Source organism: Semicossyphus pulcher, unplaced genomic scaffold, assembly GCF_022749685.1.
Source record: "Semicossyphus pulcher isolate SPU_LCO1_2020_fin unplaced genomic scaffold, fSemPul1.0.p SCAF_1, whole genome shotgun sequence".
Lineage (NCBI taxonomy): Eukaryota > Metazoa > Chordata > Actinopteri > Labriformes > Labridae > Semicossyphus > Semicossyphus pulcher.
This window is the reverse complement of record NW_027211603.1, coordinates 26,094,543-26,238,721: the sequence shown is the minus strand read 5'-3', so window position 1 is coordinate 26,238,721 and position 144,179 is coordinate 26,094,543. Positions and strand designations below refer to the sequence as shown.

Sequence of the window (144,179 nt, the reverse complement as noted above, 5' to 3'; positions counted from 1 at the left end):
GCCCTGGGTGAGACACACTCTGTCATGCTTGCTCAAACAAACAAACTCACACACACACACAGACATGCACGCAGCAAACACAGGGCCGGCCTTGGCCTTCAGATCCCCACAGTTTTCCTCTGGTGTTTATAGAAGAACATTTTGATGAAAATGTTTGCCTCATCATTGTTCATCCCAGCTGTGTGCTGCGGACCCCCAAGACTAAGCTTCAGCCAGTCTCCAGCCACACACACACACACACACACACACGTACGCACAAACACAGGACGGTTTGGGATGTATTCTGCAAAAGAAGCAGCTTCATGAATGTTTTGTATGTCGCTGAAACACAGTAAAATTGACAAAAGAACAAAAAGCTCCATGTGCATCAAGACAATCACCCAGCTGGGTTTCTTTATCAAAACAATCCCACTTTGCATAATGTCAGAATCATCCCCTGTCATGTGACTCAGAGGGCGTATCAGGGCAAACACACTCTGTGTTGCACTATGGGAATGTCGGGGCATTAACAGCTGACAGAGGACGGTCCTTTCAACCATCTTATGAATCCAATTAATAAGATTTAAAGCAACAGTGTCTTATCGATCTGTGTGCTTGGTCTTACCTTCTGTCTAGACTGTGATGAGGCAGGTTCTGGTTCCTTCCTCTCCCTGTCCGAGGCTCCATGTCCCATCCGATCCCTCTCCTGCTGCATGCTCTGTCCCACCTGCACCAAAGCCTTACATTCCACACATGAGCCGATCACCAACCTCCTCCCGTCATCCACCAGGAGTGTGCGTGCGCTGCGAGGTGCGTACAGGAACACGGGCAGCCTGGCCACAGTAACAGCCTGCAGCCTGCCCAGCCTGCGCTGCTCCTGCCTGCAGAAGAAACACACAAACGCCTCACAGCTGTACTGGCGGGCCCAAGGGGAGCTGGTGGGCTGGGGGTTGGCACTGGATAGATTAGAGGTAGAAGGGGTGGAGGGACCCTTGCTCTCATGTTGGGCCCATTGTGCGTGGAGGTCATGGTAGCAGAGGTTACACGCTGACACCAGGCCTGTGGCATCGACAGGCTTGGCAAGGGGAGCGTGAGGATGCACCGTGAGGAAGGGGAAGAAAGGTTCCCTCTCCCCACAGCGGCCGGGCGGGTTGACATGCAGCTGGTACTCTCCACCCGCACTCAGCTCGGTTCCACACAGGTAACACACTGACATGGAGCTGTTCGGGCGAGGGACAACACCTGCCTGAGAATGAGCTTGTCCAGATCCCTCGGATGCCATGGCAGCATGGTACCTGACCAGGAAGGAGCTGACAGAGGTGATGAGGTCCTCGCTGAGGCTGAGGCGATACGCACCCCAGATCTCCTCCAGGATGTGATGGCACTGTGGGCAGCAGTGCACACGCCCGTTCCTCACCCCCTGGGCGTTAGGTGGGCACGGCAACATGTTGATGAAGGGAAAATACATCGCACCACGGGATTTACCTACGCCAGCCTGTGCATACGCTACCCTCATATCTCCTGCACACTCCTGACCACACAGGAAACACGCCTCGTGTGAAGCCCTGGGGTCAGTGACGCTCTCTTGTGGGGGTTTCCCCTCCTGGGAAGGATGGAGAGGACCACCGGCCTGGTTGAGGGGTACTACATACAGCCGCTGGAGGACAGGCACATCGGCTAGCTGGAAGCTCTGCCACTGCTGCATGAGGGAGGAGTGGCAGCTGCCGCACACCAGGGTGGTACCTGCTGGACTGATGGGCACTGCTCCCCGGGGAGGGGAGTGAAGCCACAGGAAGGGAAAGAAGGGTTCGCCCTGGGCCCGCTCCTGTTTCTGAACACTGACTTTAAATCTGCCATCATGTCTGAGCCCAGAGCCACAGATGAAGCACACACACTCATCTGCACGGTTAACCACAGTGTGGGCACTCTTCCTTACAGAGAGGTCTCTGGCAGGTCTAAGCTGAGAAGCTGGACCTGCTATGCTGTCAAACATGTCATCATCACTTGTAATGTTAATCTCATCTTCATCAGAGTTGTCAGAGTGAGCCTCCCTTTGAGCAGCTATGTTACGTTTAGTGCCAACAGATGACAGTGCAGTGTTGGATTGACCCTCGCCTCTCCCTCGGTGCAGCAGGGATGGATGTCTGGATGAAGCACAGCTGCTGTCGGCAGCACGCTGAATGTGACGCTGCTCCGCGTGTCTGACATTCCCCTCCTCCAGCCAGCGCCTGTTGCGCATAATGACCCCGTTGTCTGGCACAGGTGTGTCAGACAGAGGGCTGTCATAGCACCGCGGAGGGAATCTCTCCTGGGACTTTGCCAGAGATTCAGATGATTGACACACATTATTCATAAATTTAGCCCCGCGCCTCGCAGGCAGAACACTCTCCGCTTTTGGCGATCCCTGCGCCCCATAAACACCCACAGGGTAGCGGATTGCCCGCTGTGAATCTGGGCTGTTTTTAACACTGATGACATTGTTTTTCCTGCTACTGTCTCTTGGCGATTTGCCAGATGATTTCAGGTACTTGTCTCTGCCCACACCTCTGTCGACTAAATCCATCTCCTGGTCTGACATGTTCTCGTTTTCAGAAAAAGATGAGAAATCAGACTCTGCGCCCCCGTCGTAGTTCTGGCTGCTCACGCTGATCCTCCTCTCAAGATCATAAGAGATATTCCACTCCTGTGGGACCCGCCGAGAGTCGCACTGGTAGGGTCGTTTAAGCCAGTACATGCGCTTCTCAATGGGCGTCCTGCTCCGTTCAAAGGAGTTCCACTGCTCCGTCAGAAAGCAGTGGCACACGGCGCACACCAGCGTGTGTCCATCCGGGCTCACTTCACACGCACCCGGGGCTGGCTCCTGGTTCTGAAGAAACGGGAAAAATGGAAGCCTCTCTTTTTGGTATGTCACTTGTAACATTAACTCCTTCCCTGGTGTGACTCCGCTTCCACATATGAAACAGTGGACCAGTCCCCCTAATCCATTGCGATCAGTCCTGGAAGTGTTGCCGGGTAAAGGGCTGTCCTCACCGGGCATAGCTGCAGCCATGAGTCGGTGTTTCCGAGATAAGGGTGCCAGCTCCTTGTCACGGGGGGAGTTCATTGTTTTTAAACACCCAAGACGAGGCTACATGGCACAAATTAAGTCATGCTCGTGGTCTACATTTATCTGCAGGTCAGGAAATCATACAATCATTTAGTTACTCACTGAATGATAAGATAGTCCATTGAAACGACAGCGTGCAGCGGAGACAGCTGAGCGTTAACTGTTATCTTTCACAAACAGGGAGAAATTCAGCCAAAACAGCCACGAAACAGCACATAAGTCCCGGCTAATTGAGGTCCTTAGTCCGCATGTTTGCACTGGAGATCCGGAGGTAATATGACAGCAGAAGTTTGGATCACGGGTCCCCTCTCCGGCGAACTTTCTGCCTGCGCTCTACAAACTTTTGGCTGCTAACTCGCTTCCACTGTACACAGCGCCATCCCCGATTCATGGGACCCGCTCCGACACCCCCCAAAGCCAACCTCCACCCCCCGCCTGCCCCCCCCAGTAATAATTTAGCAGAGATTATGAGCGCACACTCCTGCAGTAGCTGCCCATGCGTCAAAGTAAGCATGCACGGGATGTCCACAGTTTAGCATGCACAGGGGCGTGTGTTAAGTGGACAGACTCCCCGGCATGGAGGTATTCATGTGCAAGCAAAACTTTGGAACTACTTTGAATGAATCGATATTGGCCCATGTTAGGGCGCTTGTCTATGATTGGGAGGTGTGAACTTTTTAAACACACTAAGTTATCAGTTTTCTACCCAGGATGCACCGAGCACAGGGGGGACACGTGGTCCAATATTGTGATTATTTAAGACCATTTATATCTGGTCTGTTTTTTCTGTACTCAGTGTCATATGAACTATTCTTACTCAGCCAAAGCGTCCACACTGAGAGCATTAAGTGGTTTTGTTTTGGGTTATTTAAGGCAATTATGGAGACCATGTTTGTTTGGACAAGTAGAACAACTGTCAGCGTGCAGCAATTCATCTGCTGTCCCTGCAACATGAGAAGTTATTATATTCATGCGCCAGACAGCTAATATCCAAGGACTATATGACTTATTTTTTTAATTTGCAGTTAATTGGCAATTGGCTTTGAAAAATCTGTATAAATTTAAAGTTAACACGTAAAACACAGTATTAATTGTAGCACAAGTATTACCCCCCTTTGAAAACACATCATTGCTCTGTTTTGATGTGTCATTAGTTACAGGTGATTTTAGCTTAAATAAAAATGTATGAGGGATGTCAATCCTCTGGTTACTTTCCTTTGGTGACATCAAAAGTTTGCTGAAAAGTGGCAATGACAGAAACGATATAATAGCATGAGGTACTGAATATCTAAGTGCTGGCACTGTAAGGTCAATTCTTTAAAGGAGAGGTGGGGGTTAGGGTATGACTCAGCAGGCTGTCCTGAACTGAGTGTAATATATGAAAAAGGTGACCAGGAAGATGACAGAACTGGAGGATCGAGTGTTTCTTGCTGAGATGGGAAAGACGAAGCAGTCTGACAGCAACAGGTGCCCAGGTGCTTCAAAAGATTCAGCCTGATGACATTGTGGAAGGGGGAGCCACTTTTATACAAACAGGGATTCCTAGGCCCTTGAGGAAGGTGAGAAAGAGACAGATAAATGTTCCCAGTTCTGAAGTCCTAAGACGCATCTAAAAAGAAGACGAGACAGCAAGTCAAGTAATCAAACCTAACACGCATAAACAGTTATGTCTGTCTGTTCCACTGCATGCTGCCCCCTGGCCTCATCTACCGTCTAGTGACTCATCGATGTCAGGACTACCTTTCTACCTATTCACTTGCCCGTTTTCCCCTCCTTACATGCATTGTAGTTTAAGCGTCCCAGCCTTTAAACCTGGAGGTCCAGGGGGGGTTTAAATGGCACTGATGAGCCTCTCTGTGACTCCTTGCCCACCAGGAACTGATTTGTTTTTTTGTCTTCAGCATGGCAACCAAAATAGATCACTGAAAAAGGGGCATTCCTGAGTGATGCTGACCTGTTTCTACTGACAATTCCCACAGAGAGCAGGAGAATGCTGGAGGGAGGGAGAGGGAGAAAAAGCACAGGAGTGACTCAGTTTAGCCAAACATTAAAAAGAGTTTAAAAAAGGAGGCATTTTAACTTACATTAATGGATTTGCACCCCTCCGAATCACTCTGCCCTCGCTTAAAGTTAAACGTATTACATAGAAAAGCAGTAATGATGGGCTGTCAGCATAGATTTACAACACTGCCCTGCAGTGTCAGATCTTGGTACTGCATCATCTGGGAAATCCCCTTTGCAGCCAGTCAGACTGAGGCTCATGCAGACAAATCACAGTTCAGAAGAAGCGCTTAGAAAGTGTCTCTTTATTTTCCTCTTTTTTCTTGCTTTCTTGGAGAAAGGAGCGTTCAAAGGTAGATTAAGTTGGTAGAAATTGCAAAAAATGTTGTTTATTCAAAATGTTCTCAAATGTGATTATTACTCTCTAATTTTATATTTGCAGCTTCTAAAAATCCTTTACATGAAAAAGTCTGGAAAAAGTCTTTAGTGGAACTGCTGACAACTACAGTTACTACAGTCACAAGCTGCAGTGAGGGGTCAAAGGTCAAGACACTACTCCCTTTTTAGGCATCACACATCAAAAAGCATGACTATATTGTATAATACTTTTCAAGATACAAGAGTATCTGCTGTGCTCGTGCTCGTCGTACACATGGAGAATAGAAACGGCTTTGCTCTGACATACCCTGCAGCCTGAGGAGAGTGGAAAGGGACACAGCATAAGGAGGGAGAGGGGGCGGGGAGAGATGTGTGCTCATGTATGTGTGTGTGTAGAGATGGAGGTAGGGGGGGAAGAAGGGGAATGCAGAGGGAGAGTGATTTGAATAAAATCCCCTTGTTGAGTAGTGTAGGGCCTCAGGAGTTTTGTAAGAAGGAGGTGATGACAAGGGCAGGAGGAGGGCAGAGGAGACGCTACGCCGCGCTGTGTGTGTGTGTGTGTGTCCTGGGAGTTGTGTACAGTATAAAAGCACCCACCAATACAGGTCATTTGACAATCACCATAGGGCTTTGTGATGTTTGATGTTTATGAGCAAGAAAAACCTTTCAGATATACAAAACATGCTGGAGCGCACAAACAACTCCCACCCATACACACATGGATGCCTGTGTTTAAGTGCTCAAAGATCCTTTTAAACCTTGTTGTTTTTGATATTTGGAGGTTGTGACGGATGCATCACATCAGAAAAACACTTGATTCCACCATAGGTAATATATTAGACAGAAATCTTGTTGCATGTGCAGAGCAGGCGTACAGTGTGTCTGCTTGTGTGCATATCTTATGGCACCCTGTAAGTGTCTGGGCCTTCAGGGCACATCTGGGAGGCATTATTTTAGAGTTTCACCACAGGACTCCATACTTCACCACAGAGACCTCCTGGGAACCGGACATGTCAGTAAGAGTGAGGGAGAATATAGGAACTATTTTTTTTTAATAACTGATGCGTATCATGACAGAACCTTCAATACAAATACATCCTCTATGTGTGAGAACAAACTGTGTCACTCCGATAACAAGCGGTTTGTTAGCATATGTTAGAAAGAAAGTCATTTCTGTTACTTTTGTTCATTTGAAGTGTCTCAGTCAGCCCTGCTTGTGTTGCAGTGTTTTAATCTGGGGCATTAATGTTATAACATGCACAAGTAAGATTAATGAGGCCCTTCATATTTCCTCTGAAACTACTACTTTCCAGATGCTATAATCCATGAACGTTGAGCAATCTATCTGAAAGCAGACTTGCAAAACTTGCAGCTAAAGCGAGCCCGCAGAGCGTGTTCCTTGTGAAACACGTTATTTTCTTCTCTTAGATTCATCTGATTTTATGACTCAGATTTTCTTTACCCACCTGTTGCACAAGACAGCTCCTTACTCACAACACAACTCCTTCAACTCTTCATGCTGTTAACACAGTTTGACCTGCCATTTCTGTCACAAGTCATTCTTTAAAGATGAATCCAACTACATCTAACACAGATGTTTTCCCTCATTTTTCCTGATTACATCCCTCCCTCAGGACTTGAACAATCCATGTTTGATTGACAGCTTTTTTCTAAACTTCAGCGCCTTCCTTCCTTTTTCTGTCATCTTTTCATCCCCCTTCCTGATTGTTATTAAATTCACTTGTAAGGACCACGCCACAATGATACGCGTTTAATGTAAGTTTAGGAACTATATAGACACATTTTTTTTATGTTGAGGGGAGGAGTTAAGGTGGTGGGGATGTCGTCTGTCAGGCTGGTCTGGGAGGATACACTAAAGACCGGGGAGAGTGATTTCAGCCCACACTGTACCTAGAATAAGACATGACATGGGAAAAGCATGACACCCAGTTGAGTAGGAAGGGATGAGGAAGGAGGGTGAGTGGATGAGAGGAAGGAAAGGGAAGGAGGGTCGAAGAATCTGAGACAAACAGAGTTGAATTGGATGACTCAGTATAAGGCTTGTTAGATGATTGTATGTGTGCTTTTAGGCGTGGTCCTGCTCCTAAACCTAAGTTAATACATGAAGTTTTAAACATCTGGTGTTCCTAGGTACAGTCAAGGTCATGATTTTCTGTCTAATTTCCAAGGAAATGGCTGTGCTTTAATTATTCTTCAGTAAAGCTGGGGGATGGGTATCCTTTGTCCTGGATTAGTGGACACAGAGGGAGGTATTACATTTGCTCATGTAAGTCTGGAATCACAATAGATATCATTTAACTGTTTAATATAGTTAGTCTGTTGTACTCTAATTCCTCCAATGTATATGGACTTGAAGCAGGAAGTTGTTATTGTCTATAATAATGATTAAAAAATACTTTTTCTTTCAGCGTCTCTAACACACATGGTCTACACATGATGAAGCGCAGCTACCGCTGCTGAGTCTACAGTGGAAGCTCAGCTAAATATGAGTAAGCCTTCTTATGTTATAAAAAAGAAACCTCAAATTTACACCAAAAAAAGGCATAATATTATTTATTTATTTATTCTTTTATTCAGGCCTTTTATGCTTTTATTGAGACAGAGAGAGGACGGCGGATAATGTCGGACAGAGGGGAAGAGAGAGAGGGGAGGACACGCGGCAGATGGTTGAGGGTGGAAGTCTGCAGCCTCTGTATGGGACGCACAATATAACCACTGAGCTACCACATAATGTTCTTAATTTGTATACAACAAAACAGTATCTCTGAAAGCTCAGCAATGATTTCTATCCCAGAGTGTAGTCTCACTTTTGATTTTGAGATCAGAATGTCTTCTCTCTCTGAAAAAGGTTATCCAGTGTGAGGCCTGGACAACCTTCAGCAGAGAAGACTTAAGTTTGATTAGTTGTTTCCAAGAAGGCAGGGCAGTGCAGGAAAGGTGAGAGCAGGAATGTTGATGGCTCCTCTTTGTGTTACATTTAACGTCTATTGTGTTTATTAAGGTTGAAAAAGCGACAGACACCTTTTGATGCCAGAAATAACAGCCTTGCCAAGCTGCCAAACAACGCTCTGCATCCTGCCAGCCAGGAAGTGAGGGTGCACATGCCATTACAGGGAGGTGACACAGGAAGTGAACCAAGCCAAGGTGTCAGCAGTTCAATTCACGCGAGCGCGAGTCATCACAAAACAGGTTACGCACACTGTTTAAGGAAAAACTACAAACACAAAAGAACACAGCAGGTTTTCAGGACTGTGAGGTAAATCAAGGCCCTACATGTTGATGTTAATCAGCAGCAGTTACGCACATCACACACAAACAGAAGAGAGAGGAGGAGAGCAGCCGGGCCTTTCTCCTTGTTGTTTATTTATTCTTTTATTTCTGCAGGATCTCTTCCCTCTCTCCAAGGTCAGAGGTGCAACAGAGGAATGTGTTTCCTCAGAACAAGGAAAACATGTCCAGCTCGTACAGTACAGACAGGGACACAGTTCATTACGTTTTCTGGACTGAATTCCTACTTCGGTTGACATTTAATAAAAATAAACACATATTTTCAACACGGTGGGTGAGCTTTGTCCTCCAGTTTGGTCCATTTTAAGGCATGCACACTAAGCATTCATCAACAGCTTCTATTCTCCTTATTTGACCCTATCTGAGGTCAAATCACACTGAGTATCAGTAAGTACGTCATTCTTAAATGTTTGCTGCTTCTCTTTGTCATTTCTGGTAGTAAATATAAGGGTCTACGGGTTTTTGACAGTGGGTTTAAGCAATTGAAATCAGAATCAGAAATATTTTATTTTCAAACACTACAAGTTTTTAGAGCAGCAGAAAGATTTCTAAAGTTTATGGCGCAGGTTGTCTCCATTATGGAACAATAGTCCCCAACTCTTCAAGATATTAATGGAGCAAACACTATCCTTCATTTTCAAGAATTCGTCACTTGGTATAATATTGATAAACATTTTTTTCTACTTCAGACTGAGGTCAGCTTGTAAAGCCTCCAGGGTTCCCTGAGGAGCAGATTTAAAAGACCATCCTTATAGGTTGGATACAGAATGCTCCAAGACAGATAGTCGCATATATCTAAAATAAAATGAACTGCATCAGGAAAGAAAGCATGGGATAGAGACGTATCTGAATTGGGGCAAGACTTAGATGTCACTGGTGCTTTGAGAAACCCAAACCATCAGTATATACATTTGAAATTATGTCATAGAGCAGATCTAACCCAGAGAATTAGACACCAAAGGGGATTGGTACCAGACCCTTTTTGTAATTCTGCTCTCCCGGGACCGTTGGCTTGTATATACATGTTGTATGGGAATGTCCAGAGGTTTTTGGTCTGTGTGGGAAGGTTATTAATACCATTTCAAAAATAATTTCAAATGGACTCTGTTGTACATTTTGATTGAGGGTTAATCCCAGCGAGCAGGGAACTTTCCCATAACATTGGCGAACATACCTACAAGTTCTAATTACGTTTGAAAGAAATTTTAAGGTTAAGAACGTTTTAAGGATGTTTATCATTTCAAATAAAACTTAAAATAAGACATAACCTTATAACTGAAACATTCTGATATTTTATTGGATATTTTCCCAATTTTATTGAGGCCTGGGATGTCAGAACACCTTTTATAAAACATTTGCTCAATGTTAAAAACAAAGGCAGAACATGCTGCAACATTCTGAGGCATTCACGGCCTGAACTATCAGAGCATGATTGATAAAACGTTCCTGAAATGTGATTTGAACATTCTCACTGCAACTTTCTGAAGATGTTGACATGTTGATGTTGAGATGTTCTCCTGCTATTAAGAACATTGCACGTAACATTCTCAGAACATTCTTAGAACAAAAAATGTCTAGCTGGGATGTTCTAAATAACTCAAAATGTAACTGCCTGTTGTGGTGTCTATTTTATGTTGATATCAACAATAAAAAAATAAGTGGTAATAAGAAATACTTTATTTATCCCTGGGGCGGGATTCGGGAACAGGAGCAACTGTAGCAGGCTGCATGCATGGTTGGCGCATGCGCACTAGTAAAAGAAAGACATCACTTTGACTTTAGACAAAAAGATTAATTGATTAATAGTGGGGAAAAAATCTGCAGATCAATCCTAAATGGCACTCTCCACTTTGAGTCTCAGTGCTTCTTAGAGTGCTCTGAAAAGAAAGGGGAGGAAAGCTTCCACTTTCCCCTGTAGCTAACCCCGTCACAGCTGTAGTTGACCTCTCCCCTCTTTCCCAGAGTGGTACAGCCTGGCTGGAGCCTGTGTGCGTGTGTGTCCTCAGTGACACAGGGTTGACCCAATCCACTTTCACCTGTACTTGTCAGTCAGTCACGAGGCCCCTCCCCCAGGCCTGAGGCTCCGGGGCCCCTCCCAGCGGAGACCTTGAAAAGTCTTGACATACTTCTGATGAACACTCCTCCTTTCTCAGGTCACTGTGACCCAACGGAAGAAAGATACACCAGGGGAAGAAGAAGAGAGCATTTTTTTTAAAGAGGGAGGAAGCAATGGAGAGAACAGGAGAAAGACAGAGAGAGAGAGAGAGTGAAGAGGGAGACCAAGTGATAAGTGGCCCTGATGGTGTTTCCCTGCGGGGTCATCAGTGGTCCACATGGAACTGGAGATCCTGTGACACCTGTTCTCCGCAGCAGATGTTAGCAAACTGTCTCTCAATCTGTCACCTGCTCTGGGTTACAGCATGGAGGCCTGCTGAAAAGGCCGTTTTTTGTTTTACATGACCTGAGTAGGGAGAAGTACACAGACTTCAGTACAGGGAGAAAATTCAGACTCTGAAATGTTCCGCAGTGTAAAAATCAAAGCAGGCCTCTGAAGGACATTTCTACTTGCTGTATCAGTGCAAAGTAAAAATTATAATAATAATAATTAACATACATTTTTGCGCCAATGTGAAATTAGTTGGATGGAGAATTTCTCCTCTCCAAAGCCGGTTTTCTTTCTCATGTCTTTTTATCCTGATACGTAGATTTAGTCCTTTTATCTCTTGTCATACGTGATACTCACTGATGGATACACCAAGTCATTATCTTTTTTATTGTGTTATGTCTCATGCATTTAGGTTGGTATAAGTCTTGATGTTGAGAACATCCATTTATCCATCCATTATTCATACCACTAAATCCTGTTGAGGGTTGTGAGGGGGCTGGAGCCTATCCCTGTTAGAGAGAGGTGGGATACACCCTGGACTGATCACCAGTCAATCACAGGGCTGACAAATAAGCTGTGTCCGCATCCAGGGGCTGCATCCTTCCAAGGCCGATTGCGTCACTGTGGGATGTTGCAGGCTGTCCCATTTCGAAGGCTCCTTCAGATGCGGCCGACAAATGCGTCCTCCTTTTCCCAGGCGACGAAGGATCCATCGGGTGCATCCTTCGGATCTGGAGATTCATTGTGCACCAATTCAAACCAGATGGCGGACTCTTAAACGGCTGAGGAATACACTTTAAAATGTGAAAGTTTTTGATTTCAACTCAGTCGAATAGCCAGTGTTACACATACTCAAGAGGCCTTGAAACAAATGATCTTTAAAATGATAGGTTAAGTAAAGTGAAGTTAGTTATGCTAACTTGTTAGCCCACTAGCTACCTGTTGCGAGGCGACAGAAGCGACGTTTGGTGATGCAACGGTAAGTGCATGAGCAGCTAGTGATGCAAATAGGATATCCTCCGTAGACCAGACGGTCTCATTTCAGTTCAGCTTAAACGGTTTACGCAGGCTATGAATGACACATCCTCCATAGACAGACCGCGTCTGTCTAATGATGCAGCCCCCGAACTGACACAACTATAGGGACAGACAACCTTTCATGCTCACATTCACACCTACAGTCAATTAAGAATCTTTAGTTAAACCCAACGAGCATGTCTTTGGACTGTGGGAGGAAGCTGGAGTACCTGGAGGGAACCCACACATGCACAGGGAGAACATATAAGCTCCACACAGAAAGGCCCACTACGGACCAGGACTCAGACGAGGAACCTTCTAGCTTTGTGGCAACAGTGCTAACCACTGAAACAGTAATGCTAAAAAATTAATAATAATAAAGAAAGTACAGTTACCTAAGTATTTCTATTAAATTTCTTCCCACCCCTGTAAATGACCTTTCATGACCTAGATGATCTGGTGGTTTGAAATTTGTCAAGATCTAGTTTAAGAATGAGATGGCAAACTCTCAATCTAACGCAGGGGACAGTAGAAATAATATTTTTGACGGACCGGGGGGGTTCGACACGCATGCGCATAAATCACACGCACAGAAATACAGACAGATCATATCTGTATTTATTCTGTGAGGAGACTGCATCCGGCGAGAAGCACGGCGCGATCCATAGTGTGATCCTAGCAGTTTATCTGAATGTATAATGTGATCCAGCAGTGAGCAGTTTATAATCATGCAGCGCAGTGACTGATCTGTGTTTCTCAGGGTCTTCCCCTGACTTAATAGCGTTGTGATCGGTCCCGTATTTCCGTGAAAACCCTTTATAAAGCATACAATACGTCTTCACACGCTGTGACTGAGATGAGCCGGAGGTGATCCACGCGCAGTTTATCAGAGTTATCACGCAGTTCGGGGAGGAGACAGACGTTAGGAGAGGAGCAGATATGACGCAGACCTGTGTGTGTTTTGATGCTCGTACCTGAATCAATAAAGTTGCAATCTGTCCGTATTTCTGCGCACAGTTAAAGTATAAACTTCGTCTCAACAGGCTGTCATGTGTCCATACTCTGTGTAGTTCATGTATTTCACCTGATAGATCTTTAGAGGGGCATCAGGCTTCATGATCAAAGTTTCATGGGATGCGAAGCCAGGGTTTCCAGGTCCGCGGTTTTTCCAGCTGAATTGGGCGACTTTTGAAGTGTCTTTAGAGGCACGAGGCCCGGTGTGGTTGCACACTTCACACAGCCCATTCGACGGTTCTGACTCCGCGAATATTTGGAATGTCACAGACAGCTATTGGGTTTCGCGGCCCCGGTGCTGAACAACCTACGGCCCGGTACTGGGCCACGGACCGGGGGTTAGGAACCCCTGATCTAACGCACACGCACAAACACACACACACACACACCAAAGCTCAGATAGGCTTTGTCGTAGCAGAAGCCCTTCCGTCCCCTTCCCCTCTCCCCTCCTGCTCTCTGACACATCACCGTCCCTCGCCTCGGCTGCGGCAGCTAATAACCGACAAATAATGACGAGGATGAAAACACAGGACATGAGGGGCGAGAGGAAAGGCCAGCACAACCCGGGGATGGTGCTGCTCGTAAAGAGACGCCTGGAATAATGGCAGAGGAATGTGGTGTAACGACTCCCCTGGGACCAGCCGAGCTGAAGGCCCTCTGGCTCGGGAACAACAAACGGGAATGCTGGAGGAGCGCAGGGTGCACACATAAGGGCTTTAACAGCACCCCCTCCACACACACACACACACACACACACACACACACACACACACACACACAGATCCACACAAACACACACATACACTCAACCCCACCTCCCCCCCTTCCTGTGCCGACCTACTGGAGTCGGCTGTTGTTGTTGGCTGCCGGCCACCTTCGGAAGAAGCTCGACTCTCCTCAGCCTCTCCCTCCTTCCCCTCTCTTCTCTCCCTGTCTCTCTCACTCGCTCTCTCTGTGAGCGAGCTGCCAGGGAAATGCTGATGACATGACATCTTCGGAGAGGTCCCTGGAAAAAGCGATTACCGCCCACCCTCGTCTCTATCAAATAATCCTATTCCTTGAGTTCAACCCCACCTTCCAGTCTATTCAGCACTCAATATCCACCCCACCTCCCCTCTAGCTGTCTCTCTCTCTCCATCTCACTCTATCACCTTACTGTCTTGTGTGTGTGTGTGTGTGTGTGTGCATGTGTGTAGCTATGCAATGTGTGCGTGTATTTCTCTTTGTATTAGCAGCGAGATCACTTGTCCTTTGCCCCTGAGAGGAGCAAATGCTTTTATTCTCGACCCCTGGCAAACGCATTTACGCACATGCAGTCGCAGCTGTCAAGAGGCAGCATTTTCTTCTCAGGTTCTGCCCTCTAACCTGTGTAATCGTGTGTGTGTGTGTGTGCGTGTGTGAGCGGAGTATTGAAGCGAGGTAGGAAAGCCCCTTGTCTCCTGTTCATTTTGCTCCAGTGAACAGAGGTGCCGTCTGATACATGAGGTGCCTGACATCCACACAACTTGCACAAGGAGTCTTTAATTCCCCAGCGCGCGCACACACACACACACACACACACACACACACACACTGGATTCCTGGGGTGTGTTGGTCACGCGAGGAGCAGTGTGAGACCTGAGTGTGGGCCAGGAGTCAGCAGAGGAGGAGAAGTTCTGATGAGGGAGGAAGGATGGAGGCCGGCTGGCTGCTGCGTTTGGGTCAGAGCCATCTTTACGTTCAGAGTTTTGACTCACAGCGAAGTTCCTGCTGCCAGAACCGCTGAACCTCTGTGAACTGTGAGTTTCCAGAGGATGTCTTGGAAGACAGCAAGGAAACAATTGGTCGCCTTATACACTACATATTTGTAAATGGAAGGAAGCATATCATTATTATGTGAAAGTGTGTATCATTTTGGTCAAGACAAATTGCATTTAATTTTCTAATATACAGCTGATGAATGATGTGCTGACATTTCCATTTGTTATTGTATTTTTTCTTTCAGCGTTCACCTCAAAGTTCTGTTTTTACTCCGCCTGTCTCAAGAAGTAGCATTTAAGGTCAGCTAAAAACCTGCCTTGAAACTACCCTCCAGCATCACCGCCAGGTTTTGAATGAAATGTCTTCACAACTACTGTCATAGAACTGGGTACAGATTTTTAATACCCGCGAAACCATTGGAATTGCCATCAGCCTCAGCTGTACTTTATGTGCAGAGCTAAATAGCAAATATAAGCATGCTAACATGCTTAAATAAGAGGGTGAACATTAGCTGTGTCCCAATTTAGGGGCTGGTTGCATCCTTTTCCAGGGTCAGAAGTATCCATCGGGTGCATCCTTCGCGGCCCAACATATCCCAAGATTCATTGTGTTTCAAACGAGATGGTGGACTCTGAAGCAGCCGAAGAATACACTTTTAAACGTAAAAGCTTTTGGTGCTAGCAATACAAATATTAAAATAGCAAAGGGGCCCTAAAACTTTAAATTACCTCTAGTTACGTGACGTTAGTTATGTTAGCTAGTTAGCCAGCTAGCTACCTGTTGCTAGGCGACAGGAGCGGCTCTTTGTGACGCAAGGGTATGGACCAGATCAGCTGGTGACGCAAACAGGAAATCCTCCGTAGGCCAGACCATCTCATTTCAGTTCAGCTCTTCGCAGGCTACGAACGACTCATCCTCAATGGACAGCATGCTTCGAAGGATGCAGTCTATTAATTGGGACACTGCTAGGGTCACCATGCTAAACACAAGCATGTTAGCATTGTATTTATGAGCATGAGCTATACCATGTTTTGCAGCTACGAGGTGCATCACCTAAATAAAAGACATAAATGACAAGTAAAGGCACCAACTGGTCACTAGTACAGTATGCACCAGAGAGCAAATTATCCTCTTCCATCCTCTTTTGTTTCTCCTGATTCTCCTGTTCTCCTCCATGACAACCGCTTTCACAGTCCCCCTTCCCAAGCCATGCCGGGCAAAGGGCCAGAGTCCTGCTTCAGAGAAAAAGAGTCTCTCTTTCTTCTTCTTTCTTTCTGTCAGACACACAATTCCATCACATTGAAACCACAGTCTTCACATGGATCTTCTCTTCTCTTAAGAGACTTTTTGTGGGCAAGACTGCACTTAATGCGTTCACCAAATTCACAGAGCAGCCATTTTCCTCTGACTTCCAAGGTGGGAAGATGAAGTGCTTTTATAATGTCATAATCCTGCTGCTGTGTTCCAGGTTGTAAATCATAGAAATTTAGGGTATGTGACAAATCAGTATTACTTCATCGCTTCTTGATTAATCAGCAACTGAAAAGGCAATGTGAAAGGCCAGAGGAAGATCTGGCTGTATTTAACAACACATTCTGTCAGTCTGTCAACTTGTCTTGTCATCCAAATAGAAACAGTGAAAGAAGATGATAAGCTTAAATCTCATTTAACTACTTCTCCAGCTAACCTTTATGCTGCATAATTTACTATATTCACACAGCAGCCATTTTCCTCTGATGTCACTCAGGGTGGGAAGCTACAATGCTGTTTTTATGTATTCCAAGTGGTATTAATGTACGGTATCTTATTGTTATCATCGCTTCCTGATCAATGAGAGACTAAAAAGACAACTGGTCCAGAGATACATCCAACCATATTTGAAAGTAAAACATTTTGATAACATATTAGCCACTGTTAGACAACCGCTAAGGCTAGCATACATTCACCTTATGCTGACAGTACGTTAGCTAACATGACATCAGCAGAAATTGACACCTTTCCTACTGAATTGTGTAACACACAAAAGGTAACATTAGCTTTCAGCCACTTCCTAGCTAACATTATTATTAGCTAGTAATTGGCTAAATGTTAGCTTTCCAATTCAGTATGAAAGGTGTAAATTTCTGCTGATGTCATGTTAGCTAACGTACTATCAGCTAGTCAACTGCTAATGCTCGCATACATTCACCTTCTAGCTGACAGTAAGTTAGCTTCTATGACATCAGCAGAAATTTACACCATTTCTGACTTGGAAAGCTAGCATTTAGCCAGTAATAAGATACGGTACATTTATTTATACCACTTACATCTGGAATACAGTAGAACATAAAAACAGCGTTGTAGCTTCCCACCCTGAGTGACATCAGAGGAAAATGGCTGCTGTGTGAATATAGTAAATTATGCAGCAAAAAGATTAGCTGGAGAAGTAGTTAAATGAGATTTAAGCTTATCATTCTTCTTTCACTGTTTCTATTTGGATGACAAGACAAGTTGACAGACTGGGAAGCAGCTCTTTTATTGAAAAATCCCTCTGCTGTGAGCTGGACTGTGCTTGTGTTGTTAAAAGAAGAAATCATTAATTTCTTAACCAAACCTCAGCATGAATGATGAGTAAAGTCTGTTGTTTTTGTTCTAGAGTCGTGTTGTAACCCTGTTAGCGTCACTTAGTCATTTGGACTCAGGCTGTGTTCACAACATCCAGGAATTTGCTGTTGTGTTTGTGTGTGTTTCTGTGATTTAAATCATCCGTGTGACAGTGTCTGCCTGTAGTTGCAAGGAAGTGAGTGCAGCACATTGCTCACCCGCAGATGTCCGAAGCAGGTGGCCATGTTACTCTCCTGCAGTCCACTCACAATAGCTCATACTCATTCTCATGTATCACCATTTACCTGACGATAGAGACAGATTAAAAAAGCAGCCTCTATGCATTAGTTTCGCCCTGCACGTGCACGAGCTCTCGTGCGTGTGCGTGTGCGTGATTGAGCACATGTGTGTTTATCATGATGCCTCACCTCAGCTCTCCCACAGCTTCCCGGCAGCTTCCCGAGGATGAAAGCGAGTGAAACCCCAGACTAGTGGGGCTCCACAGCCAATTAGGATTGTTTATTTAGCCAGCCACGGCCGCCTAGCAGAACAGGAGCACACAGCCAGCCACACAGCGCTGCACTGGAAACCTCTCTCCTCCACTCTCTCTCTCTCTCTCTTTTTCCACTTCTTTAAACTCTTTTGGCTCCATCTCCTCTCTTGCGTCTCTACACCCTTTGCCCTCTTTCTCCAACTTTTATTACCCTCCAGTCAGATGCAACATTTCCAGGACGCTCCTACAAGCTGATAATGGCGATCAATGAGTCGATTCTCGCTCTTCTTATTGCTGCCAGCATTAGTGCCCATAATCAGCCCCTCACACACACATACATGCAAACACAGACTGAATAATAGGTTATTTTCTCCCTCCAACCCTCTGATATTCATCCTCTGGTAATATAATAGTCTAGCTGTGGTCAGGCCTGTCATACATTGTAGCATTTCCAAGCAGTCCAGCATCTGCGTTTATCAAATCTTCCATTGTTGGACTCAGATCATGACAGTGCTGTGGTTTCTCTGAGTTTTACTGATTTCTGACCAGTTTAAATCCTCCAGCCTTTTGTCTGATGTTCAAGCTGCAGAAAACATTCATGGTGAGTTATGGCTGAATGTTGGCACTAACAGAAATAAATCTTGCTTGATTACCTTCACCCTTCTACCTCTAATTCTCACACCAGCCACCCCATGTGTACATTTTTCCTGCTTGAGTTCACATTCACGTGGGATTCAAAGGGGAGCGCGGCCATCAGCCAGCATCCTCTCCGTCATCCATCACCATGATCAGGGCCCTACATCTTCTCCCCTTCCTCTTCTTCAGCCTCTCTTTTTCTCCACCTTTTTCCACTTCTTCTCATCAGCACACAGCTCCCATGATGGATTGGCTCACTGACTGATGCCTGAGGGGGGCTTTAGTGTTGTGTGTGCACTGGGGTGTGCATTTTGAAGGGGGTGCTGGACAAAGGAAAAAAGAGATGTGGTGAGCAGTAAACATGATATCCCACCATAGCATATTTAGTTTGTGTGCAATGGCTTCACATGGAGGAGATAAGCCTTTATTGGACCTTTGCAATCAGCTTAGCATAATTTACAGTTAAAAAAAATACTTTTTTTCACACTGGTGCTCTGAGCAGGCCCTCATACAGCCTCTGCCTGAAACCACTCAGTCAGCTCTGTCCCTTTAAGAAACCCCGCCCCTACAAACTCACTCTCTTCTGATTGGCCGGCTCTCTGAAGCCTGCTGAGGCTGCACTTTGTGATGTCACAAAGTGCAGCGTGTAAAAGAAACTGTGTGAAACCTGTCGTTCACAGCAGACTGAGCTGAGAAGTCTGGGGATTACTCCAACATACTTTTACCTACTTATTTAAAACTTCAGCCATGTTTAGTCTGGACATCCAACATTGTAACATTATATATATATATGTGTCTGAAAATGTGGCACAGCAGCTACAGTCCTCGACGGGCTGATCACAGATCCGACTTCTGGTCTGCCTATCATTTGGTGCATGTCATTCCCCACTCTCTACTCCCCACATTTCCTGTCTCCCTTCAGCTGTCCTGCTGTATGAAATAAAGGCAAAAGCCAAAAAATAATCTTAAAAAAAACTTCAAGATGGAATTGTTTTTTAAGTGATGGTCTCAATTAATAGAGGAATAACTCAGGATATACCTCAGGGCATGTCAACTAGGATATAAATGTTGCCTAACCCTAACCCTTTCCCTAACCATCATGTCATCCAAATATGGTTCCAAAAACAGGATGCCAATGGCCATATTTGCTGAACTTGAGGCCCCCAACAAGGTAGTCCATATCTGAAAGGGTGATGTCAGGTTGGCTACGTCCACTTCTTTTATACAGTTTATGTTCAAAGCATGCATACGGTCAAAAAGAGCGATTGGATTTGAGCGCCTGAAAGGTGTTTGTTCTTGAAAAAAAATCAGTTGGAGGCTCCTCTTGACTCCCCCTTCTCCAAAACTGAAAACACCACATGTGTCCAAGTGTTTCTGCACATACATAAACATATACACGTTGACACACACATGTATGCATGCATATATAAACACACGCACAGCGACCGGGGCTTGTGCTTCCAGGAGAGTGGAAAATGTAAAAGGATCTTTGTGTACCGCTGCACACGCCTGCTGTGCCAGGGCTCCTGGATAGGTGGGGAAGTACCTGTTTACTCCTGCACACACTCAGTAACCCAATCAGTGTGTCCGACAGGTACTGAGGGGCCAAATGGGCTGAATGTCATGGACCGGGCAGCAGGCCAACATGAGAGGGAGTTCACTCTGAGGTCACAGAGCGGATGAACTGAAACTCTGCAGGTAAGAGGGACAAACAGGACAAAAGTCATTCAGTGAGACACGCTCGGAGCATTGAATGATTTTTATTACTCATAAAGATGTCTCAGTTAACTCAATGAGTAAGTAAAGAAAATAGAAAGCAGAGTTTGAGTTTGAGTGAGTGGGTTTACTCATAGAGCAGCTCAGTGCAGGAATAAAGGTCTGTTCACTGACTCGTTCCACATGGGTGCCTGTGGTCTGGGCCTGACGTGACCACAGTGGAAGTGTGTGCGTACCTATGCGTGTGTGTGTGTGTGTGTGTGTGTGTGTGTGTGTGTGTCCTCAAACCCTTCCTCCACCATCACTCAACATCGCGGGCATGACTGTGGAGAGCCAAAGATCATGGAAACCAAAAAGCTGAATGACGTCATTTTACAAGGCTGACAGCACTGTGATGAGTAAACCGAGAATTAGTACAAGAGAGCGTTGACTAATGTCTTTGTATTCCTGTAATGGATGTACTGTGACCACCTGAACACGGCATTAGTCACCAACTCTGGAGGACAAAGTAAACAACTGAATTGTCTTTAGTATTGCTTAATTGATTTTGTATTGTTGGACATTATATGGACATTTCTCCACTGTATACTTATATGGTATGGAAAGCCATCAAATATGAAATTCAAAATACTTTGGTACACTAACATGTCTCTATGAAAAAGCTAAATTTCTTACCTTTTTCTGGATGACAAGAGATGGATTAGGACTCTAAAAAATAGTATGTTTTAAGGTGAGTTGAAAAAATGTTACTTCCTCATGTGGTCTAGCGAAAGCCTATCAACATCTAGATTCTCCTGACGCCGTTGTTAACCATGGAGATAAGCCTCACTTCCTCTCCTCCATTCCGGAAGCGAAGGGCGAATATTCGCCTGTTATTTAAACGTGAATTTTGATCTGGCAGTCAAACTTGCGCGAGTAACGCTTCATTATAATAGTAGATTTCAGTGGCCATAATATATATATTTTTTAATTATAAGATATCCCAAAAACCATTCATAGCTCTTGAAAAAATGAGTGAAAGTCTGTAATTAATAAGCTTATCCATCCATTCAGATCTTTACCGCTTATCCTGTTCAGGGTCGCAGGAGGGCTGGAGCCTATCCCAGCTGTCACTGAGCAAGAGGCAGGGTACACCCTGGACTGATCACCAGTCAATCATAGAGACAGACAACCTTTCACACTAACATTCACACCAACCAATTTAGAGTCACACAATAATCTAACGAGTATGTCTCTGGACTGTGGGAGGAAGCAGGGGTACCCGGAGGAAACCCACGCGTGCACGAGGAGACGTCGGAACCAGGAGCCTTCTAGCTGTGAGGTGACAGCGCTAACCATTGCACCACCGTGCAGCCCTAAACTTACATATTCAAATAATTAAAGGTTTAATTCAATACAGTGAAGTGCAATACATCATGCATTCTGTCTACAAACACAGTAATAAACTCTTCCCTATTTAGTTTGGGTTTAATCATAGCACCAGATCTGATACCTTTTTTGGAGGTCAGCATTGCTTCTCTTTATCAGAGTGGTCAAAGGTCACAGTTAGCCAGAAAAAAGATATGTACTTTACACTGGAAAAGTACACAAAAATAGACCAGCTAATGGGAATTTAATCGTTTCTCCTCAGTCCTGTGACCTTTGCTACCATTCGGAGTGAAAAGTTGTCTCACATTCTGTGAAAGGCAGTTCAGTTAGAAGATAAAAGTTGGTTTCCATCAGCGGCACAGCCAGCATGTTAAGCAGCCATTCAGCCTTCTCTCTCTGTTCTGACTTGGCCTGGCGTGATAGATAATTTAGACGGTCATGCACAATCGATCTCCCCAGTTCACCCCCTGTGAAAAAACATCTTTAAAAGAAAAAGCTCTGTCTGGACTGTGTTTGGTACATCGCAGTGTCTCTCTCTCCTCGTCTCTGTCTCTCTGACTTACTGTCAGGTTGGCAGAGCCGCTGCTGGCCTGCACACTGGCAGAGCTATTGTTTTCATTTCCCTTCCATTAAACACAGCCTTGGGAGCAAAGAGAGGGAAAGTGGGAGAGGAGAGTGGAGAGGAGGGGTGGGCGACCATCTTGGGAGGATCTGTTGCTACTAGACAGGGTGTTTATCATAACAGCTGCTGTCCACAGGGGAAAGTTGGCAGGCTACATCAAAGGCTCATTCACGGCCCACCTCTACCATCGTACACACATGCATACTTACAGGCACACACACCCCACGGGAGAAAACACTATCCTCAAGTTCAATGTGCAAAATATATTGTAAGAAAAGGCCTATAAAAGACTCATTCTCAGGTTAAAGGAAGTTATGTTCCAGCTTTTATTACCTAAGCTGTTAGCTCTCGGCAGCGAGGTCTGCTTTTACGATTGTTCTGGTTTTTGTGTAAATGAATTAAAGTTCCATTTGAGTGGCGCCCCTTGTATATGCCAACACATTCTTCAGATTGAGAGCTGAGCTGGCCCTGCTTCAACACATCTCTCTCACAGACTCTGGTTAATAGGGAGCAGTCCTGAATCCCTCCCCTCAAGACAGAGAGACAGAAAGAGAGAGAGGGAGGGGAGGGGAGCCAATGAGAGCGTTTTTATGCAGCAATTTAACCAGACTCCTCAAAGGCTCAGAGGATGAGGTTACAATTTATTTCCTCGTTAAGTCTCCCCCCTGCTCTGTGAGAGGACGCCAATCATGTCGCTCTGCTGCCACCATGAGGCGGAAAAAATGAACTACAAGGTAGCAGCTTCTACAGCGACAGCAGGAAAATACACTACTGGACATTTTTAACGACACACTAATCGTTTGACATTGTGATTTACATTTTATGTAAGTGATTTCCCTACATTAAAGAATAAAACACAAATTCATGCCACTGTGCACATGTCATTGTTAAAATGTTGTGCTTGAACATGATATCCAAAATACGAGCATAGATGAAATACAAAGGAGGAGGAACAGCATTATTAAGTTCATCCCACTTAATAAAAAAAAAAGGTCCCACAATATTCTGAAACAATTAATTTATCTGATTTCCTATTTAATGTAGAGGACATTTGTGTGCAACCTCAAGACACAAACAGCGATCCCGGCTGTCATTGGGCGAGAGGCGGGGTACACCCTGAACTGACACATAGAGACAGACAACCTTTCACGAGTACACAATGTCATTACTCGAGTCAAAGTATAGATACTCCTGGTCAAATATTATTCCAGTCAAATTATTACTTGAGTTAAAGTACTGGAGAACTTGCTTTTAAAAAAACTTAATTATTCAAACTACTTTTTTAAATCTCAAAACATTGTATTTTCACAAAGCATGAGTGCAGTCAAGAACACATGGGTGAATCGTCATCCTTCTCTGCCATAGCCATCATTACCACCACTAAATGAACTGCCTGATCTGAGTGATGTTTGCTCTGCATTCAACCCAATGACTGTACATACAGATGGACAACATGTCTCCATCTGCTATCATTGTATGAAATTGAAGCCAAAATAGCCCCCGAGACCGGCACTGCCATCTTGCGATGGTGACGTCATTTGGAGCCAGAGCTGCGCAGTAGAGATCGGCAGTTGGAGCCGCCGGAGCCTCTTCTGCTAACCTAAACACACATTTGAAAAAAACAGCAAGGATGTCACAGTTTGAATCTTAAACAAAAATGGAGAGGACCCAGATGCAGACAGTGATATTTAATATAACCAAAAAATATATACAAAACAAGGCATCAAACAAAGCGAACTTATCAAAATCAAGAGAAACAAAAGTCCAACAAAAATGTTCTCCAAACCAAACACAAGGAGCCGCAAGGAAAACTGAAAAGAATCCAGGTAAAAACCCACAAGAGAAAAACACTACACAAGGTTTCAAAAACGGTTCCACAGACAGAGACAGATGACGAACTGACACTGAGACAAGGGCGCACAGAGACTAAAGAAACTTGGGTGGTAATGCTAATTAGAGACAGGTGAGACAATCAAGAGGCAGGTGAAAACATTTAGGGCAGGGCACATAATTAAACAAGCAGGGAAACACACAAAGACAGGAAGTGGATCATCACAAGAGACAAGATGTCAAAGTAAAACAGGAAATGAAACACAAATAAAATACTTCACTAAACAAGAACAAGAACACTGAATAAACTTAATACAAAACTAAACAATAAGAAAGGATCAAAGGATCCCAGAACAGCTTCTTTGTGTTGGTCTGAAGCAGACGTTCACAGATGTGTAAACTTCAATGACTGTGGTTATTGTTTAGTTTCCTAGTCTCCTTTCACCATTCCTCCTCTACTCTGCTAATCCAGAACAGATCGGCTGCAGGAGCCGTATTTGTCAACAGAGCTGTCAATCATCCTTTTTACAGCATCAAATAACTAATTAAAAATAAACACTTGGATGTAAATCAGCATGATAAGAACTAACTAACTAACTAAAATGACAGAAACCATGTTTGAGAAATTTTTTTCCACTCATGTCCCATCTGTTAACATGGAGGAGGCGGGCTTTATGACCTTTACTGCAGCCAGTCAGCAGGGGGCGCTCCAAATGTCTTGGCTTCACTTTTAGGGAGCTGCCATGTCATCCATCTTTTAATACCGTCTATGGCTGACGCATAGAGACAGACAACCTTTCACTCTCACATTCACACCTACAGGCAAATTTAGAGTCACCAATGAACCCAACGAGCATGTCTTTGGACTGTGGGAGGAAGCCAGAGAACCCGCAGGGAACCCACGCATGCACGGGGAGAACATGCAAACTCCACACAGAAAGGCCCACTACATCCAAACTGGGATTTGAACTAGGATGCACATCCAAAAGGTTACAATCATGGCAAAAAGGACTGTGTTCGTCCAGGACTGTTAATGTGAAAAGCATAGAGCACACAGTGAATAAGTCTGAGAAGAAGTGTATCTCACTAATAACCTTGCAATAGCTCTGTTCTGTTCAAGTGTCCCTGTAAGAGATGACAGCGAGCTGGCATGCGCAACAAAATGGTATTCAGCCATTGTTCATTTTATATTGTTAATGTGTTTTTCATGAAAAACCATCAGAAAGGCAGCTGGTCTGTTTACCCGGCTAAGAATGTTGATCACGTTTGCTCTCTTTTATTAACAGCCTGCTTTAGTCCGACTCTGCTACAGTCATTCATACCTCAAGGACCATTACACCCTCAGAGCTGTGTTCGGCCTGTGAGCCGCTGCAGAGACAGAAACTGCTTAAATGACTAAATAAAATCCATTGTCGTGGGGCTGGAAACAACATTTCAGTGAGACAGCCTATAAATGCAAAAATTACATGAAATGAATGTGGCAAAAGCCTCATCATCATTTTGTTTCTGTTGAATGAATACATCAGTAATGAGCAGCACACACTGAATAACCTGAGACTTTCTTGTTTGTGTGTGCCGCTGCAAAACATGAATGCAAATGCACCTGTTATCACATGCCGAGGCCCCAAACACAATACAGATGACTTGCAGACCTTCGGGGATTGTCTTTCAAACAAGCAAACTCTGTATTGTGTGAAGGACATCAATACAGAGACAGAGCACGCTGACGTCAGAGCAGCAGTGCTTTTCAGATTGCTGCCATATTTCAGTCTGTCGAGCCTGAACGAGGCCATTACGGCTTCAACACTTTGTAATTGTCTTATGATGAATGAGGGATATGCCCTATTATTTAATCATACAGTAATTTAGGGTTCTTCTTTGTCGTCGTCTTCTTCTCTAAATTCTTTCATTCTTTGTCTTCTTCTTCGGTGTCAGTAGGGCTGCTGGAGTTATTTGTCATCTAGTCTGTGTTGTTGAAACCCTCCCCTCTGGATGTCCCCCTGCTGTCCCCGAGGCTGCCCAGCTGAAACAACACAGAGCGGAGGACACTTAAGAGCCCCGCTCTTTCTCTCGCCAAAATCATAAGCCCTCCACTCATCTGCTGCCAAAACCTCTTCCTCACGGCACGGAAGTGTCGGTCGTGTTTGACAGCTGCGTGCTGTGATGAATTAGCGAGTTTTTCGATTTGTGGTTAATTTGCTTGTATGACTATTTGTTCACCTGAGACAATGTTGGGAAAGATATGGAGAGATCTTTGGAGAGATGAAAACAAATTAGAGAGGTAGAAAGGGGGAAAATTAGCACAGCTAGTGTTATATTTTTTAAATGTGTATGTGGTTTGATAGTCAAAGAAATATATTTTACAGACAATTATGGTCACTGACACAAAAAGAAGAGAGAAGAGGCAGTGAGGGAGGAGAGCGTGCCCCGTCCTCCACACAGATGGAGGCAGTGATGCTGTTTCTCATGACTGGGCCTCAGAGACGGGGGCAGCGCTCTGAGCCTCTCTGCTGCCAGCAGCCTCATATTCTGGGCTTTGTTCTCTGTAATCTGCTAACCTGTGGAGCATCCAGACAGATGAGGCACATTCAAAGAGACAACAGGCCTTCAGAAGGGGCATAAACAGAGCCTCACTCATCAACCTGCCATGTACTGAGGATTTACAGCGTTTAAAAGGGATTTAGCTGCGTTTGTGTGTTTGTGTGTGATGAACAGCAAAATATAGCTTTGTAATATCTGCAGCGAAGGATTAAAGACGGTTATTAATTAACAATTATGGCTCTCAGCTGTCAATGCTCAAACATTTAAGGGGGGGGGCAGATTATGAACAGGCTCACTGAAGGGCTGATGAGTCCTCTGCTGCGCTTGAATTCACACAGGCGAAAGACAGATAGTTGTTTTAACATGTTTGCACACAAGAGGGCAGCAGAGAGCGAGCTCCAACCCTCAGGAGGGCAGAGGGCCTCAGTGCACACATGCATAAAGTGCATCAGTTGGGTTCATCACACAAAGATACTTTCTCCTGCACGTGGTGCATGTGCTTTAAAAAAATAAAACTTCTGAGGCACATGTCAGGACAGTCGAGGCTTCAGCTAAAAACAATCACAGACACTTTGGACTGTATATATCAGCCTATATTGCCAGATTGTTCCTTTTTTTGTATGTAAATGCATGCATATTTAGCATCATTGTAATATTCATATTATATTTTCAAAATAAAAGCATAATGAGGCTGTACCAGGATACGTTACAAACAGAAAATATGAGAAAGAATGAACATTTAAGTAAGTTATGATAAAGTGAAATAATAAAGCAAAATGTTAAATTTGGGGGTTCAATCTTTACTCATTAAAATGATAAAATCACCAATATGCTTTTATACATATTAGAGGGAAGTGATTTAATTGATGTCTCACCCAACATAAGTTAATAAGCCAGATAGAACCAGACTGATCATCCACATGTTACACCTACACGCACAATACACCCTCCTGCACATACATGGGGGGATGGGTGGATGCTCATGAGTGTGGGGTGTATATCATGGGCTGAGCTAAGGGTCCCCGTCAGAGGAAGATTACAGCGTGTCCAGTCACACACTCGCTCCATGTGACCTTCCTCTGTCTGCAGGAGAGACTCAGAGAGCTACTAAGAGAGTGCTTTGGGATGGAAGCCAGACACACAGAGAGGTGTGTGAGAGTGCAGCAACATCATTATTTCATGAGACCTGTTGTGAGTGCTCTGCACCTGAAGGCAACAGGCCGTATGGAGATGTCGCCACCGGGGTGAAAATGATACGATTCAGGTTTCCATAAGGCAGAGAGAGAGAGAGAGGGCAACCTAAATATACACACACACGTGCAGATGTATATGCATACACAAACTCTGTGTTTTCATGTTGATGCACGACTGCTGATTCATGCTGATGCATCTCATCTCCAGCACCCATCTGCAGGGAGAGATGCTCCCCCAAACAAGCTAACAAATATTAGTACTGACAGCGGTCACGTTTTGCTGAATCACTCACGCGCCGGGCCCTGCTCCGAAACGCCCAACAGGGTTTTTATTTAGAAACAAGGGAGGGGGAGGGACTTAGTGACATCATTCCTTGTGACAAAGTGCCGATGACACCCCTGCAGGGGTGAAAGTAATTTGAAGGGACAGATGGGGTGTTGACGTGACCCCACTGAGCAACAGAGAAACCGTGAGAGACAGGGTAGCATCTTTGGCTACTGTTAAAGACACACTGCAGAAACAAACCAGGCTTATACATCCTTTCTTGGTACTGTTAAAGCTCCTGTGAGGAGTTCTCAGAACCACCAATGGGTCAGTGTCAAACGTGAGTGATGCGTTCGACGCTTTTAAAGACAGGATGATTTTTCCCATACAGAATATTACTTACACGTGTACAGGACAGGATCAGTAAAGATGTACTGCTTCGTCCACAGGGGTCGCCAAGAATGACTAAACTGAAAGTAGCTTTAAATATTGTAAAATACAGTCTGTCCCAGCATGCACAGCGTGTAACCACCACTCCCTGAAATGTATTATGCAGGACAAAACAGTACACAGCGTGGACATTTTGAAAGTCAAGACGACACTACTCCATTCACTCTTCTCAGCCACGCCTCTTGGCTCGTGTCCATTCATACACTTTTGTGATTCTTAGTGTCTAGGAAGCATCTTCATCAAGGTTCACATTATCCAGTCAAGTAAGCCTAATGCTTCTGCTCCTCTAACTTACTTTATTAAGTAACTTTCAACTCCCACCTTCAGGGGTGGATCCAGACTTTTTTGACTGGGGTGGCCCAACTGGGGCACTGACTTATGCAGGGGTGGCATGAAGTATGTGTTCACACACGCAAATGAATAGCATTTAATTACCTCTTTCTTCTAAGCTAAATTCTTTAAGAACTCAAAAAGAAGATGTATGACCAGAATAACAATTCAAAGTACTAAAGTACAAAGAAAGCTACTAGCAGCCTGTTGCAACACAGCCCAAGTAGTGGATTTTTACATAAGTCCCACCTCTGACAAGGGAAATAGCCAATCATAGTTTAGGATTTTTGGATGGCACTTGGGGTGGCCAATCAGATTTAAAAGGGGGCCCAGGCCACCCCTCTGAATCCACCCCTGCCCACCTTCCACCTCTGCCCAGAAACTTTTGAGCACTCTTGGTCTCAGGCTTTTATCATGGCTGAGTGACATTTAATGCTACATCACACAATATTATGTAGACAATAGTGTGGTTCCTGTCACGGTTCTGGAGTTCAAACAAAAAGGGAGAGGACCCAGGTGAAGCCTTAAATAACAAAGGCTTACTGGGAAAAGTCCAGGTTAAATCCAACAAAAAGGTCCAACTGAAAATCCAACAAGGGAGAAAACACAAAGAGACACATAATCAAACAAGAGGGAAGCACACAAAGGCAGGAAGTGGATAAACACGAGAGACAAGGTGACAAATTAAAACAGGAAATGATATTTGAACCCTGAAATACAAATCAGGAACCTAACTAAACTAGAACTAAATCATGACAGAGACACAGAATACAATAAAAACTAAACTAAACATAATAACTCATGACAGGCTCCATCTTTTTAGTCAACCAGCCAGTTCTCATATCCAAGGTGTCATATGCCGACGCTTCGTCACAGCCCTCGCTGTCTCACTTGGACGAATAAGCTATCCTTCAGTGTCTGCGTGGGACGCATGAGGCTTTCCACTGACTGCAAAAACCTCCACATCAATATAAGACAGTCAGAGAAACAGCACATTGTTACATCGTGGCAAGGCCAAGAAAGTCTGCTTGGGTGACGGTCAGAGGCGATGGATGTGACAAGTGACACACCTGATTCGAATCAATCCCCTGAGACGCTTCAGTTGGTTGATAACGAGCAGATCATTCAAATCAGGTGTGTTAGAGAACGGAGAAACCTAAAACAGGCAGGAAGGTAGTACTCCAGGAGGAGGGTTGGCCACCCCTGAACTAACTGATTGAGGTTAACCTCATGTTAGACAGAAGGAAAACAAACCTTGCATGTCTGAATGTTTGTCCCAAGGTTTGTGACAAAGCGACTTGGGATGGGAACGCCTTGGGGCAACTGATTTGGTAAGGCCCTGTGAGGTTTAAACATAAAAAGAAACACCCGTTCTGCAAAAAGCAAGACCCAAAAATAAATTATTTTCATGACTCTAATATGAAAAAACATGGCTGACCTACACAGAGCCCTGAACACAGAGCCCTGAACACCTTTGGAATGAACTGAACACAAACTGTGAGGCAGACCAGAACCCAAAGTCTCGTCAAAAGCCTCCTCAGGACACTGTGAAAGCAATCCTTCCATTGTCGTCAACAACTCTCTTATCTTGGCATGACGAACCTTTTTAAAGTAGCAATGGCAGACCTGTCACCTGAGGACCGATGATGCTGACTGTTCCACTGATTATCTCCTCTCAACACATGGTCCTGCACAGTGTTTGTGTGCGTGCACTGTGATGTGTGCTTTCATTTAAGTGCCCACCAAGTTGGTCTTTCCACCTGTTTGTCAGCGTGATCCTTTCCGTGTATCAATCTGAGGTCAGACTGACATGATGGAGCGCTGATGAGAGGATGGAAACAGTCTGGTTCAGGGGATTATTTATGGGTGCACCTCAGTCTCTCCCTGAAAGAAGAAATGTACTGTCAGCAGTGGTCTGAATGCTGATTGTGTTATTGGAGCAGCAGAAACAGTCCAGAAGGAGAGTAAACAAAGTGAGGACAGAGATGGATGGAGATGGAGAAGGGAGAAAAAGCAGACTGTAAAAGGAAACATGTTATTTATTGGAAAGAAGTGTTCATTCTTCAATACCTTTTTAGTTAATATTACAAACTCTACATTTGTCTCTCTTTTCTTTTTTTCTTTTTAATCTAACTTTTACTTGACACTTGGCAATATTGTCTTTGTAACATTCATGCCAATAAAGCAAATTAAATTGAATGAAGTACATTAGCAAAATAGAAAATGAAACAAGTGGAAGTTAAAAGGAAAAAAAAGGGTAATTTTTTTAAGATGAGGAAGGAAATCTGTTTTAAGCAGAGTCATATCCCTGGCTGCTCATATGAAACAGAACATGACTGTTTATTACATAATGTCTCGTAGGCCTTGGAGCTCTACAAGGAGATCAGCAGCATACTAAACAGTCACTGATGGTGAAGAGGAGCGCTTATACAGCTCTTTGCATTCATGTCTCACACACTATAGACGACACTTACACTTCTCAGGATACTCTTACATTCATTTTAGTTTTTCAGTGTCGGGCGTATATCTCCATTCACCACACATGAAAGAACACCTACTACATAATAGCCTGCTTGTTGTAGAGTATGGCTGCTCCTGCAGCTTAAACACCTGCACCAGCATTAGATGAAATATAGTAAAATAAATTGTAAGTTCTAATATTTTCATGCCAACATTTTAATCTATGGTAGCTGCATTTAACAAACTATTATTCTGCAACATTATTCTGCAACTAATGCAGAAGAGCAGCATCAGCCATATTGTTTCCTGTGACAGGTGTAACGGGTATGGTGAGGACCCAAAAGCAGCACAGGCAGACGGGATATCAGTCGGTAATGACCTTTATTATTCACTGCAGTCTTTAACAGTTTATACAATGGCAGGGTGAAAAGTCTTGGCTCACAGTGATCTTCTGCGAGATCTGAGAAGGAGGGAGCCTGGTGTCGCTGACTGAAGGCAAAGCCAACAACAGGTGGATTACCTAGCTGGCAGACAGGTCCAGTGGTGAGCTGTGTAGCCACAGAGCCGAGTAGGTGTGTAACCAGGAGGGAATAGGCGAAACTCGTGGTCGAAGACAGAAGGCTGAGGTAATATCCAGGGCAGAGACGAGGCAGGCAGGTCGGGGACAGACGAGGTCGGCAACAGGTGATCAGTCCGGGGAAAAACGCTGGAAAGTCAGGCATAATACAAGAACAATCTGGCACTGAAGCAGAGACAGGAGCAGGCTTAAATGCAGCCAGGGCTCTCACAGGTGTGGAGAGTTGGCCTGATGAGGAGGCGTGGCTGACAGGTAGAGTGGAGCAGAGACAGGTGTAGGGAGTTGGTCTGATGAGGAGGTGTGGCAGACTGGCAGAGTGGAGCAGACTGTGACAGAACCCCCCCCTCAAGGGACGGCTCTTGACGTCCCAAGAAGAATGGACCAAGCCGGGTGGGAGGCGGGGGGCCTGGAGGAGGGCTAATACTCGTCTGAGAGTCCGGCGTCCATCTCCACTTCCATGGTCCCGGGGAGAGTGTCGTCCTCCTCAGAGTAGGGGAAACCCTCTCTGTCCTCGGCGTCGTCGCTGTCGTTCGGGGACTCCGACGGAGGATGTGGTCTGGGAGGTGGCCTGGTTCTGGACGTCTGGTTGAGGTTGCGCCGATGGAAGTCCCTGATGAGGGTGTGGTCCAGAATGTCCCTCCCAGGGACCCAGGACCTCTCTTCAGGGCCGTAACCCTCCCAGTCCACCAGGTACTGGAATCCCCTCCCACGCCGGCGAGACTGCAGGAGGCGACGGACAGTGTAGGAGGGACCTCCATCGATGAGGCGAGGAGGCGGTGGAGGTGGCGCGGCAGGGACCAGAGCGCTCTCTCGGACCGGTTTAACCTTGGAGACATGAAATGTGGGATGAACCCGCATGGATCTGGGGAGCTTGAGTCTCACCGCCACCGGGTTGATGATCTCCTGGATCTCGAACGGGCCGATGAACCGAGGAGCCAGTTTCTTGGATTCCACTCGGAGGGGGAGATCACGGGTGGAGAGCCAAACCTTCTGACCCGGTTGGTAGTCCGGGGCCTTGGAGCGGTGGCGATTGGAGGCCGCAGTGTAGCGGCCAGCGGCCCGGAGCAGAGCCGCCCTGGCTCGGGTCCACGTCCTGTGACAACGGCGGATGAAGTACTGGACAGAGGGGCAGGATGCTTCTCTTTCGAGTGCTGGAAAGAGCGGAGGCTGGAACCCATAGGTACACTCAAAGGGGGAGAGACCTGTGGCGGAGCTGGTCAAGGTGTTGTGGGCATATTCTACCCAAAGAAGTTGTTCGGACCAGGAAGTAGGGTGTTGAGACGTCATACAGCGTAGTGCCGTTTCCATTTCCTGATTTTTGCGTTCGGTCTGGCCGTTGGACTGGGGGTGGTACCCCGAGGACAGGCTGACGGTGGCTCCCAGAAGCGAGCAGAACTCCCTCCAGAATACTGAGGCGAACTGGGGGCCCCGATCAGAGACCACGTCTACTGGGATGCCGTGGAGACGGACGACGTGGAGGAGGAGTAGCTTGGCCGTCTCTTTGGCAGATGGAAGTTTGGGCAGGGGCACAAAATGGGCCATCTTACTGAACCGGTCTACCACCGTCAGGATAGTAGAGTTGCCGCTGGATGGTGGTAGACCGGTGACGAAGTCCAAGGAAATGTGCGACCAGGGACGATGAGGCACAGGCAGAGGATGCAGAAGACCGGCGGGGGCATGGTGAGTCGGCTTGTGCTGGTTGCAGGTGGGACAGGCATTGACGAACCCCCGAATGTCCTCATCCAGTGACGTCCACCAGAACCGGCGCTGCACAAAGTCCTTTGTCCGTTGAATCCCTGGGTGACAGGTAAGTTGAGTGCTGTGGGCCCATAGTAGAACCTCGGCCGGAGATCAGGCGGAACGAACAGGCGGTTGGGGGGGCAAGCGCTGGGTCCGGGCTGGTCTTGGGCGGCGGCCCTGACTTTCTCCTCGATCTCCCAGGTGAGTGTAGCGACCAGACGGGAAGAAGGCAGGATAGTGTCCGGGTCGGCCCTGTCCCCCTCCCTTTCCAAGAACTGACGGGACAGGGCGTCGGGCTTGACGTTGCGGGACCCCGGTCGATAGGAGAGGGAAAAGTTGAACCGGGTCAGGAAGAGTGCCCATCGGGCCTGGCGGGAGTTCAGTCTCTTAGCGGACTGGAGGTACTCGAGGTTTTTATGGTCCGTCCATACCAGAAACGGCAGTTTAGTCCCCTCGAGCCAGTGTCGCCACTCTTCTAATGCCAACTTGACGGCGAGGAGCTCTCGGTTCCCAATGTCATAATTCCTCTCTGCCGGGGTCAAACGTCGGGAATAGAAGGCGCAGGGGTGCAACTTCTGGTCGGCGGCCGCTCTCTGGGACAAGACGGCCCCCACTCCTAAGTCGGAGGCGTCCACCTCGACCACGAATTGCCGTTCAGGGTCCGGCATTTGGAGGATGGGGGCCGAGGTGAATCGTGTCTTCAGGGCCTGAAAAGAGTCATTAGCGGCCCTGGACCAGAGAAAGGGCACCTTGGAGGATGTGAGAGCTGTGAGGGGGGCCGCCACCGAACTGTAGCCCCTGATGAACCTCCGGTAGAAGTTGGCGAAGCCCAGGAAACGTTGAAGCTGCTTGCGGGAATCAGGGGCGGGCCAAGTGGTGACGGCAGAAACCTTGGCTGAGTCCATCTCCACGGTCCCTCTCCCTACGATGTACCCCAGGAAGGAGACAGACGAGGCGTGAAACTCACACTTTTCGGCCTTGACGAAAAGGGAGTTTTCCAGGAGGCGTTGGAGGACTTTCTGGACGTGATGAACATGTTCCTCTCTGGAGCGGGAGAAGATCAGGATATCATCGAGGTAAACGAAGACGAACCTGTTGAGCATGTCCCTGAGCACGTCATTAACCAGGGCCTGGAAGACAGCAGGAGCGTTGGTGAGGCCGAAGGGCATCACCAGGTACTCGTAGTGACCGGTGGGGGTATTGAACGCCGTCTTCCACTCGTCCCCCTCACGGATCCGGACCAGGTGATAGGCATTGCGCAGGTCAAGCTTGGTGAAGATGGTGGCGCCCTCCAGGAGCTCGAAAGCCGAGGAGATGAGGGGCAGGGGGTACCGGTTCTTGATGGTAATGTCATTTAATCCACGATAGTCAATGCAGGGGCGGAGTGTTTTGTCTTTTTTCTCCACGAAAAAGAAACCGGCTCCAGCCGGAGACGAGGAGGGGCGGATGATGCCCGCCGCTAGACCGTCGCTGATATATGTCTCCATCGCCCCCCTCTCAGGAACGGACAGGGAATACAGGCGTCCTCTGGGCGGCGTGGCACCGGGCTGGAGGTTGATGGCGCAGTCGTAGGGCCGATGTGGGGGAAGGGAGGTTGCCTTGGCCTTACTGAAGACCTCCCTGAAGTCCAGATACTCAGCCGGGACCCCCAGCACATCGGTCGAAGAACTGGTCCCGGCAGAAGGTTGTGGTGCGGCGGCTTGCTTGAGGCAGACCTGGTGACAAGATGAACTCCACCCCAGGATCGCCCCTGTGGTCCAATCCAGGTGCGGATTGTGACGTCGGAGCCATGGGAACCCCAGGAGGAGAGGATGACGAGGAGAGTGCAGGATGTGAAACTGGAGTGTTTCATGGTGGTTCCCGGAAATTAACATCCGTATGGGTGCTGTCAGGTGGGTCACAGTTCCCAGAAGTCGACCATCCAGAGCGTTGGTGGAGACTGGAGCTGGCAGGGGAATCTGACCGACACCCAGCTGCTGAGCTAGATTAAAATCCATAATGTTGGCATCAGAGCCAGAGTCAATGAGGGTGGCGAGGGTCTGGGATCCCTCAGGCAGCAGCAGGCGGACCTGGCACAGGGATCGTGTGCTGGAGGAGGAGCTAGACGTATGACTCACCAGGAACTCCTTCCTTCCTGGTGAGTCCGTCCTTTTAGCGGACACCCGGAAATAAAGTGTCCCGCTTGGCCACAATACAGGCAGAGGTTCCCCTCGCGGCGTCTTTTCCTCTCTTCAGGAGTTAAACTGGCCCGGCCAACCTGCATGGGTTCAGGCTCCCCTGAAGACCGGCTGCCAGAAAGCATCGATACCCCGGAAGCCGCTGGTGGCGGGGCGGGCTGGCGTCGTCCCGCTAGCCCCTGATGTTTCTCCCGCCGTCTCGCTTGAATGCGACGATCGATGCGGGAAGCCAGCTCGATGATGCCGTCGAGAGTGGTGGGAAGATCATACGATATTAGTTCATCCTTGATGTAGTCAGCGAGCCCCATCAGGAATGCGTCGCACTGGGCAGCCTGGTTCCACTCACTGGAGCTAGCCTGGGTGCGGAAGTTGATGGAGTAATCGGCCACTGAATGCGACCCTTGGTTCAGACCAAGAAGCCCTCCAGATGCGTCCGGCCCTCGGGAAGCTTCTCCAAACACTTTACGAAGCTCAGCAGCGAAGGCTTGAAAAGAGGAGCAGGCTGGAGTGCGACGCTCCCACTCGGCTGTTCCCCACAGCCGAGCGCGCCCCGTCAGATGATTCACAGTGAACGCCACCCTGGCGTCCTCCGAAGCGAAGGTATGGGGCTGGAGAGCGAACAGGATCGAACAGTTCGTGAGGAACGGGCGGCAACCCTCCGCGTCCCCGGCGTAGCGTTCAGGAACCCCCACACGAGGCTCCGAAGCGAAGGCAGAGGTAGAGGCGGAGGCAGCCGGGGCTGGTGGAGGCTGGACGGGTTCCGGGGGCAGAGGGTGAGCTTGGGCAAAAGCTGCGGCGAGCTGTTGGACCTGCGAGGCTAGCGAGGTAAACGCCTGCTCCTGCTTAGCCACCGCCAGTCGAACATCTGCAGAGTTAGAAAGTAGCAGTGCCTCGTGGTGCTGGAGCATCGCCTCTACCTTCTCCAGGCGATCCATCGCCGTGTGTGCTGGGTCCATGTCTGGCCAGATTGTACTGTAACGGGTATGGTGAGGACCCAAAAGCAGCACAGGCAGACGGGATATCAGTCGGTAATGACCTTTATTATTCACTGCAGTCTTTAACAGTTTATACAATGGCAGGGTGAAAAGTCTTGGCTCACAGTGATCTTCTGCGAGATCTGAGAAGGAGGGAGCCTGGTGTCGCTGACTGAAGGCAAAGCCAACAACAGGTGGATTACCTAGCTGGCAGACAGGTCCAGTGGTGAGCTGTGTAGCCACAGAGCCGAGTAGGTGTGTAACCAGGAGGGAATAGGCGAAACTCGTGGTCGAAGACAGAAGGCTGAGGTAATATCCAGGGCAGAGACGAGGCAGGCAGGTCGGGGACAGACGAGGTCGGCAACAGGTGATCAGTCCGGGGAAAAACGCTGGAAAGTCAGGCATAATACAAGAACAATCTGGCACTGAAGCAGAGACAGGAGCAGGCTTAAATGCAGCCAGGGCTCTCACAGGTGTGGAGAGTTGGCCTGATGAGGAGGCGTGGCTGACAGGTAGAGTGGAGCAGAGACAGGTGTAGGGAGTTGGTCTGATGAGGAGGTGTGGCAGACTGGGAGAGTGGAGCAGACTGTGACAACAGGTAACCGAGTGTATGTTCTCTGCATGTTCTCTGGTACCACATAATGAACATGGGAAAGAATATGTATCTCGTTCAGGCAGTGTCAAGCTGTCAACAAAGTTCAAAGCCACATCTGCCGTAGGTGTGAGGGTGTGTTTGACACTTTTGTTAAGTTAATAATATCTAAGCAGAAGTATCATTGTAGTATTCTGTGCAGTTCCCAGGCATCACCACAGCATTCATTTAAGCTCAGTGTGACCAAAGTATATCAGCAAATACACGATAACCATGGGTCAGTTCTTCGTCCCTCTGGAGGCAGCTGTGTCATAACTCAAACATAAGCTTATCTGTTTGTGATATGTCGTTATGGCACAGTGCCATTCTTTGTCGGGAAAGTATTTCCTCTGAAGCCTCTCAAACTTCCTTTATCATGACTAAATATGGTGTGTGGGAACAAGTTAGCTTTCCTTCTAATGAACAAACATTTTTAAGAGAGTGGAAACTAGTGTTAAACGCTTCCCAGGGTTACAGATGAACTCACTGTAGAGGGGTTTTTTTCATGGCTGTTTTTGTGTGTGCTCATACTTACACATTATAAAGCAGGGATGTGGTGAAGCTGGTCTGGTAAGTCTGCTGCAAATTGGGCAACCACAATAATGAATACTTCATGATGCTTATCTGCCTAATCCGTCATAAAACGCACACATGCTAGCATGTTTTTTTCCCCCTAAGATTCTGTCAAGTTTGGGGTTTTAACTAAAAAGGGAGAGGACCCAGGTGCAGACAATAGGATGATTATTTGGAACACAAACCAAGACAGGAACTAAAGGCTTACTTTTAGAGTCCAGGGAATCAAAAAAATCCAACATAAGGTTCAACCAAAAATCCAACAAAGGGGGGAGAAATCACAAGAAGCCACGAGGAAAAGCAACAACAGTTCAGGTATCCATCTAAGTCCACAGGAGAGAACATGGATCACTAGACAATGCATTTGACACACGTTTCTCTGAGAAAGACGATGTGACGACGAACTGGCACAGAGACAGGGGAAGACAAAGGCTGTAATCACATTCTATACTAGCAGTACTGATTTGGCCAAAATGCAGTATGCAGTATGCAAACAAAAGCTAAATGAAAACAAAATAAACAAAATAATGTATTAGACCAAGTGTATGAAATATTAATGTTAACACTAAACAAAGTACACTTACTGCCCTATTAGTAAATAAGTTACTCCTAATCAAATCATACAGCTAATGATGAGTCAAGTGGGAACGAGTGAGGAAAGAATCAGGAACAACTTCAGTTATGATTAATTATTTACGAGTACTTCCCTATTTGTGTCCTAATGGAGGGCTATTAGATAATGATAGGGAACCGACTGGAAGATCCTATGATAATAAATCATTGATCAGTTCACAAACAGTTGTGAATCAACGTTCTTCAAGAGTAATTCCTTTTGCAACTCATTTATTAGTAATTATCTCAACATCACTGTTATCGCTGTTATATTCATGCGACTCAAGTAGTGATACATAATACTGAGTAGTAACTATCCACCCATTATCTATACCGCTTATTCTGTTCAGGGTCGCGGGGAGCCTGGAGCCTATCCCAGCTGTCATTGGACGAGAGGCGGGGTTACAACTGGACTGATCACCAGTCAATCACAGGGCTGACACACAGAGACAGACAACCTTTCTTGCTCACAAATACACCTACGGAGAATTTAGAGTCACCACTTAACCTAACGAGTATGTCTTTGGACTGTGCGAGGAAGCCGGAGTACCCACACGTGCATGCGGAGAACATGCAAACTCCACACAGAAAGACCCACTTCGTCCAAAACCGGGGTTTGAACTGGAACCTTCTAGCTGAGAGGCGACAGCGCTAACCACTGCACCACTGTGCAGCCCTGAGTAGTAACCAACTAGTCCCTAATTACTTCATGTAAATCTCTCCTTTAGTTACCCTTATATCTTTTATTAAATAAGTAAGAAAGAAAGTATTTGTCGGAGAAAGGGATAAAGACATGCAGTGAGGAGGGGAACAGGGTGAGAGAAGTAAGCAAGCAGGCTGTTTGACAAAGATGCGGTCTGACTCCTGCCACCCCTGATTTGTACCTCTTATACGTGAGTGAATGTACTTTATATGTGCAAGAAAGTGTTGTAAGATACAGAGAAAGAGCTCCAAAGGTTTTGGGGAAAGCAGCGTGATTTGCCCTGAAGTATAAAGAGGAAGAATGCAAAAGAAACAGCTGTGTTCAAAGGAATAGGAAAGCCATCTTGGTTAGCAGACACTCCAAAACAACAGACTGAATTTTCCAAAGATGCAAAACATCATTTGGCAAATTAATTATTCAGGTCCAGAGCTCCCTGAGACGAGGTTATGACTGAGCCCTACGCAGCAGCTCTGGCTTCAGCTGAGTCAGGATTGATCTCTGGGCGCAGCATTCCTCTGAATGCCCACCATGAATTATTCACCCTGAAATCATGAAACCTATTTGAGTGCCACGTTATTAGAGCCGAAGGACACACTCGGGGTGAGGTGGGAGAAGCTACGCAGGTGTGATGGAAACAGCTCTGTGGCTGCAGTCTCATAACGCCACACGCCTGAGGGAGAGAACAATCAGGACGTCATCATCACATTAGCTCAGCAGTTATATAAGCAGCTGTTGTTACACAGCATGACGGTGCTTCCTGATTAAAACCACTTGGTAATCACACAGAAAGCATGATGTGAGTGCAAACTCCTGCCAAACTGTGCTGCACAATGCATCTTAAAAATAGTCTAATAATATCCAGACAAGACAAATGTGCTAAGTCTCCATCAAATCAAACTGTGCACGTCTTAATTTCCTGCCTCACCACTTATGACATAATCTCCCTTTATCTGTCTTCTAGGGAATTATGTGCTTTTCCACTTCAAGCATCTGCTGAGTAGCTCTAATCATAGAGTTAAATTGGGATCTCACAGCAGGTTTTTATTGTCAGGCCATATGGATTCTCTCCGACTGGCTGCTGAAAGCATTAGGCTAGCATTGCAGAGCTGCTACAAAGTGTCAGGAAGCCTTCAACACGAGTGTAAGTCAGTAAAGTTTGGCTCAACTTCCTCTGACTGTGGGCCGACACAGCTCAGCCGTCACCGCCGCAGGTTTGCATGAAGATTAAAGCAGGATCGGGTTCCTAATCTGACACACAAACCCCCAATACACCACCCACACAACACACACATTATGTACAGCAGATACACACCTAACTCATTCCAGTGTTACATTTCCCATCAGTCAAGAATGTATTATATTATAGTGTCATTAGGAGCCATTTAATTTCTTTATTGAAAGAGTTGTAGACTTTGTGGATGCACTCTAGAGACTGAGGCCTTATTTCATGAAACCAGTTTGCTTATTATTTCTTATTATATAAAGAGGCTGTGCTATTTAAAGAGAAGACTGGCATGGTTGTTAGAAGTAAAGGGAAAGAAGGCCAACTCTGAATCGCTCTTTCCCCATGTTTGCTGGTCTGAATGGGGCCCAGTTGCTAATTTGAATCACTCCCACACTCACCTATACGCTGTGATTGGCTCAGGGAACCACAACAGCACCCCTCCTGAAAACGTCCCAAGCAAAGCAAAACAACAGAATAGATGCAGATGGAAGGGTCTTACAAAGGTCTGCACCAATGATTGTATATATAGATGGACAACATGTCTCCATCTGCTCCCATTGTACAGTAGTTGAAAGTAATAATCTTGAATATTTTCATTTAAGTACATTTTTTTATTTTTTTTATTTAATTGTTTGTTAAGTCACTATCTATCACGGCATATGTTAACACAGTGGTGGTGATTGAGCCTATGGCCCACTGATGAAAGCCTTTGCATTTGTAGTTTTACAGACTGGCTGTCTGTGGCGACATTTGTGGAAAAAATCCCAAGCGGCGCCCAGTTAGTGACGCATTTTCCATCACCCAGCAGTGGTTGGTCTGCCAGAGAGGGTAGGCGGAGCTACGCGGCTGCTTTTCCGGTCTCTGCAAGTGTTGCGAGTAAACAGTAATCTACTATGGCTGAACAAACAAAGAAAAGATCGATGACTACAGATACAACTTCAAAAATAAGTGAAAATCCAAAGAAAAAGAAACAAATTTGATGCTCAGAAGAAGGCAAACAGTCTAAAAAGGAAAGCGACCATCAGCGAGGAAAATCAAGAGTTACAACCGGAGCCAACCGTGGACGTCACACATGCAACACTGTCTGAATATCTGGTAAATGTATTCCCACAATTACAATTTATCGCTATAGATGCCGCCAAAGAAAACGAAACTGAGATCTTCGAGATTACAACTTTAAAGAGAAGACAGGTTAGTTAGAAATAAAGGGATTGTAGATTGATTGTATTTTTGTGCTAGTTCACCAAAATAGTTCACAACATTCACAGCACATAAAGCACATGATTGAAATGCAAGTATAATTCTAACAAGCGATAACTTACATAATGGAGATATACTGTTTTTGTTACACCTCTGATAAATGGGGAGACACAGCTATGGGGTTTCCCCTGTGACTGAGCAGGGGCTCTGCTCACAAATGTAGCTCAAGCATGTAATTAGTTTTGTCAGTTTTTTTTAATTTCTGTTTTTTAATCAGCTTTTATAAACGTAGGGACTTTTTCACCTTATTACAGATTTTAATATCATCACAGACCATGCTTTGTAACCCGTAGCAGTTTATGAATGTGTTATCTTTTAATTTGTCGAGCACGCAGTGTGCAGGACCATGGATGATCTTATCATAGGCAAAATTCAAGAGAAACACTATCTCAAAAATTCTGATGAAAGGGAAGCTTAACAAGCAGCTGGGTTTGCAAGAGTGTATAAGCAAAGGTCAAAAGGTCAAACATGCTGTATCATATATTAGCTGTATATAGAACCTGTTTTATGTTGTGTTTTATGTGCGTCTGCTCAGCTCTCCTGCACTTCTTCCTGCCTCCAGCTCCAACCCCTCCCTTTCATATACGGAGGGGGGTGGGGGTGTCAGACTGCAATCGATTCAAGGACATGTCCGCAGCCATGTCTACAATGGCGATGGCTACAGCCCACTGCAGTGTGCAGCTTTATGAATGGGGACCTGCTGCAGCCAAATGAGCAGCTCAGCTGACCTAATGGTCCATAAACACCATGGGAACACACACAGTAACAGCTCTGCAGGCTCACGCTGCACATGCTCAGACTGGGGGATGTGGTTTAGGGATCTATAGATTCCATTGCACTCTTATGCAACAGTTTATGTTTCATGTTCATGTAATAAGCAAGGAGACATTAAATAATTGGCTGAGGTACAGTGTTTAAATAGGACTGGCAGAGAGTTTGGTTTCCATCACAAATGCTTTTATTAACCATTGTTTTAACAAAATAGAGGTTACATTAAAAACAAAACAAAGAAATAAAGGTATGTTACAGCTGTACATGCAAACATGGTTAACATTCACTGCAAAAAAGAGGAGAAACAGACAGCAACGGTACGGGTTAACACAGTCAGATGACTGCAGATGTTAGGACTCAAAAGAGGCTCAAAGCTAACTAAAAAATAAACTGAGTGCCATACAATGGTTATAAATAAGACAGAAGTGATTTAGGCTGTACACAGTGAGAGAACAGAGCGGTGACGTAGGACAAAGGATGGTAAAGATCTTGGTTAGTAGCTATTCACAGGAGAAGCTTTCATATATATAGGGAATTGCACCCCTGCCCTTTTCCATGTCCTTATTCAAAGTGCGTTAGACCTGCTTTGACAGATTCTACAATCATAAGTCGCTCGATTCAAACGTTACCAAATACCAAAGTGCATTTTGCCCAAATATGTACGCCTGCCATTTCCACATGTTATTATCCATCTGTAATTACGTTATCAGAGAACAAACAAGCACTTGCATTCTTCCAGCTTTGCTTCATGTCTCTAAGTAAAGTAACATTTTAGTAAGGCAGAGTGCACAGACAGTCGTGCACAAGGGGGGCTCAAATATGGTCATTTTGTTCAGGTACACTGCTCACATTTTTGGACTTATTGCTAATACTCAGCAATATCTCACTTAAATATAAAACATTGTTATGAGACAGATTATCTCAGTAAGCGGTGTTACCAATTAGACTAGCAGCATTAATTTATATATATTAAATTTAATATTAAGTGTGCTTTAGTAATTATCACATTTAGGCTCTTTTAACTTCACAAGCCGATCAGGTACCAAACTTTTACCATTCATGTCTCTCGATTCTGCTTTGCAAATGCACCAAAATACACAGAACAAAGAACAGTAATAGGAGGACATTCAATATGACACATTTACACATTTACATACACATATATATATCAGTGAGTTCTGATGCAAAATGTTAATGTATACACTGAAATGAGCATCTCATCAGACCAGAAGCCCTTCATTTCCTTTGTGGTAGAGACGCACCGATAACAACAGCAGTGAGGGAGACATCAGGCTCAACTTTTAACCACAGTTTATATTTTTCAGCCTAAACTTACTCTGTCGCAGTCACTGATTGGTATTTATGCATCTCTCTGCGCTTGTATCAGCGGTCTCAGGTTGGATAAGTAATGCTTTCTGGTTCTGCACTGCATGGATGCTTATACAGAGTTAACACAGACCAAAGCAGACAACATAACACAGTAAGCTCTGCCATGGCTGGATCTGTTATATCCACAGTGTGTTCAAATAAACAGGTTGGAGAAATGCAACATTATACATGATGAATCTAATTATACTAAAAGTGAAAACAACTCAGTGCTGGCTGTCTCTCACTTCAGCAAAACCACTCTAACAACTTCAGGTATAACATTTAAGTTCCAACACAAACTAGATCCGATTTAGTGGCAAACATTGCTGATGGATTTACAGCGAAGCTTCCCCAAACTCTAAGTGGTTACAGGAATAGTTCTTTTCCACATCCCAACCTGATGCCCTCATTAAAAGGAGAGCTTCCCTCTCAGGCCACGATGATGTAAACAAAAGTCAGAGTGATGTTCAGATTACAGTCAGAGCGCTGTTATTAAAAGCACCCTCTTCTGAACTGAGTCCCAACTTCCTGCTTGTCCTCAAACATTGCTTATAACGTACAATTCTTCAAAAGCATGATGGATATTTGCATTGCATTAGATTAGCTTGCCAACGACATGCAAGCCTGATTGCTGCACAGACCGAATACATGATCAGGAGTGATAAAGACGACTCTCTAGAAATTATTAATAAACCTCCTATTGATATGACATTAGCAGTTGTCTGCAGGGGGCAGACTGGTTGTGTAACATCAAGGCTACTGGTAATCAGACAAAGGTTTCCCATGTAAGGATAGAAAAGTCAGCCAGGTCAGTCAGGTGTTTGAAACCGTTTTGGTCACGTGGGGTGTAAGAAGCAGCACTATTCTTGCACAGTGGTAACTGAGGATACTATCATGAACCCTACAGCAGTAGAGATCAGTGAAACACAGTCGTTGGTGTAATAGCTACTTTGTCTGTAGACAAACTTTCTCTGAAAAAGTTCAGCATTAGAAATGAAAAGTGTTGTGTTTTGATCTGAAAAATGTACAAGAATACTTAGAAAAAAATCACTGTGAAAATAAGATCTGTTCGATAACGATCAACCTGAAGAAGAAGAGGAAAAGTCCACAAGTAATCTGAGGTAATGTGACCGGGCACAACTGCTACTAGATTAATGTTCCCTGGGGGAGAACAATCACTCCAAGTACAGTATGACAGGTCGAAGCCCATTCCTTTTAAACTGAGCCTTTATGATTGATGGATGACTGTGGGAATTTAATTTCTGGTGGAAACTTTGAGTTTAGACTTTGAACAGGCCTCAACGCAGCAAAACATATACACGGGGTGTTGAATGTGTGCAAATACATGACTTAAAGGTACTTTTATGACTAAGTTCTGCGTCTCTGGATTGGAGGCCTACAGGTGTTAAGACACATATTTCCAGTGCCTAAAGAGCTTATTGAAAGTTTAATGATGAAAACCATCTACTGCATCTACTCTATTCAAGCCTAATGAAGAAAATACTATACAACATTCAATGCACAACTTCCCACATCACGTCTTAAAATAAGGCATCTTTCAGTAGCATGACAGTGGGAAATTAAACATTGAATTTTTGATGAAATGACCTGCAACATATAAGATGTGTATGTTTCCCCCATACTGCAGGAGACCGCCAAGGAGTAGCCTTTGCTACTAAAGGTTCACTTGGCATCAACATAAGCCAAATGAAATGCTGTCTAGACTGTTTTTGCACACATGCTAATGAAACTGATGATTTCAACATCTGCATGCCACTGAATAAATGTACAGCATCTTCTGCCAGGAGCAGTGATGCTTGAAGTCGGCATTGCCCGGCACGTTTTCCGTGGCACGTGTTTCTACATTACATAACGTGAACATGCCCTCCCAAAGGGCACCCAGCTGAACAGAGCCCTGACATCAAGGCAAATTATCTAACAGCATCACACACCGGGCCCCCATTAAAGGCTTTTAAAGTGGTCTGTAACACTTTATCGGTAACCACACAGGGGCAAATTTTCAAATTACTGAGGGTAATTGTTTTCACTGTAGCTGACAGAGGCAGAAAAAAAAATCATCTTTCACAGGCTACAGTCATAATTAAGGTACCCGAGGATCAGTTACGCGCAATTTACGCACACAGTGTGCCAATGCAGACAACAAAGCTCAGATGAAGTGAATCCATCCGTTCTCCCACTCCCGCGGCGGGGACATCTTGTACCGGTGACGCCGCACTTTGTAGTTGTTCCCATTGTTATTGTCCCAGAACTCTTCCCCCTCGACACAGTATTTAATTGCAAACTGCAGCGTGCCTCCGTTGTCGAAGGAGGTGGGCATGACGATCTTGAAACTGAACTTATCGGTGACACCGTCGCTTGAACTGGGAACATATGAGGCCAAACTGTCCATAAATGTTATCCAATTGTTCAGAGAATAGCGCAAAGAGACGCTCTTTTCAAAAGCTAGATTCAACACGCGCACAAACCCAGACAGGCTGAACTCATCCGCCTCAACGCACTCCAACATGACTTTCACTTCCCTCACTTTCTGCTGAAAGCCGGGCAGTGTGCCTGGGTTGGTGAACTGCAGCTCCATGAACACAGAGTGGGCAGGAGCCCGAGGGAACTTTGTGTCCAAATGATTCAGGTGCATGGGTCCTTTGGGGAGTTTTGCCCAAATGCGCTCCGGCACCTCTGGCTCATCTGTTTCATCGAAGTGCTTCACTGAAATGAGCTCCAGGCCCAGGGAGTCAGCGAACCGGACCTTTTTCTGACTGGTGGGACTCCTGCTGCGGGAGATCTCCAACTTTGATCTCTCTGTGGGAGTGGGCAGAGACTTGCACCTCCGCCGCAGGTTTGGACTCTGTGGAGGCTTCAGGAAGATCTCTCTGCCCCGCGGTCTCTCGTCCACTACGGGGTTCTCGATGGGCTCACATGTGCCGTTCATCCTGTCAAAATCCTCCCCATCGTCCAGCCTCGGGTTGGCTGCTGCCAGGCTCCCGAAGAGTCCAGCTATGCAGCTGTAGTTCCTCGGCAGGCAGTTCTTTGGTGGCAGCATGATAACGACCGTATGCACAGACTCCGCTTCCATAAAACGCAGCTGTCCCTGCACTGCAGAACCGGAGTGGTCGTGATGGGTAAGACCGGCGTGTCAAGAGATGTAGCCGTCAGGTGTCTGAGTCCCCCTGCGCGGATAGGTGCATTGGCTGCGTCAGAAGCTGACACTGTCAGCTCTGGACCAATAAAGCAGGATGTTGGTGTGCGCAAGCCAAGTGCGAGGCAAAGTGCGCGTTTGCTCCTGCAGATGGTCACTTTAAATTTTTTGAAGTTTGAAGAAAAAATGTGCTGTCTTGTTATTTATGAATGAATGAAAAGACAACACGCTTGTTTCGTCCTTCAAGAGACAGTCGCTAGTATCCTCTTTCCCGTGCTGAACATGGTGTCCTCTCACACAGCACAGCGTGTGAAGCAGTCTGACGTCTCCTGGATGTACGTGCAGAACTGAACGTTTCAGCGAGCCAAAATGGTTTCCTCCTTTATAAGTGATAAACCGGTTAACTTCCTCCTTCCGTGATATTATCATGACCTGATGACTCAAGGAAAAGTATCACAAATAACAAGTATAACAAATTATCAACACATTTTAATAACATTTTGGGCATCTTCTGTGTTAATTCCGACCATTTCCAATGCTGTTGTCCTTTTTTTCGTACTGTTTTGTTCTATAACTACGTGAAACACTTTATTACCGGGGGTTACGTGTACATGAAGACATATTGCATAACAGAGGTGTAATAATTCATCAGGAGCAGAATGAGCATTAGGCCCTCCCCTTTTCTCTACGTCACATCCCTGCCGGCGCAGCCGCTACTGGTTGCTATGACAGCGGAGTTGCAGCTGGTCTCTAAAGGCATTTGTGGCTGCTACACTTCTGTGTGAGAAAACTGTCGACCAGAAGAAAGCTAACCACAACAGGTAGGAACTGCTTTTTGTGAATGGTTGTTTCTGATATGGGAATAGTGAAATATTTAAAATGCTACCAAGTTTCAGAGTGGTTTCTTTTGGTTTGGGAAGTCGTTACTCTTCAAACTTTGTCAGACAAACAAGTGTTGCTTCCTCTCCGTTAGCATGATCTCTGTTTTGATATCCTTTTCTAGATGTCAACATGAATAAGTTGAGCTAACAATATGGCGACCTTAACAGCAGTGGATTTTGTAGCTGTGAATGGAGAAGACAAAAATAATCCAGCAGAGGAGGACACAGATGAGGAGCAGTTTGACGAGACACCAGAGAGGAAACATGTTGATGCTCTTCTTGATATCAGCGAGGAGGAGTTCATGAAAGAGATGGAGCCGTTTGAGTATCACTGTTACACTGGATGGGAAGAAGCTGTAAGTTAAAGACTAGCTTACACAACATTATCACGGCATATTTTTATCTGATAAAGTTAATGTTACATTTAATTAGCTAGTATCAGTTGTACATTTTGATTCTAAATTTGTGTCATTTGTCATAGTTTGGACTTGGAAACATATAATTTATATTTTCTAAATTAAATACTAATTTAAATACATACGCTTTAATTTCAGATCTAACCTGTTGATAAAAACCCTATCTACATACTAATTTCTGTTATTAATACCTATAGCTAGAGGTGCACAATATTTATATCTATTACTTTTTAGCGGTTATCCGATATGCCGATATTTTCCAGCCCTTTTAGCTGATTGCCAATTTCGATAGCGATATATTAGGCACATGTTTTTTTCCAAGACATCAAGTCTCCCCTGTAGTGGAATTGATATCATGCCAACTCTTATTGTAGTGGCAGATGCAGAAATAACATAATACAGAGGTTTTAAAAATGCACACATTCACTGGGCATGATAAGAAAAGTACTTAAACTGAGGTTATGTACAAAGTGCCATATTTATTTGTGTAACATTTTCTTTCAAATAACGCTGTAATATTCATACAACTTAGACAGCCTTGGATGATGCTCTCCCAGGAACAATCCTGACAACAGCCACAAGTAGGGCAAATTTTACCTACTGCACAGAAATACATAAAATGAAATCTGTCCAAAAGGATCATGTCAAACTAAGTGCATTGTACAACTGTACAGCGATTAAAGCCGACTGAAATAACAGAGAAATAGTGTACTCTTTTTCGCAGTGTTGAATTAATGAGACTATAGGCTATAAAAAAACTGCCATACTGCAGACATCTTGCACCCTTCTTCACGCTTGATAGAAGAGGCGTGGTGCACACAGTGCGCGCACACTTGCGCCGAGTTAATGTCATAGCATTACGTCAAGCTTTTTTAGGGAATCATCGAGCATTTAGGCAGAATTAAATTTTTGTTATATTGGCCGAAAAAATATCGACAGAAAAATGACATATCTGGCGATGCTGATCTGTCATTTTCAAGCTATAATCTGCAGAATGCGATAACGTGCCAATAATACTGTGCATCTCTACCTATAGAACCTGATTTCCACAACCTTGCTCTTACCTGTGACTCAGCACAATAAGTACCTTAATGTATTTTCACTTTAAACATACGACAGCTGTTTCCATATTTAACATTATATTTCAATGTAAAACAGGTCAGGGGTTGGGCCAGAGTTGATCCACTGAGCTGCATACTTTTGGCTCCAAAGGCGCACAGGAAAGCAAAGCATAAGGAGGCTGCCACTCCGACCCCCCTGCCTGCTAACCCGACAATCCCTAACACAGAAATATCGGACAACACTGCAAAGCACCGATGTGACTCTCATGAGGGCAAGCACAGCAAGTTTCATAAACCCATCTCATCAAACCAGCACACAGGATACTGGAGTAACACTGCCGTGGGCGCACTGCAGAAAGATGCCTCAGTATGGCCCGTCATCACTGCAACACAGGAAACCATGTCAAGTCTCTTACTCAAAGAAAAAGTAGAGCAGGAAAGGATGCTCAGAGAGACTCATCATGCCTCCTCAAAATACTCTGTGATGGAGAACAGGCCCTCTAAGCATCAGAAACACAGCCACAGGCCCAACAGCACGGTGGTTCCCATTAAAAACTTCACCTTTTTACCACCAATCAACCCATCACAGCTGTACACTCAGAGGAACAGTGGCAGGCAGGCCGAAGATGGAGGAACCACAGAGGAAAACTGTTTCATGTTGGATAGTAAGAGCAGAACAAGAGGATTAAGAGTGGACCCTGTTGCTAACCCGGAGCTCCCAGCTTACACTGCAGCTCTGACCTCCACGTACCGGACATGTCAGCACAACCCCCTGTTTTTCTCTGCTGTGAGTGTTTCAATCCCCAAGAGGTATCAGGTACCTGTGTCCTCCAAACCTGACACACTGCACCGCGGTAACTACTCAACGGGCAAGAGTCTCACACAGGCCCTCCACTCTGGCACTGCAGCAGGTGTACAAGCCCACATACGCCCAAACAAGACAGTGTGTGCTGCCAAGCTGTACGAGGGCTGTGAAATAAATGTTTAACTAATGATGGTATTCAGGTATGCACCATTTTTAACCCTCAGGTTTAACCACGTTAAAGCCATCTGTGTCATCTTATTTTGTATTGTTCATGCTTCATTTCTGTACTTTATACTGTACATAGAATTTTATGTTGATAAAAGTAACTACTAGTAGTAACTACTACAACAAATCATTGAGAGGTTAAGCTCCGTTTGTCATTTGGGTCGTAGTTTGTTCTTACCTTGTTGGCTGTTCTAGTAACCTAGCAATGGTTCAACTACCTCATGAGAGGCATGGCAGCGTGCCTGCATTATACTTCCTACTATTTAAACTTCAACCTTAAACTACGGCTCTGTAGCCTGTGACTTTTCATGCTGCCAAACTGCCTCTGCCTCTGTAATTAATTTAAATACAAGTTTAGTTAAATATCTGTCAGTATGTGATCCCTGGTTACTGTGGAGGGTTCTGGATTATGCTAACCAATGCTGATGATAACGCTGCAAGGGTTAAAAGTGCAGCCTCATGTGGTCCCTTAACAAACTGTGTTCGGCCAATAATTTCAACTTAATTTACAACTGAGATGATCTTGTTACTTTTGCTTTATATAACTACCTCTTTTGTGTTAAGCTGCCCTGTAAAATAAAATAGAATCTGCTTAAAGCAGTTGTTAAATGTTTATAAGAGCTGCAGTGTTAAAAGGAGTTTTTCGCTGGTTATGAAACAGACTGAAATTAATTCTGATATTTCTATATAGTTATTTTTAATGGCTGAAACTGCTGGCGGGGGGTAGGTATCAGACAAAGCGATTAACTGCACGCTGTCTTTGTTAAAATTTAAAGTGAGTGATACATGTGACTGTTAAAGAAAGCAGGGTGAGGGATGCTGTTTGGCTCGGTTGGTAGAGCAGGCGCCCCATGTACAGAGGCTACAGTCCTCATCGCACTGATCGCAGGTTAGACTCCCGGTCTGCCGATCATTTGGTGCATGTCATCCCCCACTCTCTACTCCCAACATTTCCTGTCTATCTTCAGCTGTCCTATAAATAAAACCAAAGGCCAAAAAAATAATCTTAAAAAAACAAAAAAACAGGAGCTTTAAGAGGACAAAATATTGTCTTACCTCAGTGTGCATGTAAAATGAAATAGTTCTTTAAAACCATGTTTTAAAGAGCAGCTATGTCAAGCCAAAGCCAGGATTGCTCTATATTTAGTGGTTGCTGCATTAAGGTGATAAGTTGTACAACACTATAGATTCATGTTGTATATAAGAAAAATACAAACAATGTTGCACACACCAACTCTATAATATCCCTTTAAGTTTTGCAAGTTAAGCACAGAGGGACAAAATACATGGCTGAGAATACAATGCTGAACTTGGAAAGTGAGAGCTGAATTAAAGGAGCAATCTAATTGTTTTGTGTGTGAACCTTTTTGTACACATGGTGGTTGGTAGAGTTAAGAGGACTGGTTTGTACTATAATTATTGACAAAAAAGCACAATGTACACGTTCCAGCTTTTTATTCAGAACATAAGTAGTGTATCTCAGACAATTAATCAAGGCAACCATTAACTACACATATAGGCAACAGAAATTCAGCTTTAACAAATATTTTGTGCTGGGAAAATATCGGCATGCACTCCCAACAGAGAGAAAATAAAGCATTGTAACTGACACTTGAGACTGACGAGGCGTCTAACACGTAGTTTTGTTTGAGCAAAGCATTTCCCCTGTGACGCTTAACCAGCAGGGGAGCAGCTATGCCGTATTTGAATTCAAGAACCACAAACTAGAATCAATAATCTCAATACAAGAAATGAGAAATGTATGAGTGTTAAAGTCCTTATTGATGCAGGGAAATTATCCTTCGGCTGTTGAGATGTGGTGTAAAAAATAGAGAGTATTACTCGGGTACTGTATCATGTTATTCCTCCACTTCTACAAACATCTTTAAACTAAAACCATCCGTCCATAAAACAAGAACGCCAAACTAATTTCCTTCTATAAAATGCTGCATAGCATTAATGAAATGTGACAGAACACACCTTTTTCAGTAGAAACTATAGAGGAAAAATGAGGGTCATTCCAATTTTCATGCAACAATGATGAAAATACTACAGAACAGAATAATCATGCAAAGCAATAACTGAAAGGATTATGACCGTTTTCAGTGTTTGTTCATTTGCCAAAACATATTCTGGTATAATAATATGAAAGCAGCAAACTGTCTGTAACAGAACTAAAGCTAATACTTGGGTTAAGGCACCAACAAAACAAAAGTAACAAATGATCAAGGCGTATGAAGTACAACAGTCTGCATGTGGTGGCTGTGCTAAATGAGGTAAATCAGTGCAACAGTATAACGCAAAACATAAAACATTACGTAAAAAAATGTTTGTTATTGTTAAGGGTTGAATATCTGATTATTTTAAAAAGAAAGATATTCGACAGGACTCCTTTCAGTAAAAATCAGGTAGTGAATACAAACAATCTATGTGCTAATCCTCTAATCCACTGTTTGTTTCTGTACAGTAACATTACTGCATCACTTCAGCACTGTGTACTGCGACTGTACACACTTACACCCGGCTAATGAATAAGTCAAAGACGTTGACAGCCTAGTCTGCTTAATGACTTGAACTGACTGCTTAGCTAGAGAGGCCCAGACACAAATAAGTTTTACACAACAACGTAATACTTCACACGTCACATTTCAATGAAAGGTGTGCAACAACCGACAAGACATAAAACATTTCTTTTTTTCTTTTCTTTTTTTAAACTTGTGCCACATCTCTTTGTTTCACAGATACAACTTAGCTGTTCACTGTTAAAGGCTTTATGGGCTTTTATTTTGGAAAACCTAAACCGACAGGTTTTAAATGGTCAAGTTTTCCAACGACTGCAAAGCTTATACGCAGCAACTCTCACTTTGAAGTCATGCTACCACTGACAAGGCAACATCAATGAGGCAGCCACTAGATGCACAATACGTCATATATGTACGCAATACATACATAGACTAAAAAAAACTATATTTTTTGTTCTGTAGCTGAGATGAAAGTGTTTACATGCAGTATGTGCATATCTGTCATACGGGGTAACACCTTTAAAGCCTGTTCTTGACAGCCCCACACAGCTAAAGGTGTCGTCCCTTTTAAGTGCAGATCTAACCCTGCTGAAAGGTTAAGTCATTTTTTAACTGCTTGTAAGACCGAGTAGTGAAAACCAGCCACAGTGGTTATACACTGAAATATTAAAGTAAACCGGCATTTCAGACAAGACACGTACAACATGTTACTTTATGTGCAAATAAATATGTAAACTGTCACAGGAGCGGATGGATCATGCCCGTGGAGCTAATAAAGTGCTGCGGAGCTGTCAGGAGTTAAACCTGGAAAGGCTCTGGACATGATGTCTCCATTGGAATGTTCATTCTCACAGGCTTCTTACTGCGTGGTCCGCTGGAGGACAGCATAGACTGATCCCTCTTTAAAGGAAGAGGCAGACATGAGAAACCTCTACTGCAAAACTTTCAGAGCGCTTCGCTGAGAGGGCTTCAGCTGTTTGGTTTCTCAGGGTGCTGAAAGAGAGCACAGAGCTCCTCACATGTCTGCGTTTCCACAGAGCTGAAATGGGACTCCATGTTCCACGCCAGGTCTGCTGACAAGAAGTCATCCATGACAGTTTGTGTTTCGTTGCTCGTCAGGAAGAGGTGTCCCAGGCCTTCTGCCTGGCTGGTTACAGTTTGTGTCTCTGTGCTGTTCAGCAGCCTTGCATGCTCACCCTGACTGACAGGTGCCTGAGCAGAGAGGCCTGTGGGAAATGAAGGGAGATCAGTCTGTGTTTCTGTGTCTGAGGACTCAGTGCTCATAGAGAAGCTTGAATGTCGCAGGATGCTGCTCAGGGGCATATGGCTGCCGGCGCTCAGCAGGAAATTGAGGTCAGTCTGAGTTTGAGTGTCAAATAACTCCAGGTCGCTGGCTTGGGTTCGACTTGGTCCCTCACTTTGGTCCAGTTCGTCCATCAGGAGGAAGTCTGTCTGGGTTTGGATGTCCAGAGACTCCAGTGGCGTGTCACCGCCCAGTCCTCCCAGCTCGCTCTCCTCCGTCTGTGTCTGAATGTGCACAGCATTGAGGAACTCCTCAAAGTCAAAGTCAATGCCGTTGTGTTGCTCCTGAACAGAGCCCAGCCCGGAGCCGCAGCTTGTGGGGGTCTCTGTGAGCACCTGGTGGCCTGACATGCTGTCAGACAGAATATTTTCTAGGTCACTTAACAAAGTCATGGTTTGGGTCTGGTTGTCTGCCATGTTGTTGGAGTTGAGCTCATCTGTCTGCACCCCAAAACACATACCACCTGCTGACTTTGAGTCCTCGTATATACTGCTCCCAGCAGCAGCGAGGGTGTCATCTATGTCTAGAGCTGTCTGCGTGGAGACACTGAGGGAGTCACTGCCAAATAAGTCAGAGCACATGATAGCCTGGTCCTGAGCCTTCTCCTCTGATTGTGGCACGGCACAATTTGTCTGTGTCTGCCTGGTTTTGTATGGGGGCACAGATGAGGAGGAGGAACAAGGAATTTGGCTAGTGCACTGGCTGTCCGTCTGAGCTCCGATAGAGGACGTGGCTTTGGCCCGGGAGGAGAATGTCTGTGTTTCAACGCTGACTGGCAGGAGGACTTGTGCGCTCACACTGATGTCTGTTTGGGAGCAAGATGACACTGAAGACTCCCCCATAGAGCACAGGCCCATTCCGTCCCCAACACCCACTCCTGTGGGTATTTTTGACAAGTACGATTTGTCCGTCTGAATGTTGGTGGATGTGCTTCTTCCCCGCTGCCCTCCCAGGCCGCCGGCTGACTCATCTGTGCCTGCAGGGTCCAAACTGACCTGCACCCCTGTGCTAATGGGCCCCAGGCAAGAGCGGGATGTCGGCATGCTGTCCTTGAAACCCAAGCTCTTAGCATCAAGTTGGGGCACCACAGCTCCTGTGGTCTGTGGCAGGAGGTGCAGGGTGCTGAAGGAGCCTTGGCTGTCCACTGCCAGCACCACTGACCTCAGAGCCCCGCTTTCTGTAGATGGAAGCAGGACAGGCAGGTGGGCCAGCTGCATCACCGGAACACTGACCAGAGCCATCTTGGGCTTTGGAAGGAGCAACTTCTGGAGGCTCTTACGGGGGTTTGAGTCGAGAATATGAACAGGTGTGTCAGAAGGGAGAGCAGTCTCTGTCAGCTCTTTAGTAGCAGACGTGATCTGACACGCTGACTCACTGGTGTTGACCTTTTCAGAAGAGCTTAACAGTTTCTCCATCTTTCGCTTTTTTACTGGAGGAATTCTGTAAAGAAACAAAATGAATATAGATTAACTTTGAGGCAAACCTAAAGCAAAGTTTAAATAACAACCAGTCTGGGCTTTGTGTGTACGTACCTGTGTTCTGTTGGAATCTCATGACCCGTCCTGTAGATATGCGACAGTAGTGCAGCCCTACTAGCGTAGGGGCAGCCACATGTACATTGGTAGGTCTTCCCACAGTCTTCTATGTGCCTCTTTAGGTCCCACTCCGTGCTGTAGCCGTTGTTGCACTTGACGCACTTGTGTTTCTTCTCTGCATGCATCTTCATAAAGTGCTACCATGAGACAGATCAAACAGCAAAGGGTATGTTAAATGAACTAACTTAACATTTCAGTACAAACTCTAACAATGTACAGCTTGACCATAATTTTGTCATTCAAACATAATAACAGACCACTGTGTCATTTACACAAGGTAGTGAAATGAGGACAGTGTTGTCAGGTGTTTTTTGCAGTCCTTTGATGCTGCAAGGGTCAGAGGAGAAATGCTGCTATAGATGGGTGGACATCAACACACTTTCCTTCCTGAACTTGGACCATTATGCTTACTTTAACATACTTTATACTAAACACAACCTATGTTTAAGACAGTTCTATGCTTGAACTTCAGTTCATTTATCTCTCATATCATTTGAAGAAGCTTTGAGCCTTACAGATAACAAGACACATTTCTTGAGTATAACATTGATTTCAAAAGGCTCAGAATGTTATCATAGAAATGGTTCTCAAATTGTGGTGAGGTTTAAGATCTAAGAGGAACTTATTAAGTACAAAGACCGTATTTAGTATTGATTAACATGTGGCGGTAGAACAAGTATTACATAATACATGTGAAATTGATTTTCTAATGTATTTGCTGCTAAGTAATACACCGGCAGCTATTCAACAGAAATGTGAACTCATATTTAAACTCCACTGATATCATGTATAGGATTACATGTCACAGGATGGAGGGCTTACTTGTTTAACCAGGGAGAACTGGGAGAAGGGTCTGTTGGGCCCCCTCGGACAGCCCTCGATGGGACAGCAGTAAAGCTTCTGAGAGCCCTTCATGTCCTTTCTGATTGTGGGATTCACAATACCATCCTGAGAGGGGAAAATGTGAGCGAAAAGAGGAGGAGAGGACAAAGCTTAGAGATATTTGCATTTCAAATATTTATCCATATTTATTTTTCCTATCATACAAGTACTTTGCATTGCTTACAGTGAATGTGCTTGAGCATCACTAATACAAGCACAAAAAAGGACTGTAGAGGCATCACTGTCATTTTAAGAATTTGAGCAAAGTTTGCAGTCGGACAGGTCAAACTTGTGACTGACAATCCAGCTTTTAGCTCGTAAAACCAATTTTAGTTGACAATATTTCTGACTGTACCTGCTGCACAATGTAACAAACATTAGTCTGAAAGTTTTTGGTGCACCAATAACTACAGCTAAAGTACAAAATGTTATCTTTACATGCTAGTTTTCACTCATATTTCAGAAGAAGCCTAATCACAACGACAAAAAGAAATAACAGCGGTGCTCGTACATTAGCTTGCTTTCCAAAGTCAGAGGAGATTATATTATATGTGTCTTAGACATGTAATTTTATGCAAGACATCACACGTCTGTATGTATGGTAGGCTTTGCTTTTAAATACTGAAAAAAGAAAATGACAAGCTTTACAAGCTACGTATTAAAGAAAACCGCAACTACACTCAATGGTGAAAACAGATAAAGCCCTTACGCTCCATAACACTAATAAATACTGCAGCCTTTCAGCAGTCAAGGTCACCTCCATCTGCTTTAACACCGGAAGGAGAAGAGCCGCGTGAGCTGACAAACACCCTCCAGTTCATTATACGGATTTTGCATAAACAGAAATTTTGCCAACAGTGAATGTTCTGGCAGTGAGCTTTAGATACATCCCCTGGTCGTAGGCTGAAGGCTGAGTCATGTCAACACATTATTCATCATCAGTCCGTAGCCCAAAACAGAGCGCAAGACGCCCAAATCCACTGTCTTTGCTGCACCAGGGTCACTCCACAGCCGTTTAAGCAGCCAGTGCAGAGGTCGTTTCCTTTTTCTTTTAGACTACACAACACGGAGACAAGTCAATGAAACAGTCTCAATCTGCATTTTCTTGCTGCTGAGATGAGAGACATGGATATAATAACAGCTAAAAGTCAAGCAAAAACAGTCACACTATGCCTATAAAAGGAGCCTCAACAGGGCTGATTAAATGGGTTATGTTAGCCATATCAGCAATAAAGAACTTTGTCATTACATCATATCTTAAACACTGCAATTACCATTTAAATAATAACATGCTCAATCTTTAGTTAATTGAAGCACTGCTGCTGCTGAATTTCCTCTCGTATACCCGTTAAAGACAACAATTGTTGTGTCAGTGGGCATGCACAAAAAAACAGATAGACCTCTGATATTCTATATTTAGTTGCAGTTCTTCTTGATATTTGTACTAAAACACACAAAGTTTTCTAAAGATTTTAACCATTTGTTTCCACTAGTACTTTTTAGGCATTGCAGTTAGACAGGCCTTAATCTATAACTAACCAAAGTAGCTGATCAAATCTCTCAAATATAGCCTACCTTAAGAGTACACAGTAGACCTGCTGATTGGGCTTTTGGACACTATTCTGGCTAATGTGGACTACTTCTAAGAGCTCATTTAAATTCTAACATTCACCTATTTCAAACAAAGAGTTCAGTCTAGTGCTCGACAAAAGGCTGCCTTTCCCTGCAAAGGAACTTCATTCATGGAGGGGAAAGAGTGAATTAATGCCTCCCACGAAACAGCCCAGTCCAGTGAGGCCATAAGAAGCAGGGTCAAATATAGACTTTGGTCTAAATGCTTTCACTGGCTTCACTTTGCTGACTGTTGAGGATTGGTGATGGACTGTATATTAGACTTAGACGATCGATAGTGCTGGTAGAGCTGTGGTTCAAATGCTGATACAGATTCCTCCTTTCATACACTCGCATAAACAAAATAAGATGCTTCACAATTTTTTGCAACCACAAACTGGAGGAAATCTAAGAGTTAAAACAGATGTTTATCGAAAAATGCAGCAAGCATCAGTCGTCACGTGCGATCCATATCAGTAATTGATGACGTAAGTAGCTAGTTACAATGTTGCTAGCTTGACTGTGTGACAAGATGCAATGTTTCGCAGCTTAATTAAAATAACAGTGTCAACTTTTGCATTGTGGCGTTTGTTTGATAAGCATCACTACTATGAGTTAGCTAAAACGAAGTGGTTATGGATGACTTGCGTTTTCCAATTGTATGACTGTTTTCATGAGTTAGCCAAGTTAGCACTGCTGAGATCTACAGCCCTCAAACATAACAACACAAGGCAGAATTTAAATGCGTTTACCTTCACTCTGTGTGACTTCACGAGATGCATGTTCAATGCAGGTGTGTTTGGGAGAATCTTGCCACATCCCTCCACGGTGCAGAGGATGTTCGTCCTCACTCCTTTGGTCAGCTCCGTGATGGTGGGTTTTATTATTTCCCGTGGCTGCGACAGAGACTCCTCGTGACATTTCGGACTGTCTGTTGTAGCGTTGTCTCTGTTATTCGCTTTGCTCATTGCAGAGGCAGCCATGTTTCTGCGTTGACAGTCCATTCTGTGTTTGGCAAAAAGCCCCAGCAGCAGCATTGAATGGAAAGTGACATAACGTCCCTCAGTTTTGCCTGAAAGGCTGCTTGGACACCGCCTTCCAACAGAACGACAGTTAGGCTCGCACAGCCTACGTCACATCCGGTATATTATAGTACTTCCGTTTTGCAGAATTATAATAAACAGCACTGTAGGTTTAAGTAAAATGAAATGTTGAGTTGCTGAATACAGACTTAATTAGTAAAAGTAATAACAATAATAATAATAGACTGCTGAAGGTACAAAATATTTTTTTATTTATTCTACCAGGGCACAATATGCCACATTTTCTAAAATAACAATTGCTTCACTGGTATCCAGCTTATTTGACAGCCCAGCTCTAATTAAGGAGCCAAACTGTTCTAAAGCAAAACACTTTGGCACACTGATTTTATCAGCCATTACTTGCTTATCACAGATATATTAATATTGCCATACATGTCTGCGAAAGAATAATAAAAAATTGCCTGAGGTCATTTAGAATTAGTGTCAGCATAACATAACTTTTCTAGCAATAATTGTCCCAAACACAAATGATTAAGTTAAAAGCCACTGAGAGGAACATGTCTGTGAAGGTTCCCAGTCATCCAGGTCATGGTAATTCTAAGTTTAATCAGTTAAAGTTTTCTTCAGGTCTAAACTGCCTGGTGGACAGAGCTAGAAATATAAGCCTCTGTAGGTCATTAGTATGCTAATAGATGTGTGGTTAACCTGAGCTGTTGACCTAGTATCACTGAGAGTCGTTAGTACCCTCTGGTGTTTAGAACTGAAGAAAGAAAGGTGAAACGTAGAACTACAACCAAATCCAGTTGCCCTTTGGATTAAGTTTAGAATTACTGTGAGGACCTTTTTGTTTGTGTTGTGTGATTTTGGCGCCCCCTGTGGACGAAGCCGTACCTCGGATCTCTTTGCTGATTTTGTCCTGTTCATGCTTAAATGGTGTTTTTTATCAAAAAATCTCATCCTGCTTTCTTTAACAGTCATATGTATCACTCCCTTTAAATTTTTGCCCTGTAAAATGTAAACAAAGTCAGCGTGCGGTTAATCGCTTCAGCTGACGCCTACCCCCCCACCAGCAGTTTAAGCCATTAAAAATAACTATATAGAAATAATCAATATTGTTGCTGATGGTCTGGTTTGATTTTGTACGTCATATAGAGTGATCACAATTAATTTCAGTCTGTTTCATAAGCAGTGAAACACTCCTCACAGGGGCTTTAAGTAAAGAAGTAAAGTTATTCCAACACATATAGTATTCAGATACAGCCTAAACAGATTTATAGCATCATGACAGTCGATCCGATACCATAACAAGCTCCCCAAAAACACCTTGTTTCTTCCACTCCATGTTCTTCTTCCATGTCCTATACAGCAATAAATTATCCCTGGCACTAGCAAATACCGTTTTAGATATTCAAAGAAAAACTGAATGACCACTTGACAATTGCAAACAATTACTGTGCTAAGTGGAGTGTCGTGTTCTTCAAAGCTAGCTAAATGTCAGCGATCTGTTTTCACATCACACAGTTTTAGGGTTATATTATACAGTATTCAAATTCTCTGTTTATAATACTTATCACAGTGGTATGGGAGGGGTACTAGGTATGTGCAAATTCTCACGCCTTGGTATCAGTTGGTATTGGTAATGAAAAAATGCATTGTACATCTCTATTTAAAGCTCTCTTTTGTTGTATGTGCTTTCACTTTTGGCAGGTATATCAGGTCTTTTGAAAAACTTGATGCAGGGATATAGTAGTTTGAAAGCTTCAAATATGCTTTGGCTGTGCATATTATACCCTCTCTCTTTCAGTGTTGTTGTGTTAGGGAAGGGATCACACTACAGCCAGCAGGGACGATGTATGTATGGGCCTGCAAGTATTGTTTTAAGATGGATGTTACGGCTGTGTGTGCTCCCTGCACTGTTTGTCCCTTGTCCCCTTCTGTTGTGTCTTCCCAGCGCTTCCCAGGTGATTACTGAATGAGGTTCACCTGGTCATGAATGCTTAAAAGCCCCAGACATGACATCTGAAGGATGAGGCTTCTGGAGTGGGGACTGCTGCGATCTGTGTCTCAGACTGGGATTTTGTGTTGTTGTGTTGTAGTTGCTTTTGTTACCTAACTATTTTGGTTGTTTAATTGTCATTTAATAAATCCCATGTATTTGAGTGTCTTAAGGTGTTCACATGGTTATATTTGGGTCAGTTGTGGATAGTTGTTAGCCCCATAGGGCCGCCTTAGGGTGGGGCATAACAATAGAAATGCCATGCCATACTAGCACTACGTACTGATTTGGCCAAAATGTAGTGTGCAGTATGCAAACAAAAGCAAAATGTGCAGTATGCCAAAAATGCCCGGATGTCGAACTGATTCGGAACAAATCTCCAGTATGCATCGGACCAGTTTACCTCGCCTACTGTATCCCACAATGCAAAGCGCTGGAACGTCACAGCGGCAGTTGAAGTGACGGACAGCAGCAGCATTCCTGCAGAAAGGGGCACTGTAGCTAAAGAAGGGGCGTTTATTGTTTACTTCCGCCTGGTGTAGCATACTGCAAAATTAATATGAAAAGCTCCTCCATACTACATACTACCGCCAAACGCAGTATGCAGTATATAGCATGTAGCATATAGTATGTTGTATATATTATGTAGTATATAGTTCGGCATTTCGAACACAGTCATACTTTATCATTTGGTTTTGCACAGACAGGAAGGTTTAAGTTATCTTGACACACAGACCATAAATAGCAGCTTTTAAAGTCGAGGTGAAATGAAAAATGTCATTTTAATCCTTTTAGATTCTTCGTATTCTTATATCAAAATCCGATAATTTTTTCCTCCTGTAAAACAAAATATCACGTGTGCCTACGTAGGCTAGAACCAACCAATTTCAACCAATCAATCTGCAACAAGAACGCTCGGTTAGTTAGCTAACTACTGTGCTGTGGAGGATCTATGTCTAGGATATGTCCCGCCTGCACGTCCTGTTTAACTCGGAAATACGCCACGATACGGAAGCTAGATACTCTCAAAATGCCGTTTCAGCTCGACTTTAAAGTAGTACACTTTTTTTGTAACAGTTTCCACAACACTGATGTATAAAAGTATAGCTGATGGGAATATTGACAGTAGATGGAGTGTGTGTGTGTGTGTGTGTGTGTGTGTGTGTGTGTGTGTGTGTGTGTGTGTGTGTGTGTGTGTGTGTGTGTGTGTGTGCGTGCGTGCGTGCGTGTGTGCGTGCGTGCGTGTGTGCGCGCGCGTGTGTGTGTGTGTGTGAGAGAGGTGAAATGATATAAAGATGCTATAAGTTAGAAACGTCGAGATTATTAAAAATTATGCTTTTATATTCATTTAAGACATAACATTAAATGGCAGTCATTCTGCTGTTTAAACACAAACAAAAGATTAGAAAAAGATAATTATATATCGCCAAGTATTGACTTATTTACATCCGGAAGCACATATGGACACAAAAATGAATTCATCCTAAATCCAGGGAGCAATGACTCTTCAAAAGCCACATCAGCAAGGAGATCAATGATAAAATGGTTAAAACAAACCATGGGTGGGCCAGACAAGTCAAGGATCTGTCCCCTGCTCGGTCTGCTGTTGGTGCATTTGTGAGTCGATCATTAGTTCTGTGGTCGTCTCGGTTGTGAGTTGGCACCAGGGCCATTGTCTGTGATGACAAAATAATTCTTTCCTTTTAGGGAAATAGACGACAGCAGAGGCGTGACCGGGGTGGAGGCAAATCCTGTAAAATATATAAGAAAAACTGAAATTAGTGAACTAAAAAAAAGTATTTAATTTTTTTATTAAATTGTACATGGTACTCTGCTTTGATTTCCTTAAAAAATAAGGGACAGAAAAAAACACTTCCTCAGAAAATAACTGGCAGTGATTGTGACATAGTCATGATGGATACTGTTGGAGTTTGAGTAGATATATTTTCTCTAGTGTGTGTGCCCTCTTGTGGTGATTTACAGAACTACCAGTGGTATGAAACATTCAGAATGGTTAACAATGTCCTTACTAAATATAAATGTTTATTTCCCATGTCTGTAGTTAACAAACTCTTGGTACCTGCGGATGCACAGTCTCTGAGTGACTCCAGCAGGTTGGTGCTTGCAAATTTGACAACACATCTGAAGGGCTCCTCCCTCTCTGTCATGGTCTTGTTGGTTTGGTCTCTGAAATTTGTCTCCAGCTAAGTAAACATGACACAAAACACAATTTAGAGGATCATAGCATCTTCTTTGAACAGATATAGTGAGAAAACAAGGTTTGCCCTTGTTTCTTTCATCTAATTTTAAACGGCTATTCTACATTTACTCTGCCAGTGTTTTACATACAACATAAGGGTACCTTGTAAACTGCAGACTGCAGCTGAGGTAACTTCCCATCTCCGAAGGCCTCACAGGCCATCTGAAGTCTGTTAGCTGCATTCCCATCTTGTTCTTTTTCTATGTGTGGATCTGTTAAAGTAAAGAAAGACAAAGAAAATATAATTCTACTATACACCATACAGCCAAATACATGAAGTTACTTAACAACATTTAAGTGTAAGTGACATCATATGAAAATAAATAACTTGGGTCTAATCAAATTATTATATAAACATACGTGAGACGGTTTGATTCTTCTCTTTCAGAGGGCTGGGGTACTTTGTGGGAAACACCTAAAATCAAAACAAAAAAAGAATTATAAATCATTAAAAAAAATACACCAGTTCAACCTTTTCTTAAATGAGAACAATTATCTGCCACAATGGCATCATCAAAAGAAAACCCTCATCTAGGGTTATACAAAGCCCTTTGCAAATGCCTCACTTGACACAAACTGTGACTTGGTGTAGACACAGACATTTTCTTGATATGCTGAGTGGTTGTACTTAAATGATGTGACAATTCTTTCCTTATCCAACCAGTCAGACAGCTAGTAAACTCTAAATATCTCAATTGATAGTGAAAACAACACAAACACCCACAAACAAATCTAAGTGCTAGTATCAAACATGGAAATACATTTTTTTTTGTAACAGGTGGTCATCAAGGTGGATAAAATAATACATTTTCAATGAGATCATAAAGTGTCCAGTACATGATGGCAGAGTCCTGTGACAGACATGTATACATATAATGTACACATGAATAAAAGGACCCAGAGAGATTTGTATTATTTGTTCAATCAGAAATTCAATTCAACTGGAAAGGTGAGGATGTTACCTGTTGATATTGCCTCATCAGCAAGTCCCGAATAGCAGAGAGCTTCCGTCCGCTGAGATTGGCATCCTTGATAGCTTGATATCTGGTGGACAGAACCAAAGCCTGCAAAGCACACAAGTATTTTAGAAAGGAATGGAAAGACAAAAAAAAAAACTATCTGGCAATTGCACAAACAATGTCAATGATTATGTGTCACCTGGGATAACAGGGGCTTTTGCTTTGAAGTCAGGCTGGTCACAAAGATATAAGGGGTTTGAAGATAGTGAACAGCATACGTTGGTTTCAGGTGGTTGGGTTGAGAGAAGCTGTCTCCCCACGCAATCCGAATCCAAACAGCTTCATCTGAGTGCTTCTTCATTTTGACAGACACCTTGATTGCAAGGTTGAAAGCAGACACTTAATATATATGTTGTTAAATTATGTAACTGCAAAATAAATACGACTTTTTTAAACCTACATGAGGAGGAATTTGTGGCTTACATGTCTTACGAGCTCCCTGAGGTGAGATTTAAATTGTTCCTTGAACTGCGTCAATTCTACACAGCAAGCATCATCTGGAAAACAGACACAATAACAATCAGTTTCATTGGCTGTGTATGTGGGCACATACAAGGAATATGACTCTTTTTTTTCTTAACTCTCAATGTACACATTGACATGCTTTACTTAAAGCAAGGACAGGTTAGACAAAGTAACACAGACACTTAGATCAATGATAACATAGACTCAAATCAATCCCAATTGATCTAATAGATAAATAAAATTAATGTCACACACTTAATACTAGTGCACAGTGTGTGAAAAAAGGAAACGTTGGCTTATATGTGTAAAACACATGACAACCCAAACTACAGCCGGTCACTTGAATTAAAGTTACCATAGTTTAAACCAGAAAAAAAGCTGCAGTTTTTCTTTTTTGTTTACATTGAAAAGTTGCAGACTTTCGGCCTTCATGTTACAAGATGCATACGTTTGTTCTCACATACCTTCAGGGTCGATGAGCTGGTAGGCATACCACATTCCCTGGTTTGAATTGTCAATGATATCTGAGAGACAACGAAAGCAAAACGAAAAAAGAAGCATTATTGAATTGATAGCGTTGATGCTCACTAGTGTCAAAGAGAGAAATACTCTCATTTAACTTACATATCATCTCGAGCTCTGTGATGCGTTTAAGTGTCCACTCATTTTCCTGAAAACAAGTAAACCGGTGAGGTTAAAGGACGGGAAGTCCACACAAACATCAGATAAATCAAAATTAAACAAGTCATATTTTAGGAAGGGCATTTCGTACCACGCAAATGGCCCATAGTTTTTCCGTTAACGTCCGTTTTGGTTGAGTAAAATCTATGGCTTGCAGCTCTTCCTCGGTCAAACGGCCCCACTTTTCCAGCGTTGTTTTTAGCATTTGACTCGGTATCCGCCTTACGAGTCGTTGCAGAAAGACTTTCGCAGATTCGTCCATTGCTCTTCAGACCAAAGTCGAAATCAGTTGTAGTTATTGTGTTGTTGTGAGACCGTTTTTTTGATATATTCAACAGTTAATCACTTCAGTTTGCGCTGCCAACAGTACAGTCAAAAAAATTACAAACAACCCGCCGACAAAGGAGCACACGAATCGACCAATCATATGCTGAATGCAAATCTTGTGCTTTCGCTTTAGCGCCCTCTGTTGTGTTGGAGTGATAGTGCATCAAAATAGTACCGCTGCAGATACCATTACCAAAGGACCTAACTACTGCACAGTTGTGGAGGAAGTATTCAGACCCTAAAGTACCAATACATCAATCAAAAACTACTTCTGTACAAGTAAATGATCTGCATTAAAACGCTACCAAAATAAAGAATTGTTGTAAGTAAAATGCAGGCACTTTTATAATAAAATGTCCCGGTGAGAGAGTTATTTTTGAATTTCATTTTTTTTAGTTAATATTGTTATTTAGTCTTTAATTTCGGTTTTGGATTTCAGTTTAGTTTTAGCTAGTTTTTCGAGTTCATACGTAGTTTTATTTTTTTGAAGAATTGACTAGTTTTAGTTTAGTTTTTATTTAGTTTTCGAGTTAGTTTTAGTTTTTCAGGTATTAAGAGGAAAGCCTTGAATTAAAGACGCTGAAAAAGGTAAGATGAAAGAATGCATCACATCAAATATGATTTTCATTAGGCCTTTTTATTAGGCCAGTGTTTCTGGAGAAGTCAAACAGAGCAGGACAAAGTTGTAGCTATGGCAACCACAGTGTGAAACGAGGGAGAAAACGAAAACTAAGCTGATTTTTACCTGCGGTTCTATTTAGCTTTTGTTCGTGTTGCATTGTTCATTATAATTTTTTATTTAGTTTTCGTTTTTTGAAAGTTGTAGTTTTTATTTACAACATTATTAAATTGTTAATATTGATGCTTAAATGTCTAAGCGTGTTTTAGTTATGTAGGTTCTTGAGGTAGACCTAGTTTTAATTACTTTATTTAAGATAGTTTAGTCAAGTAGTTCCCAAACTAGGGGTTGGTCCCTCTCAGAAGGGTTACAAGATCAACCTGAGGGGTTATGAGATGATTAAAAGTAGAGAGAAGAAGGGACACAACGCTGTAATAAGTCTTTCTGTTTAAATTATTTGACTTTTCTGAAGTCTTTGTTAAAAGGATAATGGAACACTTTTTTTTATATGCTTATGACCTTATAGACATTTTGAACTTGACATAGCTGCTTTATGGTAAGCGTTAAGAGAAGACTAGAAGGGTGCAATCACTTGTTTAATATTTAAAAGTAGCACATGTATTCTTAAAAATCTCTATGAAGAGTTGCTTCAAAGTAGAGGAGTAAAATATTTCCCCCCTTAAACATATATTGCACCGTTGGTATTTCTGAGGTATACATATTCGGACCTGTCTGATATTACTTGTATTCTGCAGCTAAATATTTATAAGGAGACGCTGAATTATTTTTTCCTGGATCTCTGATATGCTTTCAGAAGCCAAAGCGGCATTGTTTTGAAGAATCATACAAAACAGGCATCCATCACGGAGATCCGCCATTAAATCCCCTTTAACTAAAATTAGACTTGGTACACACTGTAAATAGTTCTAGCAGCACTTGCATCAAAAAATATAACCTCCCCCTAAGCATAACATCTTGGCAAATGGTTAATAAAGCCATCGACAGAACCGGAAGTACGTTATGGGGAAACCTCTTGTATCTCTTGTAAACTTCCGTCTTTAATAGTCCCGCCTATTGTGGGAGGAACGCTGCCATTGGTGCAATAAGGAAAAGGGCGGACGCCGATTCGCTGTTAACAACTGTCACTCAATCTGTGTCACCAAACAGTTAAAAAAAAGTCTCATGTGATCTTGCAGGCAGTATGTCCTACAGGATCGTGCTGATTTTGTAGGTTACATGCATGTCAACATAAGACCAGCAGATTTATCCGAAATCTTTGGGACAGTATACTAACCTGCGTCGTTTTTTTCCCGGGAGAAAGACAAAACTTTAGCTCTACAGCGGATGTATGGATTTATGCTATTACAAACAGCTAACGTTAGCGGAGGCCTAATTAGCAAGTAGCTAATATTTGACCGAGGTTTGCAGGAAATCTTTAAAACACAAACTTCTCCACTGGTAAGTCATTACAGTTATATTAAGTATATTAATGTATATATATTTGTATAGCACAAGCCAACCTAGCTTTTCTGTCATAACACTATATTGAAACTGAACTCTGTGCTAATGGTTAAAGTGATCATGTTCCGTGTTACAGAGTCTGTTATGTTTACATTGTTAAACAGCATTCAGAGTAAATTCAAGTAGTTTAAAAGGCACAATATGACATTGTCACAACTTTGTGTACTCTCTCTCTCTCTCTCTCTCGCTGCCTCTGTGTGTCTGTAGGTAAGTGTCCACAGGAAAAACACACTCCAGCATCACTATGACAGCTCAGGAGGGAGAGGGATGGGGAGGCATGAGTATCCTTTAGAAGACATGTCCATGTCAGAAGTTTAAAATATCCGTGTTGACATAGTGCCTAATAGTGCTGAAACAATTCGACTAGTAAAGTGATTCATTTCCACGATCATTTTGCCATCATCATTCACCTGATACTTAAAGGGTATTAACTGCCTTTGGCTTTAGGAAATTGTGAGCATTTTTTATACGTTTTATACACTAAAAAGATGATTGATGCATTAAATACACACATCAATAATGTAATCTGTTAGTTGCAGCCTGAGTATTGAAATTGGATGCTCAGCATATTTCTTTATGTGCATTTGATGCAGATCAAATTGCATTCCCAGTGCCACCAAATAGCATCTCTTTCAGTGATATTTAACAGCAACTGTCAACTCAGTACCCCTCAGTCAGTGCTCCTCTTGTTTGTGGCTTTTCAGTCCTGCTGCAGTGGTTCAGTAAGCCCTTAACTCAGCATGCACCCTGACCTGTCCCCTCACCTGCACACTGATGAGTGTAATGTACTGATAACTCAGCTGAAGCAGTGCCACACAGAGGTAAGTCACTCTCCGAATAATTTCTAAGTGCATCAAATGCACAGAAAACAATATGATGCAAATTTTCTTTCATGTCACCTTCAGCACAATTTCCTGAAGTTCTTTGGCACGTGTAACGATGTGGACCGGGCTATGCGTGAGTGCCTGAAGAAAGAGGTTTGTCATATATGTTTATTCTTGCACTTTGTTAACATATTAAATAAGACACAGTAATTGCTCGGACGACTGACCTTTACATTTTGTTTTTATTTTGACTCAACAGAGACTGGACAAGCGCGAGCGCAGCAAGCAGCATGCAAAAGAGATGAAAAAGAAGCTGAAACAAGGGCCCAAGGAGCAGCTCTGAAGGACATTTTACCGCAAAACTAGCGATGAAAGTGTTCAGATGTTGGGACATTGCTATTAATATATATAATTGCCATCACTATTATATTGATTTTCTGTTTAAAGAAATATGAGTAAGCAATGTAAATGTGGGTATCATACACCAGCACCAGCTTATTCCTACATTTACTGTTGACTGAACCTCCCTAACACACTATTACATTTCTATCATCTAAGCAGATTCAAAGTTGCAGTGTCTCAGGAGCATTTTCCCCCAACATAAAAACAATGCTATCAAGTAATTTGGATTAAAGATTGGTGTTTATCATTAATTTCCCTTCTGCTACAGCTCCATCAAAGAGATAAGTGAGGATGGAGGCTAAACCCTTTTATCAAACCATTATTTTAGCCAGCAGGACTCCTCAGGAATATTCTGGTACCTGAATTATTCATTAAAGTAAAGGAGAGTCCATTTCAGGGACGCATCAGATATGTGCGTAAAAAAAAAAGAAGACCTACAGCAGGATGAGCAGCGGTCGGGAAACTCTGTGTGAACATACTCATTGTTATCTGAAAGTTTATATGAATGGGGAATCATATTGATTCGTTACAAGTTAAGTTCTTTCAAATAAAGTGAAAATATGTTTTCATTGAAGGATCAAGTCTTTATTTGATTTAGTTTATCATGAATGTAAAACACTGTCAAACAAAGTATCAAAAAAGGCCTTGGCACAATAATTTACACTAATGTTCTCTTGCGTTTCATAGACAGTAATTTTACTTAAAATGTTTCTCTGTATCTGTTGTGGGCTTTCAGGATATTTTGTACTTCTATAAACCACATTCGCGTTGTTTGCAGATTGTGCACACAGGGGCCTCTCAATCCTTAAACCTACAGCAAACATAGTCCTACTGCTTGCTGTATTTGCAATAAAGCTCAGTGTCTGTTTAAGCAAAACAATAGATTGTCCCCTCTGGTCCCCCGCTTTGTCCTGTAAGACAATCAGGTATTGAATTCTTTCTATGTGGTTTTAAATCCTACAGAAACCCCCCCGTCACAATTTAAAGCTTAGAGGTCCAGTTATTAATAATTTAGAGCTTTCAGCAGCATCTCATGGTCTATGTTCAGCAACTGGAGCTGGTAAAGGTGTCATCATGTGACCTAATCGGGAAGCTTCTTTCACATGTGAGCTAGTGGTCATACAACCCCTCTTTTTGTTTAAGGGTGGTCTCTGGCATTGGATATGGTTGACCTTCTGGATCTCTCATTGGCTGACACCTGGCTGTGAGTCGATGACCTAGTGCGCACGTGACTGAAAGGTCACATTCAGGTCACAAAACGACACCTGAGCTTCCATTTGCTGGGTGAGCACCATGAAATGCGGTTGAGGAAGCAGAAGCAGTGTTAGCTTGAGCTTAAAACTTGGATTCTCAGAATAGAAGGGGTGTTTTTTCTGTGTTGTTTTTGTGTCATCAGCTACGACACCAAAAAATCCTTGTAGCAGGCCTGTTACATCAATGAACTGTGCTCTTACACAGGAAATGCCAAGTACCTGTCCATCCAACTACTAAGCTGAAAGTCAACCACTGAAAGTTGTGACCAACAGGTGGTTCAGATTGTAGACTAAAGCTCAATTCCTTCATATCTGAACAATCCTTTTATAATATTGTAGTAAAATATCAGAGCTGCTAGTAAAAGAGACGTTCACTCAACATGTTCCCTCACACTGTATGGATTTTTACTCCTTTAGATAAAACTATTTTGATGGATATTTGCTTGATAATTAGTACCAAATCAAAGTTGTGTTGAGGGTAAGTATTGGTTAGTTTAACTCAGGGGTAGGGAACTCGCAGCTCCGGAGCCACATGCGGCTCTTTTGCCCCTCTCCAGTGGCTCCCTTTGGCTTTCCTCACTGTTGTAGCAAAGTGTTTTTACATTCTCTAACTGTAAAAATGTGCAGCCCATACACCAAATTATTATTATTATTCGTATTTTGTCAACCTAAATGTGCGTCACATCCTGCGTCTACGGCACCTTTCCAGTCTTACCTGTGGCTAGTTATGAGCCTCACTTGCTTGAGTAGTCACGGATGTCAAATCAATAAAAAGAAAAGTCTCATATGAAAACTGAGAATTAAAAAGTGCATGGACAGATTTGTTTCCTTCTAGCAGCAACGCTGCTGGCTTACCGGTATGCTTGAGCTGCGGCAAGAAATAAGCAAACAACAACTAGATTTGATTTATTTATCTTTTATTTATCTCATGAAAGAGAACCCAAAGTAAGCCTGCAGCTCTTCATTGCCACTCTTTCTACAGTCGGCATTCCAGTGGACTTCCCCCCCCCCCGCTAATGTTCCGTTTTGTGTTTTTCCCCAATAAAAACAAATGGACTGGAGAGTCTTCATGCATAAAGTGGTAAAACATATTAATGAATGCTCATTGAGATCTGTTAGTAATGTTAACAAGCTTAGACTTCATAGGTTGTGTTACCATTATTGTAAAGTTCAAATATGTTTTGCGGCTCCAGACAGACTGACGGGGGGGGGGTACAAATGGCTCCTTTAATAGAAAAGTTAATAGAGGACCATAGACAAAACCAAGTTAGTCACACTGGAAATGTACAACACAAAACACATGGTGGAAGTACTGTTTGTTTATTTGAAGCAGCTTACTCTACCCATCACAACGTATGGATCCATCTCTGACAGATATTAAAACTGTAAGGCACCCTAAGGTGTGTCTGTGTAGACAATGTGGGGAGAACAAAAACTGATTGTTGAAATAGATTTACAGGGGACCAGACGTGATGTTGTGTTTATAAGAGACAAAAACACAGAAACCTTTCACAATCACTTGTAATAAATAAAAGAGCCGATAGGAGTACTTTTGTTTTAATGATTTTTGACCTACTTCAAACACATGCTGAGGTGGGAGTTTGGGTCGGATGCCTATTTCTTTCTGAATAATTATCTATGTGATTAGAATTCTTAATATGTTACAAATAAAAATAAATAAATGAATAAATATTCCCCTCTTGAGGGATCCATGTGATGAACGCTCAGTGGACATGATCTGCAATCAGTGATTCCGTACAGTAGCCACATTTCACAGGATTTTCTCACCTCTAAAGCCAACTGTGAATATAAACTATTATTCACCTGCAGGCGAGGAATATAGTCAAAGAAGTGAATGTAGGGTTTAAAGGATAAATTCAGCTGCACTATAACGCAGCTTCAGAGGTTTAATCTTTCATCAGCCTCAGACGAGGTGAGCTGTTGTCTTTGTTAATTGAAGTTTGAAAAGCTTAATCAAACCATTAATCATTACCTGCAATCAAACTGCCATGGCTATAAATAAAAACTGATAGCTGAACATCGTTAGGCAACCACGCAGAGCATTTAGTCTAAGATGGCTGAAGTGGAATATTCTGAAGGGGGATTTTATTGATCACTTGTATACTTTTAGAGCCCAGTAAAACACAATATCATACATTCAATTATCCGACATAATTTACAACAGAAAACTAAATATTTAAGTGAAAGTAGTGTTTGGATATTTTGGTATTGACGTTATAAATGTATAAATGATCTGCTTTCCTTGTCATTAAAGTTTGATGGTGTAATTTAGAGAGGGCGATGAAGAGAGTCAGGGTGAAACCACATGGCACTGCACATCCAAACAGTTATCTCAAATAAATACAAAAATAAACTGCACAATTTCTAACAATACTTACAATGTTGGTACAAAACATCCCCCGCAATACAAGGTATTCAGACAGGCAACACATTTATATGTACAGTATATTACATGCAAGCTGTCACACACAACAGTCTACATTATTGATATATTATTCTGTACTGCATGTGTACGACTGCAAACATGGACAAATATCTTCAGTTTTACAAAACAACCTTCACAGACCTACATTTTTTTTTTTGGTAAAACAAAATAGATGCCTAGATATAATATACACATTGCAATAAAAAATGTCTTGAAACCTTGAATCATCACATGCAGGTAAGGACGAAGTCGACTCCAGCTACACGACTGTTGCATTTCCACAATATTGATCACTGACAATGTGATTACTTAAGCAACTATCATCTCTTTTGTGTGCTCTAAAAATACACAATAAGAACTGTCAGGTTTTATCAACATGTTATTCTCAAAAAACAATCACGCATTTCACACAATTACTATCTGCACTGATAACTGGAAGCCATGTTTTACATATGAACCAACACAGTACTGCATGTAAGGCTACTACATGTAGCTCAAAATCCACCCTTTCAATCATCTACAATCACACTCGAGCCAAAATGCCATTTAATTAAGAACGGACACATTTATATTTAGTGCTAGCATGTGCATGAGACTTCCAGTGTTCTCCATTTCTACTTATTTTCAGATTTAGAGGAAAAAAACAAAAACTAAGTGCATTTCAATTCAGCCTCCCTTGGAAGAAGAATCCTGACCTCAATGAGACTGTATTTGTATTAATAAATGTTAAACTTGTTGTTGCATGTGGAATTAAGTAAAGACAGATGGATGTTGACAGTATGAGGATGATATTTAATTTACTTATACACCAGACGGTCTCATTAGTACAAGAGCATTCATCTTAATTTCACGTAATGGAAGCAAATTTATGGTGATTATGATAATGATAGCCGAGTGAATAGAAAACAAGATGTCTATTCTCTGTACTGAAGGCTTTTACGGCATGAACAATGATTTGTGTGACACAAACATTTTCTTTGAATTACGAAGAGGTTTTATGTATTTTCTAGGAAATCATCACGTGAGCATGTATGAGCATCTGTGGGTGGATAAAGGAATGTGCATGTAAGGAGCAAGAAACGGTGTCCTCATGCAAACTTTGGTTTACACTTTAACTTAAAACAAGAAGCAACCCAAGAAAATCCAGAAAAAATGCAGCTTATATACAGAAATAAACTCTTCTTTACACACTTGAAATAAATATGTATTAATATATATTATTGTCAATTTATCATGTGCTATCAGACATACATTGATTTCATACCTCCTGGTGATTTCAAAGACACATTAGTCTCACATATGTACAGACACACTCCCTGAATAACCTTCTTCAGTGATCATTTAAGCAATGCACATTCGTCTCTTTGCTCTTTGACTCCTAAAGAATAAACAACTGGACAGCTCCGGCTCTGACAGAAACTTAACGAAACATGATCATGAAGGAATAGTTGGTATATGTGTAAGCAAACAGGACTCCAGAGAATCCCCTCTGCTGATGAAAGGAAACAATGAATGCATCTTTTCCTTCAGTTTAAGATTGCAGCACATTCATCCAGGACGTCCTTCTGTGGATAACCTTTGACCCTCATTTTCTGGGTATGGATTTTTACTTCTCATACGTCTTGTTGTGCAGGTAACTGAAGAGTGCCTCTAGTCCTTTGGTTGAGCACCACAGCTGCTTCAACATCTGACACTCTTTCTCATTTACTTCCTCCAGGACAGACATGACAATACTCCTCACCAGGCATTTGGATTCTTCTAATACCTTTAAATACACACACAAAGGGAAGAGGCACTGCTTGCAGCTTTAATAACATCTTAACATTTTATATGAATCAATCAAAGTGGAGTAAGAAAGCACAATTCTATCTAAAATAATTTTAGTAATATAATAAATATAATAATTTTAGATTTACACTGGGGAAAGAGAGCAATATGTACTGTTCATATAACTTGGTGTACCACAAGGATCTAATCTCGGACCCTCATTATTTCCTTTTAACATTAATGAATTTTCATTAGTTTGTAAACTTGTTTCCCATTCTGTAAGCTAATGATACCTTATCTCATACTGCCACCCTAATACATTATACAAAGGAGGAAATTGACCCTTCACTAAGTCCCTTGGTTACTGTTGCTATGTCTGTCAAGCTTTCACACCGACAAGTAAATATTATGGTGAAATAAAAGCACATTTCTGGAAAAATAGTTCTCAAACATCAGAGAGAAGTAGACAGAAAGGACGACAATACACATTTAAAACTACATCCACAATATCATATGTCAGCGGAGTGTTGAGAATGGAAAGGACATAAAAATCAACACAGACAACAACAATGTTCTTGCACAGCGGGGTAAGTCAATATATATATATATATATATTTAAGCTAATGTTTAGTTATGACTCCCTATAACTTTCATTATCTGATATGTTTTATATATAGCATATCGTGAGCTTGATCCATATACTGGATCTCCTAAACGGGGTAGCCCAACAAACTCCTGTATAAGTTTGCCACAACAATGGCACAAACCAAAGGGTGGTAAATAAAGGCTGTGCCGATATAAGTGGTGGTAGTGAAGGCCAGACAGGATCACAAGAGGAGACCAGTTGAATGTCTTCCACAATTTAAATCGATGTCCGACTTCTCTCCTCTTGAGTTTTTGGCTTCGGAAATGTTAAAAATATGACCCCCCACTAAACTTTGAGGATATCTGCTGTCGGACTTGTAGATTCTACATGCACACTGTTTTGGTATTTCTCCTCGTTCTGAAAGCTTGACAGGCCTCCTGCGCATAGTTACGGTTGCTAACGTAGGATTGGACAGTGGCCGTTCAAGGGAGAGGCTCAGCGAAGGGTCAATTGTGAGTATCGTATGAAGTTTTAAGTCATAAAAGGTCTAATTAACCATCAAAAACTCAAATTTCATAATGTTCTGCTGGAAGGAGCAGGAGGCATGTAAAGGGTGTATGTTTTAAAAAAGTCTCTTGTTAATTACCTTTTTCTTAATGTAACCCTATTTGATTTATTGTAAAATTGTTTTTAGCAAACACATACATTCTTCCAATATACGACAAATATTATCAGGTATGTGTGTTTATATACAAATATATGTTCTTTACGGCTCTAATTAACATTTAGCAATTTCATATTCATATTCAGTTTCCAAATTGCTTCTTTTAAATCTATACAGGTTGATCATCTTCACCTTGCCTTTATCAAAACAACTCATCGTCAACGTCAAAGTCCAGGTTATCAAGAACTCTATCTTAAGAACAACTTAAAAGGAAATTACCTTCTAATTAAATTCATGATGTCTATTTATTTAATGATGTTTCTGTATTTTTGTACATTTCCTTTTTTTTTTCTTCTGTATTGTTTTTCAAGTGTTTATCTCTATTTTTGTTGTATTTTCATGAACTAAATTGGTTGATTTTATTTTCTTTAAGTTGAAGGGAGGTCCGTTGTATAAGGCATCAACATCCAAACCTCTCTTGACCTCTTTTCAGCTTAATCCATAACGTAAATCCAGGTTATTAGCTGGATGTAATGCATGTTAGGTAAAGGTGTGTGCAAATAAATAAAAACTATTGAAAATAGAAATTAGGAAAACACTTTTTCCTCTGCTTTGTACTGATGAAGACCTACCACTGCATTGCACGATGCCATTTCCTTCACACGCAGCATCACTTCTTGGTTAAATGTGGTCGGCCAGAAGACCTGTGATACCAGACCTCGACTGCACGCCTCTTGTGCTGTTAGTTTTCTTCCACAGAACAGCATCTCATTGGCCTGCATTGGGGAAAGAGAGGGGGATCAGGTGGTTGTAAGTAGAATCAAATTAGATCAAGTGAAATCTGCCTTGATATCTCAGACTCACCAGAGCTACGCCCAGAATCTGGGGGAAGGTGTAAGAGGAGCATCCAGAGGGGGTGAGGTGAAGGGCTGCACATGGAGTTTGGAACCAGGCCCTCTCACTGGCCCACACCACATCACACAGCGGCAGGATGGAGGCCCCTAAGCCCAGAGCAGGCCCGTTTATTGCCACCACAATGGGTTTCTTGAAGTGGATGAATGCCAACACAAAATCCCTGTAGAGGTCAAAGAACAATTAGTCCCAACTCTGTCAGCTCTCACGGAAAATAAGAAGACAGTCTGTGTTTATAGTAGACAGATTTCTCATTACCGTACGGCATCTGCGATTCGGCTGCTCTCTTTTCTGCGGTCAGTGGACAGACGCCCTATCAGGTACGACGGCTCCAGGCCGCTGCAGAAAACAGTCCCCACGGAGCTGAGCAACAATAATTTGCTGTCATCGGCAGCTGCATTACCCAGGGCTCGACACACTTCCTTCATGATCTGAAGAAGAAGAGAAAAAGATGTGTATTATTCTCCTAACTCACCTGACACATGAAGAAAGGTTGATAGAAAAGATTAAATATAGATGTTGAATCCTTAGAGGACGGCCTGACAGAAACTGGAGATGCAAGAATTCCTAATGTCTTCCTTCCAGTGCTGACAGATTATGGAACAGTGCTTTTCATTTAGTGTGAATAGTTTTTTAAAATTCCTCCTCGAATGCTTTCATTCTTCTGGCTGATAAAAGTATAAAATGGCGACATGAATTAAAGTTATGTTAAAATCAGACTGCTTTTAGTCACTTGTTCAACCTAAATGTAATGTTCAGCCGTTTCACACATTTGTTTGAGATTATACAACAGTTAGTTCTGACCAAATCTGATTGGATAAGAGGCATTCCATGAGTGGTAATATAGAGCACATTATCACTGGGACTTTTCCCTCTGTGTATCACTCCGCCTCAGCCAGGTGTTCTGAATTCTGTTAAGCAGGCTGTGTATGTCTACATTATTCAACCTGGTACCTCTGAATCACACAGCAGACTCTTATTTCACTGGCTGATGATAAATTAAAACATACATATAAATGTACATGATAAAACAGCTGTGGTGACCTGTGGTCACAAGCTGTGTCCCAATCCAGGGGCCTACGGAGTATTTCCTGTTTGCTTCACCAGCTGTTCCCACCCTTATCCTTGCGTCACCAAACGCTGCTCCTGGCAGGTGTAACAGGTAGCTAGCGGGCTAACTAGCTAGCATAAATGGGGTGACGCCTGCGAGCTAGTTCAGGCAGACAACTCGAGCTGCACTGATTTAATAATTGATATACGTCACTTCCACATCCCCTGACAAACACTTCCTCCCAATTGGTGGTCTATTTAAGCTGCAAGATTCCCTGTCTCTCCCTGCGCTCTGTCATTGCCATCGCTGACCTGCACCAGTACTGCGCTCTTATTTTCAGCCCCACCACCACCCCAGCATCCACCTGCAGGCTCCGAATAGGGGGTTTAAGATATTATGTCATCACTCCTCAATCTCTGCACGTAAAATATATCAGCGAGGAGTGATGAGGTCAGAGCCTAGACACCATACACAAGCTATGTTCTGCTGCTGCAATAAACATCTCAAAGTATAACAATGTGAGTTGTCTGACTGAACTAACATCATCATCATCTCGTTTGAATTGGCGCGCAATGAATCTCGAGTTACGTTGGGCCGCGAAGGATGCACCCGATGGATCCTTCATGGCCCAGGAAAAAGACTCAAATAAGTCTTTTGAAGGCTGCAGCCCCTGAATATGGACACGGCTACAGAGTGCAGGAGAATGTTTGGGTTGCTTGGCAACTTGGCTGCTTGGTTGTTGTTAAATATTACTGTTTACTACTATTTGCCGCTAGAATAACTGTTGTACGAAAGCAAGATGCCATTAAAAACACTGGACCAGCAATTTTAAATGGCTAAAAGTTGGATTTGGTTTTGTTAATATATTCAATAGCTCATTTTTTACATCCTTTCGACCCTGACACAGTTACAGTTTAAAGTCATCGGTTGGCTCGAGGTCAGTCACTTCAAGTTGTAAGCACATTACTTCTTTTCCACAATGATGGCATCAGCTGCTTCAAGGTCAAAAGCTTTCCAGGCAATTCAACAAACAAATGCGTCCCCTGGCATGCGTCATCTCCACAGTAGAGGTTTGACTTCATCGAAGCAACAAACAATGATTTTTTTATTCTTATTTTAGGTCAATAAAAAATATATAAAACATTAAAGAATTTGGTGCTGACCTGTAGCTTGTTACTTACTTAGCAGCGACAGACTGCAGGTGAGATGATTACATCACAACTCACAGGGCAGCTTGTTTCTTTGATATGCTTAGGTCTATAGTGGTTACTGCTACTGTGTGCATGTAGTGAGACATCAAATAAGATATAGTGATAAAGAAAATGTTTTACTCCTAATTACTTAATATAAAATAATAAAGGAAAAGTTGTTCACTCGAGGCTTGCATCTTTCAGCAACACCAGACAAGTGTTGGGCCTTTATCTCATGTGATAAATAAGGGAACGGACCTGCATGTGACATCCGATCTGATAAGAAGTTATCTGGAAACCCCAACACCCACACCACTGTCTGCGGTCTATCTGCACACTTTATTGCTGCTTTTTAATCAGATTATCACCCCTGACCCACATTAACCATTCAACCTCAGTCAGCTTAATGCACTATGTTTCACCAAGCACATAATCTCTCCCCTATTTTCACCAGCTGTGGTGTGTGTCTATGAGAGTGATTCTAATTGTAGCAAGTTGAATTAAAATCCTGCTCTGATACGAGAAGCAGAGATGGGCAGATGCTGGTTCCAGTCTGAGAGACAGAGAGGAAGCAGAGAGCAGTCAAAGTGACATTCATGAGCAGTGAGCAGAGGCCTGGAGGACATTTACAGACAAACACAGGTGGTATCCACAACAAAGACACCTGCAACAGCAAGCGTCAGCTCCCTGGAAATGAAAACACCGCCTGCAGGGGCGGGTATAAGTCAATCAATCATATGTTTTCGAGTGCTTTTAAATTGAGCAGGTCTAACAGGCTGTTTTCAGTTCACTCCAGTTTCCTGATGTCTTTTGATATTGTGAGCTACACATCATGCATTTATTTATTTATTTGGTACCTTCCTGTAGGGCATATTGTGATCTCTGAAAGCAGAAATAGCTTCCAATTTTTCAGGGGCCACATTCAAAACCACTCCTTCGTACTCATTTACTGCTCCCTATAGAGCAGACACTCAGTGGTTTACACCAGAGGGGAGATAGCTGTCATGTTTGCATCTATGAAATAGACACCTTGCATTGTGGGATATTCAATTCACAAGTATGTTATTGAGTTACTGTTAGTAACACCTGCACACTTCCTGCTATTACACTTAAAAATGCGTGCAGCAAAAAAGCCCTTTTCTCCTCCTAATTGGCTCTTTATTAAAGGCAGGTGTGAAGGAATAATGCTTTGTGTGTGCCTAAACCTTTGTGAGTATAGTGTGTTTTTTTGTGTGTGTGAGTCCAGTTCATCCTGCAGGTCAGGACCCACGCCCACCAGTCGCTGACAAATCGATGATTCTGATTGGTGCGGCACTCAGTCAACTGTACCAATCATGAGGATGCAATCAGTGAGTGAGCCCTTTAAGAGCTGGGTCGAGTCGAGGTGGCCGGGGTTGAGTTCAGCTCGTAACTGTGCCTCTTGTATTGAGAGAAACTTTGCTGTGATTTAAACAATGTTTTTTAATAAGACTATTATTTCTTATTCGTACACTTTATGAAATAAGCTGAGGCACTTGTGAACTGCCTTGGACCATTTCCTTTTAATATGCCACTTAACACTGAAGTTTTTATTAGATAGTATTAGATAGTATTTATTTGATAGTTAAACTGGCGGTGCTGCAGGGGTGCTGTTTCATTCGCTGTTTTATTTTTTTAGAGGGAGGCAAGGTAGTCATATTTCCATTTCATTTCCTAAAGTAAATTATATAATACCTTCAGTTCAAGAGTCCTCTTTTGGGTATTTATTGATTTGAATCATTTAAGTTGTATTTAAGGGCTGCACGGTGGTGCAACTGGTTAGCTCCTGGTCTCCTCACAGCTAGGTTCCTGGTTGGAGTCCCGGCTCGGGGGCCTCTCTGTGTGGAGTTTGCATGTTCTCCCCGTGCATGCACAGGTTCTCTCTGGGTTATCCAGCTTCCTCCCACAGTCCAAACACATGCTCGTTGGGTTAATTGGAGACTCTAAAATTGCCTGTATGTGTAAGCACTCTGACTGACTGGCATTTAGTCCAGGGTGTACCCCACCTCTCGCCCAATGACAGCTGGGATAAGCTTGAGGCCCCCCGCGACCCTGAACAGGATAAGCGGTATAGATAATGGATGGAAGTTGTAGTTGTAGTCCAGCTGTTGTAGTAGTCTCATTCTTTTATTTTGTCTAAAAACAACCACTTCACATAAAAATTACCCTGTTAACCAACAACACCTGGTTTTATGTTGTTTCCCTTTTACCTAAAAATGTGGGTTGTAACAGCTGAACATACAGTATTTACATACAGTGTGCAGTGATCAAGGCAATTTCAAAATAGATTTACATTATTACCCTATAAAGAAAGAGTCAAATAGTCCTTTACTCACTCATATGTTCTAACATAATTTCAGGATGTTTGCAGTCCTTGTGTTGCTTGATAAAACACATAATGACATAACTCGGACTCAGAGAGCTGCTGTGTAGAACAGAAAAGTGACATAAAGAGTCACCGCTAAGAGCTCTGTAGACTTTCTCACTTAAAGCCGGCACTGAGTGTTTGGATGAAAAATGTGCCGGGATATTTTAGAAGATTTCTCAGTGAGCACATCGGCAGACTCTCTTGTTCCTGAACTGTAGCTTCAAAGACGGAGAGACAGAGAAGGAGCTATCAGAGCTGTTTGATAAGCCCACAGCTTACGGGCTTACTGTCACACATGAAAGTACACACACATGTGCGCACACAGTTAAGGCCACTTCAGCGCCTGTGCAGTGCAGGCTGCCGTGCACACGGGCGCTGTATCAAAGCCAGAACCACCCTCTGTGGAAGATCTGAGACACATCCCACAATCCCTCAATCTGAGGAGAGGAAAATCCTGTTTGCTTAGATTTAGGAGTCGGAGGTGGATGACTGTGATACACGCCATTATCTGAGGCTTAACTCGCTAATGTATTAATGGAGCTCTAAGGAAGCAGTAAAAAGAATGCATTAAAAACTTTTCCGTTATTTAAATGTATCTGCTTCATTATTATGCCAGCAAAGTTTTAGTTTAATAATGTAGAGCTGATTGCGATACGGCCCCTGCAGTTTATTTGTGCAGGGTCAACATCATTTGCGGAAAGTAAATTTACCATAAATGCATTTTAATCTGGAAGTTTTCTCCTCTTATCTAAAATTTTAAAGGCACTAATGGATAATCCCCAAATTTGACTTGACTTTTAGACTGATTAAAAAGTAATTGCTGCTCCAGCATCATGATAATTCATAAAACAGTCCTTCACAAAGTGGAACATAAGGTCATAGTAGTTAATAAAACGACTCCGAAGGCGAACAGAGAGACTGACTTTCAAAAGTGCAGCTGGAGAAAGCATCTACTGGACTGTGAAAGCAAGCTGCTGAATGCATCCAAGGGAACTTTAAAAGGAGCAGCTTGTTGTTGATTGGAGTGTGGAAATGAACCAATCACAGGCTGGTACTTTCCCGCAGGCGGTCCATTCTACAAGTGGATCATCACAATGCAAGAAGCTACAGCCTCAGAGCAGAGAGAAACCGCGTTCAGTGCTGCACATGGGCACGTCATTTTAGCTCACGTAAAGCAGCATATTGTGACAGAGGCATTCATAACAAAAACATGCTACTCCATAACAGGTATAGTGTCAGATGTATAGACTTAAAAAGAGCCCATACATCCCTGTCCTTGTGCAGGACAGGTAACTGTAGCCACTTATACACTGCCAGTTTTAGGCGGGATTTTTTCGCCTGTAAAGCACAGGGTGCGTCTAAATGCTCCAAAAAAAAAGTGCAACACCTGACTCTTCCTCGGTCAGAGGGAATACGCAGGCATTCTGGGACTATAGTCAACAGTCTTTATTTTATACTACCTTGAAGGAACAGTAGAGGCATGTTTGTCATGAATATAAAGGTGTGGTTATTCATATAGAGGCACACAGATCTTCATAAAACAGAAAGTTAAACAGACTGATCAGAGGGCACATGGCTCGTTGCTTCGGAACAGGCTGGAACAGACTAACGTACATGCACTTGGAACAGCATCACATGATCAAACAGGGCAGCTGGAAAATGTAACTCTTTAATGATAACGGAGTTTTCAACGCCTCTGTTACGTTTCGTCTTCTATGTAAAATGCACGGAGGCCAAATGGTGGGGCGAAGTGGTTCTGCCTCTGAGCCGGCATTGGAGGTAGTAACAGAGGAGTAACAGAGGCGAAACGGCGTGTGTGTAAACAGCAGAGCCGGCAGGGCGGAACAGTGCAGTGTGTGTGTTTGTTTACACCTCGTACACGTTTTGCTTCTGCAACGCTGGAACACTATGTAAAAACACACACTGGGGCAGCTTTACGCCAGCGTTGCTTGGTCCAATGTAAAAATGCAAAGGCTGCATGACGGTGGAGCTTCATTACGGCACTGAGGCAGAACCGCAGCGTAAAAATGGCTACAAAGTTTTTTCTGCCACTGGATCGTTGATTATATTTTAGGGTTTGATTGACGTCAAGTTAGCAGGTGATTGACAAATTGCTGAGGAAATTGTGGAAAAACATGTCAAACGCCTTTGAACATAGCTTGTTCACCCTGAACGTCTGTAGAGAGACTCAGCTGGAATATCACTGAGCAACATAAGTGCTACTACAATAGCAGGATCCTGTGTTGCTTTTTATTGATCATTTACTAAAACTATTTGGGTTTTTTAACCAAAAAAATCTAATTTTCAGTCATTAGATGTCAGCCATTACTTTGCCTCTAACAGGACTAAACCAATCTCCGGTTCTAGCAGGGGATGTCGGCGTTGTTCCTAACTATTGGAAATCTGGCACTGGTGTCCAGCTCTCTTGAAGTATAAATATGTTATAGTCTCCTCTGTGAACTCTGCTGCATAATTTCCTCACTAGTTCAGCTGACATTTTGCTGCAATAACAACAGATGGCATAATGTTGGACTATAAGTACCGCTAATTAATCTACTTGTTGAAACCTTGTCTGGCAGGAGGCAGTTTTAAGGAAACTCTGTGTCAGTACTGAAGACAGAGCCCAAGAGCTATTTCCTAACCTTTAATACTTGAGTATACAAGGTCTCATTCAGCAATGCCCTGTGGAAGACCAACGCAGCTAAAGCTAAACACATTCAAACCTGCCGGTTGTCAGATAAAACCACAGTTTTACAAAAGTTGTCTCCTGAAAAGCTCCCCTGGAGCTGTTGGGGAGTTAGTGCATAGCTTCAGGGCATCTCTACAGCAGTTAATGAGGAAACTTCTCTCTTTTACTTTCCCCAAACAAAGCTCCATGTCGACTGGGATGCAAAGTTACATAATAAAATGTAGGTCTCATTTATTGATACAAAGAAGGGACAAATTATTATGCATAAATGAGTATAATAATCCTAACTTGTATTCATGAGTAAACATTGTATGTGTGTGTACTCTTCTGTTCTAACCTCTGGTGTCAGAGCGTTGTTGTCTGTCGTTTGGCTGGAGAGCAGGACGTGCGTGAAACCTTCCTCCTTCCTGACCACGATGTCACGGAATCGACAGTTGCTCTCGTTCTGTCGCACGTTGTACCTGAGCCGCTTGTCGAACACGTAGCCTTTCTCCTCGGCCAACTTCCTCTTCACCGAGCTGTGTAGATGCAGCTTGCCATTAGCCAGAGGGGAGCCTGACACAGAGGAGGGAAGACAAAACAGGTCACTCTGTGTTCTCTGACCTGTGTAGATATTAGACAATTACTGTTTGAATGGATAATTAAAACGCCCCCAGAGGCACGTCGCCTAAAATAATCATTATGAAATGTGCTCACATTTTGCCCAGGTTGAAGTGTGTCATGCTCACTTTTTCTAACACCAGTTTCATTGGTGAGATCTGAGGATTAAAAACTTTCCAACAGTCACTTCAGGAGGTACTCATCAGTTACAATTAAAAACTGGGAGCATGCAAGTCAAAGTTGTCGTGGGTTGTAGTAGTTTAGTTTTGTATTTAGTTTATTCTGTTCCTGTCTTGATTTAGTTATGTGATTCATTTGTGTTTCATTGTTCAGCTCATTTCCTGTTTAACTTTGTCACCTTGTCTCCTGTGATCTTCACTTCCTGCCTTGTGTGTTTCCAGCTTGTGTGATTATGTGCCCTGCCCTTATTGTTTTCACCTGTGCCTGATTAGCCTCAGCTCCCAAGTTTAGTTAGTCTCTGTGTTCCCCTGTTTCTTTGTCAGTTTGTGGTTTGTCATATTTCTTGCGTCTATCCTCGTGATACCCTTGCTACCTTTCCTCCTTGTGGATTTTCATCGTGGCTCCCCGTGTTTCTGTTGGATTTTTGGTTGTACTTTATTCCTTGGAATTTTCTGTTACCTGGACTGATCAGTAAGCCTTTGTTTTTCCCTGTATGTGTTTCAAGTCTGCACCTGGGTCCTCTCCCTTTTTCTTTTAGTCACAACCCTGACACAAGTAAGTTTGAAAAATTGTATTATGAACAAATACAGACTGGCCTTCATTTTTATCATTTGATGACTGAATCATTCATAAACTATTGATACAATGGTTCAGCGGGAGACTTTTTAAAGCTCTGTGAAAGAGTGACCTGTTTTTCTTCAAACAGGCTTGTGATAAAGACCTATATATAGCTTGATTTGACTTGGTGTAATATACATTTGCATATCTGATCTGGAAAAGTTGACTGTCTGGGGTGTACTGTAATGTCTCATTGATTGTGAGCTCAGGCAAACAGCTGCCCCTCCTCACAGCAATGCCTCAGAGGCACAGTGCGTTTGATGATACGGATTTAACTGAAATTGATATGTATTGAATCTGTTCTAACATTTTTCCTATTTCTTTCAGAACACACTCTCTTAATCAAAATAAAAAATTTGTATCCAATTTTCCTACCAGCAACAATACGCCTACTTCTTGAGGACCAGACAGACTGATGGATGCATTTAACCTCCTTTGCTCTCCCACTTTAGATTCTGTTGCATCTGTTATGATAAATGTATAAAACAACATAGAATACGACTGTTACAATGGATGAATAATGACAATGTAGAAGGGCTGACGGAAGTCACGGAAGACAAAGCATCAAAAATGTTATCAAAAGAAATGATTATGTCTTTTAATTAACAGGTTAGGAATGTGAAGGCCAATCATTTCTCTTTTAATTCATCTCAATATGCCAAAGAGCTCAACATTGTGGAGCTGCTATTAAATCCTGTATAGTTTAATCAGTGTAAGTCATCTATTGAGAAATGTCATACATTTTTAACCTTTGTTAATGCTGTAATTAGTGAGATACAATCAAACATTTGACTCCTAATTATTTTTTATGTTGTTGATGCCCGCTGTTTTTTTTTTAGAGGTGGGATATTCTGCTAATTTCAAGCTTCATATTTCACTCTGTGATACCTGTGGATTAGCTTAGCGTAATTTACAGTTAAAATAACTCCTCATTTTTCTCACACTGGTGCTCTGTGCAGGCCCTCACACAGCCTCTGCCTGAAACGACTCAGTCAGCTCTGTCCCTTTAAGAAACCCCGCCCCTACAAGCTCTCTTTCTTCTGATTGGCCAGCTCTCCGAAGCCTGCTGAGGCTGCACAGCGTGTAGAAAAACCTGTGTGAAACCTGGCGTTCACAGCAGCCTGCAGACTGAGCTGAGAAGCCTGGGGATTACTCCAACATACTTTTACCTACAGATCTGAAACTTCACCCATGTTTAGTTTGGACATCCAACACTGTAACATTATATATATATATATATGTCTTAAAATGTGAAACAGCATAATACCCCCTGTTTAAGTTTCAAGTTTTTTTTATCAAGTCTTTCAAAATGTGCCCCCAATAATGTACTGCATTTTACAAAGTCCTGTGAACTAATGGACGTGACTGTCACTAATTTCATTACTTTATCCTCTGGCTGTGTCCCAAAATACTTAAAGACTGCCAGTGTGTGACCGCAAACCGAAAGTCTGGCCTTGATCCATCAAACTGAACTAACCACCAATTTTAAAATGATCGTTTTTCCTCTCCATACAACTCCTCAAAGTGTTGTCACAAAACGTTTCTTTAGAAAGAAACAGAACTGGCACTGTGCTCTTTGGAGTGACAAATAATCCTTTGAGAACAGCTGCAACTGGTGAATGCTTCATTCTTGTACTACTAAATTTTGTTTGATACAGCTGAGAACTAAATTCTGATTGAAAGCTGCAGTAATGTGATTTCCTTCTTATCCAACTAAATTGGAAATATTGTGTTTCTGTTGGTGAACATGTCTCCCATAGCTCCTTAGTAAATTTTGGAGTCCCTCAGGGGTCAATACTGGGGCCGATTTTATTTTAACTCAATTTACTCCCACTTGGTCACATCATACATCGGTATAAAAGTTCCTCCCACTCTCACGCTGATGACACACAGGTGTATTTCCAAGTAAACCACACTGCTGCTCCAAACCTCCCCAGTCTATCAAATTGTCTCAAAGATATTAAAGACGGGACGTCGTCAAATTGCCTAATCATAAAATAAATTAGTCCTGATACGTTGCACCCTGGTATCCACTCCTTTCCTGGTCCCCCATCAATCAATGTTAGACAAAATGTCATGATATAGGCGTGATCTTTGACTGTGACCTCAATTTTGAGAAACACACCAACAAGGTCATCCATTCATACTACTTCCACCTCACAGTTATTGCCAGGGTACGATCAACGCTAAGTTTTTATGACACTCAAAAAAAAAACAACTTAATGTATGAGCAATAAATGCTAGCATTTTCAGCATTTGTGATGTTGCAGCATAAAATCAATGCTATATTCTAAAGCATAATCACAACTTCTGTACTTTGGGGACAATATGACATTTCTTATGCTTTTGCTAAGAGTAAGATAGATACACCCATCAGCCATAACATTATGACCACATGCTTAATATTGTGTAGGTCCCCCTTTTACCACCAAAACAGCCCTGAGCCATCGAGGTTTGGACTCCACTAGACCTCTGAAAGTGCGCTTTGAGGTATCTGGCACCAAGACGTTGGCAGCAGATCCTTTAAGTCCTGTAAGTTGCGAGGTGGGGCCTCCATGGATCAGACTTGTTTGTCCAGCACATCCCACAGATGCTCGACTGGAGTGAGATCTGGGGAATTTGGAGGCCAAGTCAACACACTGAACTCGTTGTGTTCCTCAAACCATTCCTGAACCATGTTTGCAGTGTGGCAGGGCGCATTATCCTGCTGAAAGAGGCCACTGCCATTAGGGAATACTTTTTTCTTGGTCTGCAACAATGTTTAGGTAGGTGGTACGTGTCAAAGTAATATCCACATGAATGGCAGTAGCCAAGGTTTCCTGCTGAGCTGCAGTTTTGGAGATGCTCTGACCCAGTCGTCTAGCCATCACAATATGACCCTTGTCAAAGTCTCTCACATCCTCATGCTTGCCAATTTTTCCTGCTTCCAACACACAAATCACCGTCGAGGACAAAACGTTCACTTACCACCTAACATATCCCACCCACTGACAGTTGCCATTGTTACGAGATAATCAATGCTTTTCACTTCACCTGTCAGTGGTCATAATGTTATGGCTGACCAGAGTATGTAAAGAACCAATTACACCAAGTTGCTGCTGCTATGTTTTTGTAACTCTGTTTTTATTATTGTGAATTTCTTGCTTTCATCTGGACAGCTCCAGCTTCCAAGCATGTCAGTTATGTGGTAAGATTTAAGACTTATTTTTGTGTCATCACTGCATGATATCTGAGCTGACACAGTGGGATTCACTAAATTAGATTTTTTCTTGATTGCATTAATATTTCTAGCATACAAAAAGCTTTTCTTATAAACTTTCCTTTTTGAAAAGCAGTCGTTACTTTCCATCATTTTCAGGCCTCTTCACACAAAGAAAGTGTTCTCTAGAGGGCCAACATTAGTCAACAAACTGTTGTGTATCACTAATATTGAGAAAAGGTATGTGAAGGCTGAGTAACACAGTCTCAGCTGTGCGATTTCATCAGCTTAATTGATGACAGAAGAAGGAACCATTATTTAAGCAGTGCATTAGTCTCTTATCTAAGATCTGGTGATTAAGTGGTAGGAAACATTAACAAACAAATAAGCCATGCATCACTTAGGAACGGAAGCAGGGTTTTTCTCACAACAGAAAGTGGTGTGATCCTTCATTTTCATTTCAGCTGTCAATGCCAATTACACCTCTCAAACAAAGGCAAAGGATTTCATGTTTGATTCAAGTTGTTCTTTCAGTGTTGACTTTGAAACGAGCCAAAAGGCCTCGATGAGAGCCTCAGTCTGTGTTTCACTCAGTCGGTGCTTGATGACCTTTGAGTTGAATCTGCAATAGCAAACTAAATGAGAAAAAAGCAGGTGTGACTTTTTCTAGGCTAAAGAAATGAGAAATTGGCATTCTCAGTTTTAGTTCAATATATCAGGTTGTATCAAAACAAAACTAAATTTGGGTTACTTCTCCCAACAGACAGAATCATCAGAACTTAACTTTACAGCCTTAATTTGATTAACATTGGATTTCAAATAAAGAGTCTGTTTCAATTCAATTTACAGAGGAAGACCATAAACAGAGACCCCCCTGGTAAGATTTCTAATGGTAGCAGCGTTTCAAGAGCAAGAGGTTGAGGCTTTTATCCGAACGACAGTGCTCCAGATTTTTGGACAAGTAAGAGGTACTGTCTGCAACTGGTGCTACCATTAGCCAGCTGCCGGGAATGCTCTCGTCTCAATCAATGCGGGACAATTAATTTGCAACCTTCTGTATTTGCTGCCACAGTTTATGGAGATACTTTTTTTCAAGCTGCTGCAGGTTTTAATATGTCCATATGCTCAAAAAAGATGGATCATAGGCAATGATACAATGACAGTACACATTTATATCACTTAAAGGCACTTCTTTCTCTGCGGTGAAATAAACCTGAAGGTTAATCAAACAGGCCTTTAGGTGCCCCTGACACCTTCTTAATGATGCTATGCAAGCCCTCATTTTCTTACAATCCTCGGCGTAATAAGTACTTCTTTTTAACTTTTTAAATTAAATGACCTTGTGTGCACCTTTCTTGCTGCAAGAGGGCAACGACAGAGGCACCCCCTGTCAGTGCTTTGGATGGAGGCGAGGGTGCTGAATGAGGTGGGTGGAGTAGTCTTTTTAAAATTAGAAGATAAGAATCCCTAATAGCTGCCAAATCGACCACAATTACGTTAGGTTGGTAGCCCATAATTCTTTCTTAGTGGCCTCAACAGCAGCAAAAATATGATGTACATAACAATCAGCAAATATTGTGCACAGTCTTTTTATGTCAAAAGAACTGTAAAGTTTCCTGGTACCTGAAACAGGCAAAAGGAAATGTCCTGTCCTTTAACGGGTATGACGGACCAAGACTCCATATAATCATATCAATATGTATATTTTGTCATGAAAAACAAAGCCCATCCATTCTGATGTGGTTAAACAGATTGCCGATGTGACATTTTGAAATCGATGTAATAATTAACTACAGAGGTGCAGGCCCTGGACTGTGACCCAGGAGTGAAATTCAGGTGTTATCAGCTGCACCTGTAGTAAAGAGCCACAGCAGGAGCTTTAAGAGCTGTGTGTCAGCACAGGCCTCGACAGTATAAAGCTGCTAAAATATACAGTATTTATCTTTATGAACTGTGCAATCTGTCATGTAACTCATCATGGGAAAGGATTTTATAAACCCTATAAAAAGATAAAGGTGGGAAACCTGAACAGAAACACGTCTGTGAATGCAGCTGCAGCTATGTTAGAACTTCTCAGTACCTGTATTATTCATATTCATGCAGAGGAGTTCACACTCCAGTACATTTTCCATTAGACACGAGCAGATACATCTGCACAGCTGATATGAGCCATTAGCCATTTTAGCTTATCACAGATCTATCATGAGCCTGCATGACAGCAGACAGGTAACGAGAAATGACCGTACAGACAGGCCAAAGGTAAGTCTGAAGTTCATCATCGTGCACCTGCGTGTTGATCAGACTGAATTGCCACATTGTCTCCATTAAAGTAATAATATTGAAAACTGTCATTTAAATAAATACCAGTGAGTTAATATCTAACACTAAATGAAGTAACACAATGGAGATTAAGCCTATGGTCCACTGATGGAAGCATTTGCAATATTACAAACTGGGAAACATCTTGTCTCACACTGACACAATTTCAATCACCCTGCAGTGTTTGGTTCGCCAGAGACGGTAGATAGAGCTAATAATAACTAGTTCTTCAACTTACTTGTGTGAAGCTGACACCACCATACTGAACCACCAGTCAGTACTCCACTACCCTCTTAACGTGATGTTTAAAGTAAGACAATGTCTTTTTAAAGATCATTTCTTCCATTTTTCCTTTCATTTGATATCCTCATATTTGCGCTTTTGTCCTTCGTAGGCTTATAGATACTAGTTTAATATTTACTGTTAAAGTGTACATATAGAGCAAAGTTAAACCAGAGTCAAAGTCCTTGTATGTGTACATACCTGGCCAATAAAGCTGATTCTACACTGCGTGCACAATTATTAGGCAAGTGAGTATTTTGACCATATCGTCATTTTTATGTATACTTTCCAACTCCAAGCTGAATAACATGAATGCCTATTGGATTTAAGCACACTAGGTGATGTGCATTTGTGTAATGAGGGAGGGCGTGGCCTTAGGAGATCAACACCCTATATCAGGTGTGCACAATTATAAGGCAGCTTCTTTTCCTCAGGCAAAATGGGCCAGAAAAGAGATCTAACAGACTCTGAAAAGTCCAAAACTATAAAACATCTTTCAGAGGGATGCAGCACTCTTGAAATTGCCAAGATATTAGGACGTGACCACAGAACCATCAAACGTTTTGTTGCAAATAGCCAAAAGGGTCGCAAGAAACGTGTTGAGAGAATAAGACGCAAATTAACTGCCAAAGATTTGAGAAGAATCAAACGTGAAGCTACCAGGAACCCGTTATCCTCCAGTGCTGTCATAATCCAGAACTGCAACCTACCTGGAGTGTCCAGAAGTACAAGGTGTTCAGTGCTCAGAGACATGGCCAAGGTAAGACAGGCTGAGACCCGACCACCACTGAACAAGACACATAAGTTTAAACGCTGCGACTGGGCCAAGAAATATCTGAAGACAGATTTTTCAAAGGTTTTATGGACTGATGAGATGAGAGCGACTCTTGATGGACCAGATGGATGGGCCCGTGGCTGGATCAGCAATGGGCACAAAGCTCCACTCCGACTCAGACGCCAGTAAGGTGGAGGTGGGGTACTGGTATGGGCTGGAATTATTAAAGATGAGCTTGTTGGACCTTTTCAGGTTGAAGAGGGATTCAAACTCAACTTCCAAACCTACTGCCAGTTTCTAGAAGACACTTTCTTCACACAGTGGTACAGGAAAAAGTCTGCATCTTTCAAGAAGGCCATGATTTATATGCAGGACAATGCTCCATCTCATGCATAAGTACTCCACTGCGTGGCTAGCCCGTAAAGGCCTTAAAGATGAAAGAATAATGACATGGCCCCCTTCTTCACCTGACCTAAACCCTATTGAGAACTTGTGGGCCCTTCTTAAACGTGAGATGTACAGTGAAGGAAAACAGTACACCTCTCTGAACAGTGTCTGGGAGGCTGTGGTTGCTGCTGCAAAAAAAGTTGATGGTCAAGTGATCAAGACACTGACAGACTCCATGGATGGAAGACTTTTGAGTGTTATTGAAAAGAGGGGTGGCTATATTGGTCACTGATTTATTTTTTGAAATGTCAGAAATGTTTATTTGTAAAGTTTGAGTTGTTTGTTTATTATTCTGACTGTAAAAGATGAAAATAAAGAAGTGAGATGGGAATATTTCTGTTTTTCTTTGAGTTGCATAATAATTCTGCACACTTATAGTTGCCTAATAATTGTGCACACACAGCTATTCTCGTACAAAAGCCAAAACCTCACTTTCACTGTCTTAAATATTCAGGTTTGAGGTTTATTAACATTTTGGATTGACCCAGAGCACTGTTGTTGTTGAATAATAAAACTAATCCTCAAAAGTGCAACTTGCCTAATAATTGTGCACACAGTGTAATTCTGATAGCAAAAGTCAAAAAGAGAAGGAAAGGTTGGGGAAAGAGAGGGGCTGACACGCAGCAAAGGGCCCAGGTTGGAATAAACTACTACACCTAGCGCTACTAAGGTGTAAGACTATTTGTATTTAACTTTCAAAGGATGGATCCCAATCTCCTCACTCACGCACTCTGTGGCGTGTTCCCAGTAAGGGTGTGAGTGCTTAGTGCTGTCCCACTGTCAAATCACCAAGTGTGTGAGGGCTCTGATGTGGACTTTTCAACGCCAAATTGCAGACTTTCCATGAGTTCTTATATCTGCAGACTTTCTTTGGCAGTTACCCAGAGTTCATAGCCAACTTAGTGAAATGTGATTGCCCAGCCCCCTGCAAAATGTTAACAAATGTTCACGTAGGCTATTAAAGTAGTATTCATTAAAGTGAAAAAACTAGATGTAAACAAAGCGAGCATGGACGGCGACAGGAAGTGTAAACACAATTATCAGTATATGACAACATGTAGTTCATCACTTCTTTGGTTATTCATTGCATGTTTTTAGAGATGTTTATGTTTTTTAGTTAAATATAAATTATTAAAAATAATGCCTTTCTGACTTTTGATAGTTTTAACACTGTAATATAAGACTCACAGAAGAACATGCTGGAGGTCAGCTTTTTCCCTTATTATTTAATGGCACATCTTGTTTCCAGGCAACATGTGATGTCATGATAGTTTGTCCCATTCCTCATTTTTATACAGTTCTTAAACCCTCATTGACTCACGCACTGCACGCCTGACATCATTGAAGTCTGTGAGGGTTCAGTGCTTAGGCTTTAGGGTGGAGATTGGGATTTGTAACCACAGTAGCTACTGTTTGGTTAAAGTCTCATTTACCCACAAACCCACAACGGTCTGTTTTGGGAGATTGTGTTCAGTTATGACATTACAATATCAATTTTTCATTTCCTTCCATTTGTGAATAACTTACCTAGCTCAGTGGTGAACTGCGGCCCGGTGGTGTCCACGTCTCCTAGTTCTCCATCCTCTCTGTCCACAGGCAGTCTGTGCGACCTTGCTGCTGGCTTGTAAATGAGAGGCTCCATCTCTCCGTTCTGGAGTCCGTTATGGGAAACCCTCAACGGAGGGACAAAGTGAGGCCCCCCCTGAGGAGGAGCCTTGTACGTCATGGCTTTGCTAGTTCGCTCTCCTAAAGCGTGTTTCCCAGGTCCGACACCCGCCTTCCTCTGCTTCTGCGTGGGTCCTGATCCTCCACTACCAATCCCAAGAACAGATTCGACTCTAACCCCGACAGCCGGGCCAAAAGTCCTTTTCTTCTTCCGCGCCTCAGACCGAGCTCTGGAGCTTTCTGTAGCAGATGGGTGGCCGCTGATGATTGGCTCCTGACGACTTTTTTGGACTTTGGGTCGTTTGTGTGAGTGCAGTCTCAAGCTGTTGAACTGGTCGATGAATTCCTCGCAGTGTAGTAGGTGGTGCTCTGGCTCCCAAGTGTCCTCTTTACTTCCATAACCTTTCCACCTGATCAGGTACTCCCACTTACCCTTCTTGTTCCGCCTCTTGTCCACAATCCGCTCCACCTGAAGGCAGCACACAGAGAGAGACAGGCGATTAGAAAATACATAGCTTTACTTGTGTTTCCGATCCTAAAGCACTGTTGTGTTTAAGAAAAACAGAAAGATAAACAGCATGCACTGATAAACTGATAGTCACAGAATTTCACAGTGCAAAAGAAAAAGAGTTCTGTGCTTAATGCTTTTCCATTCTATAGAGTCTCAAGCAGGATATACAAAGAAATCGTTTGTTTTCTACTATAACCTCCTAACATAGGGACACAATTTTCCAATTCTACATTTTTTAGGACTTTTGCAATAAAATGAAACATGCCATGAAGGTTACAGACACTAAACGTATTTGTTTCCTGGTGTGGCAACAAATCCTCTTTTTGAGACTCTTGCAGGATGTGAATTTTCGGACTCGTCAAAAACTGTTGATTTAAAATCAACAGTTATGAAAATAAAACAAACTGTTGTTGTCACTATCAACTTATAAACAAAATTCAGGAACTGCAAGTTGCCTGTAGCTATATGGGCGATGCTCAGAAAAACTCACTTACAACTGCAAGTTATTTAAATGAGGCACAAGATGTAAAAAAGAAAAATAAACCTAATTTTCTCTTTGGCTTTAACATTTATTTTTATAGGCCTACTAGTTATATACATTCATCAATTCAGATTTTACAACACTATTACACATCTTTTGGTTTTACATTTTTAGGTTACAAAACTGAACCAGAAATCTGAGTACGGTATATCTGCTTAAAATCAATTAATTATCTGCATCATGCTAGGAATGTGACTGAGGTTAACTTTTAACTTTATGGCCACTAAAATGCATTAAGTCTGCTTTAATTAATCCTAAAATACTTTGAGGATGAATCCTCAAGTGCTCTACTGGGATGGCTTCATTTGGTGAGAGTTTTCGTTGTACACATGATGCTAAATGGACTGTTCGTGTACTTATATAGCACGTCTAGTGTTCCGATCACTCAAAGCTGCTTTTACACTACATGTCACATTCACCCATTCACAAACACATTCACACACTGATGGCAGAGGCCTCAGTGCCAGTCTCCAATCAGTATCTATACACATTCATACCAAGGATACTTCAACATGCTTGAAGAACTTACAGACCTGCTCACTGAGCCTGTAGTAGATGCCTTGCTGGCCATCGCTAAATCCTAATCAAACCCCAAACTTCCAATTGAGAAAGGACAGATTCGACCACTGAGCCACAGCCGCCCGTCCTATATATACTGCACATTTTAAAACAGATTTACATGAAAGTGACTTTGTACATTCATGTTTCCCAGAGCATAACCCCCTCATGCTTTAATAAAAGTATTTATACAGTATGTCTAAATGTTGAATTTTATTTTTGAGACATTGTCTGGGAGTGTCAAATCTTTCAAAAAGTACATTTTGTGACATATGTCAGGTTTAAGATAAGAGCTAATTCCCTGCAGAAGAAAGATAAGAGGCGAGAGAGGAGCAAAGATGAGCTGCAGGCTGTTGTTAAGAAACCTTAAACGTAAGGTCAAACCAAAACTAGAAAGCCTGTGTGCTTTACAGTTATGTTAAGACAGCAGACACAATAACTTGTCTGGAAATGTTACTATTTAATAATAAATCAGATTAAAATAATACATAATAAACCCAAGATCTCCAGGTATTATTAAACGATTTTGTCATGTGCATATTAACTTGTGTCTTTGTCTTGGTGAAGTTAGTAGAATGACTTCAGTCAGAGAACGTAGTCTTTATATCACGTTTGGTCAAGTTAGTTAATGCTGCAAAAACAATAGAGCACATTCACTTAGATGTACAGTAATAATGTCGACTGCAAACAAAATGTGTGTGAATAATCAATCAAACAGTGAGCATGTGAATCATTTTTGCTTCTCAGTTTGACTGCATTCAGCTTCATTTGCAATTCAGGAGGTGCTGAAAAGTCTGGGCAGAAAGTTGTTTATACTCTTAAATATGAAGTATGAATATCTTTAAATATAAAGATACAAATACATACACACAGTGAATACTGTTCCTTCAATAGGTGGGCTGGATGTCAGTTACTACAGACAATAAGCCTACAGTGACTGGGTATCTTGACTTCATTAATACACCTTCTGCTGCATTTAAATGTTCAATATTTGGTTGATGTGAAAATGTTCATACTCAAAACTGTGATGTACAAATTTAAATTTGGACGTTGCAATTTTTAATTCTTTACAAAGAAAACTACAAACATCTGTTAACTTGAAAAAGTGCCGAGCAAACCTCCCCCAGGTGTTCCTCTATGTAGGCGGATAACAGCACAGCTCTTCTCCCCCTCCCAAATAAAGAATTGAAATCCCACACAATTGTCCCTCCCAGCTCCCTTAAACCTGATTTATACTTCAGCTCTGAAACTACTCCCTAGCTGAGGACCTTACACCATAAGTTTTTTCCTCAATGGCCAAACAATATCAAAAATACAAAGCCCAAAACATTCTGTGTTGCTTTCTCCAACTGTGCTACTGAAAGTTGTCGTATATTGTAAGCTTCAGCGATGTTCCATTAAAGAAACCACCATAGCAGCTGGATTATCATTGTTACTTACATTAGCTTAGATAGTGAGTACCCCTGGCAAGCCTGGGACTGGTGCATGGCGTAGAGATTGTGTTATCACATAATAGGTAAAGTGCAAAGCATAAAAATTCAAGTGTAAGGTATGGGATGAGGTTAGGTATACCTTACAATGTGGGGCAATGTGCCTGAGGCTAGTTTGCAGCTAGCTGCTAAAGCTTGTTGTATTCTATATGAAGCTAAAATTGGAATAGTGATAGCCTGTCTCAATGTCTACTGGAATATTGCGTGTACATATTTAACATGTTAAAGAAGAAATTCTCCCCTGGAAAAGGCCGCTGGTGGTTTCGCCCATTCTACATTCCTACAACACCCAGCATGCATTGCACCTCTCCCTCTGAAAGGAACGGCCCAGTGAGGGCGAGGTTACATAGGGAAGTTATAGGTCTGTACGAAAAGTCTACCTGTTTGTTATGTTCATTCTTTCAACCAGAACAGTTGGTAAACATAGGTGGTAATTCACTCGTCTCAAGGTTCGATTCACAGAGCACATTGCTCCGATGATATTCAAGTGCAAACACGGCCATAAAGTTTCGCAGACCCGTGCAGTTTGCTCTTGTTCTGTGTCTGATTGTGGAGAGGAGCTGTCTGCAGCTCCACTCTCTGCTGTGCGATGCTACGCTCGTAGGCATCAGTTGAGCGCACACTGACGGATCTCAACTCAATGCACAGATTGATGATGAGCAGGGAGAGGAGGGGGCAGCTCTTTGAACAGTTTATTATAAAGTCCAGACTCGACAGGTGTTTACTTGTATTGTCACTGTAATGCAGCTTTATGTTTTTTAAATGAGCGCGCAATAGCACCTCGTCCATATAATAATCCCCGTCCTGCGTAACAGCTCCGGACATGTGGACAAAGTGTGCCCGTGTGCAAGAGTTGAGCCTCGCACAGCCACGGACTGATAATAATAATGACAATATCTTATTAACAGATTGTTTTTACAACACATTTTCTGATCACACAAAAGGTGAAATTGTCATCATGATCACTGGAAACTCTGAGCCTGACAGCCCCTTATAATACTGCGCCACAGTTTCCACCAAATGCTGTTAGCGCTGGCATTTGTAAATTAGGTGCTTTTTGCCACAAGGCTCATTTGCATAGAAAAGGGACAAATTTGCCCCAAATGTTTGCATAACATGACTCATTGAAATATGCACAAACGGCTCCGGAGCACAGAGAGGCCGTTTGCTCTGCAGCGCACTTTGGGGTGCATGGAACCCTCTGCCTGTGCTTGGAGTATGAGGCAGAGTCTTTTTACGTCATTTGCACGGGTTTAGCAAGCACAAAAGCCGCACAGTCCTTTAGTGAATTCCCTCCATAGAGATCTACTAAATATATCTAAAAACACAACAAAAACAGAGCATCATGGTGTCCACCTGCATTGTACCGGAGTGTAATGAGAGCAAGAGGAAAAGAGACGTTAGAGTGAAATACTCTCCGTTTCCGGTCGTCAAGGACACAGATTGCTGCAGGCGATCAAAGGGGGTGGGCGTCCTGGATTCAGGAAGTGTAGTTTAGCAGGCTCCCTGGCCTCCGCCTGATGATGCGTTTGACATAGTCTGGCGGAGGTTTTCCGGAGAACAGATAACGTCCTCCAAAGGCACAGAGCGAAATAGCTTTTTTTCCCTACCATAATGTCATTAGCTCCCCGTAATAGCATGTTGGACTGAGGTTGAAAATTGGCTAACTGGCCCTTTAATCTCCAGCTCCAAAATGATCTGCTTTTTATCAGTCGCCATTTTTATATAGAAGGTTAACACAGTAGCATCGAAACTCCTTCGTCAACTAGTGTTTTGCTGCTGCCATTCCGGTGCGACGGGGACACACAAGCACACAAGCATGCTTGTGAGTTACTCGTAGATCCAACGGAAAAGGATAAAACAGATTTCAAAGTCAAGATGGCAGCAAAGATAAATAAAAACTGGGTGGTGATAGCTCAAACATTTCTCTGAACATAGACAAACACACCAACAGAAAGTCGAGGGCAGACTTGTTGGTTCTTCTACTTAAGTCGGCGAGGTGTCTGACAAAGGGGAAGTCTGGGGTATCATGTGTATTTCCACTTATCGTCCTCTGCCCTTGCCCTTGCACCGCTCGGACAGACACGGGCTTATGACTGGCGGAGATAAACACATAATCATTTCTAGAGCTGCTAATGGAAGTAAAGAGAGCCATCTGGGTTCCCTCTAATATCTTTTAAGAGTTGCACATCTGCGGTACCAACTGGGTAGCACCATGATCAGCAGTCAATGACAGTAACACACAGTCAATAATATAGATGTTTCAAAGGTTGTGAAGCACACAAACGTGCACATATTTAGCTGATTGGTCCAGTAGTATACGAGAATGGCAGCAGACAGGCAGATTTGTCCATCGTTAAAATGACAAAAATCCAGCTCTCAAAGCACAAAGGACACACCACAACACAAACAGTCATACATGCACACCAAAAATAAAACATCACAGTACAAACTGTCACCCACTCCCCACTGTACATATCGAAGGTGCACCAATGTTGTCAGCCTCTGACAGTTAATGTTGGATATTCATACACGGCGCCTGACAGTAGGGTACATTAATGCTGACAAACATGTGACTAGTGCTATAAAATTCACAGGCAATCATATCTTCAGGCTCTCCTGATTCTACAGCAGACTCTGAAAGGAAATGCTGAATGCAAACAAGACACAGTTTGATTATGTTAAATAACACTCATAGGACATTTGGAAGAATCGTAGTTTTAGGCAAAGCGACGGATGGAAAATGGTTGGAAGGTGTCATCAGAGACTCTCTTACAGCTGTGGTAATAACCACTCATCGTGTTCTCAGATGTGCTGCACACATTAGCAGGAATAAACAGCCTTTGATGGGTGAGCCGCAGGGGTGTCACAGAAATGAAGAGACGATTAGGATGCTTACAATCCCAAACAATGTCACACTTAACGGCACTGAAGAGAGAGAGAGAGACGCACGCAGAGACAAGACGAGAAGGGAAGAGAAAGCGTGGGGTAAACTTGTGTACACACACCCGAGACGTTTAGAAACACTTGATGCTCAATATGAGCTGGCAGTGAATGAGTAAATGTGGGGCACCTGTACATTGAGAGGGGGAATTATGCCATTTTACAATTTAAGACATACTGTATAATGTTGCAATGTTGGACGTCCATACTAAACGTGGGTGATGTTTCAAATCTGGAGGTAAAAGCGTTGAGTCTGCTGTGAGCGCTTTCTTTCAGACAGACTTCTCCAGACGCTTCACTTTGTGATGTCACAAAGTGGAGGAACTCTATATTTGGGGATCTGCCCGAGACACAGCAGAACTTCCTGCCCCTGGCACAGCTCAAGGACACGCCCACCCAGCAGCTCAGTTCACTCCACCACTCAGCTCAACAGCTCTGCTCATCAAGTTGGTTAAGAATGTCTTGGAGAGAGTGTTTGTTTGGCTGTGAAGGAAAAACATCAATGTTTACTTTTCAAGAGGACTTGAGCTCCAGACATTCATTTCAAATCGAACAAGTGAAGTTTATTAGGAGGCGTGCCTCAAAAGCTGAGTTCTGCCTCTCAGCAGGCTTCAGAGAGCTGGCCGATCAGAGGAAAGCAGACTTGTAGGGGCGGGTTTCCTTAAAGGGACAGAGCTGACTGAGTGGTTTCAGGCAGAGGCTGTATGAGGGCCTGCACAGAGCACCAGTGTGAGTTTAACTGTAAATTATGCTAAGCTACTCCACAGGTACCACAGAGTGAAATATGAAGCTTGAAATTAGCATAATACCCTACCTTTAAGCTGTCTAATCTTTAAAATGTTTTGTTTGTGTGAAACCGGGCTTCGAGGTAATATTAATAGAAACCCCGGACCACAAGTCAAAAAAACTGCAAAAACATCTTCATCTTCTTCCTTTTTTCAGTTGGCAAACAATAAAACTGAGCTTCACAGCCAACATCTGGTAGGTGGGAAGGACAACACAGCTCACATGAGAGGGGAACACTTCACACTTGAGCGGGAACAGACTTTGATAAAAGATCAGCTGACCAGAAAGTTAATGTAATGTAATGTGAGCATTAGTACAGGTTATGACAACAGATGCACTGTGTTTTTGGCTATATATTTAAAATGATGTTAATTGCGACCAAAGTCAGTTCTCTTAACTTTACTTCTATACAGAGCCCACCCTCGCTGGGCCGTTTTCTGCACACACGAAAAAACCAAGCTGATGTTCTATAAAGCACACACAGGAAAGTCACTCTTTTTAGGAGAGACAACACTGTTTTAGAGTGGACAGGGGACTGAACTGGAGAGAAAAAGATGCTTTTACAGCTTTGTGTAGACTCTTCTGCCTCCCACTCCAACAAGCCAGAACTGCCCAACAAGTCCAGAAAATTGCACCACTCAAGTCCAGTGAAATGACAACATCAAAGCCAGACTTGTGAGCTGCAGTACAAGCGAAACCCCAGAAAACATTCAGCCCAATGCAATGACCATCTGCATCACAGTGGGACTGTCATACTCCAATCCAATTTGATTTAATTCCATCATGCTTTAATGCGCTGCAAAATTACAGCAGGCCCAAAACCATTTCATTTTAGTAGCCTTTATATGAGAGTGAACAGAGAGACCGCACAGTGAGACCGAATCCAAACACATCTCTGGTTTAAACGTGTGTAAAAAAAATACCGAAAGACAAAAGTTTTACAACGCAAAGGATGTTCATGCTGTACACATTTTGCTTCACTTCACTTTTGGTTTCACTTCCAAATATATGTTTTAAAATAGAAAGTACACTGAGTGTAGTGCAGAACTCCCAAAGGTGTGTATGGGGGGCCTGTGGGTCGGATCAGAAAGCGCAGGGAGGACTGTGTTTTTAGCGTTGATGCATGACAGTGAAATGAAGGGGAGACAATCGGCAGATTACATAATAAACGGTGTAATCAAAGTGGAGCCACAAACAAGATGACAAATCTCCCCCTTTCTTAATCTCTGCCACCGTCTAGACGTTAAAGGGAGTCAGCGTTCTGTTGAAGGTTGTTCCCTGATTAGGTAGTGCTTACTATAGTAGTGCCCTCAGTGGTTGGGGTTACAGCCTGTGCATTGCATGAGGGAGGTAAACTTAGCCCCAGAGGGCCACCAGGCTCTTGGGATATTTTTTGTTGGCTTGGTTGGAGATATCTGGTTGGAAAGCATAACAGCAACATCTGTTGGTTAATATGAAGCCACTATAGGAAAACAGCAAGTCTGAAATCAGTGTTCTTTGCTCTCATTATGTGAGGAGTGAGGTTCAACACTTATCACTTATAACTGTTACAATCTAACGTGAGCTAGCAACCTTAGTTAGCTAGCCAAACAGTCAGCAACACAGATTATTTAGAGTCAATAAACCAACAATGTCGACGTTAGCCAAACCTCAGTGCGACAAAGCAAAGCCAGCAAGCACCTTGTCTACAATAGAGCCACGCACCATGGTTCGTATCGCTGTTGGAACAATAACAGCCACTAATTGAAGACATATCAGGGACAACATGAGAAGTCATCTCCATGGCTGGGCCTGTCTGCTTTTAAACTGCAGTGTACCAAGGACAGGCTGAACAACACGTTTTCACATTGGCAGGTTTGAGACGTCACAAACCTAAGGAGCCAATCCCGTTAATGGACGGGGTGACGCTATGCATATTATTATGTGCAACCTATGGCAACCACTTTGATGATGTGCAAGCCAGCTGTAACCGTCATTGTAATTTTTGCAAACTTTCTACTGACTGCTAACGTTAACGTTACTGCTACTAGTTACTACATTTCAAAGTAGCTAAGTTTCAAGTTGTAAACGATGGCAGAGACGTGTTTTGTTTTCGGCTTTAATTTTACAAAAGGAGAAACATAGTACATAATGGGCGGGGACTATGCAGATTTGGGAATTTTTAATGAGGTAATTATTTATGTTTACAAGGTAATTAAATGTATTTTTCAGAAAAAAAACATATCAGACATAATTAATTATTCAAAGCAGAGCATGTCTTTATGTCTTAAAACATGACTGGAGCGGCTCTTTAACAAAATATCAATATGTTCGGTTGCTGTAGGAATAAAGGAATCCTGTAAACTTTAATTTTCATAACTGCTATGACAAACACAATCTAGATATGATGATGAAGGCTTAAGAAGTCTGCTCATTTCTGGTTCAGTTGAATTGAAAGTGCTTGAAAAGTTTTTACAAATAGAAAAAAAAAGCATGTACCTCTTAAATGATTTATCTGTGTTTTTTTGTAGCGGCTGAAGAAATCTTTTTTCACCACAGTAATTTTTGTTCTCTCTGATGTTCTTACCAAAATGTGCAGTGCCCATTTCTATTATGATCAAAGCTATTCTTTTCAGCGAGGCCTGAAATCACCATCATCTCTGCCATTAAAGGAAATCTTTTGGAGACGGGCAGATGGATTTGCATGACACTAGAGAAAACTGAGACACACTATCAGTGATAACTGCTTTGGTCTCAGCAGCTGTGTGGTGCAGCAGCATGTCTTTCAGGAGGCAGACTATAGTTCTATAGGATTAAGGTGAAGGTGAAGGATCATGGATCATATGCATCTCTCACCTGATGGGAGGTGACGGTAATGTGAATGATGTGTAGGCACACAGTTAATAATGTGTGCAGTTGAACTGGCCTTGACGAAATTGAATCAGCATACATTAATCATCATACATACGTTTCTACAGGTTGCAACATTAAGACTACAGGCTAGTTTAGAAAGAACAATGTGTCCACTCCTGTTAAACTCTTGCCCTTTACAACCAGAAAACGACCAGAAGGATAAGGAAGCTCTGTTTTCAGACGTAAAAACAACATACACAACAGTGTGAGATCTATTTAACACAGCAAAATACACTCAGATTATTTGTCGTTGCAATAATAAAAGTGCATGTTATTGTTGGTTGAAAGGAAAACACTACCTTGTATTTGTGGCGATATGATAGTTTCCTTTCCTCATCCAAAGTCGTCACTAGAAAGTTCAATGTCTGTTTTAAACTTTGATACTTACGGAGTATATTTTGAAGTTATTGTACCACCTTACTGTAACCTTTGCTTAATTACTGACACACTGCTGAAGCAACAGTGGGAAATAATTGCCAATGACTCGTCAGTATGCAATTGCTGCACTATAAATGGTAACCTGGGAGTCTTCTGTACTACTACAGTAAATGGAAAATGGTCTAGTCTTGCGAACACTCTAAGCTGCTTTTTACACTACATGTCACATTCACCCTTTCACACACACATTCACACACTGATGGCAAAGGCTGCAACGTAAAAAGCCCAACTGTCCATCAATCTTCACATTCACACATCGACGGCTATGTCACGAGGAGCAATTTGGGGCTCAGTGTCTTACCCAAGACACTTCGACGTGTAGACCGAGGGAGCTGAGGATCGAACCACCAATCTTCAGATTGAAAGATGACCGACTCTACCGCTGAGCCAAAGCCGCCCACTACAGTGAGATTCCCATTAACCCTTTGCTTTTGGTGAAACCCAACAAAATGTTCAATATTTTCTACTGTGCTAGAGCCTCCCTGTTCATATGGAGGCTGACAAGCATGGAAATTGTGTCTTCCTTTGAAGGCAGTGGATCTGTAAATATTCACATTAGAGCCAGAAATGGAGGATATATGAAAAGTTGTAAATCAGGGCTTAATGCAGCTGTGGATATAGTCATATAAACATGAGCGCATTAACAGGAGTAAACAGCCTTTGATGGTTGAGCTGAAGGGGTGACATTTAAATGAACAGGACATCTGAATGGTGACGGTCCCGGACAATGTCACACTTAACCGTGTAACGGCGTAGAAGAGACACATGCTGGGAGAGGAGAAAGAACGTGGAGGAGGTATAGCTAGAGGGGCCATGTTGCATACGCAGAGCAGAGAGGTTTAGCTACACTTAGCACTCAAGTATGAGCTGGAAGAGTGGAGGTGGACATATCCTCCCTCAGCAGCCAAATACCATTTCTGCATTCTCCAACCCAAAACATAGAAACATTAAATGTTCCTTTACAGATGCCATGACAGGTGTGTAATGTACACATGGGGGGCATTTGTGTGGGGTAAGAAGATTTCTCTAATGCGCCTGTAACCACACCCAGAAGTGCTGTCATGGTGTACATTACACACCTGTCTCGACATCACTGACAGACCGCAGCGCTACTACATGATCATTTCTTCTCTGAGGCTTTAGTGACCTCATAGAACTGCCTCCGCTGAAAATCCACCTCTGAGCTCACCTCCACTCAGGGACAAGAGCTAACCACGTAATGAGCTGCTGTCTTTGTTGTTCAGGCGATGAACACACGCAAACTGCAGCTGCAAACTCAGATTGCAGAACCCATTTACGCAATCCATTTTCCTGGTTATTCTGGCCCTACTTGTTCTCCCCCACTCCAGGCACATGGTCACTTCAGATGAGCCACATGAGTGCACCTTCACTGAGATATATGATGGACCCTATTCAAGGGAGAGAAGGTGCAGAGTTGTTAGATTTATCACTCGGAACTCAGTTGAAGTTGCTGATGGGGTCCTTAAACTTGAAACATCGAGCTAAAGACAGTGTTAAGTCGGCAACACTGACATCAACATCACTGACATAGTGTTCATCATCTAGGAAACATGAATGAATCATATATCAAGAAGATTTTGAGATATTCTACTGAACCAATGAAACGTTGCCTGCATTTGCCACTAGATGAAAAGTTAGGGGTTCTTCACCTCATCAGGATTAATCCTCTGGGCAGCTGTCACTGTGCGAGAGGCGGGGTACACCCTGGACTGATCTCCAGTCAATCATAGGGCTGACACATAGAGACAGACGACCTTTCACGCTCACACTCACAGGCAATTGTTTAAAAATTTAATTTTGGCCTTTTTTATGCCTTTATTGAGAGAGAGAGGTCAGTGGAAAGTGTCAGAAACAAGAGAAGTGAGAGTGGGGATGACACACGGCAAAGGGCGGAAGGTGGGAGTTGAAACTGGGGCTGCCGCATCGAGGACTGTAGCCCCTGTATATGGGACGTGTGATTTAACCGCTAAGCTAAACCAGCGCCCCCTATGGGTGATTTTAGAGTCACCGATGAACCTAACGAGAATGTCTTTGGACTGAGGGAGGAAGCCGAACCTTCTAGCTGTGCATCCCTAAATTATACATTCATCCAGCCATGGATATCTGTACCGCTTATCCTGTTCAGGGTCGCCGGGGGGGGGCTGGAGCCAATCCCAGCTGTCATTCGGCGAGAGGCGGGGTACACCCTGGACCAATCACCAGGTGACACATGGAGACTGACAACCTTTTCACACTCACACCTAAGAAAAGCCCACTACGTCCTAACTGGGATTCGAACCAGTAACCTTCTAGCTGTGCAGCCCCATATTATCCAGTTTTATATTACATTATAAGTCCTCACTCCCATGCGAATAGTCAGTCCACAAATTTGGCAAGGATGGGAACAATATATCAAATGACCCTTCAGTGTGTGTGTGTGTGTGTTTTGAATGTGGCTAACAGCCGTCACTTGATGACTCAGTCCCACAACAAACCACAATGTCACATCGTTTGTTCAGCCTGCTGTCGTTGCTGTTTTAATAAAACTGAACACCAGGAAACAGACTCCATTAGTTTTAACTCGGGAGAATTTAGCAAGAAACAACCACAAGTTTGAGAAAGATAGTGTTCCCTCCAGCTTGGATTAAAAGACCACAGAACTACACTGTGTACTGAAACCCACACAACCCAACACACTGAAACCCACAACAAGACAAGTTTTCTGTCGGTTGTGCTGTAGTGTCTGTGCCTCTGATGCTACAAATGTTCTATCCTGTACACAACTGTGCAAACAGTGGCTGTGCTGTGAAACATAAGGGAGCATTATCAGGTGTCACTGTAAATGTGAGTGGAAACCTCCCACATTAGAAGTGCCAGACTTGTTGGAAATATTGGTGAAAATTATTAGTGGCATCTTATGGGCCTGTCAAAACTGCTCATCTCAGGCTGATGCAGATTTTTAATTTTAAAGCTTTTATTGGCCGATTCTGATGACGTGTAGATATTGTCGTGCATCAGTAAGTATGAGATTAAATTGCAAATGCATCATTGTTTGTAACCATAATCAGCAAAGACACTAAGAAGTTGATTAAAATGTGTCACCTTTACAACTAACAGCACTCCAGTAAACCTTAGCCACGTTCTTCATGAATGGAAATACAAACATTTGACCATCACATTTCAAGCCTGCAGGAGATATTTGATTCTCAGAAAGCAGATTTTGGCTGAAGGTTCCTTTTTTAAAAGTTCATCAAAGAGATGTCAGATTTTGGCTGTAAACGTATAAACAAATCCAAAGCACTGAAAGCAATCAGAAAAACCCAGCTTCTCCCCTTTAACACATGTACACATTTTTAAAACAGGGTGTACAGCAGATATACAGATCACTTTGTTCTAATTCATTCAGCAATGAGTACGTGAATGTGCTTAGTAATTAAAGGATCAACTCTGAACAGATAAGATAATCGGGCCGATTTCGGGCCGGATTCCCACCTTCCGACAATCGTAAGCAAAGTCACGATTTTTTGATGGTTCTAAAGATGATCTTGCCAGATGTTCCTGTGGTGTGAGGGATGTTAAGAGTGATTTTACTTCCCCCTATCTGCTAGGGAGGCCATCGTGACCGCACCGATTTCAAATAGTAAATATTAAACATGCTCAATGTTTACGATCCGATTTCCTGTTGTGTGGGGGGAACCCCGAGGACAGCTGAGCAAGCAGTCAGTGGATCGTCACGTGGAACGAAACAACAGCCAATGGGGAAGCAGGCTGACTGAAGAAGGAAGTACAACAACCGCAGCCATGGCGACATAAATGTGGAGCATAAAGTAACATGTACAACCCATGTTCACGCCGTCTCCACCGCTTCATCCACAGTTCATTCTTTTATTCTTCATGAATTTTCAGTTAAAAGTCCAAAAATTATCATCGCCAATTCTTCGTCCCCGTCATCCACCATTGTTTACTCTAAAGTCTCGTTTGACCGCGAGAGATGTGCGAGATTTCCAGTTGTGAGAGTCGGACTCTGGTTGTTTGTAAATGTCAGTGTGTGGTGTGCTGTCTTGGTGTAATCGTTGCTCTCCACACACTACAGGAACTAAACTGTTAAATCTATGATTATGTGTCATCGTGTGGGGTGTCTCACATTTTCAACATCTGTTAAGATTTGAAAAATCTTTTAGTGTGGGCCAGGCATTACCTAAAGTTATTGATTTCTCTAACTTGTAGAAATGACACCGTTCCATTCATTCACAGTGCATCTGCTGCCTCGTTGAATTTTACAGAGTCGGCAGAAAGCCTGACCTTTAGCCACGATTTAGCAAAAATGCTTTCACACACTACTTCTCAGATGTCTTGATATCATAGTATCTGTTCAGCACAGCTTGCTAGTTTACTCATTTGCCACCAAGAAAAACAACAATGGCCTAGTTTACTTATAGGTCAATAAAGCATGCAACTGATTGGAGCAATACTGCATGTTAGGTATGCCACCACTGGAGTCAGCCTCTTAGGAATACAGACTAACCAATAAATTCTGACAGACAAGTCTTTCCCAACAATACCAACAAAGTACTGAATTTTAACACCAGACCATGGTCTCAGTCGGTCTCAATCAGTCCTGGAGGGTCACTGTACACACATCATAAGGCCCAAACTCCACTTTTCCAAAATATGAATCCTAACTTAAAAGCTCTAAAGACGCCTAATAACTCACACCCAGACTTACACGGTGCTTTAAAAAACACGAGTGATGTCAAGATGTTCATTACCACATTAAAAAATCCAGGTTTATCTCAGCTCCAGAGGCTGGCCTGGTCGGTGTGACATGAGGGAATCCTTCCTGTATAAATGCGAGCTGACTGAAGTGAACTATATATTTTTTTTCTTTATATGCTTCATTTCTTGACTCCTTCTTACTCACTTAATCCCAACTGTCATAACAGGCCTTTGCAACAAATGATGCATAAAAAGAGACAACAAAAGCAATACAGAGTGGCAGTGATGCTACGATATTACCTCCACTTTTCAAGCAATCTCCTACAGCACCATCAAATAAACCACATCAAATTATTAGCTCCTTTATTGTTGCTGGCACAAACTACTGAACTTTATTACTTGTGATAAACCCAGACAATAAGAGGCACCATTCTCCATGATTCAAATGTTTATTCGGTCATTTTGGTTTGAAATTTAAAAAATATTAAAGCTGTACAGAGCCAGAGTCCAAGGAGAATTGTGACACATGGAGCTGTTGGCATGTTAGCAGGCTAACAAAGCGCAATGCTCCAGTGACTTGTGATGGACCGTGCCTGCCAACACACTGTTATTAGCAGAAATAGAATCATATGATTGAAAAGATAAATCATGATAAACCAGTCACCTGTTCAACAATGATCAGCCAATCAGCTCCATGGAAAATTAATCAACTCGCAATGGCCATAGTAGAGGCTGCATTGTGAGGCTCATTCATGATCAAATCATGGTGCAAACATCCGTCTCAGCCTAGGAGTTTAACTTAAAAACTAAAGGACAATATTGCTCTCTGCTTCTTCACTGATGTAGTGCTACATTCACGCCACTGGGAATTAAAAGTCAGAGACCGATTTAAACATTTATTCAGCTTAGATGCTCAATGGATGTGACTTCAATGTGACAAACAAGTTTTGCAGCTCTGTTGTAAGTAAATGAATGCAAAAAGCTTTTTCCAATTGAAGAATCAAATCAAATCAAGCAGAAACGTCCTGGTGTAATATATTTCACTGGGATGAAAAGGAGGTTTAAATAAAACGGACAATAGTAGAAACACAATGACAGAAGGGGATGGGATGAAGGAGTATATTAATATGTATTTTTGTCAAATTAAGTCAACAGTTGTTCTTTTTGACTGCACTTTGTTATTATATTCCAAATTAAATGTATTTCTGGGATAAAGAGGAATAAAAAATATGTTTGAGGGCTTCTCACTGACTTTTTATACACAGTTTGTCAATGCTGTGACACTCATGAGAGAATCCCAGTGTCTCATTTTAAAAGACACTTGAGGCCTGGTTAATGTGTGTACTTAAATTACCAAAATCTATTTGTTTGTCTTTGTCACACTTTGTCACATATCCCCCATCTCCCTCTGTCCCCACCATGAACTGAAACATATGACACCATGTCAGCACTACAGAGGCTAATGGCAGTAGCCTAACTGCCTGAATCAGTAAAGCTGATGTAGAAAGCAGGCTTCATGCAAATTCTGGCACTGGTTCCAGAGTGATGTTGCGCACGAGGGCAGCGTGACCTTCCTGCCCCCCATTTGGGCAACTTTTACGCCAAACACTGTGGGAGTCATAATTCCCCAAATCCACACATGAAAGAAGCACACACAGACTTGTTTACACCGCTCGATAAAAATAAACCGGTGTCTCATCTAAAGTACCAAACAGTCTCACCGCTGTAAAGGCTGTGATGACTACATATCTTCTGGCATGTATGCGCACCTTCAGGACCATCACTCCGTCTGTAGCTATTCACCATGTCCGTCCGCTCGCGCTGCTGTCACTTTACCACGACTTTCAACTCGGCGAGTTCAGCCCGTAAATACATCTTATCTGTTTCCGACAGCCGTGAAGAATTATGTCAAAGTATATCAGAAGCGACACAAAGTATACGCATAAATTAAGCAACCTTGTGTTCGCGAAGCTTCAGAAGGGTTAGTTTCGCCTGTTAAAGGGCTTAGTACACCGCTTTTTACATACGCGACGCCCTCCCCTTTACTTCCTAATTCCATTATTCGTCAATATAACACAGCCTTTTCCGTGGACACGCTTTTATCCTACCTCGTAAAGGTCTCCTGAAGCCATTCTGGGGTGCGGACTCCGGCGGCGCGGCGGTCTTGCCTGCCTTGTTGGCTTTTTTTGGACCCTACTCTCTCGGTGTTTCGGCGAAAGCCCCGATAGACGGGAATTAGCGAGCAGCCTTGTTATTCTGAGCAATCCGCAGTAGCAGATCAGCAGACAGTGTCAATCGAGCCCGGCGCTGTGCGATGGATCGCTCCACACTTAAAACAAACAACCATCGGGGCGGTGCTGTTTACTCAGACCCAAGTGCAGGACTGAAAATTTGTCCGGGGCGAAGAATGCACAGCCTGATGGTCTGCACGCGCCCTGCTCCTCTCTGCTCGCGTGCAATCCAACTACTCAACGGGAGATGATATGCTAGATGTGCTCAGAGGCACCAGCTGAGACAGTTCCCTGTCTGTGACCCACTCTGTGTGTCCACTTCACTGTCTGTGGAAGACCTGATTTAACCTTAATTCAAAGTTAATAATCCGGAACAAATTGATTAGAGTTACTTATAATGAATGTGGATTTAGCCTTCACGAAGCTACAAAACTATACCTATTAACGTTTTAGCTTACCCAATTTTAATAACATGTCAGCAAAAAATGTTAGAATGTAGATAATATAATAAACAATGTGATGGCATGCAAAAATACACTATAGCCTTGACCAAAAAACGATAGCCTACATTTGTTATAGGGCTATTTCATTTTCGTTTTACAATCACCCTGTTGCTCCTGAAATAAATTGCTCAGGGCACAGTTGGGCTGCTCATCTCCACAACAGTGATGTACTCCACAGCTCTATGGTAGCCTGTATGGTTCATTTCATTGGATTTGGAACGATTACCACATCAACATAACTTATTGACTTTTTGTGACATTTTTAAATGAGGTGGGTCAAACTGAAATAATGAGAAGTTCCCTATAAAGATTATGTAAGCAGTGATATTTAAGTAAACATACTACAGAGCTGATTTTCTTTAAAATGTAAAATGAGAAAGTTTAACATGCTGTGCTCAATATAGAAACAATTATGTGTAAGAAATCTAATGATTCATTATTTTTCATTAAATTATAATATATTTTACGGGCTACAGTGTAGATCTGCTCTATATGTAAAGATTAAGGAGGTAACTTTAATTGTGATATGGCACTTTATAAAAAAATGATTTATAGATTGATCTATATTTTCATTGACTTTTGTAATTCATTCTTTTCTTTTACTCCTACTATACCTAACCACACAGGCCTCTGCATCCATGATAGACAATATATTCAACAAACTAAGTAACCATTAGCCACCACCACTCCATACAATCACATTTTAACTGGGAATGCATTTTAAAACACCACTTCTGAGATACAACATATTGAGGTCCTTCTGAAATCCAGTTCTTAGCTTGGAGCGTGAATATGAAAACAAATTCTGCCTGTTTCACATTATTGATGCTGAGGTCTGGGGGAATGGAGCTCAGTGGAGATGGTGTGCAACAGTTCCCCTGGATGAGATAACTGTTGCTGTGTGTGTGTGTGTGTGCTACAAAGTCAAATTATCTCTATGCTGTTTTTATAAACACAATCAATGCTTTTTTAATCAATGCTGGAGAAAATCTGAGCACCTAATGTCTGTTAAAGCGTGGAACAGACAACGCTGTTATCACAGCAGAAGTGTAAACTTTTACTTTGCTTTGCCCTTTATTCAATATTCATGTGAATTTAGTTTGGTTAGAGGGATTTTAAATACTGCACTGAATGGATTTCAGCACAACCCTGTAAAGTCCAAATAAATAAAGAAATTAATTACAAAATCGTATTCCTCTTCCTGATGCTGTTGTTGGAGGCTACTGATGCAGAAATTAAAAACACACTCTAAAATACAGATAAGTACTAAACCTTGGTTTTCTGTGAGGCTCTTCAACTCTTTCTCATGAAGCCGTCTGCTGTTTATGAGAGGAGCTGCTGTGAGTGAAAGCACTGATGCTTCCCTCAACTCCAACTTCTTTTGTCAGCAATGTTGCATCATTATTAATAAAAGATGTAAGATTTGTTTTGACATCATTATTAGATTTCAATGTTTCGCCCACCAAAACCCTCTAAACCCAAGAACCCCTGGTCCCTACCAATGCCTCACCTAATCCTTGACCTAGCTGGTATCTCTGTCACTCGAAGCAGGACTACCCCTAACTGTAACTAACGAATTGGCCTCTGTAGAGCAACTGTAGATCAGCCGGAGCAAATGGTGTACTGGCTCGGGTCTAAGCTTCAGAGCTGTCCAGGTCTCTCCTCTCTTGTAGGAGAAATGAACCAGTAACTCACCATGGGTCCTATTTATAGGATACTTTTGAGACATCATTGTTACCTCACAGATGATGTCATCAATTCGTCTGGATGAGAACTAGTGATTGTCAGGACTTCACGGATGATTTCATCAGTGTATCTGAGTTGAGAACTGGTAACATCATTGTGACCTTAGACAGGATGTCATTTGACCTTCAATCTCTCATTTATTATCAATGGGTGGTAAAACTCTTTTTCTGTGTGAATAGCCCTTTTTTTGCCCTATAGAGGCAAATGTAGTGTTGTAGTTTTAAGCGTAAGCAAGGTGAGTTAAAGCCTGCTTTCAAACTGTCTTTAAGGATAATTTTTATCCATCCCTTGCTAAACCATCCACAACAGACCATCATAATGTACATGTATACAGTGTACACTTTCTTTATTAAGCCAAGGATGAAATGTTCTTGAATGGGAGGACAAAAGAACATGACATTCTTTAATAGAGTCACACATACATAGCAGCAGAATGCTACATAATGCAGTTTCAGGTCATTTCAAACCATACAGTGGCATTGCCACTAAAGAATATAAAGCAACTTTGTCCTGTTTCGTAAATGAAAAGCAGTTTACTCTGTCGATATGAGGGAAGGATGAGGAAATGGCTTAACAGGAAGTGTTGTCTGGATAGATTGCAGTTAGCTGAAGGTCAGGAGATGGTTGGTTATTGGGAAAAATAATAAGCTTTTATATATCTTAAAACGACACAGTTTAAAAAAGGTTTTCTTTATCATGTTTCACATTAAAGATAAATGCAGTGTTTTGCCCTGTATGCTGGTTGACACCTGTATCTGCTGTTGGCAGCCCACTACCATACCAAATGGTACAGGTACTGTTCATCTGTGAAAAAAGGGAAATGAATGCTTTCTTTTCCTGAAGTGACAGAGATGTTATTTCCTCTCTCATCAGTGTCGAGTCAGTTTCTATTTTCTGCTCTGACAGGTGTGATTGTGACTTGTCTTTTGATTTCAAACATTCACCTTGCATTATTGAATGAGGCATATTTGCTGATTCCACTTTTGTTTCAGTGAACATCATTCATGTTCGTTATTAAATTAACTTAATCTTTTAAGCTGTTGTGTGGCACTCATTCATGCTCATGTAACCTAGACATCAGGTGTGTAGGTGTGTAAAAGAATTACTCTGAAGCAGCACTTTTGAAAAGAAAGACTGTGAATAAAGACTTAACAAAGAGGATGATTAAAAGCATGATAAATGGCTGCTGGTTTAGCTCCGTTGGTAGAGCAGGTGCCCCATGTGAAGCTACAGTCCTCACTGCACTGATCGCAGGCGCGACTCCCAGTCTGCCGATCATTTGGTGGATGTCATCTCCCACTCTCTCCTCCCCACATTTTCTGTCTCTCCTCAACTGTTCTATATAGTAAAGGCAAAAAAAAAAATTTTGATCATCATGCAAAGTTTTATGCCGCCAGTACATCTACAGAGCAGTGTAATTACAAGCAGTTCCCTAATTTGTTTGTATTGCAGACAAGGATGCACATGCCTACAACAAGTGGTGAGAATTAAATCACAAATATGTCAACTTTAATAACCCAGAGAAGTTATGTATGAGGCAAACACTGACAGGACAACATAATTTGTTGGTTCTTTCCGAGACTGCTACAAATTACTAGAGCTATAGTCAGGGTTTGGTCAGCTTTAGGGACACATTGTGCTACGGTTAAATCAACTTGGTTAACAATAATCTTCATGGTTTCAATTGTCAACATTTGGTGAAGGTAAGGAAAGGATCATGGTTAAAACAATGTAGTTAAAATGAAGATTTAACGACACAACAATCCACCCTGACACCCCCCTCTGCATGCACTGTCTGCTAGGGACACCTGACTTCTTATTTGCTTCCAATGAGCAGGGTCATCATTTTTATTTATTTAACTTATTTGTCCTTTATTTTAGCAGCGAGGACCCACTGAGACAGAGATCTCTTTACCAGGGATGCCCTGCAGCAATACAAGTAAAAACAGAAAAAAATACACATAAAAATACTTTATATATATACATAAACACATATTCATACGTTTAACCCATGCCCCTTTCAATATTTTCACATTTTAAAACAGTTGCAATGACCTTCCTTTAGTAGTTCAGACAATAGGTCTTTAAAAACATTATACGGTACCAGAGAGGGCAGCTTAGCTGTTATGTGAAAATTATTCCACATGATAGGTGCAGCAATACTAAAAGCAGTCTTCCCCTATTCGTCACTATACCTCGGTATTTTTAAAGTGACCCAATTTTGGGATCTGGTTGTATGGCTTGAAATTTTTATAGACAAAAGATCAGTCAAGTAAGGAGGGAGTTTACCAATGAGTGCCCCATTAATAAACAGAACGCTGTGTTGCTTTCTTCGTTGACCCAATGAGGGCCGGCCAACAGAGTGATACAGTTCACAATGGTGAGATAGAAATCTTTCACCTGTGCTGAAACAAAGAGCGCTGTGATAAATAGCATCCAAGTGCTGTAGGATAGAAGCAGTTGCGTTTGTATAATAGTCCAAAACTGGACTATGGCCCCTTGAGGGCCTTGCCTCAGGAGCACAAACAATTATTGACAGTCTTATGTTTTAGTAGGATAGTCTCACGTATGACACACGCAGCGATGTAACAACTGCTATTCCAAATCTTAATTTTACACAAAAAAACAGGCTTATGATTTCTGAGGAAGGAAATATCAAGGAAACACGCAATGCATTTTAACGAGAAACACTCCACAGGGTTCCATTAAATTAACCAAAATAATTCTCTAACATTTTTGACTCATCCATTTATGCACCAAATCACCTCCAGGTTAAGCAGTTGTAAAATGTGAAGTGATTCATGAATATTTTTCACCAATTTTAATTGAAATCAGTTGAGGATTTTTTGAAATATCCTGATAACTAAGAAGAAAAAAATACAACTCACTTGCACAAAAACATCAGCTCCTTGGTGTACTTAAACGAGGTAAATATTCATTAGGTAAGGGGTAATACAACCTGATTATTTTTTAACAATGATGGTCCCTGAGTGGAATTACTTTAAAGCTTCTTGTACATTACACTGCTTAACATGTCAGCTCTCCCTTCTTCATAAATTACATCTCTAGAAAGTAACATTTAAACATTGACGTTGCGTTTCTTACATCTTCCTTCTAATAATTAGTTGGACTGTCTGTACTCCACCCTTAGACAGTCCATATTACCGTCCCTGTCCTGCCTCTCACTGCCACAGCTGCCTTCCTCTCACATCTCCAAGTTCTTTTGCCACCAGCTGTCGACGAGGACATCTGGACTCCTGTGGTTTACCTCCCATGTTGCTAACCATTTTCTCCAGGTACTTGCCATTAACCTGAACTCATTCTAGGGTGTGTCTGCTTGGCTGTTTGTATGTAATGGTGATTTTTATCATCACAGACTTGCAATCATGTAAGACCAATGACAGTGTGAGCGTTGAACTGCACATGTCCTCTCACAAGCATGAAGTGAAGCAGATGTGAGATCATTCTCACCATGCCATCTGCTCCTTTAAATGTGACTTCTATACCTAGCTGCTCCTGGCTTCTACTCAACCTCCCCGTATTTCCCAATGTCTGTCATGTTTCATACAAAGCACTGGAAGCTAAACATTCTTCTGTCTCCATAAACAACTACTATATCCTGTTGTATAAGGCTATACCTTTGACCAAGACTGGCAATGTAGCATGCATAAATATGGTGGAATAACTGTAACCTATTCTACTGAGGTTCTTGGAAAAAGAGATTTATCTTCAAGAGGCCTTTAGGAGAAACGATACCATGCAACGTCCAGCCTGCACAGCTGTCCAACTGCCATCCCTGCTTATCTAGCTCCACTAATCGTACAAATAGTTGCTAGTTGTGTCAGAATATGTCAGCCTGCACATTGTTTTAGAGAGGAAGCACCTTTAAGGCATACTTGAATCACATCCTCACCTAAGCAAAAGACAGAAACTCGGTGCATGACCTGGCCTTTTATCTACATTCAGTCTGCACTGGTGAATTGTTTCTGCTTGGGCTATAATGTAATATCTGGCCCAACTGGCTTGAATAGGCGACTACAACTGAATGCCAAGGCCCGCTCTATCTATCCATTGTGTTTATCTAGTTGCACTAGTCTTACTATAAGCCACTAGTGAGCAAAGCCTCTGGTATGAGAAACGTTTCATGAGTCATATCCTTTGTCACTTGTCTCACAAAGAAAAGAACATGGTTTCAATATGGGGTGTAAAGTTGCAGTCAAGGTCATGTCACACTCAACGCAGCCCATTATAGCAGGTTATACTTACTCGTGTCAGCAACTTCACAAGGTACTATTATCAGTTGACAGCATGGTGCTCAATCCAACCACCAGTCACTAAACCAAAAAATCATCTTCAGCTACCTCACTCTAACAAAAAAAAAGGATACACATCTGTGTTGCTCAGTGGTCTTGCTAGACAGCATTAGCAAGCTAACAACAGCTAACACCACAGCTCCATCAAGCATGCTGCCATTACCAGCCGCATGTTGCTCAACCCACGTCACGAACCATCCAAGCCTCATTAGCCACCTCATACTTACTAGCAACACACCATAAGGTTTGTGGGTGAAGGGACTAAATTGCCTTATTAATCTACTTATCTGAATCCACAGGCTGTCACTGTAATGAACAGTAAACACCAGCCATATACTGTTGGGAACAATCCCTGTGCAGAAACCATTTGACACAAATATCCACTGAACCTGTAAATGAATATTTAATGTAATTGTTCCAATATACAGTTTTTATCATATAGCAATTTTTTAAAGCAAATGAACAAATAGTCTGTACAGGAAATGACACAATATTTTCATGGTTGTTTTTTGCCCCATCAAGGAATACCCCCTTGATGTGGGCAAGGATTTGAAGATGATTTGCGATAGTGGCCAATACATGTAATTACAACTTCTGAGTCAGTCTTCTGATGCCCACTGGCCCAAACACCTTTCCTCATCTTACATTGTGAAAGAGACATCTGTGGATATTCAATCATCATGTCCTAAAGTTGTAAATTTTACTAACAGCTGATTCCAGAGTTATTTTCCTTTGCAAAATGCATCACAGGTACCAGAGTTGGGAGGCAGGGTTAAATATATTGCTAGCGCGCTTTATCTATAGCCCCCAAAGCCCTGAAGCTACCTGGAAGATAATTTAGTCAAATCCTTTTTGGCTTCATGCCCACCAAGCAGCTTTTTTAGGACTGAACGAGGCCCCGTGTCTGAAGCTACCTGGCTCTGTTTATATGACCATGCTCCACACTTCTGATTCAAATATTGGATTTTTGGTGCTGCATCCTGAAAATATGATGTCATATCTTGAGCTGTTCTCAGCTGACACATTCATGACTTGAGCAAAAATTATTTTCAGGTCAACTGAAATATAATGTTGATCAGTGTCTGTGGTCTAAAGTTATACATGTATGTAGGCTACAAAAACACAAGTGTGAATGCATCATGAATGACAGTAAAATTTACAATGAATTTGTAGTGTCAAATCTACCAGTTATTTTAAACTACTTTACTGAACAGCTTTAATTGACGTTTATCATGGTAGCCATTTTGACTTATAATAGACTACACTGAAAAAAGCACAGGTGTGATTAATATCATTAATTAGTGTCCCACTCTTTGCTGTGGTCAGAGTAAGCCATGCAATTGAGAAAGCATGCATAGTCGCAGAACGCTGGAAAGGAAAAACCTAAAAGGACTTTTACTATCAAATCAGGATATCAACTTAATCATAAGATCAACTTAATATGTCCGTTGTGAAAAAAAAATGAAAAAAAAGTTAGCACTGCACGCGCATACATTTTCTCTCGCCCACAGGAGGGCACTGCTGCTGGTACGCTGAGTCATGAACGTAGAGACATTTCCAAGAGTTGTCACGTTGACACGAAAGGAAACTTTGGCACATGACCAGTTTGTGGACAAACAGACATTTTAATGATAGCTCGAAGGACGAAAAAAGCAAGACAGTGGGAGTAAGTTTAGCTAACACAAATTCTTTAACTCGGTAGTTTGATGTGCGCTCTTCTTATGCTAACCACACTAGCTACAGCGGTCGCAAGGAATCAACCAGGTATGTTCAAACACCTGGCTAACTACCACGTGTGGATACCTTTTAAAGTTTGGACTTTAAAAACATGGACTGAATTATCTTATGGTGGAGGATGCTACTGCAGACGGATCAAGGCGAAGAAGAAACACCTGTTTCAAGGTAAGGCAGCTCGTTTTGATACAGTTTGTTGCTTGTTTAATGAGCAGTGTGGAGGTTTTGTATTGCCAGTGCTTTGCTAACAGCGCGCGCTGTGTTTTGTGTGTACAGCCAACGTTTTTATAATTCAGGTTTGATAAATGTGTCAGACATATTTCAATGGAGCAAACGCATTTTTATGTCTTTCTCCAACTGATGCCTTCTGTGTTTATAGATTAATTTCTCCAGTGATGTTAACCTGCAGCTGATTTAATTCTGCAGATCCTCTTTTGATGGGTGCTTGGATGTTGTTGCTTGGTCTCTGGACAGTGCAGTCATCTCTTATCAATTTATTCAACACATGTATGGTAACTTATTTATGTTTATTGGCAGCATGAGTAGCATGATTTCTATATTGGTTACTAAGGTAACATGTTTTGCATTAGGAGAGGCTGCAGCTTTCCTAGGTTTGCGTGATATGTGTACTATATTTTTGTTTGTGAAAGCACATTTTTACTGTTGTGCTTGTCGTTGCAGTGTATGGTTAAGCTCTTAAACTTGACTTTCAAGGAGAGACTGTTTGTGGGTTTTAAAGGTATTTGAACCAGTGTTTCATCTGTTCAGGTTCGGTATTCAGTATTTGTGTTGCAGGCTAATTTGAATAACACAGATTTTCTGGTGAATAATCAGCTGTTTTCAATACACTTGGTAAGGTTGTGAGTTCAGTATAGACCGAGACGTTTGGATTCTGAATTATGTATCCTTATTTACTCAGATCTTTCAGTGAATAAATCTGATGACCTGCTGCAGCGCATTACATCTGAACATTTTGCTGAAACCACACATTCAGGCTGACATTTTGATAAATTAGCTTTGATTCTAAGTTCATGGAAATATGTGAATATAAATTTGTAAAATAGAATTAACTCTTCTCATGAAAGAGTATCAAATGCATTGAATAGCTGTCAGGGCCTCACTAACATTTACACTGAACTGTATTTAGTCAGTGTCTGGTAAAGCTGCAGGTCAGCAAAGGCTTATTTAAAAGAAATACTGGTATTTATTAACTATATGTTGTAGTGTGCTTTCCTTTTTGCAATGCATTTTGTGTTGCAGAAAAATTGCCTTCTTCAAAAAATCCCTGACAAAAGATACAAACATCCTCTCCAGACAGAGGTGTGTGTCCCGGCCCTCAGACTATCAGGTGCAGTCAGTTCCTGGTTTACTGTGTTTCAGTTTCACTTAATTGATTGCCAGTAGTTGCATATTTGTTTGGAATTATGCCCAAACTCCAAAGTTCAGCTAAATTGTGTTAATCACAATCAGAATCAGGGTTTATTACCAACTAGGTTTGCACATACAAGGAATTTGTTTGGGTGATTTTAGTGCAGAAGAATTAAGACAGAACTACATTAAAAATAAGAAAATAGAATAAGATAAAGAAAATAGGCAATAAGAATGAAAATAAAATCTACTTTTAATATTTCACTGTACATTATGTTTTATGTGCAAGACTAGAAAACATGTCAGATTGTCAAATGCATGAAATGTGTTTTTTTCCTCCAATGCCATGTTTATGTAAAAACAATAACTGAAAGAATCCCATACAAAGTTCATGTTGTCATAACACAAGCTGTCCTCTAGATAGTGCCCTAAGCTTACAATAACTTGAGGTCACATACTGCACAGTTCAGGTTTATAAAAACATGAGGAACCGGGGAAAATGCTTGAACAAGCTTTATATTCAGTCGTGACCTCTTGCCACTGTTCTGTTTGGTCTGTCAGAACTCATTGAATCTGCTCTTTTATATTGTAACTGAAGTGAGTGAACATGAAATGTGGTGAAACATTCTCCCTCATATAGTTTGTATCCTCAATCGCCTGTTGACCTTGTGATTGTTGGGGTTTTGTCTGATAAGTGAATTATAGTTGCAGGTTGCTGTGGGTCAAATGAAGCAGACATACTGTGTTTTTAATTTGTTGTGTGTAAATTATGATGGTAATATGTTTTTGGATGTATTGTACCTTGTTTTTTATGATTCAGCAGCTTCAGTATTTGTGTCTTATTGATGCTGTTACTGCATGCTATGTACAGACATAATCAGCACCACAGAGGGGGTCGGATTAACATGGAATTTCCCTTATTTTGTATTTTTCAGTCCTTTTGTCAAGTCACTTTCTATGATCGTCTACCTATGATTATATGTTTTGTTAAACTAAGAATAGCTGGGAGTTGCTTGTTTGTCAGTTTGACGATTGTATTCTTCCATGGTTTTACAGATATCATAGAAGGAGTGGAAAAGCCAAGCTCAAACATTTAAAACAACTCCACCCCAAGTGCATCATATTAGGCACTGCATCTAGGCTATATGTCATTTAGATACTATCAAACGGAAGATGAATATCTTACCCTCTGGGGATCAATAAAGTATTATCTTTTCTTATCTTATTAGTCAGTGCATGGTAATAACGCAACCCTCTTATTTGTCATTAGACACTACAACACAAATATTTCAGACAACAGTGTGCTATTTGAGAGGTGTAAAAAAAATTCTGCTGTAACAATAACAAGCTTTTGAAATGCTATTGTCTGTAAACTGTTTGAATAAGTGGAGACTGCAGCTCTGTGTCATGGCTTGTGACCCGTTTTTCTTGTGATTTACTTTAACGGGTCTTACCTTTGCTGAAATTTCAACACCATGAAGCAGATTTGTATAAAGTAAGAAATGAAGCTTTGTCAGGTCTGTCCTCAAGTGGAGAAGAAAACTACTTTTAAAACGCTCGTTTGAGGTTGGATCATTTTGATGCATTCGAGGAAGTTGGGAAATCTAAACGCTGAACAGCTTTCGTGACACAGCGTTAAGGGAATTTATCTCATGTTGAATTTTAGATCTAGACCAGATTGTTAGCTGAACTTGCTGCAGATGTCTGTTCATAGAGATTAATGAAAGGCTAAATCTTCGTCCGATGAAGCTGAAGTGAGCCAGGATGTCATTACGGCGGATTACGTTCCACATGCTTTTGCTCTCCACACCGACTGTTTATTTATTATTTTTTTTAAGATTCTTTTTTTGGCCTTTCATGGCTTTATTGAGAGGACAGTGGATAGTGTTGGAAACAGGGTAAGAGAATGGGGATGACATGCGGCAAATGGCCGAGGGCGGGAGTTGAATCTGGGGTCACCGCATCGAGGACTATAGCCTCTGTATATGGTCGCCAACTGTTTAACCTGCATACGCCGCAGCCTGCTGATATGTGATTGGTCAATTTTACTCAGACTACAAGCGTACTACAAACGGAAACCAGAACACTTGCCGTCCCTAAAATCCACGTCCCTGCCTACATACATACACACAATAGAGATTACTTTGTTAAAAGTGTCACTTTAACTGCGCCAGCTTTAAGTACAATTCTATGAATCGGTTCAACAAACTGAGCTACTTTTGAGCAGTACAGAACTCATTAGGAAATGTCTTATGTTGAAATGTAAACTGTAATCCACTTTATCCTGCATTTTTTACGCTTATTTTGTGTTAATTGTTCTACACCTAAACACCCAGTAAAATTCCTTGTATGTGTAAACTTACTGATTCTCATTCAAAAATTTACATGGAGAAACTTTGCAAACTACAATGAAATATGCCTGTATTGAGCCAAATTGTATCACTAAAGAAGGCCTCTTTCCTCTCATAGATATACAGTATGATTAACAGTTGAACGCACATACTTTGTAATATTGACGGCATCTCTGGCACAGATAAAGCAGATTATACAACAGTTAGTTCTGTCCAAGTAATCTGATTGGATGAGAGGCATTCCATGAGTGGCGATATAGAGAACAACATCACAGGGACTTTTCACTCTGTGTATCACTCCGCCTCAGCCAGGTGTTCTGAATACTGTTGATTAACATTACAGCAGACCATGTATGTCTACACTGATCAAGCTGGTACCTCTGAATCACACAGCAGACTCTTATTTCACTGGTTGATGATAAATTAGATCAAACAGATAAATGAACATGATAAAATCAGCTGATCTGCGGTAACCTGTAGACACAGAGTTCAGGAGAATGTTTGTGTTGCTTGGCAACAACAGTCCAGTTTCACTGGTTGTGGAACTAGTTGAGTTAGTGGAGCGAAAAACAATCTGTTTTTGCCGTGATGATATTCAGCACAACATCACTCCCTCTCATATGATATTGCTTAATAAGCTTTGGTGGGAGCATTACTGGGATTTGATTAGTCGTACAATGACGTACTGTTGCTGAGGACAGAGGTCTGTTGAAGTGTCTGAAGCTCTAAAAGAGCTACATGACAATAAAGAAACTGCTCACTTTATAATTCAACATCTTATATATTCTCGTTGCAAGGTCAGGGCATCTGTTCTGTTCTATTATTGTCAGAATTGAATCAATTAATAGAATTTACTCATGATGATAGTCTTACAGCATCATCTTATCCTTTTCTTTGTGTTTGTTCTGGTGGATGTGTTATAACTGTAACTTTTATGTAAATGAGTTTGACTAGAGAATATAATTTAGGTATAGGCCTAACTTTACCAAATCCCAACGTACAGGTGAGACTTCACTCGGTTACAAAGATCTATAGTAGGGATCATCTCACACTTGCCACAACAATCAGCAGTTTTGTACCAAATATTTAGATATGAGTTCATTAGAAAGTGTTTAAGTTCTCCAGGGCGATTCAGCCCAATCACTCAACAAGATGAAAGACATTATATTAAATTTGACTTTGCTTTTCATTGAAAGACTGCTTTTGCCCACAAGTTTCTGATAGTAGTACAAAGATTAGTCCATTTACAGCATTAATCCAAAATAAAACATATCAGACTAGAAAATTAAAAACTACAAAAATACACGTTTGAAAGTCAGTTTGACCAAAGGTGAGGCGTTAAATTATTCATAGAAAAATGGTCCTTTCCCAACTGGAATGAAGGGGTCTTGAAGGGTTTGCCGAGTTACTCACTAGGTGGCATCGTTGTCTTAACATACAGTGAACCCATGAGTCCACCTGATGTGTTTCATTTGAGGGAAGGTCTGGTTACCCTCGGTGTGTTAACTCATGCTCTTTTTTTTTCTCTCGTGCGAAAGAGGAAATGGGTTGAACTTTTACCTTGCATACAAAGTCTCATATGTACAAAGATGACTCCTGAGAAAGTGCTCTTATGAGTCAGCTTTCCACTAATAATGAAACCTCAATAGGCTGAACTACTGACAATAGGTAAGCAGAGCTGCACATCTGTGTGAAGCAGGATGACTCACCATCTCTGGATGCTGTCGTACATCAAACCACATTTTAACCAGTACATTTTTCTTCACTACGTACTGATAAATGATCAGAGGTGTCGATTCATCTTAAACCACTGTTCCACTTATTCCCCTTTCATGTCCTGTGTGAGAGAGGCTTCTGGAAAGAACTAACCAAATACAGGAAATGCATTGCGGATGTTGTCCTGTTTAGGTTTCTTTAAATAGCATTTTTCTTATCCCTCTCACATGCCTCTCTTATAAGAAAGAGATAAAACATGTGTTACTAATTATGAAGAAAACACTTTACAAACATCAAAGTTTATACAAGAACAATGCATTATTAGTACATGTTTTATTTACCATAAAATTTGGTGTATAAGACACACTTACGACCAATATACCAGTATAAGATGCAGAGAGAGGTATGTTATTGTGTTACAGTATTTTACCCAGACAATGGGGCTATAATCTAGCTAAAGTTGTCCGTTGTTAAGTGGTGACGTCACACCTCCGCATTAAACTGCTGTTTTGTGTTTTCCACTCTGTTTTAAACTAACTTGATTGTTGTTGACATGCACCGTCATGATCGCCTTGGCAGCCACCACCCTCACAACTATCAGCGTTACCGTAGGCTGCCAGCTACTGCTAGCTACAGCACTGGTAGCTAGCAGAATTGCAAACTTGACATGGTAAAAACAGATGGTAGGCTGTAATTGGTGTGTGTTCTGAATGTGTTTTAAATGAAAATGAATTGAAATAGTGTTGAAATAACTTATATACACGTTTTTAATTAATAAATAGCTATAGTTTCTCTTAAATGCTGCAAAAATGAATGTAGATGTGATACAGCATCTCTTAACCAGCCTTTAGAAAATACTTAGTTTGTGTTTGGTGTTGAAGTTGGTTTAGTTTGGTGGTGATGTCACAGTCTCTTGCACCCCAAACTGACGCAAGTTTCTGAAGGAAGGAAGGAAGGAAGGAAGGAAGGAAGAAATACATATTATTTTGTATTTATATTAATCTCTTTAATGGTGAAGTCAAATCAAGACAATTATACAATAAAAAAATATGTGAACAAAACTAACCTCTATTTTAATACATATAAAAAGTTGTGAAATTCTTTTCCATACTCAGGCAGGTCAGAGGTCAGGAGAGCTCCACTCGAGTTTGAAATTAATATATTTATTCTCAAGAAAACGTAATCATACCGACATTTTTGTCCACAGAAAACGTTCTCTTGTTGAGCTTGTCGCTCTAAGCATCCTGATGTTGTGTGTCATTAACAACACAGTTTTCTGAACAATTTAAAGGGATTCTGCAAACATACGTTCAACCTAATACAGCATGTCATGTTTGGCCGTAATTATAACGACTGAAGTGATTTTGCTCTCTGCAGAAAATCACAAATTTTAATAGAATAATCCACATAAAAATGTCGCCCAGTTCTCTGCATAATTGGTAGAGGAAAGAGACATTGACCTATAAAGTCCAATAGAGGGCAGACAAGTACTACACATGTAATTTCTGAGTTTCAGTCTGCTCATTCAGACCACATTGTTTTCATGAGATGAATGCAGCTGTGCATATCCAATAACTGTTCACAGCATTAATAACACTGTGTGTGGATATTTGAATTCATACTGTAATTGTTATTAATTGGTATGTTGTGGTCTTGGGAGGCTAATTATGGCTACTGTGGCTCCTTAAACATGACCTGAACTGGAATGGGTAATACTGTGTTCGTCCAATAAACACAATGATCCTAAATCCAATTAGTCGCCATTCTTCTGTGCACGAGTTCAACCCCGCCACATCCGGCTCACCTTTCCAGGTCTCTGTACGGCACAACAGTAAGGATTAATTATTCAGCTACAATTAGCGTGATGTCAATAGTAATTGCCACCAGTGCTGTGCTCCTCTGACACTGAGGCGGCCTGTTGTGAGACTGAGATTACGCTTCTCTCATGTTAAAATTCCCCATTTCAATCAACTTACTGTATGTGTTCAAGAGCACACACACACACACACACACACACACACACACACACACACACACACACAAACCCACACCCACCCAGCGGCAGGCACGCATGACTGCACTCAAATAACCGACGCTTACGCACACACACGAGTACTTTGAGTAAAATTTGAGGAAAGTGACTGTAAAACATAGATAAGTGTTGCTCATTTTTCCTTTAACCTTTTTAATGTTTATTAATAGACACATATTTACAAGGCTCCTTGCTGACATGCGGTAATTGCCCTGAATCCTTCAGGAAATTGAGGTTTATGCACGGACTAAAATATACAGCTGTTGTTGACATAAATTGAAATTACATGCCTTAAACTACAAAGGAACATTTATACATTTAACCTAAAATAAACCTTCTGCGGGGTTGCAGGTAGGACAGCCCTCATGTGCCCTACCAAGAGCTGCATCAGTATTCAGTAGCTATTTCAATAATAAAAACATTGAAACAGTGACATTGTTACTAAACTGTAAATCATATTGAAATGTAATATTCTAAAAAAGAACAAATGCATCTCTAAGTTGAGTTGAGTCCGTTTTTTAAATCTTCATTTCAATCATTAAATGCATTTGGACAGTATGCACCAACAAGGATTCATTTAATCTGAGATTTGTTCTGATCAGAGTTCAGCAAAACTAGGTTTAAAATGTGTTAATGCAGATTTAAAATTAAGCGGAGCTCTTGCCATTGTAACAATTGGGCAGACAGTGGATTGTGTAGGCCAAACAGGTCCCCATCCACCCTCTGCAAACATCCGGTGGCATAAAATCGCAGGGCCACCTGCAGCATGGAGCATTGGTGGTACTGCTGCATTCCTTTCCAATCTTCATGTTCAGCTTGATAACAGTTTCCTTTGTGAACCGATATCTTTTGATACAGCAGCGTTGTAAAACTCAATTGGGTTGAGTCTGTCCCTCCATTTCTTTCGAAGAAGAGTTTAAAGCTTTGGTGCAACAGACTTAAATTTAATCTAGTTTAGAGTAAAAACTAAACTGAGGTTTAAAGAGAGGTTTAAATTAAATCTCTCTTAATTTTAAGCTAGTTTAAAGTTTGGTGATGCATAATCCAAAGTTAAACCATGATTTAATCGGGTTTAATTTAATCCTTGTTGGTACAACCCAGCCTTGATATTGAAATTACCGTGTTACAGTGTTAGCAGTACATGTACATGACAAATCCCACTTCCCCTCGGTTAGCAGTCTTGCAAAAGGGTTTGAAAAGACTGCCATGATGTGTGTTTTGTTTTTTTGGTCATTTTTCAAGTTCTTCTTTAATGAGGCCTATTTGCCGTTGTGTAAGCAAAAGGAACTGACTACCACCTCTGGTCAGGAATCCACAACCACAATGTGACATTTTCACATGTGACATTTGTGACATGATGAAATCTGACCTTGAATTCACAAAAAAGGCTACATTAGTCTGTAATAATGATGAATAGATAGTGTAAACAGTATTTAAGCAATATAGTGTCCACCTCTTTTATGGAGCGGTATGTTTATTGCAAGGTGTTTGGATGTGATGGTGAGTCCCATCTTCCCATAATGCGCTGATATCACTGCTATATCTCTGTAGAAGTTCTGTTTAACTGTCTGGATTCAGAGCACAAGTTAAACGTCTTAATGTGTACAGAGAAGAAAAGGAGAAAGGGCCCAATGTATAATTTGGTAAGTGAGTGGTAAAGATGAATAAGAATACCAGTTTTATGAGGAACAGGAGGAATATGCTCTCACAGTATGAAGTGTCATTACAAAATGTACAGTATTCTACGACCCAGCACGGTATATTGAGATGTCTTCATCTCTGCTTCTATATATTATCTCTGCTTCTCTGTGATTTAATTTCCCCACTCCTACGTGTTTAATCTGTTAGACTTGGTGATATAGGAACCACCGTATGTTTCCATTGATCTTAAACTGAATTTCATTTTGAGTTAGAGGATTATGAATCTCATTACAAATTTCACACATGCTTGGCTGGTCAAACTATTGAACTTCTGTTATCACAGTCAAGTTTGTGCAGCCAGAGAGAAGAGAAATATAACCCAGGCTGAGCAGAGACGGCCTATAGGAGTAACTACTACATGAGTGATAAAGGAAAATGTAATAATGTGATCATGTTGAATTTATAATACATTATCTTAGTTAAAGTTCCATTGCTTTAGGTCTCTGTCCACTCTATGCTGTAATGTAGTCGTGTGTAGAAGGTTTGTGTGCTAAGCTTGCAGTGTTTGTGTCTCGTCTGGTCTGGGTGTTGAAACATCTCACTATGGGGCCGGCAGTATTGATGGCGGTGATAAAGACATGTAATAATGTCATAAAGCCAGGCAAGACAAGGAGCTGTAAGTGGAGATTGGCTGAACAGAGTAACCAGTAATCAGTCAGCGGGGTGAAAAATGACAGGGCCAATGTGTGTGGACAGAAATGGGGAATAAAACATGGAGCTCATGAAGGCTGAACAGAGCAGAAGAGGAAGAGGAGGGTGGGGGAGTAGAGGTGACCTGCTCTTAGAGGGGACAGGCCTGTCGCACTTCCTGATTACAACCAATAGGTCTCAATTTCACATGACAACACCAACTACTCATCTGGGGCAGCGTCTGTATTATAGAGCTTGGAGGAGAGCGGGGAGGTGGGGTTAATGTCCCATTGGGTTTATAACACCTTCCTAAAAGAGTAACCTCTATAAGGTGAAGAATTTTTGTGCCAGCACTTTTCTCACCTGCAGTTAAACTCTGAATCATTTCTTGTTCTCCGTCTTTTCTCTCATTTCAGGCTGGTTTGAATTCAGTGTGGATTCAGACATGGTCTTTCTGCTGATAATTACTACTTAAACTGATCATCTCAAAGTTCTCAGTTTTGTTGTATTTGGTGGCACCTTATGGTGATAAAAGGCAATTGCGGGTGCATACATCCCAGATAACCATACGTCTTTGGTTGGCTCCCTTTGTTATGGTTGTAACTCTTGATTTTCCTCGCTGACGGTCGCTTTCCTTTTTAGACTGTTTGCTTCATCTGAGCGTCAAGTTTGTTTCTTTTTCTTTGGATTTTCACTTATTTTTGAAGTTGTATCTTTAGTCATCGATCTTTTCTTTGTTTGTTCAGCCATAGTAGATTACTGTTTACTCGCAACACTTGCAGAGACCGGAAAAGCAGCCGCTTAGCTCCGCCTACCCTCTCTGGCAGACCAACCACTGCTGGGTGATGGAAAACGCGTCACTAACTGTGCGCCGCTTGTGATTTTTTTCCCCGCAAATGTTGCACCAGACACTAGGGCTGAACGATTTTGAAAAAATATCAAATTGCCATTTTTTTGACTTGTATTGCGATTTCGATATGATAATTTTTCTCATTTTCATTGAAAAACACATAAAAATGATTATGGTGTGTTTTCTGCAGGGATCCGTACAAAACAAAGATATTTGATACATGTCTGTGTATGATGTGTGAACATCTCTGGAGCACAATATTTAAATTAAACTGGTATTTTGACACATATTTCCCCTTTAATAAATATTGTGCCTCCTGCGATTTGAAAATTGCAGCAGGCCATATTCGATTTCGATTAATTGTTCAGCCCTACCAGACACCCAGCCCATAATAATACTAGATTCTGCAGGCTTTCATCAGTGGGCCATGGGCTCAATCATTGTGTTACATCATTCGCAATAGATGGTGACTTAACAGACATTTATTTACATGAAAATATTCAAGATTTTTGCTTTAATCTCCCTAAAATCTTGAGGTGTTTACTCGATGAAATCAACACAAATTTTCTCTCAGTTTCACTGACAGAGCCTTTGATGCAACGTGACAGCATGATCTGTAGGTTGAGGGTGGTAAACAGTTGAGTTTATCAGAAGGCAAAAGGTCTGCAAGTTTTAGAAAGCAGACACAACTCTCTAGCTGGTGATATAGGACTGTAATGATGGGCCTGATTAAAGGTAATTAGCTGCAATAGGCTGTCCCTATACCCGCTTTAGGCTATAAGCTATGGTAGTTATATCAGAGCTAAACATAATGATATTTCAGATGTGATGTTGATCACACATAATGACTTCATAATGCACCTGAGGCCTCTGCAGCTTTACCAATATAGAATGGGACAAAGGTGGTTGGCCTGATCTATGTCTAAGAAAGGAGGGGGAACCTAGCTGCCAGTTGTTGACATCTGTATTGATGAGACTGTTTTAATTCTTAGCTGAGGGTGGGGTCTCAGTTCAACCAGAGTGTACACTGTCGCTATACTGACATGAGGTCAAATAATGATCCAGAGCAGAGTTTGGGGGGAATGGGGGTGGAAGACATGAGGTAAAATACAGGTAGGTACATATGAGGTACATGGCAGTGATTACAGGTGACATATTTAGCTATGCAATCAATTTTCGATTACTCTAACGAATCTATTGAATCACGTTGGTAAAGTTAGTTTCGTTTTAATAATCGTATACATATTTAAATTTAATTCTTTTTCCGAGCCTCTCCTTCCTCCTGAAACCAACAAGCCGTTTTGCCATTCAAAGGTCAGACCTTAGCCACGATTGGACAGTATTTGGAGTGACCGCGTAGCCCTTCCCCCATGTATGCGATCCCACGTGGGGGAGCGGCCGCACTGCATTGTCACTGCAAAGTTGTAGAAAACATGGCTGCTCTAAGATTGTTTTTTTTGGCCTTATATTTCGAGCCAAAATCGCCAGGAGGTATCAGATACCAGAAGGCAATGACAATGGGCCTCATTTACGAACAGTGCGTACGCACGAATCTGTGCTTGAACTGTGCGTACGCATGTTTGACGCACAAATCTGGGATTCATCAATTTGTTCTTACCTAAATTTCTTCGTACTCTGCGAACAAATGTAGAACTCCCTCAGACCATGCGTACGCACAAATGATGAAAGAAATGTCCAAGGAAATGTTAACACACACCCTTTTAACTAAATGCATACTATATTAAAACTTCATTTATTGAAAAAAAAAAAAGGCTTTAATAGACAACAATAATTGAATTTACTAATGTATGGACCGAACGTAAATGCCGTGTCATCCTCATAATTTGTCATTTAATTAAAACTTCAATTATAGCAGTTGAGTTAGTTTATTAAGTTTACAATAGAGTAGACCATATGAAAATGTTCATATTGAAATGTAACACTTTTGTTACAATTGTTTCTATTTCTGCTGATGTGAAATTTTTCTTTTTTCCTTTTGAGGCCATCTTTCACGTTCTTTCAGCTTCTCCGTAACACCGCTCTCTTCATGCGGCACCAAACAGATGTCCTTATATAGAGAAATAGAGGCGTGGCAGTATGCTGATTGCAGTATGCTGATTGCAGATTGCGGACACGCGCCTGTCAATTTAGAATGGTTCTGATTTACTAACATACGCACGGTGGTGAGAACAAAATTGGCTGGTGCGCACGTGTCATAAATCCGACGGTGATTTTGCGCAAGTACTTATTTTTTGCGGAGAGTAAGAACATTTCTGCGCAGATATTAGTGAATGAGGCCCTTTGAATGACGGTGAATTATGATTGGTCGATTTCCACGAAAGCAAGGTTCTACGTAGAAACCTGCAGCTGTTTTGAATGGCCCATTTCGGAGGCGACCTTTTTAAACATGTCAATCTGGAAAAACACAGAATTATGCAGTTTTCACTTTTTCACTGTGAACAATAAACACCCAAAAAAGTGAAACGCATGAAAAATATGAGAACATCCATTTGAAAGATCTGGCACCTTTTTAAAGAGAACAGGAAGTCACTGATTGTAGTTTGTCTTCTGTTGTGGTTTAACACAGTTGAAGCAGTTGTCATCACAAAATCTAATACTTGGTGTGACTTATACTTTCTTTGGTTGTACCCTGTTAGGATGAACTTCCATAAATCTGCTGAAAAATCGAAGAGAAACGATACACCTCATAGCCTGCCCGAGAATCTGTTCAGGTAGTGCTCTATTGGTGTTTCTAAAACTGGCTCGATAACAAAACAATGTCCTTTTTTCTTTTTTTTTTAATCTCTAATCCTTTTGATACTGATTCCTACAACACTTTTCACCCTCTTTCTTGTCCTCTCAGCTTTAGTCTAAGCATCTCAGTCTGGCCGAAGTTGCTTTCATCTCCTCTAAAAAGTATTTTATTTGAAGCCCTCTCTAGGTCTTGTTGTTAAAATCTCTTGTTTTAATATTCTTATGAATATACTCTTTTTACTGTCTTTTTATTGTAAAGCACTTTCCTCTTCTTTTTAGAGGAACTGGGTTTAATTCTGGCATCTACAGGCAAAGTGATATTGCTTGTTTATTGCTGCTGCATATTCACTTCTGTTGCATTGTGCACTGTGTGGCTCAATTATATTATTTAGCTAAATTATGTCTTGAACTTGTCTGATTGATGCAATGAGCAGCCTGTGTGCACTTTGTTTTCCTGGGGAAACGCTCTTGATTTAAACTAAGTGTTGGAAGTTGGACTGTCAGTGGACGTCAGACTTTTTCAGTGAAACCGCTCTGTCTGCCCACCCCCTCAAGTTTTATGCAGATAAGAGTGAAGGCTTTCCCCTCCCAGAGCTGGGCGCGTGCCCAGTATGCAGGAGTTTATCTGGCACACGTGTCCCTCCCTCCATATTTCACTTGTGGTTCTACTCTCTCTTTCTGATAGCTTTATCACTGCGGAGGGGTCAGATGCTGACACCAGCATAAGGGCCGCTTAAATCGCTCTAAACAACATCTATCATGGACCCTATAAAATAAGCTTCATGGCACGCACAATACCCCGGCCTCGTGCTTGGAAATGCTCGTCTATCATACGGCTGCTTGACTCCAGAAAGCCTTTTTTGATGATATGTATAGGATTCAGAGGAGGAGGGTTCTGATGTGGCTATAATCAGTCTTTATGAGTAATTTTAGATTATGGACTGCAAGGGAGATGTATCACTCATCGGGAGAGGCAGGTAGGCTGATTTGGAGCTGATAAATTGATAAATGGCACTAGCCTACAGTTCTATGTATTGATCAGGATAAAGCTTGAAATCAGGAAGGGAAAAACATCTTTGTATTTTTCAAAAGTGTTACAGATATTTGTACCGTGTGTCCACAAATTTCAAAGGCATATTTGGAGGGAGGGCCGGAGGGGCTACATACAAAAGAGAGGAAGTGGACACTAATTGACCTAGATTTTTGGTGTAATATTTTGACTTTTTGACAGGCTGCTTATACTGCGTAGAAAAACCGAAGGTCAAAAATTAACATGTTATTAAAAGAAAACACTTGATGGGACCAATTTTGTTGCTTTGACTATCTCAATATGTTAAACAAATATTAGTGCTTTATTGGGCTTTTTTGACTGGCTTGAATGATACCCCTTTGCCACTGAAATTAGCGCGTTGACGCAAGTTTTTCAGACCCGGGAAGACCCGCTTATAAATGCTGATTGTCTCTGTTCCCATTGCTAGTGGAGTATCCTCCTGTCTTTTCTGCTGCGTCACCGTCTGATGTCACAAACGCGCTGGAGACAGAGTTAGTAAACAATGAAGATGTAACGGTGGTTAGGTCTTTATTGTATCCATTACTCATTCAGCCTGTTTATCAAACTCTGCGCTGACAAATTTGGAACCATGTTCGAGCTCTGCTCGGACGGCGGCGGGTTGAATTCGTAGCTGAGATGACAAGGAGTCGCAGAAGTTACCAACAGAGCATAGCATCACACTGGAAAGCGGGCGGAGATTAGCGCATCGACACAGGTTTTGTGGTCCCATCGGAGCCGAAGCGATAATTACCCGGTTCTACTGCAGAGTCATTTGACTCGGGTCTGAATGCCAATTGTAGCCTTTCCCACTATGCAAAAAAGCCATTTTTTTTTTACCAGTGGGAAAGGGGCTTTATTGAAGATTATAGAGGTAACAAACAACTGCTTGTTTCTGTTGTATGCCTCTCTTAAGAGGCCTTCAAGGTTTGTATATTCCCTTGGCAATAGTCTTTGCCACAGGAATATATTGAAACTTTTGAGCGACAATTCTCTGGAACAGTTTATCACTTTCAAGATTAAACACAAGCATTAGCAGGATCAAAGTGCTACTCATGACAGAGATGTATCATTCAAATTATGACTATCTCCAGAATGTGATGGATCGTTATATCCATTTATTCTGACTGTGATTTAATGAGATGGATGTTAAACATTCTCATCCTGATAGATGTAAATAAATTCAGACATAACTGTGAGTTAATATCGGATACAATTTTATTAAATGCACTTATGATGGAACAGTGTGCATCACAAAGATGTCACCTCTTAATGATTGTGTTGTTTAGGGAGCAGGTGGATGTACTGAAGATATGTCAAATGTGCAATCTGCAGTTTATTGTCCTTAATATTTTTCTTAAACCATTTCATTGGTTGAGTAAAAAAGTCAGAAATCAAAATAAAATTGGGCTCAAGGTAAATATTTTAACTACCACATTTCAAAGATAACAACTGTGACAGCTCCGTTTCATGGCTCTCGTTATACTCTTGACTTGTCTGAGGATATAGGGATCAGGCACGGGTCCATGAATGCAAATCTTAAAATGGGCCTGCAGGAGCCAAAAAAGAGAACAATCAATGACCCAGAAAAGAGAAATTATTGTCCAAGCCCATCACTTAATTTCTTTAAAAGCCCATTGAGAAGTCAGAACCGCTCAATGTGCATCCACTAAAGTTAACACTCTGGGTATGCCATACAATTTAATTATTAAGACATGATTCATTCGGTGAGTGGTCACCCATTCGATGGGACCATTTATGGGCCAGCGTATCCTTTACAGCTCGAGAATCCTCCTTTTGGTCAGTAATCACTGAACTGTACAAATGTAATTTAGATACTTGATTGAGGAAGAGATTTTGCTAATTAAGAGTTTTTGTAGAGTGCATAATCATTTTGGCTGGCTATTCACCAGGAACAATGTGATGATTAGCTCTTGTGGCAGACTAAGTGCTGCTTATCCGCTGAAAGAAAAGTGAACTATCTCATCCTAAAGGATCCTTTAGCATATACAATAACTAATCAGCATTTGTAAGCCAAAGAAGGGCTTTTTTTCACCCAGACTGATTCATTAAATCATACAAAAAAACGTAACGTACAGTGTACATTTGATTTAACGTATGACTCTTCCAATCACCTGCAGCCTGATGTCTAAATGATTGTAATGCAAAAAAAACCTACATCATTCATGCATAAATACGCACAACTCGTGCACACTTACACTGTACACATTCAAGATTGTGCTGAGGGACGGAACTTTGATATGACGAGGATGCACTACTGTTGATATGTGTAACGGTGGGAACTTATAAGCTACAATAATATGATAAATCCCATGTAGACTTTCTAATCTACGGAGGTGATGCAAGTTCAGCTGACTCGCCTCCACTTCTCTGAAGTGAGTGTTCAGTGAGTGGCAATACATCGTGTTATTAACACAGCAGATGTATTTGCCCAGTAGTTACATACAAACTCAGGTACAAGGTACAAGAGTGAGATTGCTTCAGGAACTGGACTGTTTTTCAGCGTGTCTGTTCGCTGGTAATTGCCGCTTTTGGTACCGGTAAAATCTGTTGAATTCTGACATATTAAAATCCCCCGGTCATAATGTCTGGTGAAAATAATGAAAAAAATAACACTGATTTATTATAACTCCCTCCCCTCAGCGCTTCAGGAATATGCTAAACCAGCCATCCAAACCATTATTGGTCATTTTGGCAAAGGCCTTACCGGCGAGGACGCGTCAGCAGCACCCGCCACAGCTCCTCTCATCGATGCCACAAGCTCCAGAGATTGAATTTCTCCATGGCCTGCGAAGTCCTCATCAGGGATTTCAGTGAAATATATCCCGATTAATAGCCTATATATTAACTAGTATCAGTATGAACTGCACTTCCTCAGGGAAAGAGAGACAGAGAGTGCGCATGCATATGGACAGCGTGGACGCGGCGCAGAAAGTGGTCATTTGAGCATGAGACATGTTGTTCCGCTGTACAACTTTCAGTTTAGTGAAGTGTATGAACTGAACTGTAGACTGGAGTCCTTGTTCACAGTGACAGACAGCGTGATCGCCCTCTCATGCACGACTCCTCCGCAGGTTGAAAGTGCAGCATTACGTGTATCATATATTAATGTTAAGACAAAGTTATTGTCGGGACAATTAAGTATTAATTTTCCCTACCCAATTCTACGCCCTTGATTAAACCTGTCTATCGATTTTTTTAAGCTAGATAAATACAGACAAATGGGTGAAATTACAGTCAAAGATTATCTGCAACATTGAAAGGGCATGTGGACCGGCACAGACAGCCTGGTGTGATGTGAAATAGAAGTGGTTGTGTGGGTTGTTGAGGTGCAGTCTGCATGTTTTTTCAACCTGCAGGGAAAGATAGCAAAGGGACTTTACTCTCTTGAACTGAGAAGTCAGCAAAGCCCCTGCTTTTTTTGTGTTTAACTTAGGCAGAGTGGTTTATTCATTAAATGTCTTAATGTAATGTCAGGGCGGGGGGCAGTAAGCAAGATGCGCCCTTTAAGCCCCATTACAAAGTAAAACCTGTGGGAAATAAAACAGTAGCTACATATTGTGTCTGTAGTCCAAATTAGAGAGCAGATCAGGAGCAGAGTTGATGCTGGCATTTTAAGGGGCAGTCCTGCTGGGTAAAATGTGGTCATCCTTATTTTCTGAGCATTCATATGCAAATCTTATCAGTGTACAGATATGTAAAGATATAAGGGTCTGAGCAGAATGTTAGAAGCCTACGAATTGACTGTACCTGTCATTATAAAGTTGTTTAATCTCTATAATGAGAGGGCTTCATGTTTATGTTGTACAGAACGAGAACAAGCCTGTTTTAATTTAAATAAGTACCACAATCATTTTAGGAAGGATCACTAAAGTCAGACATATAAGCGTCATTTTAAAACACAACAGGGATTCACTTCTGAATAATCAGAATCGCTTTGATTGTCTCCAGTGTGATATAAAAAGTCATGAGCTGCACAAGGTCCTTCAGCGGGTTTTAAAACACTATGACCAGATATTTCAGAAAAGGTCAGCTTAACAAAGTCACACACTAACACTCTCATTGAGCCATTACATAGCATTACTTATTATTTCAAGAATGAAACTTTGTCTGCTTTTGTAAAAAAAAAAGCAACAGTGATGTCCACATTGATTTTAGTTCAGACAACATAGCAGGGTGTTTTTGTTTTTATCAGTCTGTGTTCTCATTTCAGGATAGTTCCTCAACTTCAACCCATTTTCTAAGGTAACGCCTCGGTTTAGATTTTCACTGATATACACAGGGCTGACTTTTTTTATGATTAACACAGACCTCTACGAGACTGAGACTGCAAGACTAGACTCTCTGATGATTACTTTTTACTTTGGTCACAGAAAGATGCAGTTTATTGAGGATAAGGCACCAAAACTACTTGTGTAAGCTATTTACTTCCTACCCAAGTTTAATTAGCTTAATGTTGCTTTTTCATGTGAGTAAGTACATGATGTAACGGGTAACATGTAACGTAAGTACATGATGTAACAGGTAAACGTTTACTTTTGGTCACACAAGAGACTCGAGCTCCAGTTTCCCAGGTGAAAGTCTTGTGTCTTTGACATCCATTAAGTGTCTGGTTATTTTTTGGGGACTGCCCATTGTACTTAACTTGTATCTTAGAAGGAGAACCCACCAAATTCAGGAGACCAGTTTAAAAAAAAAGTTGAAAATGGAGCGACTGAGTGAAGACCATAGTAAAGCAGAGTGTTTCTTGGCACGGGCTCTCTGATTCTATTTACGGCTTTTAACAGAAATCTGATTAACGGAGGCATTTTAAGCAGAGTGACCTGGACGAGGAGTGAGGAATGGGGGAGAGGAACAGACGCTTTCATTAAATCAGCAATCGATGCCAGCACTCCTCAGAGACCAGCGCACAGGAGTAAAGGAATAAAATAAAATGAAATAAAGCCGCCATTTCTTACGTTTATCTAGTCTGTTTGGGTTTGAAGCGCACTCTGGATGCAACATTGCTTTACAGTAGGGATTTTTTAGCTCACTTATCCGCATCGTGTCTGCCTGCGCTGTCTCTCACAAGTTGTTTTGTGCTGTAGAAGAGACAAGAGTGTATACATTACAAGATAACTGATTTTCTATTATAAACAACATTCATTTTGAGGGTGAACAAAGATCATGATTTGGATTGTCGAATAACAGCTAAAAACCTATAATGCTCCAGCTCAGTGATCAAAACAAGCCAATTATGAGCGGATATTATGAAACACTTGAGAATTTCCTCTAAAATGGGCCTGAGGCGATGGCCTGAGGGCTGCTGGGAGGACTGTCTCTCCCCAGCAGATAGAGCCATTCAACCCTGCATTAAAACCACATTAGACACAGTTACCGCACTGAATGCTTTGCCTACCACTGATGCCGTTTCCTGTTAAGACTAAATAGAAGTAATAAGATGTATCAGTGACCAGGATTAGAGCTAAAGAGCAACAAAACAAACAGCAAGGTGGATCTATTTACGGCAACTAGCTGATCATAAAACGTTAGTGGTTTGGATTCAGCCTACTAGCACAATAGACAGATGCACTTGAGTACCGTGAAGTTCTACGGCATTATTACCTGCTTCAGCACTTTAGTGTAGAGGAGTGGAGGAGGAAGAGTGGTAATGATAACAATGCTGATTAAACAATACACACGTGGCTCCAAAATTACCAACTCTCTGAGGCTGCAGCTCTTAGGAGTCTGTATAATGCATCATAATGAGACAATTTGGTAGTTTAAAAATGTCCCACTATGCTAGTTTCTAACTTTTCCCCACATTCTCTTTTCAGTATGATACAGTAGTAATGGTAAAGAAGGGAAGCTATTACTTGCCTCTCCACAATCATTCATTTACTTTAACATTATATGCATAATCACTTTTACTTTAATACCACTTTGGATAAGGGGAGAAATTCTACGGACTGGATGGGAGCACAGTACCTTTATCCCTGTGACTAACACCACCCTAACAGAGACAGATTGCCCCCCCGGAGAGGGCAAGTCTGGTGAAAATAATCTGTCTCCGACTATGTGTGTGTGAGTTGGAAAATCTGCCACAGGGGAACAGCGTCAGTGATGCACAGTAGCAACAGGAATCACTCTTTCAGCTCTGACAAGGATTTAGCTGTTGGCTCCTCCAATGATGAATGAAGCGTAGAAATCCCCTCACTATTACCAGAATGAGGCATGGAGACGGACACGGAGAGGCAGGGGAACCCCCAGTGGTTACAGTTCACCAAAAAATGACGTGTTTTCTGGAGTATTTGTCCTGTTTGATGTTCCATTTGATCTTGAAAAAAACACAGGAACCGCGGTAGTGTTTGGATAATGGTGTGGTTGCTGTGTCATTGTTAAATGTTTGGTTTGACCTTTAATGACACAAGCGTTCTTCACAATGGGAGTGCCCTTTGCAAATGCAACAACCAGGTTTTTAAAGTTTGCGTGGTTCAACATCATCCAGTGCAATGAAAGTCAAATGGCAACTTTCGAGTGGTGCCCTACTCTAAATATTAATTTATCCTCCCAGCCAGCTGGAGAATCATTTTTGGCTTACTTTAGCCATGCTGCTCGTCCTGATTCATGATTCTGATTTGCTTTGTGTTTGCTGATAGCTTTTTTGTCAATGAATGGTTGGATGGAGAGGAGGCAGTCTGAGGAGTGACAAGCGGCTGCTACACTGATAAATAGCCTTGATTCTATTTAGCTTCATCTGTTTAAGAGAGGCTCAGCACTCCCTTGCTTTCAGCTTAAGAGTCCCCTGGAGGTTCTTATCCCTGGGCAGGTGGGCTTGGTACACAGCTCTCCTCTTTGGGTAAGCACCTCTTCTTTTGCCACACGCCTAATGATCCTAGCCAGCATCTGGCGCAGGTGGTCTCAGTAATTCTTTATGCTGGAAGAGGAATTGACACAGACACACTGCTTACTCTTTTCTGCTTTCCCTCTTTATTTCTCTTTATTTCTCATGCTATCTGTCTCACCGCTCCTCTCCATATGTTCTTCTTATCCTTTACATTTTCATCCCTCTGTCTGTACCTAACCTTTAACACCTTACCTTTACCACACATGATTGCATTTTGCCAGCCCCATTACGTGATTTATATGTTAACACAGAATAAATGTCTATGTCATGAGTTGCTTTTACAGCACAAAAGTGCTGTTCCTCATGTTTAGATGTGTCTGCAAGTGTAGCTCTGGCCTGTGCTGAGATCTCCATAAACTCAGGTGGAGCATTAAAGCAGCAGAAGTGCTCCTAAGGCAGAGCAATGCAGCTTAGAGCCCTACCAGGACAAGGTTCAGAAGAATGCACACAAAGAGGAAGAACTGGCGTTTCTCAGGGATGAATGTTAGAATGTATCTAGAATTTTTGCTGCCAAACATATCCCATCCACTGACAGGTGCCACTGTAACAGATGATGCATTTTATTCACTTCACCTATCAGTGGTCATAATGTTATGGCTGACTAGTGTATAGTCTAGGGGAGTGGAGACGATTAGATGCAGGTGACACATTAGGGTGGGGCATGTAATAATACATGGGGCAGCTGTGGCTCAGTCGTAGAGTCGGTCGTCTTTCAATCCGAAGGTCGGAGGTTCGATCCCCAGCTCCCTTAGGCTACATGTCGAAGTGTCCTTGCGCAAGACACAGTCCATTTAACATTTACATGCAGGACATAGGGAGGGCAGGAAGTGGAGGTCCTGAAATGAGACACAAGGTGAGTATTAAAATAAAACAGGAAACACAAGACATGAAACAAAAGGGTAATGAAAGAGAACTAATTCACCTGGAGATGTGACAGTACCCCCTCTACTGCCAGCTCCTGATGGGCCAGTTGGTTCCGGGTGGGCCAGGTGAAAATCTTGAATGAGTGTGGGGACCATGATGTTGCTGCCAGATACCCATGAGCGCTCCTCTGGGCTGCGTCTTTCCCAGTCGACCAGATACTGACGAATGTGAACCCCGCGTAGGACCACCAGGAGCTTTCGCACAGTGTAGACTGGATTCCCTTCGATAAACAGGGGAGGAGATGGTGGGCCTAGAAGTAGGAACCAAAGCTCTTTCCTTGGCTAGTTTAATCTGGCTTACCTGAAATGCAGGATGAACTCTCAAGGACCTGGGGAGTCTGAGATTAACTGCCATTTTAAATAGGGAAGGGACCCACAAACCTGGGGGTGAGCTTCTGAGACTCCACATGGAGGGTAAGGTAATTTTTGCAGAACTGCCCATCCACTCCTGTAGATCTGCGCTGGAGTCTGTCTGAGTCCGGTCTCAAGTGCAGCAACAGTGATGTACATTGAAATGGTGAGAGTCCAACCGCCCCTATGGGGGCAAGGACCCCGGTAATAGGTCAATGACACAGTCGTTAGGTGTTATGGTTTGCGGTTAAACCAAAAAGGTGAGGTCCCAGATGCAGACTTTGATATTATAAGTTTAATAAACAAAGGGCAAAAATGCACAAACAAAATCTAAACTCCAACAAAAGACAAAAAAGGAAAATCAAAAGACAGAGCAAAAACGTACAAACAAAACCAGGAAACAGGTAATCCAAGGGAACACGAGGAGCTACGAGGAAATCAGGGGAGGCACGAAGATAATCCAGAGAAGACACACGAGGAACAATTTCACAGACATAGACTCACACAGGATGGACGACAATGAACTGGCAACGAGACAGGGGAGCACAAAGACTAAATAAACTTAGGAGGTGAGGCTAATCAGACACAGGTGAGACAATCAAGGGGCAGGTGAAAACAATCAGGGCAAGGCACACAATCAAACAAGCAGGAAACACAAAGGCAGGAAGTGGACCAACACGAGAGACGGTGACAAAGTAAAACAGGAAATGATCTAACCAAAAGGACACAAGTGAAATACTTAACTAAACAAGACTAAGAACTGACAAGAACACAGAATAAACTAAATACAAAACTAAACAATGAAAACTCATGACAAGGGACAAAGTGACAAGGTGAAACAAGAAATAATTTAACACCGAAATACAAGACAAAACCAGAACTAAACTAGAAATTCATGACATAAGGCTGATGAGGAGGGAAAGACTTGGCCCTGACTTTGCTGAACACCTCTTTGAGATCAAGCAGAGTAGAACTCTAGAAAGGTCCAGGTACTCAGGAGCTGGGCTGGGGATGATTAAGGAGGAAACTGCGAGAAACTAAGATGGAGCAGAGGAAACGTGTAGAAAACAGTTTTGGTTGCATGATCTTCCCCCAGAAATGATCTGACCTGAAGTCCAGTCGATGTGTGGATTGTGTTGTTCCAGCATGGGTTCCCCCAGTATGAGCTGGTATTGAGGAGCATCAAACACATGGAAACCGATCTTTTGTGGCGTGGGAACAAAAGTTTGAGACTCTGGGTGCCATGAGTGATCCTGCTGATGGAACGGTCAACGGCACTGACTTCCAGAGGTTGGTTGAGTTGGTGTAGTTTCAGACCAAGCTTCCTAGCGAGGTGAAAGTTACAAGATCTGCATCTAATCCAGAATCTATGTATACCGATAACTCAAAAGAACCAGAGGAGGGATTAAGAGTAGTTGAGAGGGATTGGAAGTGGTGAAAAATTTGCATCAACCTGTGCTCTTCACTGGTGAGCCCG

The 144,179-nt window shown here is 42.2% G+C and overlaps 5 protein-coding genes across 7 annotated transcripts; 1 reads left to right on the top strand and 4 right to left on the bottom strand.

The window, feature by feature from the left end:
- Nucleotides 1–42,838: 42,838 nt before the first annotated feature.
- LOC138588262 (protein phosphatase 1 regulatory subunit 3E) lies at nucleotides 42,839–47,285 on the bottom strand. Its single transcript, XM_069658261.1, has one exon. The coding sequence runs from the start codon at nucleotides 47,117–47,119 to the stop codon at nucleotides 46,196–46,198; it is 924 nt and encodes a 307-aa protein (XP_069514362.1). The 5' UTR covers nucleotides 47,120–47,285; the 3' UTR covers nucleotides 42,839–46,195.
- Nucleotides 47,286–52,008: 4,723 nt separating this feature from the next.
- Nucleotides 52,009–59,515, bottom strand: atmin (ATM interactor). Its single transcript, XM_069657955.1, has 4 exons — nucleotides 59,236–59,515; nucleotides 56,813–56,938; nucleotides 55,928–56,127; nucleotides 52,009–55,835 (listed from the first exon to the last, which is right to left on the bottom strand). The coding sequence occupies exons 1-4, from the start codon at nucleotides 59,485–59,487 to the stop codon at nucleotides 54,062–54,064; spliced, it is 2,352 nt and encodes a 783-aa protein (XP_069514056.1). The 5' UTR covers nucleotides 59,488–59,515; the 3' UTR covers nucleotides 52,009–54,061.
- Nucleotides 59,516–63,092: 3,577 nt separating this feature from the next.
- On the bottom strand, nucleotides 63,093–66,236 carry cenpn (centromere protein N). The gene is made up of 10 exons (XM_069663615.1): nucleotides 66,039–66,236; nucleotides 65,891–65,936; nucleotides 65,731–65,790; nucleotides 65,225–65,298; nucleotides 64,941–65,114; nucleotides 64,745–64,846; nucleotides 64,143–64,197; nucleotides 63,885–63,994; nucleotides 63,603–63,726; nucleotides 63,093–63,273 (listed from the first exon to the last, which is right to left on the bottom strand). The coding sequence occupies exons 1-10, from the start codon at nucleotides 66,207–66,209 to the stop codon at nucleotides 63,152–63,154; spliced, it is 1,038 nt and encodes a 345-aa protein (XP_069519716.1). The 5' UTR covers nucleotides 66,210–66,236; the 3' UTR covers nucleotides 63,093–63,151.
- A 1,829-nt stretch (nucleotides 66,237–68,065) lies between these two features.
- cmc2 (C-x(9)-C motif containing 2) lies at nucleotides 68,066–70,214 on the top strand. Of its 3 annotated transcripts, XM_069661093.1 has the most exons (5): nucleotides 68,066–68,351; nucleotides 68,622–68,695; nucleotides 69,165–69,235; nucleotides 69,320–69,391; nucleotides 69,498–70,214. In XM_069661093.1, exons 2-5 carry the CDS (start codon nucleotides 68,659–68,661, stop codon nucleotides 69,579–69,581), a joined length of 264 nt encoding a protein of 87 aa, XP_069517194.1. In that variant the 5' UTR covers nucleotides 68,066–68,351; nucleotides 68,622–68,658; the 3' UTR covers nucleotides 69,582–70,214. The 3 variants fall into 3 exon arrangements, with proteins under 3 accessions (XP_069517194.1, XP_069517195.1, XP_069517196.1); XM_069661094.1 differs by lacking the exon at nucleotides 68,622–68,695 and having other exon boundaries at nucleotides 69,119–69,235; XM_069661095.1 differs by lacking the exons at nucleotides 68,066–68,351; nucleotides 68,622–68,695 and having other exon boundaries at nucleotides 68,709–69,235.
- Nucleotides 70,215–73,328: 3,114 nt separating this feature from the next.
- On the bottom strand, nucleotides 73,329–111,752 carry LOC138586067 (chromodomain Y-like protein 2). The gene is made up of 7 exons (XM_069657859.1): nucleotides 111,653–111,752; nucleotides 94,532–95,138; nucleotides 84,922–85,139; nucleotides 77,527–77,699; nucleotides 77,221–77,431; nucleotides 76,989–77,132; nucleotides 73,329–75,104 (listed from the first exon to the last, which is right to left on the bottom strand). The coding sequence occupies exons 1-7, from the start codon at nucleotides 111,674–111,676 to the stop codon at nucleotides 74,946–74,948; spliced, it is 1,536 nt and encodes a 511-aa protein (XP_069513960.1). The 5' UTR covers nucleotides 111,677–111,752; the 3' UTR covers nucleotides 73,329–74,945.
- Nucleotides 111,753–144,179: the final 32,427 nt, after the last annotated feature.

Bases quoted from the DNA above. Each gene is read 5' to 3' on its own strand.
- LOC138588262 (XM_069658261.1), bottom strand. From the start codon at position 47,119: ATGGAAGCGGAGTCTGTGCATACGGTCGTTATCATGCTGCCACCAAAG.
- atmin (XM_069657955.1), bottom strand. From the start codon at position 59,487: ATGGACTGTCAACGCAGAAACATGGCTGCCTCTGCAATGAGCAAAGCG. The intron at 56,939-59,235 runs GTAAACGCATTT...TTCCCCTCTCAG, and splicing joins TGAAGTCACACAGAGTGAAG to GATGGTATTGTGAATCCCAC. The intron at 55,836-55,927 runs GTACGTACACAC...GTTTCTTTACAG, and splicing joins GAGATTCCAACAGAACACAG to AATTCCTCCAGTAAAAAAGC.
- cenpn (XM_069663615.1), bottom strand. From the start codon at position 66,209: ATGGACGAATCTGCGAAAGTCTTTCTGCAACGACTCGTAAGGCGGATA. The intron at 63,995-64,142 runs GTATGTTTATAT...TTACTTTAACAG, and splicing joins GAAGAATCAAACCGTCTCAC to ATCCACACATAGAAAAAGAA. The intron at 63,274-63,602 runs GTACCAAGAGTT...TATATTTTACAG, and splicing joins CAGAGACTGTGCATCCGCAG to GATTTGCCTCCACCCCGGTC.
- cmc2 (XM_069661093.1), top strand. From the start codon at position 68,659: ATGACAGCTCAGGAGGGAGAGGGATGGGGAGGCATGA. The intron at 68,696-69,164 runs GTATCCTTTAGA...GCATGCACCCTG, and splicing joins AGAGGGATGGGGAGGCATGA to ACCTGTCCCCTCACCTGCAC. The intron at 69,392-69,497 runs GTTTGTCATATA...TTGACTCAACAG, and splicing joins GTGAGTGCCTGAAGAAAGAG to AGACTGGACAAGCGCGAGCG.
- LOC138586067 (XM_069657859.1), bottom strand. From the start codon at position 111,676: ATGGCTTCAGGAGACCTTTACGAG. The intron at 85,140-94,531 runs GTAAGTTATTCA...CCTCTGTGTCAG, and splicing joins GCAGTTCACCACTGAGCTAG to GCTCCCCTCTGGCTAATGGC. The intron at 75,105-76,988 runs GTAGGTCTTCAT...GTGTATTTAAAG, and splicing joins TGGCATCGTGCAATGCAGTG to GTATTAGAAGAATCCAAATG.